Here is a 114,691-nt window from a genome sequence, read left to right as displayed (position 1 = left end):
AAAGCTAGTGGTTAAGAAATTCACTCTTTGAAAGGTCACATAATTATTAACAATATTTATATTCCAATTCATGCCTCAATAGATTGGTGTGATTATTGAAAAATAAAAGATTTAGGACATTAAACACCTCCACCTATTTAAAGTGAGATTTTTTTTTAATTTTCTTTTTCATAAACAATCAATAAAATAAAGAAGGGAAACACATATCATGTAAAATAATAGCATAGCGCAAAACAAGATACAAGAACGGTTTTATATCCACAAACTTCATTCATTATACTTTATAAAGATTTAAATTAATTTTGTAGATGTTAGTTGGGATAAATCATGACTAAGAAAATAACCAAAATTTATTTTATCTTGAGTAAAATGTAACTTTTTAATTCCTCAAAGTTACAATGATACTTTAAATTATTCTTATCATATTTATTTACCATAAACAAATATACTTTAAAGCTAAACAATATAAATGAACAAGAGAACCACTAAAAATAAATATAAACAATTACGTAACCAAAGATAAATATAAAAAAATAAATAAGACAAATACATAGACAAAAATTAATAAAAGAAGTTAAGTGTGTAATTAAAAATTAATATAAATAACTAAATAAAATTTATGCCTAACTAAAAATAAATATAAAAAAATAAATAAGATAAAGTTAAGAATACTTTACAGAATATAAATATATATAAAATAAACAAGATTAAAAATGTATTTTTCCTTACATAATTATAGAGGATATTTACCACATTAAAAAACCCTCGGCAATTTATTAAAAGAAATAAAATAAATGAAATCTTAGCTGTAGTTTTGGTTATAAATTATCAGGAATTTTTTTAAATAAAATAAAATAAAAAATAGTTGCAATTTTCATCTAAAACCCTCGAAAATATTTAGAATTCTCCAAATTCGTGGAAAAAAACCTTCCTATAATATATTAATTTTGTAGTGTCTTTCTTTTTCTCCTTTTCTTTTTCTCCTTTTCTTTTTCTCCTTTTCTTTTGTTCTTCTTTATCTTCCATCATATATTCGGGATAACTTTTCTCTTTCTAAAAAAAATTTTATTATCCATGTATAATATATATATATATATATATATATATATATATATATATATATATATATTATTTATTTATTTTATGAGACAATAAAAATATTTATAAAATTAGTAAAAAATATATCTTTATTATATAAAAAGTTGTGAATTTTTAGATGTTACAGATATATCATTAGATTCGATGCACATCATATGAATAAAATTACGCTTTTATGATATTTTATATGATCAATCATTTATAAATTCGTCTGTTGAGAAAGAATCTGAGATGATATTTTTGAATTGATTTAAAGAGGTTTTTGCATTTCTAATAAAGTTTATATGAGAAGAAATCATTTTAATACAACAAAAAAAAATAATTATTACCGACTATCAAAATCAAAATTCGTTGGTAATGTCATTTTTTTGACGGCTTACCAACGGAATTTGATCCGTCGATAATAATATTGTCGGTAATATTTATCGACGGATTATTATCGTCGTCGGTAATGCATCATTTATTGACGGAAATAATTATGTCGGTAATTCCATGTATTTTTGTAGTATAGTCAATCATATTGAAAGGAAGAAACATACACAAAAATCATGATGAAGACTCTCAAAATATACTTGAGACAACGTCTTTCTCATCAATAACCAATCGAGAAAAGGTCGATGACGTGCCCAATAACACCCATCTCATTCAAAGTTATCATAATGAAGGCATATGGGAGAAAACATTACCTTAATAGGTGTTTATTTATTAATATTGTCACATTTATAATTTTTTTATTTTTTGTATTCTAACCTTATGGAGTTACCCAGTGAAGCTCCAACAAGACATCATGTGAGCATAAAAGGCTTATGCTTTGCTGCAAATCATACTAACTAAATAAGTCAGTATGATCTATTGGTTTATGGAGATCCTCTATGTGTAATGGTCATATGATGACAACTTGAAGGAGGACAAATTATCCATGGTGCTCCACTACTGCCCCAGAATGTGTGTGTCATGCTAAATGAAGTTCGAGATTCCTATACTCGAGTGTTTATCTCAACTTCAAAAATCAAATTCGTAGAGGAGGCCTTAGGCACATTTATAGTTTGATTTAATGCATTGATCATGTCATACTTTGGTCCACCATAGGTACTATAATATATTATTCTTCATGTCATACTTTTAAAATCTTTATTTCGGTTCTCTTGTCCTATCAAGAAATTCAAGCGTCAACCTGTTATCTATAAAGATTATGACATGCCAAAAGTAGATGATCCTCTAAGAAAAATCTTGAAGAAATTAAACAGGTTGAATAGAGGACTACTAGTGTTAGAGTGAGAGTTAAGAGTATTTAGTCTCTAGTGTCATGTCTCATTGTACATTAATCTAAATGATGCATTATAGATCATTTGGAGAGACAAGACGTTGAATCTTTCAATTATACAACTATGATGCATGTAAGATTTTTCATTATATTCCATATTTAAATCTTCGAATTGCTACTTTTTAGTTTATACTTAATTATCTTATTATAGGTACATGGACACAATCATTATGGACCAAGATCGGATTTCCATGCATGAATTTATTGAACCTCACATCATTCAATCTTTTGGAAACACACTTGTCCACAAGTAAACTTATTTGCAAATATGGATGTCTGAGTTTAAAAGAGACATGTACCTTGGCCATATATTGATGAGTAGGTATTACTGAATGTAGTATTTTATAAAGTATTGTTAATTATTCGACTAACTATTTGTGATTCATGGTGAGGCCATTGACAACTAATGGTCATCATTCCAACGCAATACACAATTGTATGGTTTTATTCCCTACACACAAAGATGAAACCTGATTTGAAATTCATGTTACAATTGTAAGTGTTACCTTTTTTTCATATAATCTACTTAGATATATTAATACTAACCTATGTTTCTAATGTTTCCAATTTAATTAAAGTTGTCGGTAAGCCCAAAACACAATAAATTCAAGTATTATATCCAAAGTTTTGAACACATTTATCTTAAAGTTATTAATTTTCGCATGTCAATTTATGACCTTGATATGTGATTATTTTCTATCATGTTTAGTGTAACAAGCAAAAACATTCATGAAAATATGGCTATTACATCATGTCTTAGATAAAATTGTCATTCGAGCTTTAATTAGAGATGACTGGACAAAGGTAATAATATATATATATATATATATGTATATATATATGTATATATTTCACATATTAGAAATCACATCAAACTTTAAACATTAATATTCATATATAATGAAGTTGTGTTATTTTTCGGTAGTTCAAGAATCTATCACCTATGATAGATGACACTGAAGAAAATAAGATAGGAGTGAACAACATATCTACTCAAATAATAAAGTTAGAAACCACAATAGCATTAAGACATTGCTTGAAAACTGTAAAGATTCTAATTGTGAAAGTTCTAGCTTTGTCTTAATAGTTTTAGTTTTGAGAGTTTCATTGTTAATAGTTACATTTTATGTTAATAGGTTTAATTTTGATATATATTTGTGTTAATTATTTCTGCCGCTTCTGTTATTGCTGCTGGATTGGCCGTAGGGCTTGCTTCTATTGGACCTGGGGTTGGTCAAGGCACTGCCGCAGGGCAAGCTGTAGAGGGGATTGCACGACAACCAGAGGCAGAGGGAAAAATACGGGGTACTTTATTACTTAGTCTGGCTTTTATGGAAGCTTTAACAATTTACGGGCTGGTTGTAGCATTAGCACTTTTATTTGCTAATCCTTTTGTTTAATCCTAAAAAGATAGAAATACATATGTGGACTTCCTTTTTCGAATTATATTAATATTTCACTCCTACAATTCTTTATCCGTTCGGATAAGAACACAGGAGAAGGACTAATTGAAAGGTGGTAAATTTATTGAGTTATGCTAAAAGATTGTATGTTTTTCAGGTTTGGATAAATTGTAAATATAAACAAAAATTGAAAAAATAAAAAGCATTTAACTCTGTTAATGCATTAACAAGGCATCAAATATTTTTCAATTTTAATTTAAAATGACATAGACGTCGGACTCTCACATAAATGACATTCTGAACGTTTATTTTCAAACCTCAACATTAATTTGATGTCTTTGACAAGACGTTGGAATTTCCTTTGTCAAAAATAACAAATAAAAAAAACATTATCAAAAATAAAAAAACATAAAAAAGAAGTCATTTTTATAATAATGTTAGTAACAAATTTGAGGTAGATTGAAGAAGAAAAAAAACTCATTTTAGTTTTTAAACCAACTCAAGTTGACCATGAATTTAATTGCTAACTAAATTTAAAAAAAACAAATGTAAAACATATTATCTATTTCGGTTGTGACCCTTCGATCTACCGTCTGGAGGTGTACCTGTCAAAGGTTTTCCGATGCTAAAGTTAGTAAGTGTCTGTTCGGTGGCTCAATGCAATAGTAATAAATACACAGTAAATGCGATTCACCTACCTCTTACCTTACCCGTATTTATAGTTTTTGCCATGGGTCTGAGATTAGTAAAACTTTAATCACAGCCCAATCCCAATCCAATAACTCTAATTCCTTCTTATCTTAAACCTTGCATAAGTACAATTATGAAATCTTGCCTGTCGTCTCTTCTTTGACCGTCCAGCCGGATTAACCGCAAGATGGTTTTTTGTCCGTCCGCGGTACATTATCTAATGTTAAGTGAAAACTAAAAATTTATTTAGTAAAAATGAAAGTTTATTTGAATGTTTCAACTTATATCCTGAAATCCAGATACATCCAGAAAAGTTTAAATGAATAATATACTAAATAATTATTTACAATGAGAAATTTAAATGGAAAATAAAAAAGAGAATTACCACTATCTTAAGTAGATTTTTACTTTTTAAGAAAAAAAAATTTGTAATTCAATATTCTTTTAACTATAGCTTTTACCTATTCAAAACCGATTCCAGTGATTTTATACGCATCACTAATTTTCCACACACAACAATTAACTGAACAGTGGATCATTTCCTGGTCAAAAAGTGGTTTTGTATCATCTAGTTTTGATGAACGTGATTTGAAGAGAATAATACAAAGTTAAGAATATTCCAAAGATGTGTCGCTTAGGTAGATTTTATCAGACTTCTTGATCTAAAAATCTCATAACAAATTCCAAACGCGATTCCAGAATATATAAATGAATGAACATCAACTTGTGCTTTTGTGAGGGTTTAATTTTCCTCTACAATTTGTTTTGGATTGGAACGTGGAATTTTAGCATCGAAATTAGTTTTCAATCGGAGTATATATTTCAAACTTAAATGGGTCAGTGTTCAATGCTTTTCATTTTCAGGACGATAGCTATTTGAGACAATTTAGTCAATTAGTAAAACAACGTGCTTCTTCTATCATGAGTCAATTCTGAGAAGAAGTCTTAGCTCCTTTTTATGGACATTTATTGAGCTGTAGAATTTCGTGTGTGAGCAATCTATTTGTGATGTAAAACTTCTTTTTCATAAGATATATAAATTGGTCTGATACATCCAAAATTTATAATATCTTTTTCAAAGATGAGTCATTTTTACGTTAGCAGTTGTTTTTTCATTTTTTTTTTTGATCTCTTGAAATTTAAGATATTTAAACAGGTTTTATTATTTTTTTAAGAATGAAGTTTGAATTTATCTTTTTCATATATCTTTTTAAGGTGTTACATTCACCAATTGTACTTTAATATAAATGTTCTTTAAGCAAAAATTATAAGTTTACTTTTAATGATCTTATAAATTTAACCCTTTATATTAGTCCAACATATTTAATGATTAATAAATATGTTATTTTAACATATTATAATATATTAAATACAATAGTAATAAATGAAATTTGTTATTTATATTTACTTGAAAAGTAAGAATTACATACAATGTCACTTAATGTTTGAGATAAAACATACAAGTCTTTGGAGATTATCATATTAGATATCCAATTTCTTATAACCTTTGACAAACTCATATATGACTTTTCTTAAAGTTTCATCATTTAATAGTAAATAGTCTATATTTAATGAATAATAGTAAGAAGATGACATAGGAAAATAGTACTCGTTTTCCTTTTTCTTAAATTTTGAATTTAGATAAATGAAACTTAAGTTTATTTTTTAGCTCAACATTCATTTTACATATCTTTGTTGTTGTTTTTTTCTCAAAAAGATCATCTACACAAGAGCACTTTATTTTTCAAGTATCGATCTATTTTGACAAATGCTTTACTTCTCTTTCCAAGTTTTTGTAATCTTTGGAGAGAATAAATGAATTATAGTTAAAAATTCTAAAAATGAAAAAAAAAAAGATATTTTATAATCATTTATATTATAATGTCAAATTAATATATAAGAAATAATTTATAGTTATTTTCAATAAAAAATATAATGTCAAATTGTAAGTTGTCAAGTAAAAAAACCAAAATGAATTCTGTTTAGATTGAATAATAAGTATATTAGTTAATTAAATTTATCTACCTATAAAAATTAACTATTGTGCATTAAAATATTATCGCTTATTATCTTGAATACAATAATTAATGTTTTTCACTTCTAACTAAAAATAATTAATGATATGATACAAAATGAACTATACGATGATGTAAGGAACTTATCTAATAAATATTTTTGAAAGGATTAAAAGAAGAAAATGTATTTGTAGAACTAAAATTATATAAACATTTCACTACAAAAATAATGAGTTTTAGAAGAGGTTATTTTTCGGCGGTTTTGTAAATCTCGAAACTCGACGGTTCACAATAGAAACTGCCCGTAATCTTTTTTTCTTAGAATAATTTTTCAAAAATATTTATCCAACTCGTTCTCTTCCCCTAAAATACTTCACTGACACATTTCTTTCAAAAATATCTATCACGCCTTCATTTCTGCTCCCAATTTTCCCCGAACCTTAATTATCTCTCTCTAAATTCATTTCTGCCTTCATACATTTTCCTCCAAAAGTTCCCCATAATCATTCTCCTCCAAGCCCCACACCATCTTCTTGTTGGTTTTTTCCTGCGTTGTGTTCGTCGTCGAGGCGTTGTGGTTGCATAGGTCGTGTTCGCTCTCGGAATTCCTCGCATCTGGGTAGATCACTTTATTTTCATTTCGTTTATTCATTTGTTTTTCTTTCCTTTCATTTTCACTCTACATGTTTGAACTTATGATTACTCTTGGAATTGAAACGGTAGAAAAACACATTTTAGGTTTTTTATTAATCTTGCGTTTTCTAAGGATATTAATGTATGAGAAGGGTGTGAAGTATGAGGAGGTGAGGCGAGGCAAGGCAAGGGGTGGGAATGATGAATCTCTTGAGCTCTGTTCCAACACAGACAACGAGAAAGCCTTTTGGAACCATGTCTGCACTTGGAAGCAGAGGAAGATGTTCTTCACGGATCTTGTTACACTTCAAAAATTTTGTGTAAATTTAGTATTATGCGTATCGCTACACTATCTATCTTATTCGTATTCTTAATTAATTTCCATTATGCAGGCTGTGACATTGCATGAGCGATGCAAAGTTTTCAAGGGTAGAAGCATTGATTCATCTCAATTGCTATTTTCCTCGCAAACAACCAAGACAAAAAGAAAAGTGACTTTAGAGTGATCATTTGTGGTATTAAAAGCACCATGAATTGCTTAGTGTTAGGTGCAATAATTAAATTCCAACAACTGTACTTATTAAGTCAAACAACCATGATTGAATGAAGTATGTGCACATAATATTTTCTTCAAAGGAACTTTCCCTTGCTTCTGGATATTAACTTCGATGACTCATCATTTTCGACGATTTTGGTAAAACCCTAGTTATTTTCGACGGTTTTGGTAAAACTCCCGTTAATACCGATGATTTTTGGCAAAACTCCTGTTAATACCGACGGTTTTTGAAAAATTCTGTTAATACCGACGGTTTTGACAAAACCCCCACTAATAATGACACAACTTTTTTCCGTGGTTTTCCACAGCTTTTTGAGGGATTTTTCTAACCCCTAATAACATACTTTCCGAGAGTTAAAATCGTTGAAAACAAAAAAATTAATCCCCTTAAAAATCTAAATTTTTGTAATGTTTAACATGAGTATTTCTATAATTAATTAGATTTTGACCTTTTGTATATTTTTCCAATATATTTATTTTAAAAAATAATTACCTGCGATTAAATTAGTAATGTTTTAAAATGTAATTATTTGAAAACACTCTTTTTTATATTTAAATAACCTACAGGTCGGAATTCAAAATAAGTTCAAATAATAATAATCTTATACTTTGAATTAGTTTAGTCAAAGATTTGGAAAGTTATACGTGGCTATTAGAACACCAAAAGCTATGACTTAAAAAAATATCTTCATCCCCACATCAAATCAAATTTAAACATTGTTGACAGTCAATATTTCATGAACTTAGTTATAAACTTATTTTAATTAATTTCTTTAATAATTTGACTAACAAAATATAATAGTTTTAATATATCTAATTATATATATATATATATATATATATATATATATATATATATATATATATATAACCAAATTGCTAACATGAACAAAATGTGAGAATTAACCTGAATAGTCATTTAAATTAATAAGTATAACCATTAGGTAAATTTATAGATTTACTATAACAATATTTAGTACAATGTTATTTTTTTTTTGTTTAAGTTTATTTATAATTTTTAATTAATGTTGAAAGTTCTTTTTTAATTAGTGTTCAGCTATATCGACTACAATTTTTAAGTTGACACAAATTGATATTTTTTTTAATTTTTTATATATGTTAGTTAAAATATTTAGGTTCATATTGGCAAAAACAATAAATTACTATAGTATATCACTTGCAAACATAAATTTATGTATAGGTTTTATCTCGGACGTCAATTTACGACTCTAGCAACAACATCGAACATTTTACAAATATAAAAAGTAAAAAATAATACTTAAAGTTTTTTCTATATTAGTAATTTGTTATAAATTATTTTAATTTTTTATGAAAATAAACTATTTGAAAGAATATATCAAATACATATTATCCATAAGTAAGACAAGATGTGACAAGATCTATACCATTTTCACTAATTCATTAATACGAGATATATGTTATAAATAAATATCTAAATTCTTTTCTTATAATATTATAATATAGGTACAACGAATAAATCACTTTAAGTAAACATGTTAGACCTGAGAGATAGTACGTTATTGTTAAACTTAGCTTTAATCAAATATGATTAGTGCATTCCTAAATACCATACATACATATATATATATATATATATATATATATATATATATATATATATATATATATATATATATATATATATACTTACTTACGTGGATAGTCTCTGAGATCTTGTGTAACGATCAAACTTTATACTTGCTCAATTTTTTTTATCTCATGCATTTTTCAATTATTAAACACTCAGTTAGTCAAATGTTTGATCGGTGACAAGTTCTTATAATTATATATATTGTTTTTATAGGAAAACAAAAAGTATAACTTGTTTTCAAAAGGAAAAAAATTAGTATAACTTAAAAGTTAAACACATAAGTTTTTATAGCATCTAAAGTTTTTAAATTTGAATGTTACATAGATTTCACCTTATAATAAAAAGGTCAAGTCCAGTAGACCAATTTGTTAACCTATTCAAAGAAAACGAGTTAGAAACAACATTTTCAATTTGAAAATTCAAACCAATTCGACTCGTCAAGTTTAATACTCGTTCGATAGATCAGTAGAACCAATTCGTTAGTCTAACTTCACTAAAAAAAATTAAAATTTGTGTTACGACATTTTTTATTAACAAAATCACGTATTCAGTCAAAATTTAATACAACTTAGCCAAAATTTGAAACAGTTAGTAGATAATAACCTTTTTTCTTTTTTTTTTTTTATTTTTTTTTTTTTGTATTTTTTTTTTTTTTTTTTTTTAGTTAGTAGATAATTTTAGTATGCAATCAGCTCAACAGCTCGTCAATAGGTCATTTTCATGTAAAAATAATAAATTTTAACTAGTTTATATTAGACTTTTAATCATAAAAGAACAAATAGCATATCAAACTGAATTTTAAAGTTGAATTCGTTTTCAATTAACAAACCCAGTAGGATTCTACTCAGGCTAATGTTTAGGACAAACATAAACAAATCGGATTTAAATAAATAAAATTAACCTGTTTTATCTTCTACATGTAAGAAGAAAATCTCGTGAAGGGAATCTCTAGCTAAAGTAGAGATACTATAATCTCATGTAAGTTGAGAGACGTGTTTGGCATATACTCTCCTACTTTTTACTAACTTCCAAAATGTATTGCTAGATTTCAAGTCTGTTGTTTCTGCAAACTCAAAATGCCCTTTAGCATCAATTGATGTTTTTTTTCGAAAGAGTGTTTGTGGTGGATGGAATTCATATTCATATTTGTGTTGAAAATTCAATTAAGAGGGTATTGAGTGGTTTATGCATATTGCCAATTCAAGCTTGATTTGAGAGGTCGTTAGAAATTGTGATTCATTTTGGTTAAACCTACCAAAAAGTTACAGCACAAATTATTCAAACACTTTGTATGGGTATGGAAAAAGCTAATACCCTCCAATTTTTAGGTATATATATATATATATATATATATATATATATATATATATGGTGGAGAGATATAAATTTAAATTTAACTGAATTTTATAAAAAATAATTAAAGAAACTAGTGCAGAATTGGCTTTTAACGTCCCTTCATAGACGTCCGTTCACAAAAGTCCCAACGTAAATAATTGATCGGTGGCATATTCGTAAATAAGTGAAACTCTAGACGTCCGTCCTGGGAGGGGGCGGACGTCTATAATATTATAGACGTCCGCGCCCTCCCAGGACGGACGTTTAGGGTTCTGACAGGGTGGCTGGAGAATTAATTGTCTTCAGCCCCTTAAACGTCCGTCCTGGGAGGGGACGGACGTCTATAATATTATAGATGTCCGCGCTCTCCCAGGACGGACGTTTAGGGTGCTGACAGGGTGGTTGGAGAATTAATTGTCTTCAGCCCCTTAAACGTCCGTCCTGGGAGGGGCGGACGTCTATAATATTATAGACGTCCGCCCCTTCCCAGGACGGACGTTTAAGGGGCTGACATGAGGAGTTGAAACATTCAGTTGTTCAGCCTAGTAGACGTCCGTCCCCCTCCCACGGACGTCTATAATATTATAGACGTCCGGGCGCTCCCAGGGCGGACGTTTAAGGGGCTGACATGGGGAGTTGAAACGTTCAGTTATTCAGTCTAGTAGACGTCCGTCCCCCACCACAACGGACGTCTAAAACCCTCCGCGAATATCAATTTTAAATTCCCAAAGACGTCGTATTAGTGACGGGCAGGACGTCTATACTATTATAGACGTCCGGCCCCAGAGTAACGGACGTCTCACAGTATTAATATGCGAAACGCGAACCCGCGAGCAATACGTTCACTGTTCATCGTCTTCCCCCACGAACGTTATCAGCCATTGATTTTCCAGGTGCGTTTTCTCTCTTTTGGACCGTTTAAATTGACTTTCAATCCGATTACATTATTCTGTGATGAAATATCTTTAATTTGAACCGATTAAAAATCGTTTTCGGTCCATTTTTTTTGCAGTCTCTTGCGTGTTCTTGGGCGGCTTCTTTGACTATTTTTGGGCGAGGTTTTAGGCCGTTCCGTCCTCGATTTCCCTCCCTTTCATTTCGAATCTACTTTTCAGGTTAGCTTGTTGTTGTTGATAAATTTTTGTATGCATGTAATTGAGTTTTGTGTATGCATGTTTTTTACTCTAAAGTGTGCATGTGTTATTGGATTTTGAATATGCATGTATTAGTTGTGTTATTATAAGTATCAAATCATTGAGTGACACTTAGTTCCCGTTTGAAATTTAACATAAACGATTAATCTTTTAATCGTTTGTGTTAAATTTTGAATTGTCCGATTGGACAGTTTGAGAAAATTAATTTTCATAATTTGCAATAAGATGTCAATTGGAGTTTACGGATAAGATTGATAAAATTTCGGTTCAGTACTTTTGTTGTTCTCCGGATGCATATTTGATTGTGGTCATTGGTTACTACTCTCATTTCGTGTATTTCGGAGACCAATGCGAAATGCTGCCAAAATCTTATCAATTTTATGATGTAGACTTCAATGGACGTGTCTGAGCAAATTATGAAAATTAATTTTTTTGAATGGGTAGGGCCTAACCTTGTGAGAGTTAAAAAACTTGAACTGATGATTTTACGAACATAGTATGGATCGAACCTGGATGAATGAACGTCGCATCAGTGAAGAATATGATAAGGGTGTTTCGAAGTTCTTGCAATACGTTGAACAAAATGCTAAGTCTGTCAACGGGACATATTTTTGTCCTTGTGTCCGTTGTCTTAATCAAATACGGCAAGACTTAGGCAATGTGCGTGACCATCTATTCATGTACGGCATAATGAGGACTTATATCATTTTGACTTGGCATGGAGAAGTACTGGAGCAGCCTACCATGTCACGAGGAACGGATTATGTGGAAGAATGGATGAGTGACCATTTAGAGGACATGATACGTGATGTCGGTGAAGATAATTTTGGAAGGGCTAATTTGTATGATTCTCTTATTAATGATTCAGAGCAACCGTTTTTCCTAGGATGCTCGAACTTTACACGTCTGTCGTCAACTTTAAAGTTGTTTAGTTTAAAAGCAAGGAATGAATGGATCGATAAAAGTTTCACCGAGTTGTTGGAGTTGTTGAAGGAGATGCTTCTAGAAAATAATACTCTACCTATTCGTAATTACGAGGCCAAATTTTTTTTATGTCCAATGGGTCTTGAATATCAAAAGATACATGCTTGTCCTAATGATTGTGTTTTGTACACAAAGGAGTTTGCTTCGTTAAAATATTGTCCAACATGTGGTTTATCCCGTTTTAAAAAGAAATCTAACAGAGAATTATAAGTTCAAATTATAAGTAGTTATTTGATTGTGTATCTATCACAGCATGTCTTCTAAGTAACTTGGTTTTTTTATGTGCAGGATGAGTTGATTGAGCAGCAGACTCAGGGCACATTTGCTGGCCAAGGTAGGGACGACATTCTAACAACGACCATTGGAAGGCCCGAGCACCCAGGACGTGTACGTGGAGTTCCTGGGGCGATTGGTCTTCGTGACTACTTTGGCCCTACACAGAAAACCCCCCAATCAATGAGTCAGGAGACACTGAGGCAGATGGATCTTCAGTGGGAGGAAAGACCCAACCAAAGCATGAGATCAATGGAGCAACGATTCAACTGGTTCAAATTTTGTATCCAAAGGTTGTAAGTCATTTATAGTTTCTAATTCATTTTCTATGTTATTGAATGATCTAAATTCTTAACTATTTAGTTTGTGATTTTAGTGTAAGCAGCAACTAGATTCATGGGAATGTGGCTTCTATGTGATGTGTTGGATTAAGACCATCATTCGAGCTGTCATTACAGATGACTGGAATGAGGTAATGATGTATACCTTCAATACATTACAAATCAAATTCATCTTCAACATATATGAAACCATAATGAATCTTTCTTGAATTTTGCAGCGCTTCAAGAGTACATCGCCTATTCCAGAGGACACAATTAAACAGATAAGGCAGGAGTGGACCGCTTATCTTCTGCAAAGATGGAGTTAGTAATAGTTTTATTTCTTGTTGAACATTGTTTAGTTTTAGTTGAAGTTTTATGTTGATAGGTTTGGTAGTGGATTGAACTCCACATTAAGTAGAACTTTGTTTATATGAAACACATATTTATATAATTGCAAAATTGTTTTGGGACATTTTTCTGCTTTTCAGGTGTGGTTTTATTGAAAAAATAAATTAATTTTAAAAAAAAAACGCCCAGTAGACGTCCGTTAGTGTACTGTCGGACGTCTATAGACGTCTGGCAGTGCACAAACAGACGTCCACCCCCCAGCCCCTACCACAAACAATTCAGCCAGGTAGACGTCCGGGGAGGGAGGAGGCGAACGTCTATATAGACGTCCGTCCTGACACAGCGGACGTCTATATAGATGTCCGTCCTGACACAGCGGACGTCTATATAGACGTCCGTCCTGACACGACGGACGTCTGAGTAACGTTACCCACATAGACATCGGGCGAACGTCGGACGTCAAAAGGCCAAAAGAACGGACGTCTAAAGCCCTTTCTGCACTAGTGGGAGTTTCCTTCCATATACAAACTATGATTTTACTTTATGTTTAGTTGGATATCTATACAGTTTTTTTAAGGATGTCTAGTGTGAAAATTAAGGAGGCTTAACAACATATGATACGCTCAAAATCTCTACTGCAATAAACTGAGAGACATATCATATTATAAATTACTCTAATATGATATTAAAATAATAAAATATAAATCTAATTTAATTTTATAAAATTATTCAGTAAACTAAAATTTTGTTCCTAATTATATACTATAATTTAATCTTGTATATAATTGAGATAGAATCTTAAAATGCAACTTCAGAAAGAAAAAAAAAATACTAAAAGCTAATACGTAAAAAAACACTGAACTTACTTTTATATAAAACTAGTTATAAATAAGTCCGTGCAGTGTTTGTTTGTATATTTTTTTTGTTAATAAGTATATATTATATTAAAAGAGATTTAAATATTGGAAAAAAATTAATATTTTTAAATTTATAATTAAATTTTGAAAAATATAATTAAAAGGATAAATTAATAAATATGTCACACACAAAAAATAGACAAAAGGTAAATTAACAATATCACATGAAAAAAATCAAAATTTCTTAATATATTCTTTTATAATTAAAATTCGATTAGTCAAACCAAACTTTAAAAACTTACATTTAATTTTTATCTTAAATTGAACAATCACGATAATTTTTTCAAATGGTCAGCTGTAATTATGGCTAAAACTGTCTAACATCGAAACTATCATTGCTACACTTGGTCCAATTATTATTCATAAAGTGTCAATTGTTATGTCAATTTAAAGTTGATCCAAGCAGTCACACCGACTCGTCTCTTAGAAAAATAATAATCCAATTCATTAACCCTAATTCAACATTGTCAGATGTATAATTAAATTCAATTATCCATAAACTGTATATTTACGAATACTTAAATAATTTTTGTAACATCCACAAATACACAGTATAAAACCATATAGGAGAATAATCACATATTAATAATACTATAGATAAATTCTATCCATAACAAGATACTATTATGGCCGATCGGCCTTACATGATAGTAGGGAATTAAAACCGCACGCTAGGTACAACTAGACCGAACGGTTTATAAAATAAACTATTACCGAACGGTCTTACAAAAGATGAATCCAACAACAACCGAACGTTCCTAAGGTTCGACCTTCACTTCCGCCTCTTTCAATGCTTCTTCCAGCAACTCTTCTCCTTCTGCTCACATCCACACGGATGATCATTGCAACAGGACAAACAACCGAACGCACAACACAGACAACAATGATAAACAGGGTAAGCTTATGTAATTTAATTAATTCAATAACAACATACAACGTTCATGATTCAATCAACAACAACCAAATCATAATTCATACATCATGGCATGCAAAGACCGACCACTTGACTCTGACTGTCCGGACTGTATGAATCTTGTGTACCTACGACGTTTGTGCACCGAGTGATGTAGTAACTGGGATACCCTCAACAGCTGCCACCTGAGGTTAATCCATTCCGTCCAAGCTAACCTTATGGACTAGGACCTCCTGCCATTCCCACACATGACTTACTCCTCTCTACGTGAGAATGAGTAAATCATGGAATATCAGGATAAACGCCCGCTAAGCTTTGCCCACATTCATACTTTACAAATTGATAACCACTTTATGAGATATTCCTCCCTGGAATACTCATTCATAACAAAACTATTTCATTCACATCACATTTCAAATTCTCTCATACTTTATCATCCATATATTAAACTGAAATAAGATCACACTTATTCATCATAGCACAAGTCATACTGGAATAACACTTCTTAGAAACTAACATGACCGAGCGCTATTTACGAATCTATCCACTTCCATAAACAGACCCCTAAGAGCTCAAACCGGACGCCACGAAGCCTAGGCCGAGTACTAAGACTCTAGGCCGAACACCTTTTTAAAGACCCACATTGTTTGACACCCAATACTAATACTGATAAGAAATGAAGTAAAAGAAAAAGAAAAAAAAACATAAAAACGAACGCTATTGAGTTTGGCTGAAGACTCTTATTCTAAAAACGGTAATCATAGATTACTGAAACGAGACCCAACACTTGGTTTAAGACCGATCCCTGTAGAAACCGAACACTATTGAACGAGCGCTACTGAGATCGAACGCTTGGCCCAAGACCGAGCACTAATAAACTTACGTAAAACGATGAATAATATATATATATATATATATATATATATATATATATATATATATATATATATATATACACACACACACACACAATTGTGCCACCCTTATTTTCTTATGAAAAATAACGATATCATCTACGACTTTAAGTAGTATAGAATACATTAACTCAACTGTTTAGGAAACCTAAAGGAGAACTACACTTAAGCTGAACGCTCATTTACATGTATCTAATATTATAAAACGATCTTATGAACGAAATTCTATTCAGAAGAAGAATTTAGTATAGACGGACGCTCAAAGGAAAACTGAATGGCTAATATTGACTCTCGGTCACAGTTTACCTAATCCTACAGAGTATTACAGAATGACTCTTAGACAATATCCCTAAAGCATGAGAAATCAGTTAAGATCATGCACTTCCATGAAGGATCGAACGATCACTAATGACGCTCGACCATACTACAACATTTACTCAGAATACTACAGTTTGAAGATCAAAACATATCTCAACTTAGTTCACACCATTTATCAGTCATCCATCCACACATCCAAACAAGCCGTACATGCATATTTCATACTCATCAAATAGCCAAACAACGTATCATGCAAACATACCAACGTTCAAAACAAGAATCTTAATCAAATTATATAAGCTTCCCTTACCTCTAAACGTAACTGAACGCTCAACGATGCAGAATAGAGCTCACCACTACCCAAGACTTTACGTTTGACAGTCACGTTTTAGGAATACTAAACCAAACAAAAAACCAGAAACACTCAGAATAATACTATTCACTCAGACGACCAAAAATAGAGGTTTGCATGTGAGAATAAACGAACGTGCTAAAGAGAACGAAACTCACCGGCTTAGAACCACAAACCGATCGGTTTAAACGAAAGCTCTTGATGCCGGGAGTGTTCAAATGGTGCCTGAGAGGTGATCGGAAGAAGAAAAGGTGAGATTTTCTTAGAGAGAAGATGGAGATTTTAGAGAGAAGGAGGAAAATGGTTTCAGCAGTTTGGAGAAGAAGGAAAACATGCAGAGAAGTGACACGACATTTGAAATTTGGCATTAAATACTGCCGTCACCCAAAACCGAACGGTCACTCTCCAGTCACCTGTTTTCCACTAACTGAAACGCTCACTATCTCTCCTTGGCACATGGCTCCCACTACTTGAAATTTTTAGTGGGTTTTTTTAAGGGGTGTGACAATTTTAGCCATTATGAAAGGAATATATTTTGATTTGATTTTTATATAAAAGAAATTGGTCTGTTACCAATCTTGCTAAAATTGAAGATCGGTATCTTCAACTTTTAGTATTATTAGAAATTGGCTAACTGCTTATTTATTGAACAAGTTAATTAATTAATATTTTCAAGTAACACCTAATATTATTTATAATATAATATCAGTACTAAATATTGTAAAAAAATAAAATTAGTAAAAAGGTTGAAGTTAACTATTACATGTGCTTAACTTAATTTCTTAGCATGAGAATCATTGCAATAAAATAATAACATAAATCAGTGTAAATGATCGAAATAAAAATTCAGATGACTACGAGTCATGATTAAATTAATTTATTATAACAATAACAAAGACAAAAAAATTTATTGAAACATATAAATTCCATAAATGATAAACATGGATCAAGTCGAACGATTTTAGACGGTTAAGGCACTGAAATTGCACAGGTAAAAAGCATGAAGTGTGCTTTTGTTTATTTATTTCTTTTTGTCTTTTGAGTGAAATTATAAAAATAATATTTTAACCCTCATAAATATTTTACATTCATTTAATATTATTTTTTAATTTTTTATCTTTTAAAAGTATAAAAAAATATTTTTTATAATTATTTTATGTTTTTAATATGTATAAAATGAATGTAAATGTTTATCATGATCGACAACATTGTAGCACCACAAAATTTTGAGCTTGACCCTACTATTTTTAGTGAGGAAGAATGGTTGATGGCACAGTTTTGGAGTAGGAATGTGAGCATGTTTTCGGTGATGGTAGACTTTTTTGCCTCAGAATATCTTGAACAAGCCATTTGGAAAATTACAACTTCAAACTCTGCATAAATTCACCACAATTTTCCAAAATCCAACCATCTCTTTCTTCTTTGCTTGATTCACCAGAGAAACACTCACTTTCAGTTTTCAGCTCATTCACAAAGTGGTGCTGAAAACTAAGAGTGAAGAAGAAGATGGAATCTTTCAAACAGAATGGTGGAAGTTCTGTGAACAATACCAAAGGCTTCACTCTGCAAGTCCTTACAGGGCGTTGGTTCATGGCTTTTTCCTCATTCATGATCATGTCTGTATCAGGAGCAAGCTACATGTTCAGTCTATATTCAAGGGAAATCAAATCAGTTTTAGGGTATGATCAATCCACCCTGAATCTGTTAAGCTTCTTCAAGGATTTGGGGTCCAACATAGGCATCATTTCAGGCCTAATCAATGAGGTCACACCCCCTTGGGTGGTGTTAACAATTGGTGGAGTTCTCAACTTTTTTGGCTATTTCATAATTTGGCTTGCAGTGACCAGAAAAATTGCCAGGCCCCAGGTGTGGAAAATGTGCTTATACATCTTCATTGGAGCAAATTCTCACTGTTCCACTAACACTGGAGTCATTGTGACCAGTGTGAAGAACTTCCCAGGCACAAGGGGCATTGTCATTGGCCTTCTTAGTGGCTACCTTGGTTTGAGTGCAGCAATCATCACTCAGATATACTATGCCTTCTATGGAAATGACTCCAAGTCTCTGATTTTGCTTATGGCATGGCTACCAACTGCTGTAACTTTTGTTTTCTTGCCAGTTATCAGACACCACAAGGGAGTCCAACAGCCAAATGATTCCAAGGCTTTCTACAATTTCCTCTACACCACTTTAGTTCTTGCAGGTTTCCTCATGGTAGTCATCATACTGCAAAAAAGTTTCAACTTTACTAAGAGTGAGTACTATGTCACTACTATACTGATGCTTCTGTTGCTCATCCTTCCACTTGTTGTTGTTATGTTTGAAGAACAAAAGATTTGTAAGAGGAAACAAGAGCACAGCAACAGTGAAAACCCTCCTAAGCCTTTGAATATACCAACAGAGATGCCAAATCCAGAGAATTCTGCAGAGAAGCAAGTTTCCTGTTGGAAAAGCATGTTCAGCCCACCAAGTAGAGGTGAAGATTATACAATACTTCAAGCCATTTTTAGCCTTGACATGGTGATTCTTTTCTTAGCAACAATCTGTGGACTTGGTGGCACACTCACTGTGGTAAACAACTTGAGCCAAATCGGTGCATCCTTAGGATATTCATCACACAGTGTTACAACATTTGTGTCCCTTATGGCTATTTGGATCTATATGGGTAAAATAGTGCAGGGTGTGATATCAGAAATTATCATAGCCAAATTTAAAGTTCCTAGGCCTATTTTGTTCACTTCAATTCTTGTCATGCCTTGTATTGGTCACCTTCTGATTGCTTTCAATGTCCCTAATGGTCTGTATGCAGCCTCAATGATAATTGGATTCTGCTTTGGGGCAAATTGGCCACTGCTGTTTTCCATCATATCAGAACTTTTTGGTCTGAAATTTTACTCAACTCTGTATAATGTTGGGTCAGTGGCAAGTCCAATTGGGTCATACTTGTTCAGTGTAAGGGTTGCAGGGTATTTGTATGACAAGGAAGCCAGAAGGCAAATGGCAGCATTAGGAGTGAAGAGGAAACCTGGGGAGGAGTTGAATTGCTATGGAAGTGAGTGTTACAAAAAGGCTTTCATTATAATCACTGCAGTGAGCCTGTTTGGGGCACTTGTGTCTCTCATCTTGGTGTCAAGGACTAGAGAGTTTTATAAAGGTGACATATACAAGAAGTTCAAAGAAGAAGATGGAACTGCTGAAGCTGAAATTGGTCTGACTCAGAACAAGTTTGCACAACAACCTCCTGCAAATGAAGGCTAGATATCTTTGCCAAGGAATTCATAAATGCTTTATCATTAGCATAATCGATACCAAAAGGAAATTAGAACCATAAACCTTAAGAATATGGATCTTCTGAGTTTTTATACTCGTTCTTCTCTTATATCTTCAAAATACTTTTACTTTTAATATATTAAACAAATTTTAAGATATTTTAGTATATCAAAATTACTGTATTTCAAAGATAACAATAGAAGAACAATAAAAAAAATTCAACTCTATAGCAGCTGCAGTAAATTTCCTTTTGTAGTTTGTAGTTTATATAGGGAGGATATTGCTGGGTAATGTATTGTGTTCAATAAATCACTCAAATGTAGAATATATATTAGCTTGTAACCATAATCAATGGTCAATCGGTATATACACACATATATATATATATACATATATATATATATATACACGTACACATATATATATATATATATATATATATGTACGTGTACGTGTATATATATATATATATATATATATATATATATATATATATATATATATATATATATATATATATATATGCGGTTTGTTAACGCGCGTACGTCTGTTTTTCAGTTGGTACATTTTAGCAATGTGTACCGGATTTTAGTAGACAAAAATACCCTTATATATTATGGATTCTAAGTTTTAAGGTTAAGGGTATTTTAATAATTTTCATTCTCAAAACTAAAAAAAAAAAAGAAAGCTCCCAAACCCTTACCTACCTCTGACATTCCTCTCAACCCTTTCTCTTTCATGTTTCTCGCTCCAATCTTTTCTCTGTCGTCCCTAGTGTAGCCCCAGTTGAAAAAATCAGAAACACTTGCCATATGATTTTATAATGAGTTTTTATTTTATAATTTTTGTCTTATCTAATTTTATCTAATTTTCACAAGCATAATGACATCAAAGGAATTGGTAATTGGCCTGGAAAAAAAATCAGAAACACTCGTTGTTAAACAATTTCTTACAAAAATATTACTTTATAATGAGTTTTCATTTTATAATTTTTGTCGTATATAATTTTATCTAATTTTCACAAGCATAATGACATCCGAAAGAATTGGTAATTGGCCTGGAGGTTTTTTTAGAGATGATGATTCAACATATGCAGATGATGAAATTAGAGAGATTAGTGAAAATGGTGAAATTGAAGAGATCTTGAATGAACCTTTGCCTGAAGGTGAATATGTCAATGACTCAACTCTTTACAAAGGCAAATTGTTTAAAGGGAAGTGTTTCTGATTTTTTCAATTGGGACTACAGTAGGGATGACAGAGAAAATGTTGGAGTGAGAGAAATGAAAGAGAAAGGATTGAGAGGAATGAGAGAGGTGAGTAAGGCTTTGGGGGTTTCCTTTTTTTTTCTTTAAGTTTTGAGAATGAAAATTATTAAAATACCCTTAACCTTAAAGCTTAGAATCCATGATATATAAGGGTATTTTTGTCTACTAAAATCCGATACACATTGCTAAAATGTACCAACTGAAAAACAAGCGTACACGCGTTAGCAAACCCCATATATATATATATATATATATATATATATATATATATATATATATATATATATATTATATTTTGATTGATGAAGGTTTAATTACTACTTTCAATTTCAACTTTTTGTTGTTTTTATTGGGTTTGGTCTTTTTTTTTAACCAAGTTGCATTTTGTATTAAACGAATTCAATTTATTCATTTATGTTATATTTGTATAAATAATGTTAACATTGTTTTTGTAAATAAGTTAGTGGTATTTTTGTTTTTATTTTTATTTTTGGTTTCTTTTACTTCTTAAGTTTGCAGTATTAATGTCAATGTCACGTGTTAATGTCAACATTATATATGTCACGTGTTAATGTTAGCATTAAATATGTGAAGTAACAATATATTGTATTTAATTCAGTTTATATATATATTTTGGTTTAATACCCTATTTTGTCCTCAGTTTCGCTCGAAAATGTCAAATTAGTCCATCATTTAAAAAGTGCGCGTCAATTAAGTCCTCACTTAATAAAATTTACGTCAATAAAATCCCTCACTTAATAAAATTTAAGTCAATGGAATCCCTTCTGTTAAATCCATACAAACGACGATGTTAAAGTAGAGTTCTACTGGGACGTGTTGAGTTGGGTGGTTGATAGTGAAAACGACAATGGCTATGGTGTTTTTGTGTTTCAAGTAGGTGATGGTGGCGTAGTGTGGCCTGAAATGGTGGGGCCAGAGAAGAAGTTGATGAAGAAGAGGTTGGTGAGACCCACTATGGCGTCGTCAATAGCGACTCTATCGTCGTCAAACTCTGGCGTGTTGCAGTGGACGGAGGAGAGCAGTGGTGGAGGAAGGAGCTCGTCGTCTTCATCAACTAGGTCGTGTGGGAGTAGTAACGGTGGTTTCTCATTGTTTTTTGGCAAATTCATGACTTCACTTATGAAAATCAATTTTTAACTTGTTTCAATTAATGAAACTACTGTTTTCATGAGATTTCAACACTTTGAATATTGTCCTGGATTGTAGCGCAGTCCTGTATCTCAACTTTCTGTATATCTTGTACACTTATTTTATCTCTTGGGAATTATTTATCTTAAGTTGTCTTCAAGTAGTATGAACAAAATTGTTCAATGGTTATCCGTTTCTAATCCTTTGTGTATATATCCATTTATCTATATATATATATATATATATATATATATATATATATATATATATATATATATATAAAGATTAAGGCAGAGCACAGTAGCACCTTGATTCTCTGATTCAATAATACCATCTCACCATTAAACATCATATGGTGGCAAAGTATAGATAGAAAGGTAACTATATCTTTCTTCAAAATATCGGAGATTCTCTGCAACATGACTTCTTTATTTACTACCACTTTCTAACATTAAATCTACCCCTAGGCTTCAGAACTAGTGTGTAATGAATTTGGCATGCCAGAGAGGCCCAAAAGATCGGCAAACATTGAGCAGGCTGGCCACTGAAATAGTAAAGCCACATTGTTTGAGATTGCAACTCCAAATTCGTATGCTTCATCCTTTAAAAAGTGGGAGGAGAGAGTATTTGAAGTAGAAGAAAAGTAGAAGAGAAAAAAAAAACTACAAAAACCTGCATTGTACAGAAAAATAGAAGAAAAGTAGAAGAGAGAGAAAAATAGTTAACGTCGTTTGTACAGATTTAATGGAAGGGATTTCATTGACATAAATTTTATTAAGTGAAGACTTAATTGATGCACTTTTTAAAGGATGGATTAATTTGACATTTTCTAGCAAAACTGGGGACAAAATAGGGTATTAAACCATTTTTTTTACTCAATTGAATCATTATTATTATTTTTTAAAAAGTTGAACAATGTTGAATTCAATTTACTTGTAATTTATTTTATTTATTAAAAATTATTGCAAAATATACTATTTATTTTATAAAATTGATTTCTTCCCTACCAGAAAATAATTCATCTTATATTGTGTGATTACTGTGTTGTTTAAAATAAAAAAAAAAGTTTATTTTCTTTGTGTTGTTGTTTGGAAATATATAAAGTTGTTTTTGTTCTTTACATGAGTGGAAGTAATAAACGAATGTTGGAAGAGAATTTAGAAGTCCAAAAGGGTGCAAGAGGAAAATTTGCATGTGTGATAGAGAACTATATCTTGATTTTAAAGAAGAAGAACATGAGGAAGACACAATTGAAATTCAAATAACCTATGACAAAGTTAAAAAATAAACATTTGGAAGAATATATCTTTTCGAGGCTCATGATACTCCATAAAAATTGAAATTCAAGAAACATAAAGATCATGACTTCAAGCATAATTATATAATAGTTTAGACAATTAAAAATATTTGTAATTCTTTTAATTATAAATAATTTGTTTTTATATTTTTTAAATTTGAAGTTATTTTTGGACTTAATCTTTCTCTGTGTCATTATGTCTCCTTATTATAAAGAGGAGATCTTTAACGAATTACAAAAAGACTTACTAAAAAATATGACTATTGAATAATATGTCCAAGAAATGGAAAGTCACTTTGATGAAAATCGATGTAGAAAAAACATTTATGACTATAATGACTAGACTCTTCAATGGATTAAATAGGAAGATTCAAGATGCGGTAGAAATGCACCATTTCTTATATTTATTTGATTATTTTTTATTTTCTTATTTTTGAAAAATATAAAAAAATATTTTTTTATATATGTGAAATGTAAATGTTTTCACCTTATTTTTATCCTTGTTTTTAAGATGTAAATGGAAGAGTTGAGTAAGAAGCAGAAGGAAGAATAATGGGAGATGAATACCAACTTCCACAAAGAACCCTATGGAGCAACGCAGAGAGAAGATGCTTAAACCTTCTCCAATGCAAGACAAAGAGCGTTATCACCCTTCTTCAAATCCACGCCTTTATGCTCCGACATTCTTTCCACAACAACCTCAACCTCCTCACCGCTTTCATCACCACCTGCGCCTCCCTCGTCGTCGTCTCCCCTACGCGCCATCACGCGCTCGTACAACACGCGCGCTCCTTCTTCGACCTCGTCCGCATCCGCGACACCTTCCTCTGCAACTCCATGATCGCTACTCACTTCGCGGCTCGCCAGTTCTCCGAGCCTTTCACCCTCTTCCGAGACCTTCGCCGCAAAACGCCGCCTTTTACGCCTGATGGGTACACCTTCACCTCGCTCGTGAAGGGTTGCTCGGCTCGTGTGGCCAGGCGGGAGGGTTCGCAGCTTCACGGGGTGGTTTTAAGAAACGGGCTTTGCTTTGATTTGTACGTGTCAACTGCTTTGGTGGATATGTATGTGAAGTTTCGGATTTTGGATGATGCCAAGAAGGTGTTTGATGAAATGTCTGTAAAGAGCATGGTTTCGTGGACCGCGGTTATTGTGGGGTATGCGAAGTTTGGGAATATGGGTGAGGCTAGGAGGCTTTTCGATGAGATGGAGGATCGGGACGTTGTTGCTTTCAACGCAATGATTGATGGGTATGTAAAGACGGGATGTGTGGATTTGGCGAGGGAGTTGTTTGATGAGATGGAGGAGAGGAACGTGGTTTCTTGGACTAGTATGATTTCTGGGTATTGTGGTAATGGTGATGTTGAAAATGCTAGGTTGATGTTTGACGTTATGCCGGATAAAAATTTGTTTACTTGGAATGCCATGATTGGAGGCTATTGCCAGAATAGAAGGTCTCATGAAGCGTTGGAGTTGTTTCGTGAAATGCAGACGGTGTTGGTGGAGCCAGATGAGGTAACTGTTTTGTGTGTTCTTCCCGCTGCGGCTGATTTGGGTGCGTTGGATTTGGGGGGCTGGATTCACAGGTTTGCCCAAAGGAAAAAGTTTGATAGGTCTGTTCGTGTTGGCACTGCTTTGATTGATATGTACGCAAAATGTGGTGAAATTATGAAAGCGAAATTGGTTTTTGAGGAGATGAATGAGAGGGAAACGGCTTCGTGGAATGCTTTGATAAATGGTTTTGCAGTCAATGGCTGTGCCAAGGAAGCATTGGAGGTGTTTGCAAGGATGATGGAAGAAGGGTTTGGACCAAATGAGGTAACTATGATTAGTGTACTATCTGCTTGCAACCATTGTGGTTTGGTGGAGGAAGGAAGAAGATGGTTCAACGAAATGGAGAGATTTGGAATTGTGCCTGAGATTGAGCATTATGGTTGTGTGGTTGACCTTCTAGGAAGAGCTGGATGCCTGGATGAGGCTGAAAAATTAATTCAAGCCATGCCTTATGATGCTAACGGGATAATACTGAGTTCTTTTCTCTTTGCTTGTGTTTACTTCAATGATGTATCGAGGGCAGAGAAAGTTCTTAAAGAGGTGGTGAAAATGGATGAGGATGTTGCGGGAAACTATGTGATGTTGAGAAACATGTATGCTACGGAGCAAAGGTGGAGAGATGTGGAGGGTGTTAAACAAATGATGAAGAAAAGAGGAACAAGTAAAGAGGTTGCTTGCAGTGTTATTGAGGTGGATGGAAGCTTTAGAGAATTTGTGGCTGGTGATTACTTGCATTCACATCTGGAGGCTATTCAGTTAACCATGGGGCAGTTAAGCAAGCACATGAAAGTTGAATTAGTCTGTTGACAATGGAAACACATAAAGCTGAAAGCAAAGGTCAAGGAAGTAAATGAAAATTGCAAGAGTCACAACATGTGTATTTCTGTATCCCTTTCATAATTTATTGTCCATTTGATAATCAGGCTGCTGACTCAAGTAAATGGTGCGCAGGTTGGAAACACACCCGGAATTTTATTATCAGGAGGCAACTCCAAAAGTAACAAACAATAGCATGTGTTAATTCCAGTCAACAGTTCAGATAGAATCCTGAGGTAAAACTACAAATCTATATAGAGAAGAATACAAACAGTACCTATAGTACTTTCTCCATAAAATTGCAGTTACTATCAAGCACCAGATACATACATTACACTAGATGATTCCAGCTCAGATTCATGAAGAGTCTCCTTTGATTCATTAAGCTCAGGTGGTTGAATTTCCTGCAACGGTTGATAGTGATAAGTGCGGCCTGTTTTTCTCAAAATTTTGGGTTTCATTAAAATTGCAAGGATGATCATCGGCAGGCTTGCTTGAAGGATTGCAACTCTATTCCAGCAAATTGATCGGCCCAGTGTTAAAAAACTACTAATCTTAAATAGAAACATATAAAACAGTGGATGAATAAAACAAACTTGACACCTTCGTATCATCAGAAGCTAATAGAGATTCAGATTTTACTGGTGAACCAATCAAAAAATCATCTTCATCCATCGGACACATGTCATCATCGTTGTCGTCTGCTCTCAGATAGGAATCTGCTTTATGATACACAGTTGAGAACTATATGCTATCTATCTGACAAACATCCTTCAAGCCAGTGCAAGTTGATCCCTGGACAGAATCCAAGCTGCAGAACCAATATAGTCTTAGTTGATCCTCCATACCCATAAGAAGTTTCACCAACAACAGAAGATATACTTACAAGGTTATAGAATTCATTCCATATGTTGCCATCTTATTGCAAGAGTCCTGAGATAGGAAAAATAAATAGTTGATAAAAGGCAAGTTATGGTGTGCATCATATATACTCACAGATCGGACACTACCCCTGATTGAACTGTGTAAGATTGAATGAGAACCATGATATTCAGAGGTGATTAACGGATGCTGCAGATGATAAATAAGGCAAAGTCACTACATTAGCTTTAAAGGAAAAGCTCAGTAAAACAAATTCAAAAGAATGTTCCACAGTTGGGCTAGTTGTTGGTCTAACTGTTTTTTTTTGTTATAGTTTCTAGTTAAATTAAGCTATTGGTGGATTGATGTATTTTATAACCAAATTCATGTGTAACAATTCATTCAGTTTAATTTTACTGAAATCAATTAACAATTCACTTTGAATTATATGTGTAACATTTTTCGTGTTCAAACATGTTTAAAGGAATTTGTGCTTATATCGTTAGTAATATTTATATATTTCTTTAAAATAATTATTCATAATGAATATTAAAATGATTTTAAAGGGGGAATTAACCGATAAGATTATATATATTTCTATAGATATAAATAACAAAAGCGAAAATATGGTTATTTTTATTTCATTACATATTTTTCTCCTGATGATGATACGGACAACAATAAAAATAAAGATAAAGAGTAAATGTTACAAATTGAAGAAGGAATTATGTTGTTGCAAATTTATTCCATAAAAGTATTATCCTAACTATTATAACATCTTAAAAATGGTTAAATTTAAAAATTTCAATATAAAAAAACAATCAAATCCAAAATTTTAAAAAAATAAATTCAAAGATGATATTTGAGATATTTTCTCTTTTACATCATATATTTATATTATTAATAAATATAAAATATTTTAATTTTTTAACATGGTAATAAAGTAAGTTTTCTTATATATTTTTTTCTATATCATAACATATTCCTCAATCTTCCTTTTTCCTCATCCAAAATCACCTAAAATCCGAGCAAGGAATGGTCACGTGGCTCACGTGTCAACGCATTCTCGCCTCCCATTTTGTGGCCACGCTATTCTCAATTGCTGCAGCGTCCCAGTGCTATCTCTATCCATCTCTACTCAACAGTTTGGTGGATGGCTTCTTCTTCTTCTTCCTTGTTTCGTTCCATTCCGATTTCATTTCCATCCACCAAACAATGCGCTCGTAAATCCCTGCGCCCTTCGCTTCGTGCTTCCGCCACTCCAACACAAAAGGCTCGGTTCGTTGCTCGCCGTAAAGAGTCCGTTTCCGTTCGCCAACTGCAGCGTCCCCTAAGTAATGTTAGAGCAATATTAATTAATCAATACTTCTAATTAATCTATAAACCTGTTATAGTATCTGCAGTTTTCAACACCATAATCGAAAATAGATTAGGTACAGTATTGATGGTGTTTTGTCTGGAAAATATCTTCTCGATAACTTAAAATTAGATTAAGCTAATTTGCAATTTTTTTATAAGTATTTTATTTAAATTATTGCTTTTATTTATAGATGTTACCATAATTTTAGGTTGTAAAGAAATCCATTCCACTTTTTCTTCATTTTGTTCTTCTCTGGAATAGTTTAGGGACAAGCTCATCTGTATATATATACCTTGGATTGTGTGAAACAAATACGGGTGTGTTCAGACAAGTTTTTAGTAAATACTTAACTGAAAGCAATATTAAAGGAGTTTCTCCATAGGTTAAGCTTATGAACGGATTAAATTAAAAAAAAAGAATTTAGAAATTATGCACAAATTAAATTCAAAATAAGAATTTAGAAATTATTCGCAGATTAAATTAAAAATAAGAATTTAGAAATTATGCACAGATTAAATTAGAAATGTAAATTTAGAAAAGTTATATGACAATGCCTCTATAAATTAATTATGAAAAAAAATTAATTTTATTAACTTATGGAAAAACTAATTTTAATTTTTCTTTTCCTATAGTTGTTTGCTCTTCTCCTACAAGTTGCTCCTAAAGTTGTTTTGGAAAAAGTTTGTCCAAATTGATCTTATATGTATGCATAAAGATTGAAAAGATTAGTTTTAAAGTGAAAGGACTTCAAAGATAAAGATTGTGAGTAGAAGAACTAGACTAGATGAGTTTTTCTATATTTTTGTTTGATTTTGAAAAAGCGGTAATTTGTTTGAATTTTGTGATCTGTGCAGTTGAGTACATGCGGTTACCAGCGAGTCAGTACTCGGTGTTGGACGCGGAGAGGATTGAACGGGTAAATGACGACACGTTTCGGTGTTACGTTTATAGGTTCAGGTTCTTCAACTTTGAGATTTGTCCAGTGTTGTTGGTTAAGGTGGAAGAGCAGCCTGATGGATGCTGCATCAAGCTCTTGTCTTGCAAGGTGTCAAACTTATTTGAATGTGTTGCTGAATTTAGTTTTCTACTGTGTTGATTTGTTTCGTTATTTTGATTATTTGCTTTGACGATTGGTGACAGCTCGAGGGATCACCTATGATTGCTGCACAGAACGACAAGTTTGATGGTGAGTTTTGTTAAATGCATGTCAAATGTGTATAGTTTTAGGTTGTGGTGTGGTTGTTAAGATTGTGTTTTGATTAAAAAAATTTTGGGAAACACAGCACAGACTGCAGCTGCAAAGGGTTGTGTAGACCTTACAAATTGCAATGTTGCAGCCTCCCTTGTGATCATGGAGCCCAATTTAAATCGATATGATAAAGGATGTCTGTTAGAATTTATTTATTTTTATTTCCGTTTGTGAGTGCATTAAGAATAAATGATTATGAATTCATACTCTCATAAGGTTCTGAAACTCACAAGTTACGATCCTAGCTTGAGAAAATGATTTAACACGCAATCAAACTATTTTCTGAATGAACATGGATGAACTTTTAAACTCGTGTAAACTTGCATAAATTCTCGAGTCAAGAAGTTTGAAATTATTAGTAATTTTTGCCCTTTATTAACCTTACAATGACTATATTTTATTAGGGTTCAAACTAGTTGAACAAATTAGCTACTTTGTGAAATGTTTTTACTTTAAGAACATACTTTTTGAATATATATATATATATATATATATATATATATATATGTATATGTATGTATATATATATATATATATATATATATATATATGTATATGTATGTATGTATAATTTAATTTTATCTTATTTAGACTAGTACACTATTATCAAAGTTTATGAATCAAATATGCGAGTCAAGTCTACTTCGAGTTCAACAACCTTGCATATACAACATCTTCATACTTACTAAATGAAGAAAGTGTTGAATGGATGATATGAATTTGTTTTTCTACTTAATGCCTTTTTATAAAGTATTCAGAGGGCATGATATGAAGATGAAGCATAATTGTTAAAGCTGTTTTGATGAAGTTCTCTTTAAACACCTACAGGATGAAAAAATAAGAAGGAAAATGATATAAGTTTTTTTACAAGTTAATATTAGTTTACGCATAAGTTAATTTATGAAAGTTTTTTCTTGTTTACTTCTCCATTAGCCGATTTTATTTCTACAAACTAACTTTAGCTTATTAAGCAATTATTTTATTTTTCTTTCTTATCATTTACTCCTGTGCGTGTTTATGGGGAAGTTTATTCAAACATAGCCTAAGAAATGTCAGATTTAACTTGTTTATATGAGCTGAGATGTATGTGAATTCTTGGAAAGTGTTGGTCTTGTCAAATTGTTTGAAAAAACAACTACGATGTGAGTGGCTAAATTGGTATGAAAGTGGATCAATGCTTATTCTGCTCAGTACTGCTTTTGATTGTAGCTTACTGGCTATTCATTGGAAGCAGTACCTGTGATAATTACAAAACTATATGTTACTTCCTTATTTATAGCAGCAGCTGAGGCAATTTTTTTGTACTCGAGGAAAGCAATATAGGGTGTCATGGTGTTTGGTTTATGCTACTTTCAGGAATACCTTTTCAATACTTTAATATGGTAATGCAGCTCTAATGGTTAACCGGATATCGTGTGATACTAACGCTGATAATGATAAGTCTTTGATGCAGCAACTCACATCAGACACTATAATTGAGGTAGTACTCTATGTTTATTTCATTTCTTGCGATTTTATATTTGTTGGATTCCAGTTAAAGTGTTCTTTTGGGTTGCTATGTGGAATGCAGGTAAGCATTGAAATTCCTTTTCCTTTCCTAGCAATACCAAAGCAAGCAATTGAATCAGCTGGGACTCAAGTCCTTGAACAAATACTCAGGCTTATGCTTCCCCGATTTATGTCACAGGTTTGTTAAAGCTTAGTATTATCTGCAAATTTTATTAAGCTATTGATAGGTTCTTGGGATCAAGAACCTATGGACAACCACTCGAATACACACAAAGACAATTTATCTGAATTATACAGCCTCCTTTTATTGAAAAGAATGAAAAGAATCAACAAGAATGGTGATACAACGTAACCCGAGAGCTTAACCTCCCTCCAAAGAACTACAAGAGTTCCCGCCAAACCATAACACTCCAAAAGCTCCCCCCTCTCACCAACCAACCCACCCCTTTTATACTGACTTACCTAACTGCCAGGCAGTTAGGCTGGGTAATGTTTCTTCTTCTACTAGATACAATTAGTTCCCTAACAATACTCCCCTTCCCCAACAACCTTGTCCCCAAGGTTGAAAAACTGCACTCTCTTCTTCTTTTTTTTTTTTTTTTTTTTTTTTTTTTTTCGCCCCATCTTCCAACGGAGGCACCCTCTTCTCACCCACAGCCTTCTTTAGTTGGGGAACATGAAATATTGAGTGTATTCTTGCTGTCTCGGTTAATTGTAAATGAAAATCTACTTTCCCCACATGCTGCAACCGTGCAGGGAGCTTCAGTCAATTCACCCATCACGTCACCTCCTGTCCCCTGCTCCACTACGCACATTTCCCAAACCCGAAAAACGTGGTAGTGCGCCTGCAACCCGGTTTCCAATTCTGCTTTCTGCCCCTCCGTCAAATCCACTTGCCCCTCACCGTCCACCTCTTTCTCCACTTGGCCCATATCCCAAGCTATGACCCATGACTCAGCATCTGTCAATTTTAATAAAGATTGAGGTTCCACCAGCTGTCGGGCTAACGCTGGGTCTCCTTGTATCTTCACCTTCTTACCTTCCACGATATACCCCATTGTCATTTCCTTCCAATTTATCATCACCTCCCCCAGTTTAGCTAGCCATTCAACCCCCAATATGATGTCTACTCCGCCCAGTTCGAATAAATGGAGCCTTTCCTCAACCACGGCCTCCGCCAATCTGATCTCTACCTGCTCACAACACCCTCTCGTCTCTTTCCGCTGTCCATCCCCCAAACTCACCTGATAAGGGGGCGTATCATTTATGGGTAACTTCAGCTCTTCCGCCAGTCTCTGACTAATAAAGTTGTGGCTGGCCCCGCTGTCGATGAGGACTAGCACCTCCCTGTGCCCAATCTTCCCCCTCAATTTCATCATCTTCGGTTGGGTTAACCCTTCGACGGAACACGCCGATAGCTCCATAGGTTTTGAATTTTGATCTATCCCTTCTTCCGCTTCGTCATCCTCATCCTCCGCCAACAGCAAAACTCGCAGACTCTTCTCCGAGCATCGGTGGCCAGGAGCAAAGGGGCCTCCGCACCGGAAACAACGACCCTCTTCTCTCCTTTTAAGAAATTCCGAATACGGTAAGTTTCGCACCGTCCGTCCCCGATTATCGGCACCTCCGGTCACACTCCCTATCGAACTGCTCGCCGGCATCGCTCCCTCTCTCCTAGCTGATCCATTGTCTTCCGTTCTCCCTGTCCGGTTTGTGGACTGGCGTTCGGTTTCACCACGTACTACCGAACCTACCATGCGCGACCCCGATGGGTTAATTTTCATCCCGTTCCAGCCCCCTCCTGTCGCCCTCATTATCGCATCTTCTACGTCCCGCGCGATCCTGATCGCAACCATGAATTCTTGAGGATCTTGAATGCGGACTTGTCCCCTGATGTCTTCTCGCAGTCCAGCGAGAAAAAACCCCATCACCAGCTCCTCCGATAACCCCCGAGTCTGACCTATTAATATTTCAAAGCTCCGGACGTACTCCTCCACTGATCCCTCTTGCCGCATTGTCGCAAGCTGTTCAAACACCGATCCTCTGGATCCCCCTCCAAACCGATTCACTAACGCCATTTTTAGGGCCGTCCAAGAACGAATCTTGGCTTTTTCCTTCCAAACATTAAACCAGTAACTCGCGCTCCCCTCCATGCTAATGTAAGCGAGTTCCACTTTGTCCTCTTCAGCCACTTTCTGGATTTCGAAAAATCTTTCGGCTCGATTAATCCAGATGTATGGGTCTCCGCCTTCAAAGGATGGCAATTCCACTTTCTTCCTCCAGTTGTGCGATATTCCCCCAGTATCGCCTCTCCCCTGATTATCATTCACTGAACTGCTGCTTCCCTCAGAACCACCCCCTTGATGGTTTGCACCCCCACTCATCAACCTCATCATTTGTTGCAAATCGCGTCTGATTGCCGCGGTCTCCTCTTTAATTCCCTCCACTGTGATCTCCAAGTTATCCAGTCTTCCCTCCGTCTCGCTACCCATCACTGGTTCTCCTCCTATCGGATCCGGCAGGTCGGACCAAATGATAGGTTCTTGGGATCAAGAACCTATGGACAACCACTCGAATACACACAAAGACAATTTATCTGAATTATACAGCCTCCTTTTATTGAAAAGAATGAAAAGAATCAACAAGAATGGTGATACAACGTAACCCGAGAGCTTAACCTCCCTCCAAAGAACTACAAGAGTTCCCGCCAAACCATAACACTCCAAAAGCTCCCCCCTCTCACCAACCAACCCACCCCTTTTATACTGACTTACCTAACTGCCAGGCAGTTAGGCTGGGTAATGTTTCTTCTTCTACTAGATACAATTAGTTCCCTAACAGCTATGTTTTTCCTTTATGGATAAAAGAAGAAATTCATTTGAAGAAAAATAACACAATAGATCCCAATTGAACAGAGCTTCCCAATCCTTGACAAATAGACCCCTAGAAATGCCTAATCTTTGTTCCAAATCAAATTGTGTAGTAGATGTATACACCAGGGTAAAAAAGTCTTGTGCAGGCTTGACAAATCTAGTGGTGATTTTTCTAGACTCCACTTTTTCTCTTATGAAATGATAATTCACCTCAATATGTTTGGTCCTCATGAAAGGTAGGATTGGAGGCAATGTGTAATGCTGCCTAATTGTCACATATATGGTGCAATTGAAAACTTTCTTCAAATTTAAGCTCTTTGAGAAGTTGTTTTAGCCATATGAGCTCACAATTGACTGTCATTGCCCTGTGTTATGATTTTTCACTTCATCTTGTCATAATATTTTCTTTTTACTTTTCCATGATATTAAATTACCTCCAAGAAGAACATAACTCCCTGAAGTGAAGCATCTATCACTTGGTGACCCTGCCCAGTCAGTGTTAGAATGCCTTAGAATATTTGATTATTTCCCTTATTTTCACAAAATGAGGCCTTTTCCTGGAGTTTTCTTGTTATACTTTAAGGTCCATAGGATTGCATCTCAATGGTTTTGACAATGAGAGTTTAAACATTGACTTATTATCACAACAAAGGTGATGTATGATGAGTCATAGTGAGATAATTAAGCTTACCAACTAACCTTGTGCATCTCACACGATTAGACGTTGGTTTTCTTTGCTCGGGTACAAGTTTCACGCTTGGATCTATTAATGTGACTACAAGCTTAGCATTTAACATCTTTGTTTCTACTAAAATTTCAAGGGCATATTTTTCTTAGATATGACTAAACCATCCTTCGATTGTGCAACTTATGTACCAAGGAAGTATCTCAAGGGTCCAAGATATTTTGTTTGGAACTTTTGAGCAAGATTGTTTTAGTTTGTATTCTCCTTGTCACTACCTGCGATAGTAACGTCTTCCACATATACAATATACATCCTTGGGAAGAATGACGATAAAATAGAGAATGATCAACCTATCATTCCAAACTTTGGGATGATAGTTTGAAAGATATTGCGGTTCTCGAGTTCCTTCTTCACAATTGCAATGGTGGAAGGAGTTTCCTAAATCATATATAAGGCAACATGAAGCTGCCCAACATAAATTATCATGGAGCAAGAAGGGTTAAGAGATCTTGGAAAAACGTACAAATGTTGTGTGCAGTTGGTATAAAGGCCACAGCTCTCGGTCCAAACTAATGCACATGTTTCATGGGGACGAAAAATAGGTGAGTGAGGTATGAATAGTAGATATAATAACTGCATAGTTAAGCATCAATCTTATCCATTGGTCAGATTGTTTTATAGGAACAAATTCAACTTTTGTAATGAGATGGGATTCATAGCCCAACCCACTTAAGCGTAACTTGATTTTAGAAGCCAAGTGGAATCGTTATACCCATTCCATCTTCTCGATACGAACAATGTGATTTGAAAAGATATGAGAATCTATTCTAGGAAAGACGTTTTTTCCTTGAAAAAGAAAATAAGATGGTTTAATACACCATTTGGTCCCTACTTTTAGGGGTTTGGTTCAAAGTGATTCTACCTTTTAAAAAAGTTCAGTAAGACCCCATATTTTGTTAACAAATGTTCAATCCGGTTCTTTTCGCTCACGCCGTTAAAAACATAATGGTGCAAATGCCACCGTGGCCAAACCTAAATGAGTTGTGCAGTTTGATGAATACGTGGCACGTTTGAAGAGGTTGCCCTGTGTAAATATTTTAAAAAAAATTAAAATGATGTAAGTTAGGTGCAAATCCCAACAGCCACATCATCTGCAAATCCTCCAACCTGGTCCAAAATCACTCTCTGATGATGATGGGCTCCACCCAATTATCCTCCCTTTGGAAAAAAACCCTCTTCCCCCCTAACATACAATCACCGCAGAGCAGATAACTCTTTTTTCCAACAACTCCCTGGAAGCTTTGCCATCATATTATAAGCTCCACGAATCTTAAATGAGAAAACGGGTTTGCATATCCTCTCTCTTGAGCCAAACCTTAACCCGAGTTTCCCAAAAAGCTTTGGCATTGTAGAGAGGACTCAATTGCTACGTCGTAGACCTTCGAAGTGAGAATATTCGTCAAATAACTCAACGCATTCATCACGCCGTCGCCACCACTGTCAGACCAAGATCGGTGGGGAACCGCACCGACGTATCCCGGTGGGTACTGGAGGAAATCCGGTGAGGACCCGGGGGCGCAAGGAGGAAGAACGCGCGGCCTCCGACGTCTTGTGTGCAAAATAAGAAGCACCCTAAGCTACATTCCGAACAACTCGAGAGGTGCACAAGAGAGAAACCACCATTTTTTGTCTCCACCATGAGCGTAGTGAGTAATAGAGAAGACTGTGAGTACCAAGGAGTTGTGCAGGGACCCTTGTTGTAGTCACGAGATTTTCTAGGAACAAGGAGCCTTTAAGGAATTCACTGGAAAACCTAGGTAAGGGGAGTTAACTTTTTGAATGTATTGATTGAGCATGATGCGTTTCCTTTGAAACTTGTTAATCTTGAGAAACGGTGTGGATAGATAGTATACCCAATTGGAAGGTTGTGGGTTGCTAAGGAAAAAAAAATGGTTTGGGATGTTATTCCCAGAATATGAATGCACAGGTTGAAGGATACAGTGCATGTGGTGTTGTAGTAAGGGATAAGTGCATATCGTGAATATTTGGAGGGTAGCCGTGAGTTGGCTAGGTTAAGAATGTAAATAAGAGTAGGAAGTGTTAACGTGTTGTATGAGTGAAATATGACAAAGAGTGCATTGGTGATGGGTTTGTGTTCTCAAATAGAGATACAACATGGGTTTAGGGTATAATTATTATTTTGTAATTGCATGAAATGTTTGATGGGTATTAAATGTATGGAAGTGGTATAAATGTTGAATAATGTACTGTCATCAGCACATAATGGTATGAGTGCAGTTTTCTTTTTGCAAGTGAAGAGTTTCAATGCATGTAGGGCCATGGTAAGATGAAGAGAAATATTATATTTTCTTCCTGTATAGTGTAGACGTTGGAATTCGGAGAGTTAGAAGGGTTCTTGATATTGGCATTAATGGTTTTCGTGGTACCTACCTTGGGAGGGAAATCATAATATGGTTAATAACAAGTGCATGAAATTGTTGTTGTGCATGTGCTGCTATGTCCCTTGTTGAAATAAGTAAATACGCAAACAATATCTGGGGTTGCATGGGTGGATTATAAGAATGGTGAAGGGTTATAGGCTAAGGTTTTCGTTGTGCAAGATTTTAAATTTTGGGTCTATAAAATAGGTCTAGGCAAGCTAAAGGAGTTTTCTTTGAAGATATAAAGATTGATGAGAGAGGTGGAGAGGTTATCTAATGGGCACGATTTTTTGTTAATAAGCAAGGATCTTTGTTTTAGTTATATTGATGTCGTCCTAACAGTGAAATATCTAGTTTTATGGGTTTGAAAATTATATCATTTTTGAGTTATTATTGAGTGGAAAATATATAGGTGATAAGGGTGGAATCTGGAGGTGGGTGTATAAAACTGGTACATTGTTGGGTAGTGTCCAGAGAAATATTCTCTCTAATCAATACATTCAATATCTCTCTCTTCAACCATTAAAAGTCATTTACGTTTTTCTCTTTCTGCATTTAATTCTTAAAACAGCCATTTACGTTTCTCTCTCTGTATTTCATTCTTTCAGCCACATATTCATCAAACTAAGCAANAAACAAAAAACATGATAAAAGGTCTCGATCTAGTGTAAAAGTTGAATTTTGAGACTTTGCTCAAGGAATGTGTGAATGACTCTAGATTAAAATCATAATCATCATGACTTAAAAATCAAGGTTGATATTCCTATGCAACTGGATTGTGATAACAAGTTAATCATGAGGATTGCCCATAAACTATTACAATATGATAGGATAGAACACATTGAAATTGATTGACACTTTAGATAATCTTGGAAAAGGTGGCAACAATCCATGTCCCTACAGGACTTCAAATAACATACATTCCCACTAAGATACTTCCTTTGGGCACATTTTAGGATCTTGTAGGCAAGTTGGGGATGATCAATATTCATTTCTAACTTGAGGGGAAATCTTCCGAATAACGGATTATTAGGATAAAAATTTCCTCAATATCTTCATATTGATTAGGAGAAAATATCTTTAGAATCTTCCTATTCATTTCAACATATTTTTATTTTGAAGAGTTTGATTGTTACAAATAGAAGTGATGATAGTTATGATTGTTATCTGCAAAATAATTCTATATTTGCTTATATAGTTCAAGTTATCCTCCTTAGTAGGTACCTTTTTAGATTGAGTTCCCCTAGCACTTGGATGCATAACAAATTAGTTGGTATGTAATAAATACAGTTGATCAATCTTCTATCAAGTGCCAAATATGCTATGAATCCATCCAGTTTAGTATTGTTACTTGTACTACTGTGATACTGTTAGGTTTCTAATTAGGAAACCTACCCACAATGCATTCTCACACACACAGAACACCAGAAAGAATGAAAGAATGCTGTCATTCACAAGTAACCTCAATGTACAATGAATGTCACGAGAGCATAACCTCTCTCAACAGAGTTCCTAGAACCTGTTATGTACCTTACAATCACAAAAAGTCCTCTACCCTTTTCTAATAGAGGTATTTATAATACCAGCTTTTCCCGCCCACTTACTAACAACCACTTAACCGTTAAGACAGTTAAGTCATCTAGTTCTCTCCCTCTTGTAAACTAACCAGGGTCTATCATTACCCACCGCCCCATGTTCAACCTTGTCCTCAAGGTTGAATTCTGGGTATTGATCACGTATGGTAATGACATCCTCCCATGTTGCTCCATCACGGCCTCCTTCTTGCCACTCAACCAGCACTTGTGGAACTTCCTCGTCTCTCCTTTTTATTTGCCTTCGGTCAAGAACCTTAGTAGGCCAATAAGATGGCCCTTCCCCCTGCAGATCTTCAGGCAGCTCCTTCTCCACGGTCCTTTCTCCCACAACCTTCTTCAATTGGGAAACATGGAAAACCGGGTGTATACGAGCTGATGGTGGTAGCTGGAGTTTATAAGCCACTTTCCCCACCTTTTGTTCAACCTGATACGGCCCATAATATCGTGCCGCCAGCTTAGTGTGCAGTTTAGATGGCATCGATGTTTGTCTATGTGGTCTAATCTTGAGATATACCCAATCTCCTTCTTCAATACCTGCTGCCCTCCTTTTCTTATTGGCTTGTCTGACCATGAGCTCTTGTGCCCGTACTAAATGAAACTTCAATTGTTTCAAAGCTTCGTCTCGTGTCTGTAATTCTTGAGCAACTGCTTCCACAGCCGTTTCCCCTGGGATAAACCTGTGCAATGATGGGGGCTGTCGGCCATAAACCACCTCGAAAGGAGTACATTTCACAGCTCCTTGGAAACTGGTGTTATACCAGTATTCCGCCCAGGGTAAAATCCCACTCCACCCCTTCGGTTGTTCCGAACAAAAGCAACGTAAATATCCCTCTAGAACTCTATTTAATACTTCTGTCTGCCCATTTGTTTCTGGATGGTAAGCCGTGCTCATTTGCAGTTGAGTTCCTTGTCTCTTGAATAATTCTTTCCAGAAAATACTCATGAACAAAGGGTCACGGTCACTTACCACTGAAGCTGGTATTCCATGTAATCGGACCACTTCCCTTATGAACACATTAGCTATGGTGCGTGCTGAATATGGGTGTTTCAGTGGCACGAAATGGCCATATTTGCTTAAGCGATCTACTACTACCATTACTGCATCATACCCATTCGACTTCAGTAGTTTAACTATGAAATCCATGTTGATTTCTTCCCACACAACATTTGTAATGGGTAGTGGCTGCAGCAGACCCTGAGGGGAAGACGTGAGATACTTATGCTGCTGACACACTAAGCATCCCGCCACATAATCTGTCACCGTCTTTTTCATTCCCACCTAGTAAAGTGACTGGGCCACCCTCCTATAGGTTCTGTATATCCCCGAATGTCCCCCAGTCCGGGTTAGGTGGAACTCGGCCAACAGTTTTGGAATCCACGTTGACTGAGTTGATACCACCAACCTTCCTTTGTAATGCAGCCTCTCATTTTCTAGCGTGAAAGGAGGGTGTGAGTCTGGGTCTTTCTTGATGTCTTCCACTATCTTCCTCAGATAAGCATCCTCCTCTACTTCCTTCATCACCTCTTCAAAACTCTGCCAATAGGGTTTGGACAGCACCTTCAGTTCTTTTTCCCCTTCCTCCGATTCCTCCATTCTTCTGGATAGGGCATCTACTGCTTTCTTAGACTTGCCGGCTTTATAAACTATTTCGAAATCATACCCAAGCAGTTTGGCCAGCTAATTCTATTGGTTTTGGGTCGTGATTCTCTGCTCCAACAAATGTCGCAAGCTCTTTTGGTCGGTGTGCACAACAAACCGCTATCCCAACAAGTAAGGTCGCCAATGTTGTATGGCCATCACCAGTGCCATAAGCTCTTTCTCGTAGATCGATTTGTTTAATGATCCAGCAGGTAAAGCTTTGCTAAAATACGCTATAGGCCTCCTGTCCTGTGTCAAGACTGCTCCGACTCCTCCTCCCGAGGCATCACATTCTATGTGGAATGGCTTCTCAAAATCGGGTAATATCAGTACGGGTGTTGTGGTCACTGCCTCCTTCAATCGTCTCATCGCCTCTTCCGCCTTCTCATTCCACTTGTACTCCCCTTTCTTCAATAATTCGGTCAAGGGTTTAGCCACCTTGCCATAGTCTTTGACGAATCGACAGTAATATCCCGTCAACCCAAGGAACCCCCTCAATGCCTTCGCATTCCTCGGCCTTTCCCATCCTACCACTGCTTTAACTTTTCTTGGATCCATCTCTACCCCCTTCTCTGAGATCAAGTGGCTTAAGTATCCAATTTGGACTCTTCCAAATTCGCTCTTCTTCTGATTGGCGACCCAGCAATTCTCCTCCAACCTCGCCAGCACCATCCCTACATGTTTCATATGCTCAACCCATGTTTGATTGTAAACCAGAATATCGTTGAAGAAGACTAAGACAAATCTCCTTATGTAAGGTTGCAGCACTCGTTCGTGGAGCTTTGAAAGGTCGATGGGGCATTGGTCAAGCCAAATGGCATTACCACAAATTCAAAATGCCCCAAATGTGTTCTAAAGGATGTCTTTGGTATATCTTTCTCCCCCATGCATATCTGGTGATATCCAGATTTCAGGTCCACCTTAGAGAAGTACCTCGCTCCTCTCAACTCGTCTAGCAACTCTTCTATAACTGGGATGGGAAACTTGTCGGGGATCGTGGCGCGATTCAAGGCTCTGTAGTCCACACAAAATCTCCAAGAGCCGTCTTTCTTCTTCACCACTATGACAGGACTGGAGTATGGGATGGTACTTGGCCGAATTACCCCGGTTTGTAGCATATCCGCCACCTGTTTTTCTATCTCATTCTTTAGGATATGTGGGTATCTATAGGGTCTTACATTTATCGGGTCTACTCCCTCCTTTAGGGGTATCTGATGTGCCATACGTCTTTCGGGTGGCAACCCATTAAATTCTTGAAACACCCCTGCATGCTGGTTCAACAGTTCATCCATCTCCCTTCTCTGGTCCTCTGTATTCCCTGTTTGTTAATTTCCCCATCCCTCTTCTCCATCTCGCCCAATTTCCAGACTAACATCCATGCCTCTGCCTCCTTTATTTTTAATAGCGCCTTCGGAGTCACCAAGCTTCTGGCTAGTTTAGGATCCCCCTTGATAGTCACCTCCTTACCCTCTTGGTTGAAGGTCATTGTCAGGTTGCTCCAATCTAGAGCCACCTTCCCCAGCATAGCTAGCCATTCTACCCCATAATCACATCCACACCTCCCAAGTCAAACAAGTGTACTCTCGTTGTGACCTCCACGTCCCCTATACGAATTTGCACCCCTTCACAGCAACCTCGGGTCTCCTTCTTCCACCCATCCCCCAGACTAACCATGTACGACTTAGTGTCTGTTGTGGTCAATCCCAGTTCCTCCACCAGTTCTCTATTAATGAAGTTGTGACTAGCTCCGCTATCAACCTGTTGAATATAATGAAAAACTATATTTGAGTTAATCTCCCTTGTGTAAAATACACACATAGGGTTCTCTATTTATAACAGAAGAAATATGGACTAAGCCCAAAATACAAATGAGAAATAATAACAAACTAACTAAACGATAAAAGATATAATATATCTAACACTCCCCCTCAAGCTGGAGCATACAAATTGTATGAACTAAGCTTGGAATAGATGAACTCAGTGTTGAACTAAATGATTTGTCTTCAAGAGTGTGAGGCAAACATAGATGGACTAACGGCAGCTTGTGAAACTTCAACTTCAAAAGTGGATGAATGAGAGCAGTGGTGGACAATGACAAACTGCAAGGACTGATTCCCAATCAATGATGGATGAGTGACGGGATCAACAGTGGTAGCTGAAAGCTAAGAGCTACAAAAATGCAGGGACTACACTAAATCTTCATCAATGATGGATGGGTGACGGGATCAACAGTAGTAGCTGAAATCTACAAAACTGCAGGGACTACACCCATATTTATGTGACTTGCAGTGTCTTGGAAACGTACTACCCCTTAGTGTGAAGGGCGGAAATGTGAAATATCACAGTTGCTGGACCACTAAAACAAAACCAAATATTAAGCTACAATGCTGAAACAAAGGCATCAAAGATCCAAAGATATGTTGGAGGTCCAAAATTCTTTGCTGGACAACTCCCAAGTGGTGATACTTAGCAATGTATCACAAGAAGATCGGGCTAAACTCTAGCCCAAGAAGAACTGACGCAGTTGCGTCTGTCTGAGGCGGTAGCGACTGCCGCGGCGGTTGACTGCTATAAAACTGTAGGGACTAAATTGCGATCACTGACTGATGAGGCTGATGGGACCTGTAGTGGCTGGAAGCGACAAAACTACAGGGACTGCCATCACTAACTGTGTGATGGGGGCCTACAGTGGTTGGAAGCACACGGCGCCTGGACAGCGGCAAACGGCGCCTGGACAGCGGCAAACAGTGGCTGTACAGCGGCAAACAATGGCTGTACTGAGAAGAAGAGAAAATGAACTGCCGACTGAAATTTTAGGAGCTGCCGGCGGCCATGGCGGGGCCGCTGGCAGACAGCAGAGACCACCAGAAGAGGATCAGAGAACTTGCTCTGATACCATGTTGAATATAATGAAAAACTATATTTGAATTAATCTCCCTTGTGTAAAATACACACATAGGGTTCTCTATTTATAACAGAAGAAATATGGACTAAGCCCAAAATACAAATGAGAAATAATAACAAACTAACTAAACAATAAAAGATATAATATATCTAACACAACCAATACTATCACCCTTCTCCCCTTGATCTCTCCTTGCATCTTCATCGTCTTAGCGTGCGTTAGGCCCCTAGCAGAACATGCCGAGAGTTCCATCTGCAACTGGGTCATTTCTGACTCACTAGCGGTTTCGTTCTCCTCTTTGTCCTCCGCCAAGATCAACATTCTCAAACTCCTTTCTGGGCATTGATGTCCAGGTTCGAAAGGCTCCCCACACCTAAAACACTTGCCCTCTTCCCGTGCATTTCACGTATTCCGCGTAAGGTAAGTTGCGGAAGTTTCGGCCTCTGTTTTCGACGCTGTTCGATGCCGCTATACTCACCTGGGTTACTTCTCTGCGCACAGACCCTCCACTCTCTATTGGACCCGTTCGGCCCGAGTTTTGACGGACGGGTTTAACTCGAGACACCGTCCCGATCGGCCTAGTCCAGTTCTACATGCCTCTCCCCATTCCTCCTGTTTTCGTACCCACATGCAAGGCTTCCCCGTCGCGCGCCATACGTATTGCGACCATCAACTCCTGAGGGTCTAGTAATCGCACCTGGCTGCGTATCGGTTCCTGTAAACCACCCATGAAATACCGCAGCAGAATCTCCTCTGGTAGCTTCGATGTTTGTCCTACCAAGATTTCGAATTCTTTGATAAATTCGTCCACCGTCCCGGTCTGCTTGATGGTGGTCAACCTTTCAAAAATGGTTCCCCTGCTACTTTCCACAAATCGCGCTACCAGTGCTTCCTTCAGCCCCGCCCAAGACCGGTTCTTGGCCTTCTCCTTCCAAAATCGGAACCAATACCCGGCACTGCCCTCCATTCTTATGTATGCCAGCTGCAATTTCTCATCATCTTCCTCTACCCCTTGTAGGTCAAAGAAACGATCGGCTCAGTTGATCCAATTGAGTGGATCTGGACCTTCAAATGTGGGCAATTCGACCCTCTTCCTCCAATTCGGAGGGTGCTTGTGTTTCCCGATTCTTCCTCCCCCCTCGTTCTCGTCTTGCTGTACATTTGCATTGACCGAAGACTGACTATCCTCCGCTGGTGCTGTCGTCCTCCCAACATCCTCATGATTTCCTTCAATTCTTGACGAATCGCAACCGTATCTTGGCGTAGCACTCCCGTCAACTGCAAGTTCTACCGTCTCCAACCGTCCCTCCATCATATTGAATCTTCCGTCAACCCTTCCCTCCATGTTAATTCTCTCGCACCTCGTCTCGGATCTGGTAGGTCGAACCAAAATGTTAGGTTTCTAATTAGGAAACCCATCCACAATGCACTCTCTCACACACAGAACACTAGAAAGAATGAAAGAATGCTGTTATTCACAAGTAATCTCAATGTACAATGAATGTCACGAGAGCATAACCTCTCTCAACGAGAGTTCCTAGAACCTGTTATGTATCTTACAATCACCAAAAGTCCTCTACCCTTTTCTAATAGAGGTATTTATAATACCAGCTTTTCCCGCCCACTTACTAACAGCCACTTAACCGTTAAGACAGTTAAGTCATCTAGTTCTCTCCCTCCTCTTATAAACTAACCAGGGTCTATCAGATACTTATGGTGTGTTTGATGCACTCTCTGAGATAATTCATCTACAAGACAACTTTTTATCATGTTTTCTGTTTGATGATTGATGCACAATGCGAAACAGTTTTGTATTTTGTGTTGTGTGATCGTATGGATACTGGACGAAACAATACAAGTTTTGCTAAAGTACCCTTTCCATTGTATAATATTTGTTTTACATGTAAAAAAAAGAAGAAGGTAACTTTTTGAAATTTTAAATTATTTTAATACTTATTATTCAGTCCTTTTTATACTCTAATAATTCACATAGTTATTGTCAATTATCTTTTTATATTTAATATAATGTTTAAGAATTTATGCATTACTAAAAAAGTGTAGACCAATTCGTTTTGATATTCAAAGAAAGCTTAAATTTATGTAAAAAAAAGAACAAGGTAATTTGTTGAAATTTTAAATTATTTTAATACTTATTATTCAGTTCTTTTTATACTCTAATAATTCACATAGTTTTTGTCAATTATCTTTTTATATTTAATATAATGTTTAAGAATTTATGCATTACTAAAAAAGTGTAGACCAATTCCTTTTGATATTTAAAGAAAGCTTAAATTTATGAGTACTTTAATACAATCTCCTCATTAACAATCTGAAGGAGAGTTTGTCAACCTTTATGAGTAGCTATTGTTAGAATAATTATTAAGTCTACCTAGTATAGCAGGGCCTAAAGTAGGCAGTTGTGTGTTGGAGTATCTATAATGATTGTTCCTAGCAGTCTAGGACAATCTCTTCATCTTTCATCTATGTATTGTATCATATTTTTATCTATATAAATGATAGAACTGAGAAGGGTCTTTCAAGCCCTTTAGAACTATTTTTCTCTGTTTTAGATCTCAAGTTGGTATCAGAGATCAACTTCTGACAAGTCATGAGGTCCCTTCCTTGGAAGCCTTGACCACACGTCTTCTTCGTGTTCCTGTGCCTCAGTCTCAGGAAGCTTATGAAACAATGGAACCATCTGTCATGGTTGCCACGCGAGGAAGAGGAGGACGTGGCACTAGAGGAGGAGGACGTGGAGGTCGGGGACGTCCACAATGCTCTTACTGTAAGAGGGTGGGTCACACCCAAGAAAACTGCTACTCCTTGCATGGCTTTCCTTCAAAAACCGTCAATATCTCTAAGGCTGAAACTTCCACTTCCAACTCCAAGTTCACTGAGGAAGAGTATCAAGAGTATCTGCGATTAAAGTCTAATAGTTTGGCGCAATCATCTCAATCCCCAAGTACGTCCACAGCTTGCATGTCTCAATCCATGGAAGGTCTAAATTCATGGGTAATTGACTCGGGTGCTTCGGATCACATTTCTGGTAATACCTCATTGTTCTCAACCCTTTCCCTCCAAGAAAAACCCCATTTCATTACCCTTGCAAATGGCTCTAAAACTTGTTCAAAGGGAGTCGGTCAAGTCTCCCTGTCTCCCTCTCTAACTCTGAAATCTGTTCTTTTTGTCCCTAACTGTCCATTCAATTTAATTTCCCTAAGTCAGTTAACCAAAATGTTACATTGTTCAATAACTTTCGATTCAAAATCTTTTGTTATACAGGAGCGTGGCTCGGGGAGACAGATTGGAGAAGGATATGAAGCTGGAGGTTTATACCATTTTGGATCTCGCCCACGGGTATCTTGTGTTGCAGCTCTTCCCCCTAAAGTGTTACATGATCGGTTTGGCCATCCTCACTTGTCAAAGTTAAAAAAGATGTGTCCTGAACTTAGTGGTCTTCAGACTTTAGAATGTGAGTCCTGTCAACTAGGAAAACATGTTAGATCTGTCTTTCCCAAAAGGTCTCAATCAATGTGTACTTCTAGTTTCTCTATTATTCATTCTGATGTCTGGGGACCTAGTCGCGTCTCTTCTTTTGGTTTTAGGTATTTTGTTACTTTTATTGATGAGTATTCTAGATGTACTTGGGTTTATCTAATGAAAGATCGCTCTGAATTGTTACCCATTTTCACATCCTTTTTGAATGAAATCAAGAACCAATTTGGTCATGTAATTAAAGTCTTAAGAAGTGATAATGCTAAAGAGTATTTCTCATTAACTTTTTCTTCACTTCTTAGCTCCCATGGTATTTTACATCAGTCCACTTGTCCTCATACACCCCAGCAAAATGGTATAGCCGAAAGAAAAAATAGACACTTGGTTGAAACGGCTCGTACCCTTTTGCTTAGTGCTCATATTCCTGTTCATCACTGGGGGGATGCCATCTTAACTGCATGTTTTCTTATTAATAGGATGCCCTCCTCTCCCTCAATAATAAAGTCCCTTTCTCCATTCTCTTTCCCAATGATCCTCTCTTTCACACCTCTCCTCGCGTCTTTGGTTGTGTTTGTTTTGTGCACGACATGTCTCCGGGGCTCGACAAGCTCTCTGCTCGTGCGATCAAATGTGTCTTTTTGGGCTATTCTCGGCTTCAAAAAGGGTACCGGTGTTACTCCCCTAAAACCAAAAAGTACTACATGTCTGCCCATGTTACCTTCTTTGAACAGACACCTTTCTTCTCGCCCTCTGTTCAAGATGTTCATATCCTCCACCAGGTCCTTCCTCTTCCCGTGGTTGAGTCTAATATCTCCAATCCCTCAGTCAGTCCAAGTCATGCCCAAGGTCCTCCCGAACCTTCCTCTCCCCATACTGATATCCTTCGACACAGTACCCCGGTGAGTAATCCTCTTCCAGCAAATGGTGGATCTCCTCCTTCAGATTCTTCTCCGTCACCATCTCCTGTCATGCCTCCTGGTGAAGATGATTCTGGTTGGCCCATTGCTCTCAGAAAAGGTACTCGTTCCACTCGCAACCCTCATCCCATTTATAATTTTCTTAGTTATCACCGAGTGTCGCCCTCCTTTTATTCCCTTTTATCCTCAATATCTCCTGTGGTTATTCCTAAAAATGTGAAAGAAGCACTTGATCATCCTGGATGGCGACAAGCCATGATTGAAGAAATGCAGGCTCTTGACCACAGTCATACTTGGGAGCTTGTGCCACTTCCCCCGGGCAAAAAGGCTGTTGGTTGTCGATGGGTATATGCCATTAAAGTCGGCCCTAATGGTGACATTGATAGGCTCAAAGCCCGACTGGTTGCAAAAGGGTACACTCAGGTTTATGGTCTTGATTATTGTGACACCTTTTCTCCCGTGGCCAAGATGACTACCATTCGATTGTTCTTTGCCATGGCTGCCATTCGTCATTGGCCACTTCATCAGTTGGATATCAAAAATGCCTTTCTCCATGGTGATCTTGAGGAAGAAGTGTATATGGAGCAACCTCCGGGGTTTGTTGCTCAGGGGGAGTCTGGTATGGTTTGTAAATTGAACCGATCTCTATATGGGCTCAAGCAATCACCACGTGCTTGGTTTGGAAAGTTTAGCTCCATTATTCAAAAATTTGGGCTAAAACGCAGTGAAGCAGATCATTCAATCTTTTATTATCATTCGTCTCCCGCGAAATGTGTTTACTTGATAGTATATGTTGATGATATAGTTATTACAGGAAATGATGCTGCTGGAATATCTCAATTGAAGGAGTACTTGTGTAAACATTTTCAAACCAAGGATCTTGGGAGCCTCAAATACTTCCTAGGCATTGAAGTAGCTCAGTCAAAAGATGGAGTTGTAATCTCCCAAAGGAAGTATGCTCTGGATATTTTGCAAGAAACAGGCATGATTGATTGTAGACCGGTTGATAGCCCTATGGATCCAAATCAGAAATTAACAACAGAAGGAGGTGAATTATTCTCCGACCCGGAGAGATATAGGAGGCTAGTTGGAAAACTAATCTATCTCACTATTACAAGGCCGGATCTATCTTTTGCAGTTGGAGTGGTTAGTCAGTTTATGCAAGCTCCATGTGTTGGCCATTGGAATGCTATCATTCGAATTCTAAGGTATGTGAAAAAGGCTCCAGGGCAAGGGCTGTTATATGAAGAAAAAGGAAGCCTTCAAGTATCAGGATATTGTGATGCTGATTGGGCAGGTTCTCCTATTGATAGACGATCTACTACTGGATATTGTGTTTTCCTTGGAGGAAACATTATCTCATGGAAAAGTAAGAAACAAAATGTAGTGGCTCGATCAACAGCTGAAGCTGAATATAGGGCAATGGCTTCATTAACATGTGAACTTATATGGGTGAAGCAGTTCCTTCAAGAGCTTAACTTCTGTAACATCCAGAGTATGAAGATGTATTGTGATAACCAAGCTGCTCTTCACATTGCATCAAATCCAGTGTTTCACGAGAGAACCAAACATATAGAAATTGATTGTCATTTTGTTCGGGAAAAATTATTGTCAAAAGAAATATGTACTGAGTTTGTTGGATCAAATGACCAACTCGCAGATGTGTTGACTAAGTCGTTAAGGGGACCTCGGATTGAGTTTATTTGTTCCAAGCTTGGTACATACAATCTGTATGCTCCAGCTTGAGGGGGAGTGTTAGAATAATTATTAAGTCTACCTAGTATAGCAGGGCCTAAAGTAGGCAGTTGTGTGTTGGGGTATCTATAATGATTGTTCCTAGCAGTCTAGGACAATCTCTTCATCTTTCATCTATGTATTGTATCATATTTTTATCTATATAAATGATAGAACTGAGAAGGGTCTTTCAAGCCCTTTAGAACTATTTTTCTCTGTTTTAGATCTCAAGTGCTATCAATAAGTTTTTGGTAGAAAGTTGAATTTGAGGAGCAAAAGGAAGAACTAGGAATAACTGGAACAAGTTATGACAACTTGGTTGCTAACCCATGTTGGATGAAAATGGCTCATGGTATTTTCTTAGATATCAACGGGGCACTTAAACTTGGTGGAGCAGTTAAGAGGCTTGGTGAGGGATAGAGCACAAACAGTGTGTTTGGGAAAACATTTGGGTTTATGTAACCCACGTTTTTTCCAGCACAGCAATATACTTGCTTCTCAATTTTCACCTTTGGAAAGTGTGAACTTCTGTTTGGTGCCTCACAAAGGGAAAACTAAACATGCAGAAGGGGATTGTGGGAAAGACAATTACATTTGAAAGAAAACCAGTTTTAAGGAGTGATATGCATTGGAAAAAAACTTTGTCCCTTTAATGAGTAACAATTTTAATTTTTTCTCCTGTCCTTCGCCTTTTCTTTTTGTGCCATTCTTACTCTATTTTTTTATTCAAAAACGTGGCACAAGTATTTTTGTTTTCTATTGTACTTTTTATTTTAACAAATTAAACGGACCCCCTTAGTGATTTTGTTTTTACTTGTAAAACATAATACGTTACACTCTACAGGCAAAACATCAAATTCCCTAAAAAGAATGTTTTAATTACAGTTACACCACTTCCATTTTGTGTTTTTCTCCTCTGACCTATTCCTCAATATTATCATCCTCGTGTAGCCTTGAATAGTAATATAAAATAGATTATTGCTAGTTGGGTGCATGTTATTTGTATAAGCTACCATGCGTTAATACTTTTTTTAACTATTATCAACTTGTATGGCTCAAAATTTTGACTTTTGTCTAATACAGTCTGAAGCCTTGTAAACATTCACTCTGTTCATTTATAGGTATCTAATGTAAAAGTCTGGACAAGGAAACTAAGATTACCGTAACCATTACTCCTTGCACATGACATAGATAAGATGAATTATGGTATATCATAAAAGTAACAGATATTAATTCCTTAACATTTATGCTAATATGCTTTCAAAATGCAAAAAAACTATCTGAAGGTTATTTTATGTTAAAATAAATATGCATTTTTTTCTAACTCCAGGTTATGCTAGATACTGTGGGTCCAGAACTACAAGTTGTCAACAAAACTGAGCACCCAATTTCCCTTCAGGCTGACACATCGGTTGTCTTAACTCCTGATCAGAACAAAGAAGCTGCTTCAAATCTTTTGCCTTTAAATTTTAATGGGCTTTCAAAGGTCGGTAATGTGTATCTTTAAGTTTTAACAAATGTTTCTGAAGGGGCATTATATTTATGTTGAATCTTTTTGAGGTTTGCATACATGTGTATTGTACTAGTAGTCAAGTGCATGTTGTCTTCATCTGAATTTTTATCCAGCTGTTTACTTGTGGTATCTTGGTCTTTCATCCATGTTATTAAAGTAGTTACTTGGTTACTTGGAGAAGTAAGAAGACCTTTGTTCCAATGGATGCTCAATGAGCTTGGAATTTCTTCAAAAATACTATGAAAGTCTTGTACAATAGTGAACTGCTATTATCATTGCTACAAATCTAATTCATTGTTAGAACCTAAATTTTAGAGATTGATCACCACTTTAAAAAAAGAAAAGTTGATGATGCATAGTTCCTTGTAGTCACTTACGGTGTTGCTAGATTTCAATCCATCTTTCTTCTAATCCAGACAAACAGATTTATTCTCTTGATACCTTGGTCTCATTTTCATGCAAATTCTATTTTGTATTTTCTCACTTCATAATAATAAAAAAACTATTGCTGGTATGAGAGGTTCCTCTAAGTAATGGATTTTTCCCTTTGGATAAGTTTATTTGGAAATCCATTTGATCTCTGATGTAAAATTCATTGTATAAGCATAATTAATATGAATTACTTTCTAATTCGAAGGCCTATAACACCTTCACCTCTTGATTGTGAATTGTGAAGACTGAGTTCTGAAACTAATTCTCACTAGTTTATGCCTTGCTCAGAAGTTTCCCTTTTATAGATAATCTTTTTGGTATTTTTGGTGAAAATTGGGCTTGCCTAAGAATCTCAAGCAGCTCCCTATGTGTTAATTTTACAGGATTTGATTCTGGCAAAGATATTAAAAGGCTTTAGTCCTGTTCTCATATGTAGTTATCTGGTGTATTTGGTAGAAAGATATTCTGTTATCTTTTTTGTCGGTTGCTGCATCTGTTCATTTGGGATCAAATTGTTCACCTAACATCTTTGTGACATTTAGAGACATTGGCATGTTATACATATATATATATATATATATATATATATATATATATATATATATATATATATGTATGTATGTATGTATAACATGTTACTTCTATATATATATGCATCAAGCAATTTCTGTTTTACCATGTTACTTCTATCTTGGTTAGGTAGAGCTTTTTTTCTGGCTTCTAGGTTCTGTTCAATTTTTCCTAATTATTCTGCTACTTTCTAATTTTTGCTTATAAAAAAAATATTTTACAATTTTACTCCAAAATTTACACTAATATACCTTTATGCATGTGGTCACCGAAAGCCATAATTTCTTGATGCTTGATGCATGTAGGTCCTTGATGGCCACGGAAAATATTCAGATATGCTTTAGATTAAATTTTGTTGAAGGATTGCAATTAAGGTGGGGCATATGGATCTCAAGAGGCAGCATTGATATTGGTACTTTGGCAAAAGGAATAAGAAAACTGAATAGGGGACAAGAGCCTGCATTTTAATGGCTGATTTTCCTTTATAATGCGATATTTTATAAATTTTCAAGGACATTGTAAAATATGCTCAGAAGCATGCATATTGATTTAAAAAGACCATATGAAGGGAAACTAGTACTCTTCTGAGATATGCAAGAGAGAATTAATTGTAAAACTGGAGGGAATTTCTGAACTTATGGCAGCACTTTCTGTTGTCTTTCCTAGACAGGCTGTTATTTGCCTAAAGATTCCAATAACAGAGAGTCTGCAAGTAGATTTGAAATTTACCGATAGGCTCTAAGTCCGTAATTAATGATTTTATTTTGTTACTTTAGGTGTCTATAAGAGACATGCTGAGTAATATAATGTTAATCGTAATTTTGTATTATTAATTAAGGAATTATAACAATTCCAGTAGCTCTAATCTTGACCATTTTACTTTAAAATTCTTATATAATAACAATTTGTGGTTTTTACAAATTTAGTTTCTTATTTCTCATGTTGTTGGTATCTACAATTTTGCAGGCTGTGAAGAAGGGTGATACTATTTTTATTGGTCAATACCTGTTTACTGGAAGTGAAACAACCTCAGTGTGGCTTGAGGTAATGCAATTCTGGATGGATTAGTTCTATCTTCAATGCTTCTGCAAATAGTTTTTTCTGACTATTTTTGTAATTTTGTTATTATAGGGTTTAGATAGGGAAAGGAAACTTTAAATAACATGATAATAGGTTGATATGTTCTTATAATTATTATATCAGGAATACTGCATATGATTGATACAGGTTGTATAGTGATGCAATAAAATTGTTATCTTGATTTAAAAAAAAGATGTTATTATTATAATAAGAAAACCTGTTTCTTGATGTGATGTATTACTACACTTATACTCCTATCTATGGCTAAACTAATAATTATGTCATGTACTAGTTCCAATAGTACAAACCCATTAATATACTATGTGAATTAGTTTTTATTTTGTAATGCAGGTCAGCGAAGTGAATGGTGATGATGTCACATGTGTCATAAAAAATTCTGCTACTCTTGCTGGGTCACTGTATACTTTACACGTGTCACAAATTCGTATTGATCTTCCCACTCTAACCAATAAGGATAAGGAGGTAACTATAAGAAATTTGTGTGCATAAAGTAATGAGATGCACATTATATGGTCAAATTTCTTTTCTACTTTTGTGCTTAAGAATGTATTTTTCAATTTTTAATCTATATTCATGAGTATATTTTAGGGATGAAATTGGAATTATTTTTGTTGAAATTATAGCTTATTTTAGCAGTGGTTATATAATTTTTCTTTCCGAAAGAGGACTAATTCCTGTTAATTTGTGAGGAAAGTTTTACTTATTTAAGAATCCAAAACAATCTGGATTGGTTTTCTTTAGGTTTCGGTCAAATTGATTTTGAAAGAATTGGTTTGTGAAGTTGATTCTAAAAAAATCGTGTCAGGCAATTATATTCTAAAAGTGAGTTTTAAAGTGTTGATTTTGTCTAGATAAAGTAGAATCACCTTAGATGTGTAAATAGGGTATGTTTTTAAAAATTTTGTGGGTCCTGCAGCCTAAATAAATTATTTTCACTTTGGAATTAAAACTTCAGCTGTTTCAAAATCAATTCTATATTCCGCAGAAAACTGATTTTCTTCATCTTGTAAATTGATCACACAGCTTTATTTACTGTTGAAATCTGTTTTTTTCGGCAAAACAATCAGGTTTTAATGTCTAAACAGCGCGTGCGATCAACTATGTTGTCTACACCAACCACAAGACTATCATGATATAAGTTACAATGTTTATTGTTAGATTCTTACAGTACTGCTAATCTTGTCATGTCACTCGCTAACTCAGGTAATAAGCACTTGGGGTGTTCAAAACAATATAGACTTCCTCTCATTATCATTCACCAGGCATGCTGAAGATGTTCGCCATGTAAGGGTTATTGCTGATAGGTTTCATCCTATTAATTATGTATTTTTTCTCTTTCCTCATATATTGATTGCTACAAAGACTTCACTCTTTCATGAAAACACGTTCAAAACTTGAATTAATGGAAAATGTTGCGACTAAATCAGTCACTCAAAAATGCTATCTAGCATATGACGAATTCTAGTGATGCTTACGATCTTCTTGTATCAATTTCTATTCCTAGCCTTCTCTAGACTCAGAGAGCTGAATGGAATGTTCATTTTAATTTTCAAACATTTGAAAATTGAGGATTGAACTACACAAAATGTACTCTTCCCCTTTCGCAGCATACACAAGGCTAAAAATAAATGGTCGGAATGGCATTTGACTGATGAATGTTATATATAACTGTTAAAATTGTTTGTTATAGTACTTTACAACTACATAAAGCTGTTTCTGGGTGTACCTAGCTTTAGTTTAAGGAACATAGACTGTAACCATAATTTTACTCATCTTTATATACACACACAGACGCACACAAACACTATTAAATGTAACTAAATATATGGGCCTCGTCCCATCTCTTTGTATCTTCTTTGCATTTGAGACACACATATATACATGCTCCTCTGTTGTAATAGATACACTGACAGATTATTATTTTTCTCTTCACAATACATCTCAACATATTCAAATTCATGGACTGAGAAAAACTCACTGATTATTTGTACATTCAATTATAACCAACCATTTTTTAACGAATTTCTTGCCATAACAACTGTTTAGATTTTAGTTATGGACTTATAATTTATTTTTCCAAAAATACTCAACAGCATTGACTATTTTTTTCAAAAAAATTGGGGCCTTTATGCTCAATGCCTGAGGGAGAGTGATTTACTTATTTTTCTGATGTGATTTACTTTTAACTTCTAAATTTGTTTTATTGTACTTGTACAGTGTTGTTGATTTAGTAAGTCATTTTCTTTATTGTAGTTTTCCTCAAAACAATGTAATGAAATTTTACTATTTGTTATTTGGCAGGCCCGTGAGTTTCTCTCTAAATTAGGTGACCTCAAACAAACACAAATCTTTGCAAAGATTGAAAATATAGAGGTGAGAAACTTCAAATCTTTTAGAACCTTATTACAAATGAAAGCAGTAATGCAAGATTGTTGGTGTGTGTGCTTTATATTGATTTTGAACTGCATCTTTTGTCTGTAAATTGTAACAGGGATTGACTCATTTTGATGAGATATTGCGAGAAGCTGATGGTATCATCCTCTCACGTGGAAATTTGGGGATAGATCTTCCACCTGAGAAGGTTTGCTTCTGTTGAATATAGTGAAAAACTATATTTGGATTAATCTCCCTTGTGTAAAATACACACATAGGGTTCTCTATTTATAATAAAAGAAATATGGGCTAAGCCCAAAATACAAATGAGAAATAATAACAAACTAACTAAAAGATAAAAGATATAATATATCTAACACTCCCCCTCAAGCTGGAGCATACAAATTGTATGAACTAAGCTTGGAATAGATGAACTCAGTATTGAACTAGATGATTTGTCTTCAAGAGTGTGAGGCAAACATAGATGGACTAATAGCAGCTTGTGAAACTTCAACTTCAAAAGTGGATGAAGGAAAGCAGTGGTGGACAATGACAAACTACAAGGACTGATTCCCAATCAATGATGGATGAGTGACGGGATCAACAGTGGTAGCTGAAAGTTAAGAGCTACAAAACTGCAGGGACTACACTAAATCCTCATCAATGATGGATGGGTGATGGGATCAACAGTAGTAGCTGAAATCTACAAAACTGCAGGGACTACACCCATATATATGTGACTTGTAGTGTTGTCTTGGAACCATACTCCCCCTCACTGTAGGGACTAAATTGCCATTACTGACTGATGGGGCCTGCAGGGACTAAATTGCCATCACTGACTGATGGGGCCTGCAGGGACTAAATTGCCATCACTGACTGATGGGGCCTGTAGTGGCTGGAAGCGACAAAACTACAGGGACTGCCATCACTAACTGACGAGGTGATGGGGCCTACAGTGGTTGGAAGCATACGGCGCCTGAACGGCGGCAAACGGCGCGGACAGCGGCAAACGGCGCGGACAGCGGCAAACGGCCGGACAGCGACAAACGGCCGGACAGCGGCAAACGGCCGGACAGCGGCAAACGGCAGAGGAAAGTGGCGGCGACAGCAGTGGCACACTGGGTCTGGACTGGTGCTGACTGTGGCAGAGATTTAAGAAGAAAAATGGACTGCCCAATGAGATTTTAGGGGCTGCCGGCGGCCATGGCGGCTGGCCGCCGGCAAACAGCAGAGACCCTGGAAGAAGATCAGAGAACCTGCTCTGATACCATGTTGAATATAGTGAAAAACTATATTTGGATTAATCTCCCTTGTGTAAAATACACACATAGGGTTCTCTATTTATAATAAAAGAAATATGGGCTAAGCCCAAAATACAAATGAGAAATAATAACAAACTAACTAAAAGATAAAAGATATAATATATCTAACAGCTTCTAATTCTGGACAGAAGAATCCAACATTTATGTATCATTTATAAGTAGATAATAGTATTATGATATTGTTTCCATTTGTTTGGTTTTTCTGCATATGGCTATTTATAGCAGTTTTTTCTTACTACCTAGTATTGAACTTGTTGACAACTCCCCAATGGACCACACATCTCAGTTATACTCATAAAAATTTGTGACCTGCATAATATAATAATTTTCTCAAATCTTGCATGTATCTATATGTATTTGGCAGGTGTTTTTATTCCAAAAGGCGGCTATTTACAAATGTAACATGGCTGGAAAACCAGCTGTTGTCACACGTGTTGTGGACACTATGACTGATAACCTAAGACCTACTCGTGCTGAAGCAACTGATGTTGCCAATGCAGTCTTAGATGGTATGTTTTATTTTCTTGATATAGTTGATTTTGTCAAGTTTTGATTTTGATGGATTTAAAGCATCGGCTGCACTGCATGCTGCTATTTTTTTTTTATAAATAAAAAAAGGAAAGAATGCTATTGCATCAATATACAGGTTGCAATCCTAAGCACTACAACCTAAATAGATGATATGCAGCATTTTATTAATACTCCTTCAAATTTGTGGTGCTAATCCATGGTTTTATCATCTCTAAATGTTCTCTTTTACCCATTTTACGGATTTATGAATTATCTAGTCACTAACTAGCATTAGATTCACTACTTGTTTCTGATTATTTGTTAATACTTCTTCCACCTTCATGGTGTTTATTAATGGTTGTATCTTACTTTGTTTTTCCATTTTACGGTGTAGGCAGTGATGCAATTGTTCTAGGGGCAGAGACTTTGCGGGGATTATATCCTGTGGAGACTATTTCCACTGTTGGAAAAATTTGTGCCGAGGTGGGAACTAGAATGTATTCTTTAAACCATACACTAAGTTAGGCCTCAAACAGAGTATGATACCTTTTTAACCAAATCCTCTTTGCAGGCAGAGAAAGTTTATAATCAAGATATTTATTTCAAGAAGGCTGTCAAATTTGTGGGTGAGCCAATGACTCATTTGGAATCAATAACTTCCTCTGCGGTACTCTTGTCTTTTTCACTAAAATTTATCTAGGGTAGTTTTAATTTTTCCCCTCGCTGCCATTACGTTACTCACTTGCTTAAATTTTTTTTCATAAGTAAAATACATATTTGGGAATAATTTCCTTGTGTCAACATGCAGGTTCGGGCAGCCATCAAGGTTAAGGCTTCTGTTATTATTTGCTTTACTTCATCCGGAAGGGCTGCAAGGTTCATTTCAATTTTTCTTTACTCGCCTCTTATTATTTTAAGAACTTTCTCATGCTTTGGTTATGAATTCAAATGTTTGTGCATTTCTTGTTTATTAGTAATTAATTATGCTGCACTTTTGATATCTTGCTAACAAATCATTTGAGTTATCTATTATTGTGTAAATTTGTAGGCTGATTGCCAAGTACCGTCCAACCATGCCTGTGATATCTGTTGTCATTCCTCAACTAAAAACAAATCAACTTAGATGGACTTTCACTGGAGCTTTTGAGGTATTTAATTGATAAATGGATATAATTTGTTTCATGAAATATTCACATGATTCGTGAAGCTGGCCTTCTGTTATTAAGTCAGAGTCAGCATGATTCGGTTCCTTGAGTCAGCTCAGTCTTTTAGGCATTGGTATATACTTTTTAAGCCTGGTGCTTTGTATATATTCTTCTGTAGTGGAGCTTACCTGATGGAATTAGCTCCTAGTAGACTACTGACTAAAATTATTCATGCATTTTTTCCCCCAGTTGTATCAGCTTTTGTACGTTGATAACTTTAGTTTTATGTACAGTGGAATAATGATTTTGTAAGTGATCAATTCTCGTGTGTTGTATGTTGTCTTTGACTTTTGTACATTCTTTAATTTCTCTTTGAAGCTGTTAGGAATAAAAGAGAATGAGTTAGACACGTGTGAGACACGTGTAAGGAGAGTAATATGTTATAGTTGTTAGAAGAGAGAGAAGGTATAAATAATAAACTAAGTAGGGGGAGAGGGGGATCGGAGAATTTGTTCAGACTGGATATTTTCCAGAGGAGGAAGGTTAGGCTTCCTTGGGGTGATTCTTGTATTCTGATTCACTCATTCATCCTTAATACATATATACATACTTTTCCATTCTTTATTCGAGAGTTGTGGTGAGAAGAGAGTCTTGATTAGGTTATTGGCATAAAGTAACCTAACAATTTGGTCCGACCTGCCGGATCCAGATCGGAGGAGTTGCGCGATGGAGAACAAGATGAAAGCACTGGAGGAAAGGTGGGAAGGAAAGTTCGAGTCCATGGAAGCCATGTTGGAAGAGATTCGAGAGGAGATGAGAGGAAGGGCTCGAAAGGAGAGTCGCGACCGTGGAAGACGAAACATTAATCGCGACCGTGGGAGAAGAAGGAACCAGCGTCGGAGCTCCGAAGGGAGTCGCGATTCCGTCAACGCTGAACGCAAACGGCGACCACCAGAGAAGTCGGAGGACGAAGCGGAAAAGGACAGAGGAGACGTGCAACGTAGCGGGATGAAACGCATTGAACTCCCAACATTCGAAGGAGTGGACCCCATGGGCTGGATCGCGAAGGCAGAGAAATTTTTCGATCTATAGAACTTGACGGAGAGGAAGAAGATGAAGTTGGTATATACCTGTATGGAGAGAGGCGCGAGCTACTATTGGATTCGTTTCTGGCGGAAGAAAACCCGACATCCAAATTGGAAGATATTCACGGAAGCGCTGACGCGGAGGTTCGGCGAACTGAATCGAGACACCGTTTGTGAGGAGCTGGCAGCGGAGCTACAGGAGGGAAGCGTCAACAAGGACTTCCAGGAGTTGGGAAATTCGGTGCCACAAGCATCGGGAAAACCAGATCACTCATTTTCTGTTTCTGTCGATCTTGGAGCTGGCATTATAAATGGTGTTGAGGCTGTGGGGGCTATTGAGCGAAGATCAGATACTTATTCGTTGATTGGTGATCCGTTCGATCTTGGGTCGACAATGATGAACAGTGATTGCTTTCGCAATGACAAAGAAACCAAACAAAACAATTCGGCAAATAGACCATTTAATTCCGAAAGGGACAGTTTGGTGGAAAGAAAGCTGGATGAGGATATTTTGAACTCTCAGGAGAGGAGAGTTAGGGATTGGCACTACACTCACTTGGAGCATGATTGTGCTGCTTCACTTAATAATGTTTCTCTTTCCGATTGGAATCACGATGAAGTGTATAGGAGTTTTGGAGGAGATCATGGTATGATTATAAGGGGTCACAGTTTCGTTGTTGAGTATCTGGGAGAAAGAATCACAATTCCCTTGAACCACATTGTAACAAATGTGTCAGATGATATCAAGGAGCCTGGTCAATATTATAAAATCAAAGTTTCTACAGCAAATAACAACGATTTCTTTGGTGATACTGTTCTTGTTACTGTTTTACTGGGCAGTTTGAAGGCTGGAACTATACAGTGGTACCCACCTTTGCCACAATGGAAATGTTTTTCGGGGAAGCGTTTTAGTTATGGAACTCTAAATACAGTGGTTCTGGAATTTCCTAGTGAAGTTTGGGATTATGCTGGGGACTACTTGGAAGCAACAAATGCGAGGAGAAACACTAGAGGTCACTACTTTATGTTTTGTAATGTTAGGAACGCAGTTGGGGTTCCTGCCCTTATTGCATTAGAAGTTGGTAAAGTAGCCACAGATGGTCAAAGCTGGAGCTCTTCGGGTCATCTCAAACATGCAATTAAGGTTCTCCGAAAATTTTTTGGGCAGGATTCAGTTCCAGATCATGTTACATATGTGGTGACTGATTGGGATACTGTTTGGGGGGCGATGATGAGTGGCCTACGTGAGTCTGTTAGCAAAATGGACATATTGAGCACTGGAAATGAATATATTGTTGAGATGAAGGGATTAGAAATCAGAGACAAACTTTATTTCTTTGAGTCGGGAGGTTTGGATGTGAATTTAGGAGCTACCTGTTTGGCATCCCTGGGAAAAATGAAAGTAGATTGGTGGCAGTTGAGCATGGAGATTGAGCAGGAAGAATGGAAGACATCGGTGGAGGATTCGAGGAGCAGAATGTTGGAAGTTGATAGAATCCAGGAAGAATGGAAGATATTGGAGGAGGATTTGCCACCACCCAAGCCTCCAGACTTGAATTGGAGGGCATCACCTGGGAAGGGAAGAGGAGCATTAAGGCAAATAACAGTTCCCTAACTTCAACCTTGAGGACAAGGTTGATTTTGAGGGGGGGAGTAATGTTAGGAATAAAAGAGAATGAGTTAGACACGTGTGAGACACGTGTAAGGAGAGTAATATGTTATAGTTGTTAGAAGAGAGAGAAGGTATAAATAATAAACTAAGTAGGGGGAGAGGGGATCGGAGAATTTGTTCAGACTGGATATTTTCCAGAGGAGGGAAGGTTAGGCTTCCTTGGGGTGATTCTTGTATTCTGATTCACTCATTCATCCTTAATACATATATACATACTTTTCCATTCTTTATTCGAGAGTTGTGGTGAGAAGAGAGTCTTGATTAGGTTATTGGCATAAAGTAACCTAACAGAAGCACTGTGGTGTGCCTTCATTTTGGTGTATCGAATAATCACACAAGCAGTGCCTTGAAACTTTGTGGATAGTCCGTAGCAGATACAAACTTTTCTTGTTTGTATTATTTCCATGAAAAGAGGCAGCATTTTACAAATGTAAAAAGCTTGATTTGATAGGGAAAATGGAGAAAAAATGTTATTTTTCTGTGATTTTTTAATCTTGATTTAAACTGACTGATTGTTTTCATTCTTTCCTTGACTTGTATTATAACATTCTGCTTTGAAACTAATGTGTTCTTGCTCTTTCCTTTTATGATTCTATGGCAGGCAAGACAATCACTTATTGTGAGAGGTCTTTTCCCTATGCTGGCAGATCCACGACACCCAGTAAGAATTATTTGACGTCAATTGATTTAGTAATGTAAAATGGGGAATGGGAACCAATGTAGATCTGAAAACCTCGGATTGTCTAATACTTAAAATCTTAAAACTGAATGTGCCTAAATCAATTAAATAATTTCTATAATCAAACCTAACTTAATCCCCAATTCAGAATAGCAAGTAAAATACTAGTCCAACTGCAAGTATTCCTAGGCCTCAACATCTAATCACCAGTTTCCAAATTACTACTGTTTATACCTTAAATCTTAGTTTATTTCTTATAATGAAACTTGGTACGATACCGACGTTTTTTATTTCCCTCATCAAAAGCAATATTCTAGGACTACTGTGATCTCGGGTGACATTCTAGTTTAGATTTGAATATTCCTTTATTCTATCTATTTTGGGGTTAGCCATTACAAAACTGTCAAAGTTTAGTTTTAGTATGGTATTACTGAAGTATATTTGTGGTCATTAACTTGTTAACATGAAATCATGTCTTTTGGGTACAGGCCGAGTCTAATAGTGGAACGAATGAATCAATTTTGAAGGTTGCTTTAGACCATGGCAAGGCTTTTGGTATCATAAAGCCACATGATCGAGTTGTTGTTTGCCAGAAAGTTGGCGATTCCTCAGTTGTGAAGATTATTGAGCTTGACGATTAACACATGGACCATTTTCAAGGTTGCATTATAAGGTTTCTTTGTTTTAGCATTTTCTGTTGTATGTTGTAATAATAAAAACACTTGAAAGGTCCATTAATAATGTGTATCACATTGGAAGAAATGCACTTGACGAATGGATATCATCCATTCCAAGCATACCAACTGACAATGACATGACACCACATAGTTAATTTTGGGTCAGTATAAATTGTTCCACTTTAGTATCTATCTACTTCCTTTTGCTTGTCATGTATTAGCTAATGGGCAATATTTTTTTACCGACTTGTCAATCTAATCTTCCAACACCAAGACTTTATTTTGGTCAGAGTTGCCAAATCAGAAAGGCTGTGGTTTTGAACTATATACTACTCTGCACTTGATCATGCAACATTTCGAATTCTGTTTCTACAAGTCTCTAAATTCTCTCCGTGGGAAGTGCAATCATGGAGATAATAAATCTTTTATCATATGATCTAGCCTAAGATGAGTTCTGTTGGGATTATACACAGGTAAGCTTATTTCCTTTCTTTTTTCTGAAGCATTTATGGAGAAACTTATGTAAAGGAGAACTAGAGAAGATGGAAGGGGAATTACAAAGGTTACTATAGCATGATTTTCGAGTGCATAAAGGAGTTACACATGGTTTGAATCACCATGAAAATAATCATCGGTAGCAATAAAAATTTTAAACCCTCGAGCAATGAGCAATAAGATGGATGGGCATGAACAATATTTTTAATTTTTATTTTCACATAAATTTAAGGGCAGTACTCAAAAAATTGGGAAAGGAGAAAATGAATATAGGGCACTTATGACAGAGCACAGCTAGAGGAAGAAATAAGGAGTGACTATGTGAATCATTTGAAAACTTTTTTTTATTTGCTTCAAACACGAAGATTATTTTTGCACGTATAAACTTTTGTACTATCCTAATTAAAATAAAATACATCGGATGAATAAAAACAGTTTTTCTTCATTTTGCAGTTCTATTTCCTAATACGATTTCAGATTTTTTTCTTACTTAGGTTATGTGAATTACGTAATCATGGTGTTACAATTGAATATTTATGCTGTGCTTTTCGTTCTTGTTTAGTTTTTTGTTTTTTGTGTTTTACCGTTTTTGCATTTTCTGTTAGTTTCATCCCGTGTGAATTAGATATTCAAGAGCAAACATCCAATGTGCATCCCTTTACGTTTGTTTCTTCAGTCCTCGACCATAAAATTCACAATTTTTGGAGCCGATTCATGCTCACGAGTGTGAAGAATGAAGTATATTTTGTGGACCAGCATCAAATCACACTCTTCATTCACCTTGGAAATGATGCAAGAATATGATTGTATCATGGTTTGTGCACTTTGTTTCTCCTATAGAGTATTTTATGAATGGATCACACTTAAAAATTATAATAATTAAGAAATATATATTCAAATGTGGTTTATTATTATTTTATTTAAACAAATTTATGGTTGATTAATTATTTAAGATATTTGTTATATTTAAAAGATATATAAAGTGGTTATTATAATATAACTTTCTTGAAATATATACAAAGTAATTATTATAATATAAACAAGTTATATAGGAGAGTTATTTTTTAAATAGATTTATTGAAAAAATATCAGATTTATTATGTGTGTGGTTTTTATTATATACAAAAAATTTAAAGAGATATTCTAAGAAAAAGAAAGATAGTAGGAAAAGATATATATATATATATATATATATATATATATATATATATATATATATATAATGTTTTATTATTATTAGAGGATCACCTAAAATTTTTTAAGCGTATTTAGGGTTTGAAGGGTGACAGTGGAGTCCATAAATATATATAGAGTGAGTGAGTGTTACACTTAAATGATAAAGTAGGCTATTGAATAAATATGGATTCAAATAAAAGAAGGGAGAAAGTTTTTAAAGGTTAATTTTTGAAGAAGATGAAGGAAGAAATGAACAGGAAGAGGTTGTTTTCTTGTTTTTTGTGTTTTGAATATGAGAATGATGTTTTGAAGTTTGATGAGTATTTTAATTGATTATTTAAAGTTATGAAGATGAGATTTTATGAAATTGCAAGGGTATTTTTGTTGGGGAGGCTATCATTTTGATGACATGTTTTCTATGGTAGTTGGAGAGGTTGCCCTTTAAGGGTGATATGTTCCACTTTTGGCTAGGAAGATGGCCTTTTGAGGGTGATGTGTTTCATAAGAGGTTGTCCTTTGAAGGCATTTTTGTACCATCATAGCCAACTGGGAAGGCTATCCTTTGAGAGGTTTAAATGATCAATATGACAATGTTATATCAAACATTCTCATTATAGATCCTTTATAGTGAAAGTTATTTCTTATGCGAAAGACAATTTTTTATAACAAATCTGATAGAAAACATGAGTATAATTAATGTTGCTAAATTATGAATCAAGTTTGTCTTGTAGTTATTATGGTTGGAATAATCAAATGTGCATGCCATGAAATTAAACAATTTTACTGCATAATTTTGCAGATGTGCATATGGTGGTCATCTAGTTCAGTTTAAGCATCTTTTATTTAAGTTAAAAGCGGTAAAAAAATGCCGTCTTATAGTTTTATATGATTTTATTTGAGTTATGCAACTTGAAAATGATGAAATGAATAGTAAAACTTGTACATTTGCAGCACCTTTGTTTCTGTTTTGTGTTTTAAATCCATGCCATATATATAATTCAAACCAAAATCAGGAGTTTCTATCCATACCATAAAAACTCAAGTCACTGTGTTTGTAAGCACAAATAATATAGCTTTAGCGTAAGTCTCCTTTCAAAATACCAGAAAAACAGTTTCTTGAATTAATGTTACATACATTCATACATATATATCAGTAGTAGTGTTTCTTGAGCAACAATCAGCTTCAGCAGCATGGTTTCTGGAATTAGTCCCAAGCTTTCTGCATAAGGAGCATTTCAATGTATAAATCTAACAAATGAAATGAGAGTAGCAAAATTTGATTTACACTGTATTGGTTGCCCAAATGAAAAATAGAGTTTGTCTTGAAATATATATAAATATATATATGTGTATGTATGTATGGTTGTACCTGAGATTGACTTGAAAATCTAGAGGATTTGGAATTGTGCTGCCACTGGAGTCATATATAAGACAGGTGGCGTCTGTTAAAAAAAGAATAATTTATTGATCAATATTACGTGAGTTTATAGTCATGCATGTAACAACTTTGTTTGCTTGTGAGAACCTGAATTTGAAGAGGGAAGAGCTTCTTCCATGTTTCAATTTCATTGTGATTCTGAAGCTTTCTGATTCCTCCATAGTACCCACCAATTCTATCACCTTGTTCCTCATTCTTCTTTCTACACAACTTTATTCGTCTCATGTTTGATATTTCAGGGTATTGTCTGAACTCCACTATCAATGTATCTGTATGAAACAACACGAGTCAATAATATGCTAAAGTTATTAAATTTTCTCAAAAAAACATGACTATCAAATTTATCTTTATCATTTTTCATAACCCTAAATTTGATTTAATAGTTATTTTGAAATAAACAGTCAATATTTAATTTTTAAAATATTAAAACTTTTAAAGTTATCACATGTTCACATTATATCACATAGGTTTCTCCTGGAGACAACATAGGAAACAGAAACTTTCTTACCATTGTATTGACATTGACAACAGTTTTGATTACATGAGTCTAAGTGACCAATAACAGCATACCACCAATCTGCAATACATTTCACAAGTTATATTGAATAAAATTAAATATAAACTAATTATAAAAAATGTGAATTTGATGTTTTTGAAAAAGTAAAAAGAAATAATGTTAGAATTTAGAATGATACCATAAGGAGATTGTGTATTTGGTCTCCATTGAATCTCAATATGATCCTCTGGTTTCAATGTGTCTAAACAACGAGAGAGATGTATAACATAAGGAGGAGTATCAACAGAGGGAGCTCTCACCATATCCCACTCAATGTTCTTCCCTAAACATCTCCAACCTCCATTTTGATACCTAACATAACATAAATCTTTCACAAAACAAAATTCTTTTGCCAAAGCAGATAAATTCATTAGATATAACCACCCAAATCTTGATAAATCTTTTCAAAAGAGATTTCTGGAAAACCATACTATATAAAAGTTATTTGAGTTAAAATTAGTTTATTTATATAAGTTAAAATAGAAAATTTAAAGAACTATATGAAAGCATATTTATACAAATTAGGTTATCCATAATTTGAATTTATGTAAACTAGTTAATTTTAACTTTCTTTTTCTATCTTAAAAATAATGTAAGCTTTTATAAAGTGACCTGAATATTAGTCCCATATCTCACACTTTGCCTCATGCACACAAAAAATTATATGTATAAACCTATATATTCACTTATTCAATTAAATATTTTAAAAATATTTCATAAGGAGTTAAATATGTGATTGGTTCTTCAATTATAACACAATACAAAATTATAATTATAATTGGTCTCTTATCAAAATTCTGATTTGATCTCCAAACCTTATAAATGATTGAATATAATCTATTAAATGCTTTTATTGTCTTGAATCAATTTAGAAGATGAAATTTACTTTTATAATCTATGATTATGATAACTAGAGTTATTAATTTGACTCATGACTCTTAGTTCAACCTTAGCCATCCTTGAATAAGTCTCCTTTTAGGAGACTTTCGAATGAATGGGCAAATAAAAACCCATAACTCTCCAAGCCCCTTCTCAAGACGAAGGTGAGTTTGATTCCACTACAAAACTTTAACTAATTTTTATAAGTAACACTTTCATCTTGAATCAAAGATTGAACTAAGCCATCTCTAGTCAAAGGTCGAAATGGACCAACCCAAATCGAAGGTCGGAACATTTTAGGACAAAATTTAAGATGGATCATCTAAGAGTGATGCTCCCTCCACCACCCCATCTTCTCTCTACACTTCCCCAATTTTTTTTAAATTCTAAATTTATCCTTTTTACTTTTACCAATTTTACATTTTATTTTTTAAAACCCTAATCTCAATCCCCTCTCACTTTCACTTTCCCTTTCACTCTCAGCAGCAAGCCCTCATCCCTCACTGTCACTTTCACTTTCTCTCTTTCTCTTAATTTCCACTTCGATTAACACAAAATTTGATAAAAAGAGAAGAAGATAAACTGAACAAACTATTTTTTCTTTTATTTACTTTTTATTTTGTACTCAACAAACATACTTTTCTTTCATTGCACCATTGTAAGCACATATATAATTTTAAGCATAGATTTTCAAGTTTGGTTATTTAAAGACAAGGAAGTGGGGAAGAAATTTTTAGCTGATTATATTATGGAATCATGATACTTCAAAACTCATCAAAAGTTATAAATGTTTTAAATTTATACCATGCAAAATTTACCTTTTCTGTCAAATTTTGTGTTAACGGGAGTGGAAACTAAGAGAAAGAGAGAAAGTGTCAGTCGGGGTGAAGACTTGCTGCTGAGAGTGAAAGGGAAAGTGAGAGTGAGAGGGGATTGGGATTATGGTTTTATAAAATAAAAAGTAAAATTGGTAAAAGTAAAAGGTAAAAAGGATAAATTTAGAATTTAAAAAAAATTGGAGAGGTGGAGGAAGAAGATGGGGTGGTGGAGGGAGCATCACTCATCATCTAAAGCCAAAGGTCGAGATGATACATCTCGGGCAAAAGATCGAGAAGGGTAAGACTCGATTAAAGGTCAAGATGAGCCAAAGTCCAGATGAGACAAAAGTCCAGACTAGCTGAAGGTCAAGATGAGCCAAAGTCCAAATGAGACAAAAGTTCAGACTAGCTGAAGGTCAAGATGGGCAATCCTAGGTTAAAGGTCGAGACTAGGGATGACAAAAAAATCTGCGCCTGCAGATATCCGCGAATAAAATCCGCGACAGATAGTTGGTTTCCGCGAATATATACTATATGCGGGCTGCGGATAGCGGGTTTTTTAATACCCACTTATAAACGGGTCGGGTGCGGGTATTATACTATTCGTACCTGCAGATGTCCACTACGCGTGAAAAATAAAAATAAAAATTTAATTTATATTTTATTAAGTTAAATTTAATTAAAATTAACATTAATTTATATTTTATAAGGTTAAATATAATTAAAATTAAATTTTAATTTATATTTAATTTAGTTTATATTATATTTGATATATTTTTCGTAATTTTATTTCAATTTTATTATAATATTTTATAAAAATATATTTTTTTAAAGGTTTAAACCCTCAGATCTTCCTCATATTTGTTGGGGAATCTCAAGTGGGTCCTCGTTTTTTAAACTGTCAAAATTGGGTCCATATACTTGTAAAATTGAGCTAATATTTCCCTCTCCGTTAAGTTTTGACAAACGGCGTTTAGAGATGCTAAGTTGTATTATTTTTAAAATGGTGTATCATTGTGTATTAAATTGAAAGGGTTATGTGTTGTAGAATCAACAATTCCACGTGGAAAAGTAAACTCTTTAGGGTCTCGGGTCTCCGGCTTCTTCTTTGTCTCCAGCGTCATTTTCTTCACCGACTTGCGTTTGTCGACTACGATTCGGACTTTGTTGCCCGCCGGGACGAGCACTAGACGTGCGTCAGGGTCAGCAACTGTGAAGTTCATGGATCAAACTCTAGGTGGGCCCGACATTGCAAACCTTGCACTAAAAAACCCTTCTTCTCAAACTCACTCTCAAGTTAATGCCGAATTCGAAATTCAAAATTTAAACCTTCTCAAACAGAATAAAAAGAGCTATTTGTTCTTCGATGAGTAAAGTCTTGGGATTTTGAAATTTGAGTAGTGGAAGTGCTTGGCAGGTTCGAAGATTGGTGATGATTTTTCATGGTGGCTCTTGAGATGCGAAGTGGTGGTCTGATTTGAAGTTTGCGATTTTGGTTTTTAGGGTTTATTTGCAGGTTCGATTTATGGCTAAAGCTCCCACGATGGACTCACGATTCAAAAGGTTTCCTTTGGTCTGGTTCTGTAATTTCTTATTTGCAGGTTGGATCAGTGAAGAAGGTTTGAAGCCGTTTTTGCTTTTGGGTTTGTAGGTCGTGATGTTGTGAATTATTGATGGAGGTGCGAGGCTTGCGTGATCTGTGCGATGAAGGCGAATTAGTGGTTCGTGGTTTCACGTTCTCGTGAGGAAGACGATGGAGGCTTCGCATGGCAGCCATTGAGGCGGGACTTGGGATTTAAGGTTTTTCTGGCTTTGGTTTGAGTTTGTAGGTTGACGAAGATGGGGAAGAAGGTTCCCTGATGGGTTCTATTTTTAGTGGCGCATTTTCTGGTTGGGTTAGAAGAAGATGGTGGATCCGGCGAGGTTGACAGTGGAAGGTTGTGGCTTAACGGTGTTGATGGTTGTGTAGCACGATGATGGTTCTGGTGAGGATGGTTGCGACACATGGCTAACGACGGCTAGGGTTTATATGGAGAAAACAAAGTTAATCGGTGGGAGAATTTTTTTTTTGTGAATGGAAATTTCTGATGGTAAGAATTTACTTTTCCACGTGGAATTGTTGATTCTACAACACATAACCCATTCAATTTAGTATACAATGCCACACCATTTAAAAAAAAACAACTCAGCATCTCTCAACGTCGTCTGTCAAAACTTAACGAAGAGGGCAAAATTGGCTCAATTTTCCAAGTATATGGACCAAATTTTGATAGTTCAAAAAACAAGGACCCACTTGAGATTCCCCCACAAATACGAGGATCATCCAAGGGTTTAAACATTTTTTAAATATTTGCGGGTATCCGTAGGTATCCACAGATATCTGCGGGTTTTAAAATATCCGCGAGTATTTTTTAAGCGGGTATCCGTGCGAGTAGCGAGTCGGGTAGCGGATGAATTTTTTTTTTGTCGGGTCGAGTTGCGGGTAGGCATTATCCGTGCCCGACCCGACCCGTTGCCATCCCTAGTCGAGATGGGCCAAAGATCGAGACAGACAGTGCTAGATGGAAAATCGAGACGTGTCGACACATGTTAAAGGTTCGGACGAGCCGACACAAGAAGGGTTGGGTTGAAGGTCGAGAAGGGCTAGGTCAGGCTGACAATGGAGATAGGTCGCTCTAAAATAATGACAGAGACATGTCGGCCTGACTCGACGATAAAGATGGGTCATCCCGAGTCGACAATGGAGATGGGACATCCCGAGTCGACAATGAAGATGGGATGACTTGAACTAACGAAATAGATGGACCAATGGTTGTGATGGTTAGGCCTTTACCAAAGGACGGTTCGATTTGAAGTTTTAATTTTCATATCGCCTTTTGGTTATATGTACAATAATATATTTTAAAAAATTAATATTTTAAAAGATCAACAAGTCATTTTGTCTCAAAATTTAGGAACTAAAAAGGAAAAATTTCAGTTCATGAATTCAAAGAGGTCTCCATTTTGCATATACCTTGCTTGAAAAGTATTAGATTGTGAGTCATAGCTAACCAAGGCATTGTGAATCATTAGCCCCTGAAATACATAATATTGATTAATATATATATATATATATATATATATATATATATATATATATATATATATATATATATATATATATATATATATATATATATATATATATATATATAACATAAAAAATAGTAAAAGATTTAGATCTGAAATATAAAATCTAGTTGTAGTTTTTACCTTGTAGACCTGAGCAGGAAACCAAAAGCTACCGGTCTCTAGAGAGAAATACAAAGACATCATGAAGTTGTTTGATTTTTGACCATTGAGGAGCTTGAAATCTTCTAAGTATGAAGCAAGAAATAGGTTAGGCCAAACACCAGAAAAAGAACCCATCGAGCCAGTTTGATTGGTGTGTTGATTCTTCAACAAAACTCCATCCTTGGCAATTGCTATGTGCCATTTCCACTCCTTGTAAACAGCATCACCAATCACTCTTCCCCATTTTTGCTTTATGTGATTTTCCCAAAACTCATCACTCTCACATTTACCCTTCAAGAAAACACACACCTTTGACATTGTGCAAAGATCTATTGGAGAAAGGAACTTGAGAATGAAATCCAAGGTGGATTCCGGCAAATCCAACAGAGAGATAGGAAGATCTACTTTAGTACTCTTCTCCATATATCTTTAAGATTATGATTAGGCTAATAATATTTTCTCTGACATTAATAGAAGGTAACAAAGATGACCCACTTTGGGTATTATATATCAACCAAAAATGTTCGGTTTTCTTATAGCCAAAGATATCATTATATATATCACTATTTCTGTTTTATGCATACTAAGCTGGTTATTACTCATTTGTCAGTGAGACACAATCTAAAATACACGATAAGTTCAAGGTCTAACATTTGGGCATGTCTTTTATTTATTATGTGAAAAAGATTTCATCATTGAGAGTCAAAAAATCTATTTTCTCACATAAAAAAATGATCTTCATTGTTGTGTAGAAATAAATAATTGAGTATTGAAAGTATTGATAGTGTCACCTTTTAAAAGAGAATAGAATATTTAGATAATATAATAATAAAAAAAAGTTTATAAGTGTGAAAGTAATTTGCTCTAAATAATTCTATGGCGTGCCGTTTTGGTTAAACTTTGAAAATGACCGCCATTTTAATTTATCGACGAAAATAATGTTTGATAGAATGGTATCGTGAAAATGAAAGGTTCATACATTAAAAAAAGCTTGCTACAAGACAATTAAGAATAAAGGAAATGCTATGTTATGTATATATCAAACAATTTAAAGTTTCTAGGAATTTTTGTTCACATTATAAAATATATTTCGAATAAGTTGCAAAATGATGCCTTATAAATCATTTTCAACATTGAAGAGGTTTAGCATTCAACATGTGTATGAGTTAGAACAAAATTCAAATTTTACAAAAAAAAAAGATAATCTTTTTTTCGAAATATAACTCTTGAATACAACTTTTTATGTTATAATAAACTGTAATTTTGTATTAGGCTTAACAGCCTCTTTTGTCCCAGTTTCGTTAGATAATGTCAATTCAGTTTCTCTTTTTAAAAGTGTTTGAAATGGATCCTCGCATTTAAAATTTTGAGTCAAATTAGTCCCTTCCGTTAAATATAACCAAACGGAGTTAATGGGGTGGTGATTTGGCAGCAGTTAGTGGTTATGTGTCATAATTTACTTGTGTACATGCTGACGTGTTAGATTAACTTTGACTCAGATGAACGTGGCCAATTAGACCTTGTCAAGTGTCAGAACCTTTCCCACCAAAAATTAGGGTTTCAGATTGGGAAAAAGGAAGCTCTTGCGCCGTGATTGCTCCAAGACGAAGAAAGATGGTTGTTGGTGGTGTGTGGAGGAAAACTCGCGATTTGGCCATGGAGGTTTCGAATAGCTTCACGCGATTAGGGTTTATCGCGACTTTGGGGGTTGATTTCTGAATATGGTTTCCTACAGGTTGAAGAAGAAACTCGCGCAAGGAGATTGCGAGTTTGCGAGCTCTCTGTTGATGATAGTGGAGGATTCCTGAGGCGGTGGTCATGGAAGCGTGACATGGATGAGAAGACGCTCGCGGTTGCTTAAGGGTTTCTACATTCTCTGAATTTCTAGATTCGTGATTAAGAAGATGAATGCTGGAGCGAATCTTGCAGAGTTGCTATCCATGCCCTTTCATGATGAATTTGTTCAGCTCTTTGACCCTCCATTCCCTTAGCCGAACGGTTCTTCATCTCCATTCCCCGACCGTCCGACTCCTTCACTCCTATTCCCCTACCGTTCGGACCCCCATTCCCTTATCGTTTGGTACTTCTGGGATTTTTTTTTTGTTTTCAGGTATCAGGATTGGTTAACAAGAAGGTGGAGGCTCGCAACTTTGATGGTGATTATGGAGCATCACGATTTGGGGTTGAAGATGAAGGCTGGTGCTGTTTCGTGGTTTAGTATTGCAGGGTTAGGTTGCTGTAAGGGAGGCGTTGTTGGGTAGCGTTTGGGGTTTCCATGGAGGTTGTAAAACTCATGAAAAATATTTATAATAGTAAATTTTAGCATTTTATTAGTAATAATAATGTTAATGGATAGAAAAATTTAAATTTTTGGATATAAAATTATAGTAATTCTAGAAAGAGAGGTTCAAATTTTTGATAACTTATTTAGGATTTTTTTAGAAAAGTGAATAGTGAATAGTGAATAGTAAAAAGTAAATAGTGAATAGTAAAAAGTGAATAGAAAAAAAAATAAATAAAAAAAATGAATAGAGCCAAAGTGATAAGTAAGCCACGTTGGTGCAAAGAGGTTAAGATAGAATTTGAATTAAAATAATATTTTTAATAAAATAAGGAATAAAAAAAAACAAATAGTGCCAAAAATTTGGCCTATAGATAGAAATCAGAGGAATGGAGTTTTTGCACCAAGAAGTAGAGAGAATTATGAGAAAAGAAGAAATTAGGAAGTTTTTGGAGTAGGAAGAAATTTTAGAGTAGAGGTTCTGAAGAGTTTTCGGGGGAAACAAATTCGGAGCAAGAGAAGTCTGGAATAGAGGTAGGGGAGCTAACCTTTCTAAGCTTTTATATTGTGATTTAGTATTGTTTTATTACTATTCATGTCTTGAAATTCTGTGTAAATACTGTTAATGCTTATTATTTATTTATATTGAATTTCTGTGTTAATATTATATGCTGTTATTTTGAATCTGTAAATAAGCAATTTGTTAAAACTAGTTGAGTAATACTTTGGCTAAGGAAAGACTTGGTACTTAAGTTGTCCATTGTGACACACCTCTCTTTCCTGGAAGTCTACTCGACAAGCTTTTAACTTAAATCTTGTTGAACAGATTATGTACTGTTAAACTATTGTGCAATATATCTTGTTGGAATGAATTCATGTTATTGTGGTAGATACGAAATTATGAATTTTAATTGCGTTGATTGTAATTTATTATATTGGATTTGAATTTATGCGTCTGAACATGATATGAGTATTATGGGGAGATTTCATAATGGTATAATATGAGTTGAGGAATGTGAGCATTGTATGAGTCTCGTGGAGAGATTCTGTAATGATGTGGTAATTGTGTATATGTTGATGTTGAGGGTACTGTAGTTGGAGGTTATCCTGATACTCTAATAATCATCTAGTCTCAAGTAGAGGAGGATGAATTATGTGGTGAGAGGGGCAGGAAGTCCTGGTCTATATGCCGGTTTTGGACATAGTGAGAGGACTGAGAATGGCATCACAAGTGGGGAACCTCCCGTTGAAATGCTCATCAACATATCGTCGGGGATAAGTGTTTATTGGGTATTGGGTGTCTATTGAGTACTGTGGAAGGAGTGTATATCGAGTGTATCAAAGTAATGGATGAGTATCTATGATGTGATTGTTGTATGATGGTATGAGTATGTTTGACATAATTATCATATGAGGTTTGTTGAGTGCATCAAAGTAATTATGCATGTTTTATAAATGATTAGTCGCATGTTAGCTCACTCTACTTGTTTGTGTTTGTATTTGGGTATGTGCAGTGATCGTATAATTCATTATACGAGAGCAGATGAAGGAATGTCGTCTGACTCAGTGCCAAGGAAGGGAGGGATAGAAGAACTCAAGATATAGTTTTATAGTTGAAATCTGAGCCTAAAACATGTATAGACATATATTAATTAGGAATTTTTTTGTGAGATTACGGGATGTTACTGTAAATGTATTGCTACAATACATAAATTATGAATTTTCAAGTGGGAGAATTTGGGATGTTACAGAGGTTTCTGGTCTGGTGGAAGGTTGCGCGAGAAGATGAACCTATGGTGGCGGCTAGGGTGAAGAGGAACAGGGTTGGTGGTGGCGTTGATGGTGTCCTCACGACAGCTTCACGGTTGCGACGCGGAGGAAAGGTTTGTTGGGCAGTGGTGGTGGCTAGGATTCACGTGGCATCACAAGGGTTTCTGTCTAGGGGGGAAATTAGGGTTTCTATGGAGAAGGCAAAACTGACGTGGCAAGAGGGATTAAATAACACGTCAACACGCACACAACTAAATAATGACACATTACCATTAATTATTGTCAGATCATCACCCATTAACTTCGTCTGATTCTATTTAATGGAAGGGACTACGTTGACACAATATTTACCAACGTAGGACCAACTTGACTCATTTTTTTAACGAGGGACCTTTTTGAGAACAATAAGCAAATATGGGGACAAAATAGGCTATTAAGCCTTTGCATTAATTTAATTTTCGAAGTTATGAGACCAAACACATTTAATCAAAGAATTTAACGAAGTTTGAATATTCTGGAAATAGTGGGAATCCTTTTTACTCAGTAAGACATAGTGATTTACATTACTTAATTTATCTCTAGTGTCATGCTCACATTAGAGAGAATTTTCCATAGTTAGTGGTCATATGTTACTCTAGGAATGGAGATGATTCTCCATAAATAGTGACCACATGTCCTCCTTTTATTGGAGAGGATTTTCACCCTGATCTCTAAGTTAGGTCAAGCGTGTGCTTTTAGGGTTTTATTTTGGAGATATTGTTAGCCTATAAATAGATGTGTCTCCACCCTTGTATTCTCACTTTGATATTAGTAATGAAATGCAGTCAAAATATTAAGCTATTTTATTAGTCTCTAAAGTCAAGGTCATCCAATGTGATCTCTTTAGCCACATTCTTTTAGAGTTGACCTAACTTCTTTAAAAACACCATCAAAACACCACCTCGTCACCATTAAAATACCAAAGGCCATGAGTTTTATCTCTTATCTCCATAGCTTCTACTACTTCATTATTGTCATAGTATCTCTTCATGTTTTGGTCCAATCTTATTTGAGGATTTCACATTTAAAATCAAAATTACACATTGATTCTCATCTTTATTTATTCACCTTAATGGCCATACACATGATGATAAGGAAAATGGAAAGTTAATTTCATAACATGGACTAAATAAAGTTTAAAAAACTCTTGCCAAATCTCAAGAAAACAAATAGCTCTTAGTAGAGAGTCTATAAGGCTACCAATAAAAACATTTTAATAAAATCATTTTTACTAAGAAGTTAAATAAAAAAAAATAGTCTAATCATATAATAACTCATTTATACATATTTATTCAAACTAAATTATGTTACTCTTTTAAGAAATTTGTTATAATATAACAAATATATTATTAAGTGAGTTTTGGATAACTTTTTTAATGTTCTGTTAAAAACCCAAGTATTTTCTTTAATATTAGGTTTCTTCTACCTTTCACGAATATTCTTTCATATTCACTCCTAACTCAAATACATACAATAATAAATTAAATTTTAGTTAAGTTTCAAAAACGAAATAATGAATTAAGTTTAAGTTATTTTAAAAATAATTTACTCATATGCAACTTTTTTTAATATATTTCATTCTATATATCTCTTTCCAACACATGTACATAAAGACATTTTAAATGAGTACGAGAGAATGAGATTTTTCGGTGATAATCCTTGAAATGAAAATTAGAAAATAAAATTGCATCTAGAGATTAAAACCTAATTATAAATACCTCTTATGAAATAATTATACCATTATTAATAATAAACATGGACAAACTACTTTATTATCACATATAATAATATATAGTGTTAGAATTAGATTTAGAGTTATTTGTTAGAATAGATAGTTATTTATTAGAGTATTAATAAACTGTTTATTGGACTATTTAAGTTGTTGTATGAAAACTTTCAGACAGGTTTTTGTAGACAAAATTATAAACATTATATTTAAAAAAGAAATTCAATTTTAACGATAATTATTATAAAAAATGTCGTTATAAACTATTTCATTATTTTTAAACAATTTCATTATTTTTCTGACAACGATGTTAATACCGTTCTTATTTAAATAGAATTATCATTGTATTTTTTTATCACATTTAACAACGACTAAATGTAACTTTCGTTGTTTTAGCAACGATTTTTAGTGACAGTCAGTTCAACGACAATTTCAGAATCATGATAGAAACGTATTTTCATTTATGTGGATTTGTTTTTCTACAATAGTGTGGTTCTAAAATAAAAAATATTTCATAATATTTTATCGTTAAAAAATATTATTAAAGGTATTAATAAGTTAATGAATTAATTTATTAATCATATATTAACGAATGTTATGATCTTTTGTTAAATAAAAAAATATTATTAATTAGCTTAAAAGGTTTAATTTTGTTAATATATTTTCTTTAAGTGAAATATTATTATACTTTTTACTAGCACAAAAATATATTTAATATACAAAATTTGAGAATTTGTAAATTGATTAGACGAGACTTAATCAATTAAGTGAACCAAGTAGATATTTTTTTTTATATGATTTAAAAAAATCTAGTAACTTTATGTTATAAAATATAAATCTAATGTTATAAGTAGGATCTGTATTTTTAGTTAACTTTATGTTGCTTGTTTATTATTGATTTTGGATGTCAAAAGGTTTAATTCTTTTTATACAAACAAAAATTATTATTCAATTATATAAATAAAAGAGCTTTTCAAACATTATTAAATTTAATGTATTTAGTTACTTGAAATTTATGTATTTATAGAAAAAGAAATTGGACATCCCAAAATATTTGTTGAACATGAAAATGATAGTTTTGTTTTTGATGGAAAGCTTGAGTTTATAGGTTTTAAACAGAAATAATAAAGGTGAAAAGTGAGTCTCCTTTGGAAATACAAGAGAAAGAGTTTGTTAAACTGATGTTCCAACCTATTTTATAGATTATACGTTGCAGTGTTTGTTCAGCAAAAGTCAGCCATTTGAGTCACAAGAGCTCTGCAATGTAAATATAACTAATCAGAGTCTCTACAAAACCATAAACCAAACAAAACAGATCAAACTCTTATCAATGTCATACCTAAGATTCAGTTCATAGTCTACAGCCTTTGGACATGTCCTATTATTGGAGACCAATGTAACACGTGTATCATCTGATTCAAAAACCAAAATCAGTTGAAAACTCACTAGCGAAAAAATGACATTTTATAACGTATAAAAATGATATATCATGACGTAGTTATTAAAGACTTAGTTCAAGAAGTTATAACGAGTATGAACATTGTATAACTTATCAAAATTTTACGTCATGAACATAAAAAAAATACTTTTTTCTGGAAAAATAATAACAAAAAAATACTTTTTTTTTCAATAATTTCTGAAATTAAAATAAGAAGTATTCACACTGATTATCGTGATAAATCTCAACTACTTTAATAAACCTTGGACGAACATTCACCTTAAAATTTATAGAAAATAATATAACTATTTAAAAAGTTATATCCAAGAGAATTATTAAATAGTTAAAATATAATTATAATAAGTTATGTATGTAAGAACCTGAAATTGAAGTAAGAGGTTGTTCCATTTTTGAATGTCACGGTGGTCCTCGAGCTTTCTGATTCCTTCACAGTAGCCACCTATGCCATCTCTTTGGTCTTCCTTCTTATTTCTGAATAACTTGATTCGTCTCAAATTTGATACTTTTGGAAAATGCCTGAATTCCACTATCAATGTATCTATCACACAACCATTAATAATAATCATGTTATCTCTTTCATCACAAAATCTATATATTTTTATAACATGGAATCATCTTACCACTCTTTTCACACTCACAACAATCTTCGTTGCATGACTCCAAGTGCCCAATAACACCGTAAAACCAATCTGCAAATACTTTGATAATTACTTTTTCCACTCTTAAATATAACAAACAAATACTTCTTTAATTACTTTAATTATATTTCGTATTATTTCTTTACCGTAAGGAGATTGTGCATTTGGTCTCAATTGAATCTCAATATGATCCTCTGGTTTCAAGTTTTGTAAAGAGTGAAAGACATGCAGAAGATAAGGAGAAGTTTGAACTGAGGGAGCTCTCACCAAATCCCATTCAATGTTCTTCCCTATAAGTTTCCAACTTTCATTTTGATACCTAACATAACATAATTCATATCCACTTAAATCCTTCACAAAACAATCCTCTTTTATATTCCATATATCTGTAAAAACAATTCATAATGCATTAAATTCACTTACTCAACTTTTTTAAATTTTTACTAAAATCTTTTCCTCTATTCAATTCAAACAAAAATATATGTTCTGATAATATACATGCTATTATTTCGTCTTATTTTTAATTAATGTTTTTAAGTTTGAGAAACTAAAATAATATACTTTTTTCAGTTTATTAAAAGATCCAAAACTCATTTTTGTCTCAAAAATTAGAAACCCAAAGGGAAAATTAGTGTTCATGCATGCATATTTCAAAGAACATTTTGCACATACCTTGCTTGAAAAGTATTAGATTGTGAGTCATAGTTGACCAGGGCATTGTGAATCATCATTCCCTGCAAATACATAATATTCATTATATATAATATAATATAAAAAAATTAGAAAATTTAGACATAAAATCTAGTTAGTTTTTACTTTGTAAACCTGAGCACAGGAAACCAAAACCTACCATTTCTAGATAGAAATACAGACACATAATGAAGTTATGCAAAATAAAAAATTTGTTTGTCACATGATAAATATTTTACCTGTCGTTTATTGAAAAACATTTTACTGATAAAATATAAAAATTTAATTTTAATTTGAGAACAAAAAAATACATATATAACTTTATAAAGAAATATTAGAATATTATTATTTAGACCTGGTTTTTTACCTTGTAGACCTGAGCAGGAAACCAAAAGGTACCAGTGTGTAGAGAGAAATACAAAGACATCATGAAGTTGTTTGATTTTGTAGCACTGAGGAACTTGCAATCTTCTAAGTATGAACAAAGACAAACGTTAGGCCAATCACCAATAAAAGAACCCATTGAACCAGTTTGATTATTCTTCATCAAAACTCCATCTTTGGCAATTTCAATGTGCCATTTCCATTCCTTGTAAACAGCATCAGAAATCAGTCTCCCCCATTTCTCTTTTATGTGATTTTCCCAAAATCTATCACTTTGGCATTTTCTCTTCAACAAAACACATACCTTTGACATTGTCAAAAGATCTTTTGGAGAAAGGCATGTCAGAATGAAATCCAAGATGGATTGAGGCAAATCCAAGAGGGAGATGGGAGGAGGATCTACTTCACTGTTCATCTCCATGTTTAAGATTATTATTAGGCTAATAAGATTTTCTATGACATTAATAATAGGCAAAGATATTATTATTATTATACATACAAGCATAGTCTCTTCAAAATTCAAAGAAGTATAAGTATATATAATATCCAAAAGAGTGATGGTGTAATTTTTTAAGACAATAATAGAATATTTAGATAGAATTTTGAAAAACTTAATTAAGAAAAAATCACGAGTGTGAAAAGTAATTTACTTTAAATAATTGTATGGCGTGCCGGTTTGGTTAACCTTTTTGAAATGACTGGCATTTTTATCTATTTAGGAAAATAAATGTTTAAAATATATAGAATGGTATATCGTGGAACTGAAAGGTTTATATATTAGAGAAGATTGCTACAAGACAAGACCATTAGGAATAAAAGAAATTGTTATGTTATGTATATATCAAACAATGAAAAGTTTATTAGAATTTTTATTTTTACACTATAGAAAGATATATATCTTAGAGAACGATGCCTTGTAAAATCAATGTCAACATTCAAGAGAGGTTTAGCTAAGTTGATGGTCGAGTTAGAACAAAATTTAAAATTTTATAAAAATAATCTAGGAGAAGTTTTTTAGAAAAATAATTCTTGAATATAACTTTTTTTATGTGATAATAAATTGTATCTTTCTATTAATTTAGCTTTTCAAGTTATGGACCAAACACATTTAGTGAAAGAGTTTAATACAATTCAAATCTTGTTGACAATAATGAGGAAATCATGTATACTAAAGATAGGGTTAACAAACTATAACATATTCAATAATAATAAAAAAGATGAGTTATTTTGACTCATCAATTTGGCTATATGATTTATTTTTCATCTATATGGATTTGAACCAGAAAAACTAAAACAATCAAAAAGTTTCTCATAAAAAAAATTTATAGGACCAAAATATCTAGGAAACACGTTGATTAAGGTCAATGTATAAGATTTTTTTTAGAAAAAAAAGAGCTCATTTTAGATACAATAAATTACAACATATTAAATTATTAATCTATCACATGATTAAATTACAACATATTAATTGTCATAATATTATAAAATTACAACATATTAAACTATATATTTATCATTGAATAGATTATAAACAGGTTTAAATTTTATTTATTTTTATTCTTATTAGTTAAATTTAGTATTATTGTTAAAATAGGTTGTAAAATGAAAGTGAAAAAAAAAAAAGTGGATGTGAAAGAATAATAATGTCAAACTGATCTTTTCTTGGCTTTTATAAAAACTTACTATATCTTATTATTATTTAACTTTTTGGTGAAGTTTATTTATTCAATTTCACATTATAATTTTTGTTTAATTAGAATGTAACAGCAACTTCAAACTTTGGTTACAAATTCTCTGCTTTCTTGTATATTGTGGTTGAAGAGATCCTCAATGCTTAATTCTGCCTAGTACCAGCTTTTCTGTCTTTATCTGTTACACACAAACAAATAAACACGGTTATCTTTCTATGTATAATGTGCCTTCATATATATGAACAAATAAGGGTGCTCATATCTTCACACCACAAAACGATAAAATTAATTTAAAATCTTAATATATATTATTATATTATTAAAAAGAATCTTGAATTAATGTATTTTTAAGAAAAGTGTGAAACAATTTTTTTTCCAACAAATAAACAAACTTTACGTCAATTATTTGTGCTCCTTTTGATTAATTCTGCGCGTTAAAAAAATATCACAATTTTATATCATATTATATTTATTTAAATAAAATTAAATATATGAGCAGTAAAATAAAATATCTTATCATTTATTATAAATAATAGTAATTATTTTATAACAAATAAAATGTGTTATCCTAGAAGAAAAGAAAATATTTATTATAAATAAAGTGCGTAATTATATTTTGTAGTAATCTAAACTCACCTTAATCCTGACTCTAACTTAAGAGGAGATTTTGGGGGTTAAAACTTAATTTCAGCCCTACTTAAGAGACTTTTTAAAATGAGGCTTTTTCAAGAGTGGATTAGGAATGACCCATGGGTTATGGGTCAAATTGACAACTCTAATTATTATTAAGATACTATAGCCTATAATACATAATTTTGGATAAAACTGTCATATATATAATTAAAATGTTTTATAAAAAAATCATAATAGGCTACTAACAATAGTCATTCATGATTATAGACTATGGTTTTTTCATTCAAGAATATTTTATTACAATCTTTTTTAAAAAAATATTTTGTTTTAACTCCTACACTCCATTAAGAAACTTGAAAAATTAAATTAAGATTCAATAACAAAAAATAAATCAATATGAATTGAAAAACCTAGGAGCATAGTGACAAAACACTAAAATAACAAACTGTGAACAAAGATAATAAAGAAAAAGTCTTCAAACGAATCTGAACAAAGAACAAAAAAGATATTTAAGCATGATCATGGCGAACCTACAAACCAAAGACAACAAGAGACAAAAATAGAGACAAGGAAGAAAAACTTGAACGCACCTTAGAGAAAGACAATGCGTAAGCAAAATGAGAGAGAATACCCTATTTAAGGGTTTGCAGTGGGAGGAAAAAGTGGTATGCACAAGCCAAGTAAAAATGTTGAATCCCCTACACTAGTAAAAAATCTGATTTCTAATTCGCTATATAGGTTTCGGTTTTATCAAAACCGAAGTATATAAATATGCGGTGGCACGTTTGTAATAATAATGAATGTTTATGTCTCGGTTCTAGGACACCCGGAACAGAAAAAGTCTTTTAACTCGGTTATAAAAGAAACCGAAGCATAAAAATCTTTTAGGAAACGCCTATTGCCTCGGTTGAGAAAAAACCGAGTCATAAAATCATGTCAAATCTACTTTTTTGAATCACTATTGCCTCGGGTGGTTGGGAGCTGGTGTCAAAAGGTTATAGGCATCGGGTGGGCTAATAACCGAGGTACTATAACTTCAGAAACTTTCACTTACCCTCTTCATTCTCTTCTTCGCAGCCTCGCGATCTTCTGCTTCCTCTGCCGTTCTCCTTCTTCTTTCTTCCGTTCTCCTTCTTCTTCCTTGTGCAAGAGCCATTCTTCATCTTCCTTGAGGCCATTGGTGCTTCATCTTCCTTGCGGGTCATTTCCATTGTCGCGCGGGCCATTTTCGCCACCTCGCGGGCCATTGTTGCCGCCTCTGCCTCGTCGCTGCTACCAACATCTTCGTCGGCCGTGCAATCGCCTTCGCCTCCGCCTCACTCGTAGCACCTCTGCCTCTGTCGTCGCGCCTCTGCCATCGCGCCTCTGTCGTTGCGCCTCTACCGTCGCTGTTGCCTCTGCCGGAAATAGGGTTTCATCCGCCGCTCCAAATCGCGACCTCTGCGTCGCGGGTTCCTCCACCACTTCCACGGCTCGCCTTGCCACCGTCACTGCTTCCTCTGCCTCTGCCTCCGACATTGCTCCAGATCGCGAAGCCCAAATCGCGAAGCCCAAATCGCGAAGCCCTAAATCAGCGTTCAACCTCGCGCGAGTTCTTCTCCTCCGCCTCGGCCACCATCGGCGTTTGTCCCGCAACGGCGAGTGGGTCGCCTCCGCCTCGGCCACCATCGCTCGTTTCTCCCCCAACGGCGACTGGGACGCCTCCGCCTCCGGTACCGTCACGATCTGGAGCACGCGAAACGATCTTCAGTCGCGACGGCCTCCGCGAAACTTCTGTTTTGTTGATGATGTTTTTTGTTGATGTTGTATACTGGACTATGAAGCTTCTCTGTTGTTCATTGTTGTTTTTGCTGTGAACTCCGAAATGTTCATTGTTGTTTTTGCTACTTCTGTTTTGTTGATGATGTTTTTTTTGATGTTGTATACTGGACTATGAAGCTTCTCTGTTGTTCATTGTTGTTTTTGCTGTGAACTCCGAAATGTTTATTGTTGTTTTTGCTGTGAACTCCGAAATGGCTGGACGGCTGAGGACGGCTGAGCACGGACGGCTGAGCACGGTTGAGGACGGCTGAAAAAAAAAATACGTTACTGCCTCGGTTACCTGAAAACCGAGGCATAATTCTATTCTTTTTGACTCGACCAATAACCGAGGCATAAAACTTACTATTTTTTATCTCGTTTGTATACGCCTCGGTTGTAGAACCGGGGCCTGTAAAGAAAAGGAACCGGTGCCATTAGCAGTTACTGTACTAGTGCTAATTGCATCACTTTGAATGAACTTGCGAGCAAATGAATTTCTTCACAACGTCATTCCAAATGAACATCAAAACATTACAAACAAAAAATGGAAGGAAGAATTCTCATTTGGATTATTCATAAAAAATTCTCCTTCAAGAATGACTCCCTTTTATATTGGTATATTTCCTTTCGAATGTTCAGAGTGACAAAGGTCAATCCACAGACTCACTAGAAAAAGTGCAGGATGGATTGAGTATTTTAATTACTAACTCGCTTAGGCTCACGCAACATAATCAACAACACGTGTGGACCAATATCGCGTTGGTCCAAATTTAGCTCGCATTGACTTAAATTCCTAAAATCTAGTAGCACCAACAAACACTTTATGTGTGTTTTTCCTAAACAACTTGCATATTCACTTTTCTTCTTCATTCCATCCAAAAGTAGTTCAGTCATTCGTGTCTAATATATCTAAAAACAAATTTCTCATTCGCATTTCAACCATGTTCAAAGTCATTTCGATTTTATACTTAAAAATTATAAATTATAAAATTATAAATATGACTTAAGACATGAACTTATGGAAAATATTACTTTTAAAATTTTAATTAAATAAAAATAAAGTTTAGAAAACTTTTATTCGGCCTAATGACAAACTCGAGAATCAAATGGGAAAATAAAAAAAATATTAGTATGCATTTGTTATGAGACGAAACAACGAGCTCTTTCCTTACTAAATGCAAAGCGCACCGACCCACATTGTGATTCTTGTTGAATGTAATATATTGTTGGAGGTTGTTTATCAAGCCTCATACCATGTTAGATTTTTTTAAAGAAGATTTATTAAATAGAAATGACACAATTGTGACATGAGTGAAACTCACCTAAGAAAATTAACACAATTTTCAACCAAAAACCTTAATTATAATAGGAATTTTTTTCTTTTTTATAACAATTTTAATACGCTTAAAAAAGTCTTTGGAGAACATTTTTACAAAAGGGTTTAAAGTGTTACAAGTGCAATTTATATTGTAGATGTTTCAGAATAGATAATTCAAATAAAAAATTTATTCTGGTAATTTAGTATTTCGAAGTTTCGGAAACTTATGTGCCAAAATTGTTTCCATTAGTTCTCGAAATATCCATACCAGTTCTTTTTTTTCTTTTGTTTTTTTTCAAAAGTGCATTCCAAAATTACTTTGTATACTCCTTTGCACCTCCCATAAAATAAACAAAAATAATTGTTACTTGTTTGCACCTCCCATAATATAAAGAAAAATAAATGTACAATAGATAAATTGTGGAGTGCATGAAGCAAAAGACAAGATAATATTATACATAGGACTTCTCAAACTAATTAATATCATTAACTATATATTCATCACTGATTAATTTGTGTCATTTACTAATAAGTAAACAGACAACGAAGTTGGATATCATACATTTTGGATATTAAAACGAAAGGAGCTAATAATAATATCATCGTAATTTGTAGAGCCCTGTTTGTTTGAAGCATAAAATAGTAAAATTTATTTCCAAATCTTTACAGATTTGTCATGGCTGGCAGAAGCAACCATCCCTGTGACGGGTGATTGTGCTAATGCAGATATCACACACTCATGAGCTTGAATTGTCATACTTCTATTCTCAACCATGTCCCATAGCTCCAATGACTGCAATGTATCGGTGAAATAAAATGAGAACATATAAATCATTTTAACAGTTTTAATGAGTAATCAGTTTTAACAGTTTTATTCAGGCTTAATAGCCTCTTTAGTCCTTAATTTTGCTCAATTGTGTCAATTTGGTCCTTGGTTTTAAAAAAGTATTAATTTGGTCTTCACTTATTAAATTTTGCATCAAAATTGTCTCTTCTATTAAATAGAAACAAACCACGTTAAGAATGGATGATCTGACAGAAGACATGACATTTTTAAATTATATACGTGGTGACGTATTTAATATTTTCTTTAATTATAATTAATTTAGATTAATGTTTTTCTTTTAATTATTTTTAATTATAATTAATGTGACAGTTAGCAATGGGTCCACTCCTAAGATCAAATCTTCTTCTTCCAATAAGAGTGTTGCAGTTAGCAATAAATAACGTCCTACTCCTCCATCGAATCTGCCTCACTTGCTCCATCTCCCACTTTCCCACTTCCCCTTCTGCCCTGGTCTCCCTCCCCCACCCTATCACCACCCCCGTTTCCACCAAACCCCTCTTTCTTACGCCCCCTCCAACCCTAATTTCCAGAATTTCAAGAGACCCCGAATCCACTCTACCATTCTGTCCCACCACCTTCACAATGCCCAATTCAGTGGGTTGCGCAAGGCTGCGTTGCGATTTATCCATGGATGTTCTGGTTTGGTTCTCTTGCTTTGCAGTCTGAGGAGGCACGATGTTGATGCGAGATGAGGATGCTCGCGGTGGGGATGGTTTCTACGTTATTAGGGTTCTGCAATTTGGGGGCTCTTTCCGATTGGGGTTTTGGGACTGGTTGTGTTTCCTTGTAGGTTTCGAAGGAGAAGTATTGAATTCGTGATGAATCTGGTGGTTTTGGAATGGACGAAACTTGAGAGGTGGAGGCACGATCTGGGTTTCGTATATGGGTCGTTGTTTACTGGATTGAGGTTGATGCATGTCAAGACATAAAGGATGATGGAGATGGCGTGGAGGAGATTGGAGTTTTCACGGTGGAGAATGGAGGAGAAGATGAACTTTTTCGGGTTCTCTCTATTTTCGTGATTTGGATGGTTGATGGAAGAACGAAGGAATTCTCGAGGTGGTGCGTCAATGGAGGTGATGCGATTCACTATGGTTGCTGGACGACACTGGTTGTGTTCTTGAGCATGGTTGAGGATGAATGAAGAGTTGATGGTGGCCTTGGATGGTTACATGAGGAACAACGATTTTGGCCGGCCAGTTGCCACTAACGAAGTTGGAGAAGAGACCGTTTTTGAAAAAGAGAAAAAGAAACCCTAGAGAATACAAAATGCAAAATACACTCCTAAATTTCATCTCTGCACCATTCACTAACACGTCAGCATAAATATATCTACAAAATAACACGTCTTCTGTCCGATCATCAATCTTTAACTCCATTTGTTTCTATTTAACAAAAGGGACAAAATGGACGCAAAATTTATCAAATGAGGAACAAGTTGACACTTTTTTAAAACCAGGGACTAAATTGACACAATCGAATAAAACTAGAGACAAAAGAGGCGGTTAAACCTTTAATTTATGAGAAAAGGTGAAGGGTGAGTAACTTTTTTATAATTACTTTACAAATAAACAATAAAAGAAGTGAAAAGGAATAGCAAACAACAAAGTTTCATAGGCACATACATACCTCGTATCCTCCAATAATCAAGAGAGTTGAGTAGCTTGGGTGAAAGACACAAGAATGATACATGTTTCCATTGGAATTAAGTTCATGAATGCATTCCCCAGTTGCAATTGACCACACTTTGACACATTCTTGACTCATAGATGCAAAGTAATCTCCGTTTGGCTCCCAACAGACGAAAGATACATCTGCAGAGTGTCCCTAGAAATGCATTAAATTATCATTATTATCACAAAAACATAGTACAGAAGAATTTTATTATTTACTTAGATTTCTGCAGTTTTGTGTTAACACCTGAAATGTGTGCATCGGCCTACAAGTCTCAACATCAAAGAGAGACACAGAACTCCCACTTGCTGCAGCCAGAAGGTGACCAACCCTCGGCTGAAACCTCACCTGGGTAGATCCTCCCTGCTTGATTAATTTAATATCGTTTAGAATTGAGAAAAACCATAATTCATAATATCTTGATAACTAAAAATGAATTTTGTAAGTGACCTTAAAACGTCTGATGGAAGAATATTGGCTAATATTCCAGAAACGAATCTCATTGATATCATCACAGGAACAGAAAAAATCATTTTTCCTTGGGTGAAAATCAAGGGACAAAACATGCGAAGAATGACCACTATATGCCTGCAAAGAAAAGGTTGGCTGCAAAGTAATAGTGAATGGTAAGTCCAGTAGCATTCAGAAAGCAGATATTATTTTCATACCAAGGACAGAAAAGGAAAGGTCTGCATTCAGAAGAGAATAACTTACATTAGCAGCATCCCACAACCGAACAGTTTTATCAAATGAAGATGTTGCCAGCTGAGTTGAATTCGGTCTGAAGCGAACATCAGTAATAATAAGACTGTGATCCTCCGGAGTTGTCTCTGTTTGCAGTGTCTCCATGTTCCACAGAACAACCTAATTACAAGAAATAGGATGATATCACATCAATACAGAATCATCAACTGCAGCTGATACATGAAAATTGAAATGCATCAAATAATTTAAAATAAAGTTAAAAAAGAAATATGTTGTACCTTTTTGTCATGTCCAGAACTAGCTAATAATTTCCCATCTGAAGAGAAATGACAGCAAACAACTTTGCTATTGCATTTGCGCATAGAACCAACTTCAGCAAAGGTAAAGCCTGAGAAGGGAAGCAATATAGCCAGCAACCTGGTCAACTTGAATGGTAAAAATTTATACAGATGCATGAGAACATGAGAATACCTTTCATAGCATCTGTATCATGCTCAGAAGGGTTCCTACCATCATCATCATCCTGTGGGGGAAATAATTCCACATTATCCTCTAAGAAGCCATCATCTCCAAAGTGTTCCACGTCATCCTGTGAGCTTAATGATTCTTCATCATCCTCTAAGAAGCCAATATCATCAAAGTTTGGCAAGTCATCCGGCAACTAGAAGGATATAAATTATTAAGAAACTGTGAAAAGACATTCTCCAAGTAACTTAAAAAGATTCAGCAGATTATTTATGTTTAATATATTCTTAGGAAACAACATTAATTTCAGAAAAGAACTGTGAAAAGACAAAACTTCCTTATTTCAGCAATTGCAAAAAATAATTAAAAAGGAGCGAACTCCTTTCCACTAGAATATTACAGTTACAAAATCTTAAATCTACACGTGCTGACAATTCGGGATGAAGCTTTTTAGCACACCAAACCACCTAGTTTGATCATGGAAGGTTTGTAATGAACGTTAGCATTTTTCATTTGAGTTTGTGCTATTTGAAAATGAAATTTCAGTTGTCTCAAAGCCACATCTCTGTTCATAAGTGTTGGATTAATAGAAGAAAAAAGAGGCAACGAGAAAATGAAGAAGGAAGACAGTGGAGAGTTCCTTAATTCTGGAAAAGGATCTTTTATTCAATATATCTCAGATACATTTATAATGATAAAATTGAAAGCATCCACGTAGCAATAGCAGTTTTCAGAAACCACATAACAGTAGCAGTTTCCAGAAACGAGACTTGCTCCTAAAGTGTAGCAACTAATAAATTAAAATAAATGGAAATAAATTAAGGCAGTTATAAAAAACAAGTTTTAACACTCCTCCTTGTTTTTTGAACTGCAAATTCCAATCTTCTCTCTTAAGAATTCAAATTTGTTGATTGGAAGTGGCTTTGTAAACATGTCAGCCAATTGATCTTCAGATTTGCAGTAAACTAAGTTTACTTCTCCATTTTGCTGCATCTCCCTCAAAAAATAGAGCTTGATGTTGAAATGTTTAGTTTTTCCATGACACACGGGATTATTTGCAATTGCAATTGCTGCCTGATTGTCAATATAAACTTCAGTTTTATTCTTCTGCTGAATATGTAAATCACATAAAATCTTCTTCAGCCATAAAACTTGATTTACAGCTGCTGTTGCTGCTATGAATTCAGCCTCTGCAGTGGATTGTGCTACAATCTCTTGCTTCTTTGTACACCATGAGAAAAAACCTGAGCCTAGGCTAAAACAATATCCTGAAGTACTTTTCATATCATCAATGGATCCAGCCCAATCACTATCAGAAAATCCATACAGCATGAAATCTTTACACTTCTTAAATTTAACACCATAATCAACAGTGCCTTTTATATATCTCAGTATTCTTTTTGCTGCTCTTAAATGCATTTCACTAGCACAATGCATAAACCGAGATAAGAGACTTATAGCAAATAGAATGTCTGGCCTTGTTGCAGTGAGATACATTAGACATCCAATCAAGCTCCTAAAGTATCTTTCATCAACTTTATCAGTTCCATCTTCCTTTGTGAACTTTTCCCTTTGATTCATCGGTGTGCTAATTGCTTTGCACTCCTCCATTTGAAATTTCTTCAATATTTCTTTTGCATATTTTCTTTGGCAAATAAAGACTTCATCCTCACTTTGTTTGATCTCAAGTCCAAGAAAATAGGACATGAGACCAAGATCCGTCATTTCAAAGGCTTGCATCATTTCTTGCTTGAACTCCTCAACTAGCTTTGTGTCATCTCCTGTCACCAAAAGATCATCAACATAGAGAGAAACTATGAGAAGGTTATTTCCCTTATGTTTCACATAAAGAGTGGACTCAGATAAGCTTTTTTTGAAGCCTATGTTCAATAGGTGATCATTTATCCTACTGTACCAGGCCCTTGGTGCTTGTTTTAGGCCGTATAGGGCCTTTTTAAGTAGATAAACTTTATCTTCTTCACCATGCTTCACAAATCCTTCCGGTTGCTCCACATATATTTCTTCTTCTAGAACTCCATTTAAGAAGGCTGATTTGACATCTAATTGGAATATTTTCCAGCCCTTTTGCGCAGCTACAGTTAGCACCAATCTGATTGTATCTAATCTAGACACAGGAGCAAAAGTGTCAGAATAATCAACACCAAAAATTTGTGCATACCCTTTAACGACTAGTCTAGCCTTGTATTTGTTGATTGTGCAATCTGCATTAAGCTTTGTTCTGAAAACCCATTTGACTCCAATGACTTTTCTGTTTTTAGGCCTGTCAACTAGTTCCCACGTTTTGTTTTTCTGTATCATAGACATTTCCTCCTCCATTGCAATTTTCCATTTTGGGAGTTGTAGTGCTTCCTGACAACTAGCAGGTTCACAAATGGCTACATTACATCTTTGATAGATATCAGTCAATAGCCTTGTGCCCCTAATTGGAGGTTCATCTTCCAATTCATTCTGCAACAACTCTGTGGTTTGCTCTCCAGGATTATCATCTTGTATATTGTGAAAGGATTCAGTTGTGCTTTGTGAATTCTTCCATTCCCATTGCTGCCCTTCATTGAAATGCACATCTCTAGTGATAGTCATCTTTCCGGTTTGAGGATGATAAACTTTGTAGGCTTTCGAAATTGTACTGTATCCCACAAAGATGCCCGGAATTGCCTTTTTGTCAAGTTTATCACGCTTAACCTGAGGAACATGTGCAAAACAAACACAACCAAATACTTTAAGAAAGGTTAGAGAAGGCTTATATTCATACCAGGCTTCAAATGGAGTTTTGTCTTTCAAGGCTTTAGTTGGAAGCCGGTTTTGCAAGTAAACTGCTGTATTAGCAGCTTCTGCCCAAAATGTTTTAGGTAGCTCCTTCTCATGTAACATGCATCTAGCCATCTCCATTATCGATCTGTTTCTCCTTTCACTAACCCCATTTTGTTGAGGAGTGTAAGGAGTTGTTAATTGATGCTCAATCCCAGCTTCTTCACAGAATTGATTGAATTTGGTTGATGTATATTCCTTCCCATTGTCTGACCTTATAAATTGAATCTTGTAGCCACTTTGAGTTTCTACCATTTTCTTGAATTTCATAAATACTCCAGCCACTTCATGCTTGAATTTCAAGAAAAATATCCAACACATTCTTGTAAAATCATCTATGAACAGAACAAAGTAAAGACTACCTTGTAGTGATGGTGTTCTTTGGGGTCCTGCTACATCAGTGTGAATTAGTTGCAACTTTTGAGAGGCTCTCCAAGCTGATTTGGGAAATGTCTTCCTGTTTTGTTTACCAAATTGACAAGCATTACAATTTGGCAAATTATCAGAAAATATTGGTACACCTGTTGACATGCCATTCTTCTTTATTTTTAACATTCTTTCAAGGTGACAATGACCAAGTCTCTTATGCCAGAGTTCTGTAGGACTGAACTGAGTGTAATAGGCTGTCTGCTCCTCCTCTGTTGGATCAAATGAGAAGCTTTTACCTCTCATTTTAATTTTTAGAATTTCCCGGTCAGCAATGTCATAAATAAGGCAATGTTGATGTTCAAAGGACACTTTAAATCCCTTTTCCATCAACTGACCTACACTTAGCAAATTTTGATCAATGTCAGGTACATAAAGAACATTTGAGATTGTTATTGTACCTGTGCTCGTTGAAATTACTATGGTTCCTTTTCCTTTTGCAGAAATATAGCTACCATTTCCTATTCTGACTTTCGAGACTTTAGTGGGCTTCAAGTCCTTGAATAGAGTTTTGTCATATGTCATATGGTTGGTACACCCACTGTCAACCAGCCAGCATTCTGAGTTGCCCCTTGCTGAAAAACATGCTGCAGTAAAAATGTGATCTTCTTCGTCTTGCTCAACAACTTGGGCATTGGCTTCATGCTGTTGAAGTTTGCTTCTACAAATGACAGCTTCATGGCCAAGCTGATTGCATTTACTACACTTCGCGTCTGGTCTTTTCCAACATCTAAACGGTGGATGTCCCATTTTTCCGCAATGCTTACAAGGTGGATAATTTTTCTTTTTATCCTTGCCTTTGTTTGTAATATCTTCGCTGCTTGTTGGATGGAATTTCTTGAAGCTTTTCTTCTTACTGGTTGCAGCAACTTGATGCTTTACTGGTAAAGCATCTTCAACCACATGTTCTTGCCTCATAAGCCTCCGTTGTTCTTGGGCCTGCAAAGCATGTAACACTTCCGCCAAAGTAATCTTGGACAGATTCTTTGTGTTTTCCAATGAGGCAATAGACGCTTCGTACCTTTCTGGAACTGTCACAAGGATTTTCTCGATGATTCTGGAGTCTGCAAAGTCACTGCCTAACAACTTTATTTTGTTGGCAATGCCTAATAACGTGTTTGAGTACTCCTTGATTGTCTCTGACTCTTTCATCCTTTGCATCTCAAATTCCCTCCTTAGGTTCAACACTTGCATGCTTTTTATTCTGTCATCTCCTTCATATTCTTCCTTCAAAAAATCCCAAATTTTTTTTGGTGATTTAAGAGTCATGATTCTGGTGAAGATCAATTTTGTAACACCAGAAAACAAGGATGACTTTGTCTTTGCCTTCTTTGTTTTTTGTTCCTTGTGATTTTTGATTTGAGCCAAGGTAGGGTTCTCTGGCAGCGGTTGAACAGTGTAATCCTCTTCCACAGCTTCCCATAAATCCAGTCCCTCTAGATAGGACTGCATTTTTACAGCCCACATATCATAGTCTTCCCCATTAAAGATGGGAAGTGTTACTGGAAAGGAAGTTGACTCTCCTTCCATTCTACAGGTCCCTTAAGAAAAAGATGCTCTTGATACCAATTTGTTGGATTAATAGAAGAAAAAAGAGGCAACGAGAAAATGAAGAAGGAAGACAGTGGAGAGTTCCTTAATTCTGGAAAAGGATCTTTTATTCAATATATCTCAGATACATTTATAATGATAAAATTGAAAGCATCCACGTAGCAATAGCAGTTTTCAGAAACCACATAACAGTAGCAGTTTCCAGAAACGAGACTTGCTCCTAAAGTATAGCAACTAATAAATTAAAATAAATGGAAATAAATTAAGGCAGTTATAAAAAACAAGTTTTAACAATAAGGTCCTGCATCATAACTTGTACTAGCGTTTCTTCGAGTATAAACCTAGCTGTTGAAGGGGGAGGACGACCATAAACCACCTCAAAAGGAATGCAGTTAGTAGCACTTTGAAAACTGCTATTGTACCCTTATTCTGCGCAAGGGATAAATTCTAACTAAACTTTTGGCTGGTAAGAACAAAAGCAGCGTAGATAAGTTTCTAAGGTCCAATTGAATACCTTGGTTTTGTTCATCAGATTGCGGTTGATAGGTTGTACTTATCCTCAGTTTGGTGTCCTATAACCTGAATAAATCCTACCAGAATAATGATAAAAGTCGGGCCAACACTAGCAATAGAACTAGGCACTCCATGCTATCTACACTAATCCTTAGTTGTGATGCATTGTTCTAACAAGTGCCTTGAGTTTTTTTTTTTTCTTTCTATCTTGCCATAATTCCATACAAAGCATCAATAATACCCTGTTAGACCAAATAATCCTCCTTGGTCCTGCTCTTGGAAATAGGTCATGGAAACTCCCTCTTTTTCAGTATTTTCTATTACTTCTTGTTTTCTGGTTCTGTTGTTGATTTATATACCCTTAAGTAGAAAAATATTTAGCTCCATATAATTTATCTAATTATTCTTCAATGATGGGAACTTATTTGAAACAGTTGCTTAATTTAAGGTTATGTAATCAGCACAATCTACAACTTCCATCCTTTCTCTTGACTAAGAGTCATAGGGCTTGAGTACGGGTTGTTACAGCCACTTTTCAACATGAACCATGTTAACAACTATTTTTATATAGGTTTAATAGCTAACTAAGTTTTTCCCCAATTTTAAACATCCAATTTCTGAATATGCACCTCAACCTCCAACTACGTAACACTCATCAATGCATTAACTCCGTTTGATTCTATTTAAGAGTTCGATTATATTTAACAAAAGAAACGATGTTGACATAATATTTACCAACATAGAACCAACTTAACACTTTTTTTAAACTAGGAACTTTTTTGAGAAAAATAAGTAAATTTAGAGACAAAAAAGACTATTAAGCCTTTTATATATTTGAAACAGACCAAAAACTATCACATAAGCGATAGTAAAAAAAAGTCTTAAAAAAATATTTTTCTTTTAACATTTTTGCAACTTGCTTTTCGGTCTCATCAAAATGTTTCCTTTTTTATAACTTGTTTACGATCATAATAACTTGTAATTGGTCTATTTCAAATATATATTACTAAACAAAACAGTGACAACTTTGTAAAAAATTGTTAAAAAACTGCTCTAATGGGAAGCAAACCTTCAAGTTCTACAAACCTTCACAAACAGGTCCCTTGCATTGGCTAGGTTTGCTTACTATACTCGTCTCCTAATCTTACCTTATTTTCTTCACCGTCTTTCTGATATTAAAATAAGAAGTATTCACTCTAATTAACGTGATCAGTCTCATTAACTGGAATAGTCAGTTAATGATTTATAGAAGTTTTATAATTTAGTTTCTCTGAAATTGATTTATAGAAGTTTTATAATTTAGTTTCTCTGAAATTATAATTTTAATTAATGAATGAAGTAATTTTAGCTTTTAAAATTTTTTATTTCATTCTATTTTTAAAGAAGTGTTTAAAAAGAATGATTATTCAACAACGTTGTTCCTTTTCAAGTTTTATTAACATTAAAAAAAACAAATCTAGAATTAAAAAAATAATAATTATGTTTTACAAATTATTTTAAAGATAAAATATATAATTTATGCATGTTTACCATCATAAAAGTCATTTTCTTAAAAAAAATAATTGAAAAACACTGTTATTCCAATAAGATTCTTTTACCAAAAAATTAGATTTCAAATTCTCATCAATTTCTAATTATTTGCAAAAAAACTGAAAAAATAATTTGAAATAAACAATAACTTATGTTAAATTCTTTTTTTTCCTTGATCCTGTCACTAGTAAAAAATTGGGTTTTTACAGCGCACATTATGCCACGGTTCAACGAAAACCGCAGCATAATGGTGCGCGGTGGCAGTTTTGTAAATAAATCGAACATATATGCCGCGGTTCTGCTCCCAACCGCGGCATATACTCCAGTCAACCATTGCCTTTGACGCCACGTATGAATAAAAAATTAAATAACAGAGTATATGCCGCGGTTGCCCAGAGAACCGCGGCATATACCCTGCCAATTTATTGCAGGTGCTGACTGGGTCAGAGAATTTCAGAAGTTACAGGGGGTATATGCCGCGGTTCTCTAGGGAACCGCGGCATATACCCCCTGTAACGTCTCAACTTCTCTGCCAGTCAGAGAATTTCAGAAGTTACAGGGGGTATACGCCGCGGTTCCCTAGAGAACCGCGGCATATACCCCCTGTAACTTCTGAAATTCCCCAGAAGGCAGTTGGGGAGACAGTTGCGTTGAGCACGTTACAGGGGTATATGCCGCGGTTCTACGAGCAACCGCGGCATATTCGCCTATCTGAAATTAATTTAATATGAATTTGAAATATTTCGAGGCATATACCGCGGTTGCCCGCTGAACCGCGGCATATAGTTTGAAAATAATTTCAAAAATGCCATTTAGGATTATTTATTTAATAAGTATATGCCGCGGTTGGACGTGAAACCGCGACATATACCCCTTTTATACCGCGGTTAAGTAGTGAACCGCGGTAGATTCCCCCGTTCAGAGTTAAAAATTAAAACTTGGAACAGTGTCGTCTTCCTCGCGCGTTCTCTGTTCTTTCGCGTTTCTTCTCCTCCGAACCACCCATCATCTCAGATTTTGCGTTTTTCACCGTTTAAACTCAGAATTGTTCGGTCATTATTCATTTTTAACGATAAAAACGAGTTTTAGCCGATCAAAATCGTGATTTCGTTGCGTTTTTCACCCTCACCGCCGTCGTTCCTCTTCCAGGTATTTATGTCCTTTTGCATTCTTAACGTGATTTCTTCATTAGTTTTGGTAATGTATGAAGTTTCTATAGTTTTGGTAATGTATGGTATAATTTTTGCTTTAATTTTGATAATGCATGAAATTGTTATAGTTTTGGTAATGTATGGTATGGTTTTTGCTATAGTTTTGGTAATGTGTGTTGTAGTTCTTGTATTATTTATAAACCTTAAAATATTATTTATGTAATATTTAGGAATATGGATCGAAATTGGATTAATTTACCACGTATTAGTGCTGAGTACGAGAGAGGTGTAGAGGAATTTATACAATTTGCGCAACGTAATGAGGGGAGAACTGATGATGAAGTGAAGTTTAGATGTCCTTGTGTGAACTGTTTGAATGGGAGAAAGTTGAACGCAACTCAAATTAGAGAACATCTTATATGTGATGGTTTTCTAAGATGCTATACAACATGGATCTGGCACGGCGAAGAAATGGATTTTCCCACTGACTCTCAAAGTGTAAATGTTACTGATTCCACCATGGAAGAAGATCGACCGGATGAAGACAAATTGGAGGACATGATCCGCGATGTTGGAGCAGAAAATTTTGCCAGAGCTCATGTGTATGAGACGATGTCGACTCATGCAGAAACACCTTTGTATGTCGGTTCAACTAAGTTCACACGTTTGTCAGCGGTGTTAAGGCTCATGAATTTGAAGGCGAGCAATGGATGGACTGATAAGAGTTTTACAGAACTGTTGACGTTGTTGAATGAAATGTTGCCAGATGGAAATACACTGCCCACTCGTAATTATGATGCGAAGAAAATTCTTTGTCCAATGGGTATGGAGTATAAAAGGATACATGTTTGTCCCAATGACTGCATTTTGTATAGGAAAGAGTTTGAATTTTTGACAAAGTGTCCAAAATGTGGCTTATCACGATACAAGTCAAAAAACAATAGTGAAGATAATGGTCAGATAGAAAAAAATGGATCTGCTTTGAAAGTAGTTTGGTACCTTCCAATAGTGCCCAGACTTAAGCGTTTGTTTGCGAATCCCAAAGATGCTAAAAATCTTAGATGGCATGCAGATGAGAGAAAAATTGACGGGCTGCTTCGTCATCCAGCTGATTCAAAGCAATGGAAAAATATTGATCGACAATTCCCCGAATTTGGTAAAGAGTGTAGAAATCTTAGGCTTGGTTTAGCCACTGATGGAATGAACCCATTTGGTAATCTGAGTACCAATCACAGTTGTTGGCCAGTTATATTGATAATTTACAACTTATCTCCTGCATTGTGCATGAAGAGGAAGTACATGATGTTGTCTATGATGATATCTGGTCCAAAGCAGCCTGGAAATGACATAGATGTTTATCTAAGCCCACTAGTTGAAGACTTGAAGGTTTTGTGGGTTGACGGGGTTGAAATATTTGATGCATTCGCTTCAGAGACTTTTATGATGCGTGCAATGTTATTTTGCACCATTAATGACTTTCCTGCTTATGGTAATTTGTCAGGATACAGTGTCAAGGGTCATAAAGCGTGTCCTATATGTGAAGAAAACACTGCAGCTCATCAATTGAAACATGGAAGAAAGACGGTGTATCTGCGTCATCGGAGATTTCTAAAACGTAATCATCCATATCGAAGGTTAAAAAAAGCATTCAATGGAGATCAAAAGAGGGACAAAGCACCAAATCCACTTACTGGCCTTGAAGTTCTTCAAAAAGTTAATAAAATACATCATGTATTTGGGAAAACATCGAAGAAGTCATCTGTAACGACCCCTTGGAAGAAAAAATCAATATTCTTTGATCTTCCATATTGGTCAAAGTTAGATGTTCGACATTGCATAGATGTGATGCATGTAGAAAAGAATGTGTGTGATAGCTTGATTGGTACATTACTCAACATTCAGGGAAAGACAAAAGATGGAGTGAATGCTCGTTTGGATTTGGTTGACATGAATATCCGAGAAGAGTTGGCACCCAAGGAGATTGGTAAACGTACTTATTTGCCCCCTGCATGTTACACAATGTCTAGACAAGAGAAGATAAGTTTTTGTGTATGTTTAAAGAGTATCAAAGTACCACAAGGATACTCTTCAAATATGAAGAGTTTAGTGTCAATGCAGGACTTAAAGCTTGTTGGCATGAAGTCTCACGATTGTCACGTCTTAATGCAACAGTTGTTACCGGTGGCTATTCGTGGAATTTTGCCCAAAAATGTTAGGCACACCATAAACAGGTTGTGTTCATTTTTCTCGTCAATATGTAGTAAAGCCATCGATCCTACAAAGTTAGATGAACTTCAAGGCGAGATTGTTATCATCTTGTGTCAACTAGAGATGTTTTTCCCTCCATCTTTTTTTGACATCATGGTACATTTACTTGTTCATTTGGTTAGAGAAATCAAGTTGTGCGGACCGGTATACTTAAGATGGATGTATCCTATTGAGCGTTATATGAAGATTTTGAAAGGGTACGTTAAAAATCCATATCGTCCTGAAGGTTCGATGATTGAAAGGTATATTGCTGAAGAAAGTATCGAGTTTTGTTCAGATTACATGACATCAACGAATCCAATAGGAGTTCCTCGCACAGCATGGTTGAATAAATTTTCTACAAGTAAAAGCATCCGAGGTGTCAATGTGGTGACAAAAGATCGCGAAGAATTGTTGCAAGCGCATCTTTATATATTGAACAACACAGATGAGGTGATCCCTTTTTTGGAGGCACACAAAGCCATTGTTAAGAATAAAAATCCAAGACAATCAGAGAAATGGCAATTGATGGAGCATAACAAAACATTTATGTCTTGGTTCAAATCTGAAATTGACAAAGAGCCACATTCTTCTGAAACTTTATTGTGGCTTGCAAATGGTTTGAAGTTTGATGTCGTGTGTTGTACAGGTTATGAAGTCAATAATTGCACATTCTATACGAAGACTTTGGATGATAAAAGCACAGTACAAAATAGTGGAGTCAGTTTAGAAGCTGAGTCACTTCAATTTTCCACATCAAAAGATCAATCTCCTGTACTTGGATCAATGAGATATTATGGTATAATAGAAGAGATATGGGAGGTTGATTACACCAAGTTTTCTGTTCCATTGTTCAAGTGTAAGTGGTTTGACAATAAGAGTGGTGTGAAAGTAGATGACTCGGGTATGACACTGGTTGATTTTCGCAAGGTGGGTTATCGAGACGAACCGTTTATCATGATACATCAAGCATCTCAAGTTTTTTATGTCAAAGATCCTGCGTCTGACCATTGGTATGTTGCTCTTCAAGGCAAAAAAACAAATTGAAGTTAACGAAGACAATCTGATTAATATTGATATTGCTGACAACCATTCATTTCAAACTACAACAAATTTGGATGACCAATCTGTAGTTGACGATGATGTACATGCAATTCGGTCAGATCATGATGAGGGAATATACATATGATGAATCCATATCTTTATGTATGAATTTTCAATTTCTGTACTATTACATGTTTTGTTAATTTATATGATATTACATAAGTCTTGAAAGAAAATTTAATGTTGTTATTTATTTTGACAGATATATGGCTGATCATCCACATTCTTCAGGGGATGAGGCTCCCCCAACCAGATCCACTAGAGGACCCACTAGGATGAAACAATTATTAATCAGGAAAAATAGTGGTGAAAGAACTCCGGTGAATGTGAATGTCACCACGGGTGTGGCAACTGGCCCCCATGCAGATGACTTCCGATCATACCTTGGAGTAGTGGCACGTGATAGGATTAGCATTCTCATTCCATCTTTTGATCATGTGTCCGAGGGTGATCGGAACATTATTTGGCAAGATATATTAGTAAGTTAGTTAATAGCATTTGAATTAAAATTTGTTTATATTGATAATTTTGTACTAATACAACTTTATTATGTTTTTTTCAGATGACATTTGACATTCCAAATGTCCCAACACTTAGAAATAAGTGTTTGTCAACTGTTGCAGAAAATTTCAGAAACTTTAAAAGCAAGTTGACATCAAGGTACATCTTTGGACACCTTAAACATAAAAGTCCATGCAGTTCATATAAGTCCATTGATGAGGAGACTTGGCGGCTTTTTAAAGAGAGTCGGATGTCAGAGGAATGGCAGGTTAGTGTAGTTCATATTATTCAATTCCTCATTAACAAATATATATCATATGAACTGATTAATTAATGTGTATGTGACAGGCAATTAGAAGCAAAGCACAAGGAACAAGTGCTAAGAACAAAAACCCCCACCTATTATCTTGTGGTGGGTATAGGAAGCTTGAGGAGAAAATCCTCAAGCAAAAGGCAGATGTTATACCACCATCTCAGAGTGGTAGCCCTCCTCAGCCTCCTTCTCCACCGTCTAGACATGAGAAATGGAAGTTGGCCCGTATGCGACCATCGGGCACCTACTCTTCCGACACAGCACGAGAGATTTCTGAAAAAATTGTAAGTTATCACTGTTCCTAAAATAATAAATATTGTCATTATACATACTACATTAAACTATTTAAAAAATAATGGTGTTTTGTAATGTTACAGGACGCCTTGGTTGAGCAGAGCTCCCAAGGTCAATTCACTCCAGAGGGTCGCCAGGATATTCTTGCTGCTGCAATTGGACGACCTGAGCACCCTGGACGTGTACGTGCTGCAGGTCCTGGAGTAGGAATTACAGATTACTTTGGGAGCTCTTCTCGTCAGCCTTCATATTCATACAGCGATACACAAAGGATGACAGAAGAGATCACAAAAAAGGTCCGACAAGACCTTATACAGGAGATCAGGGCCGAGGTGAGGGCTGAATTCCAGATGCTATACCAGGAGCAGTTTCAGAGCATGCGCCCGGTGCAGTCTCCTATAGAGGAACATGTTATCCCTCCCCCTCCCACAGGTAAACTTAATAAACATTTATGTGCAATTATTTCTATCTCTTGTATAATCTAACATTTACTCTGACAGGGAGAAGCGGCAAAGGAAGTTGTTCCGCATCAGCCATCCCAGAGGATGACATGGACGATGGTAGTCCATGTCTGCTATACATTTTAGAAGAAGATGAGATGGTGCTGGTAGCTCGTGGAACAGAGTTTAGGTCAGCGACTGTATGTCATGGTATGCAACTATTAGAGGATGAGGTGAAGGTCTCAGTGGATGAAATGATCATGCCAGATGCCTCGGTTCCACTGTCCACGGAAGAGATTTTCACTGTGGAACAAGCATATAAGTCGTTTATCACTTGGCCTAAATTTTTGGTTAAACCAGTTTCTGACCCCTCGGTATGAAATTCTTCTTTACACTTCTCAATTTTAAAGGTTTTTGATGTCAAAACTTATCTTATCTTTTCATGTAACAACAGACGCAGGAACAACAGAAGATTCCTCTATCTGAGGATGACCCTCTTTCTTCATTGCATCTACTTGCTGACATCCTTGATGATAAGCCTTTGGAGGTTCAGTATGATGCTAATGTATTTGGGCATGGCTCTGAGGTCCCAATATACCTTAATAGCCAAGATGTCCGTGAGCTTGCGTCGGGAACACAAGAGTTGAATATTTCAATTATTCAACTATGGACGATGTAAGTCTATGACCAATTATTTATATATAAAATTGATTTATATATCAAGTATCCTTATATCAAAGTTAATTTTTGATTTCAGGTATATGTCTGGGGTCACTAATAAGTTGGGGCGTTCTGATGATTATGGATTCATTGATCCCCAAGACATTCATGAATCAAATGATTTTGATCATATCAACATGAATCTGATAAGCAGTTTTCGAAGGGGCAAGAAAATATACTTTTTGCCTTATATATCCGGGTAAGTGAACTTTGTTAACATAATAATGTTCCATATGTGATTTTAATATTTAATAGTTACGTTATTATGAATTTCAGGCGCCATTGGCAACTTCTTGTTATGTCTGTGCAAGACAACTATGCTTTATGGTTCTGCTCATTGCACAGGCCTCCTCCCACACAACTCAAACAAGCAATTGATTGGTAAGAACCTCAATGTTTGGACTTTCTTTGTTATATAACTGAATGCTAAAACATTTTTTTATATACAGTTCTATTCCAGCAAGTATGATGATGGACGGGAGATCAATTGTTAAGAGTAGAAAGATTGCTTGGATTTCTCTCAAGGTTTGACATATGCTAAAGTCATACTTTGTTATAATTGTTTTATAACAAATGTTATTCACTAACTATTATCAACTGTGATGATATATTGTAGTGTAACAGACAAAATGGGTCATATGAGTGTGGATACTATGTAATGTATTGGATGACCCATATTGTTCGTTCTCACATCACAAGAAGCTGGGAAACGGTAATATTTAACTTTAACAAATTTTGATTTTTTAACAAATGTTGAATTCATATACACTAATTAAAATGAATTGTCTTTTGCAAAGATTCAAGACTACTACACCAGTTCCTGAGAAGTCACTACTATTCATTAGGAACGCTGCTGCGAAGTATATAGTTAGATTATACAATAGCTCTTAGATTTAGATTTAAACAATGCATTTGATTAGATAGAATTTTCTTAGACTCTCTACTTTATTTGATGTTGAAATACATTTGAACATGTGTTTGTTATGTTGAAATTGAATTTCTGTAAATGTTTTTATATGCAGGTCTGTTTTTGTGGTAATGGATATCACAAAAACAGACCTGCAATTTTAAAAAACTGCAGGGGAATATGTCGCGGTTCTAACCACAACCGCGGCATATAGTGCTTCGTTTTTTTTTTACAAACGAGACATATGGCCGCGGTTTTGACACTAACCGCGGCATATTCGTCGGCCTATATGTCGCGGTTGAACCGCGGCATATAGTGCATTTTTTAATTTTTTTTTTTAAAAAAAATGAATTTAGGCAGCGGTTCCCTAGACAACCGCGGCATATTCCGCAGCCTATATACCGCGGTTAGAACCGCGGTATAAAGTGTCTGACTTACTACCGCGGCTGAATATGCCGCGGTTCAAGAACCGCGACGTATAGTGAAAATGAACCGCGGTAAAAGCCCTTCGCTGCACTAGTGTGTTCAAACCAAAGAAATTTAAGCGAGTTATGCAAAATTGTTAAAAATAACTCCAAGAACGATGTACCTGAACTTGAAGGGGGAAGAGCCTATTCCATGTTTGAATCTCATCCTCATTCTCAAGCTTTCTAATTCCTCCATAGTAGCCAATTATTTCATCACCTTGTTCTTCGTTCTTCTTTCTACACAACTTTATTCGTCTATCTTCTTGTCTGAACTCCACTATCAATGTATCTATATCAAACACCACCATAGTAAATTTTATGATTAAATTTATTTATCTTATCATTTTATTTTACTCTTTTTTTTCTCTACTCATTTACTGATCAATTCTTATAAACTAAAATAACTAATTGAGTTCTAAGTATCTTTTAAAATTGAGTTTATATTAAAATAAATTATTTTATTGAATGTTTAAATAATTTCTTATCTTTAATTTATTGATCAATTAATTCTTTTCATTTTCAATCATTTTAAATTTGTTGGTCAACTCATTTATTTCCTCTCTAAGAAAAGAAAAAAAAAAATAGAGAAGGAAAACACAAGTTGGTAAGAGACAAAAAAAAATAACGGTCGTATAATCTCCATAATGACAAAATACTTAGATAAAAATTTAAAAAAATATATTTTAAACGTTGAATAAATAAATAAAAATTTAGTTAATAAAACTTAAAATTTAAAATATATTTAAAGTTGACTAAGTCTGAATTATATGAATTTTGATTTAATTAGTAGTTATGAAAAATTGAAAATCAAAGAATAGTTGTTTTGAAATAAATAACCGATATTTTTAATTTAAAAATAATAAAAGCTTTTAAAATTATCACATGTTGACGTTATATTACAAAGATTTTTCTAGACAAAACAAGGAATCAGAAATTTTCTTACCACTGTAATGACACTGACAACAATTTCGAGAACACGAGTCCAAGTGACCAATAACAGCGTACCACCAATCTGCAATACATTTCCAAAATTATATCGAATAAAATTAAATATAAAGTAATTATAAAAAATGGGAATTTGATATTTTTGAAAAAGTAAAAAGAAATAATGTTAGAATTTAGAATGATACCATAAGGAGAGTGTGTATCTGGTCTCCATTGAATCTCAATATGATCGTCTGGTTTCAATGTGTCTAAACAGTGAGAGAGATGTATAACATAAGGAGGAGTATCAACCGAGGGAGCTCTCACCATAGCCCACTCAATGTTTCTCCCTAGAAATCCCCAATCTCGCTTTTGATACCTAACATAACATATACAGCTTTTTCCATAAACACTTTTAAAGAGAAAAAGTAAAATAAATTTAATTTATTTATAAGTTAAAATAAAAAAGAATAAAGAAACTATATAAAAGTGTTCTACAATTTAGTATATCAATATTTTGAATTATATAAAAAAAGTTAATTCTAACTTTTTTTTATATACGTATGCTGAGAGTAATTTTTTTATACAGGACATACATATCAAGGAATTTTTCCTGTATCAATAAAGAATCACGATATAATAAAATGATTAAATTGCACTGGATGGATGTATGTGTAAACATTGAAATTTATAGTAAAATGTTTTTCTGTGTTGAATTGAAACAAAAAATTTATTTTAATCATTTTTTGTGGTGAAGTGGTGAAAATTAATGATATATAATGCTATTAATATTTGATACATGTTTATTTTCTAATGTCACGAATCAGTCTTCTCTTTTGCTAATGTCATTTCAGAAATTAAAATAATTATTTTTTTCGGTTAAAGAGGCGAACAAGTTATCTTGTCTAAATTTAGGAAGTAATAACTTAGAAAGGAAAATTTTCAGTTCATGCATGTATATTTCAAAGAGGTCTTCATTTTCCATATACCTTGCTTGAAAGGTATTAGATTGTGAGTCATAGCTAACCAAGGCATTGTAAATCACCAGATCCTGAAAATACATAACATTGATCAATATATAAAAAAGTATATTAAAAAATCTAGACCTGAAATATAAAATCTAGTTAGTTTTTACCTTGTAGACCTGAGCAGGAAACCAAAAGCTACCATTCTCAAGAGAGAAATACAAAGACATCATGAAGTTGTTTGATTTTTGACCATTGAGGAGCTTGAAATCTTCTAAGTATGAAGCAAGAAATAGGTTAGGCCAAACACCAGAAAAAGAACCCATCGAGCCAGTATGATTGGTGTGTTGATTCTTCAACAAAACTCCATCCTTGGCAATTGCTATGTGCCATTTCCACTCCTTGTAAACAGCATCACCAACCACTCTTCCCCATTTCTCTTTTATGTGATTTTCCCAAAACTCATCACTCTGACATTTACCCTTCAAGAAAACACACACCTTTGACATTGTGCAAAGGTCTATTGGAGAAAGGCACTTCAGAATGAAATCCAAGGTGGATTCCGGCAAATCCAACAGAGAGATAGGAGGAGGACCTACTTTACTATCCTTCTCCATGTCTAAGATTATAATCAGAAGCAGATAATATTTTCTATGACATAAATAGAAGGCGATTGAAGGTAGAAAACAAAACCTACTTTGATTATTACATGAAGCGAAAAAATTAGGTTTACAGCCAAAGCAGTTCAGTTAGAAAATCGTTGGAATAGTACGATTCGAAAATCTCGATTCATTACAAAATTCTTCCTCCGTGATATATGATATATATCATATATCGTTTGATGAATCGTTTTGTAGTGCAAATCGTAACATGAATCGGAACTGAATCGTTTCATTAACGATTCAGTTTCCAATTCGATTCTTGAGGAAGGAAAACAAGAAGAAACATAGAAAAAAGAAGGAACAGCAGAGAAGATGAACCAATTCAGAAGATTAACAGTGAAAAGAGAATTGAAGGAGAAGAACGGTGAGAAGGGAGAAGATGAACACAGAAAAAGTGAAGAGAGAAAGTGAGCAAGTGGTGGAGAATCGGTTCTCAGACTTTTAAACTGTAAAATGCTTTTCATTTTTCCTTTCTTCCACTGAACTTTAATCAAACCAACTTTTACTTTTCTGTACAAAAATAATATTATCTCTTAAACAAATCATTATTATTTGAATTAATATAGGAGTGTTATTATGATTCTTTATGTAAAATTAGTTGTTTAATATTTTCTTTTCATTTTATAAAAAATCTTAACATTATTTAAATTATTATTTTTTATTTATTTAATGACTAGCTAAGTTTATTTAACACGCATATGAGTTAGACAAGGTCAATTTTTTTAAAAATAAACTAGTCTGATTTTTTTTTTTAGAAATATAACTTTTATGTTAAAATAAATTAATTTTTTTATTAATTTAGTTTTTCAAGTTAGGAGACCAATCACATTTAGTCAAATATCTTAATAATAGTGGTTATGTGTGAATCTAAGGATTTAATGAAGGAATTTAATGAAGGTGGTTGATGTGTCCAATTTAAATATTTAGTCAAGGAATTTAATTCGGTTGGTTGGTGTCAGTCATTCTGATAATACCTATCCAAAAACTGAGTTCAATTTAACTTTTTTATTTTATTGAATTAAAAATTAGTTAGTTTAATCTAATTTAATATTTGAGTTTAAAAACTTTCATAGTTTAGATTGAATCATCTTTGATAAGTTTGATGCGTTTATTTTCTTTACTTGTGTTTTATGTTTTAGATTGAATCATATTTCAGATAATGCCTTTTGAAATATAACATTTCTAATTATTTATTTATTTTTAATGTTTTTAAATATTTCAAATGGTAGAATTGACAACGTATTCTCAGATAATGCATTATAAATTATACAATAATACCCCAACATATTATAAGAGATCTCAAAGATATTTATAAACAATATCTTAATTATAATATAAAAATTTATTATCATATACTATAGTATCTCCCATATGATATGATATAACAATTAATTATTTAATACATTTAAGATATAATACTAACAACATATTTATTTATTCATAGTCTAAGAAACTGATTTATTCATAACCATATTTTAATTCCATTTTTATGAACTTAAATTTATATAATATATATATTTAATCTTTTCAAAAAGTCTACTACATTATACAGATACCGATACTAGTTCTTTACCATTCACAACCTTTATTATACTCGTATTTTTCTTTTTAGTTAACTACCATTATTTTTATTTTTATAAGTACCACAAAACTCAAAAACAATCACTATCACAACAAAATATCTAAATAGAAACGATTCTGGCTGGTTATTTATATATACGTTTAGATAATAATTAATAATAATTCTCAATTTTATATGATATTTAAAAATGTTATAATAATATCTATTTTATTCCATGCATATGATATCCTATATTTTTAAAGATGAGAAACATTATCCAATATTTGTATAGTATCTATATATCGTAGAGAGAAACTATTTATATAAAAAAAGGGAAAATGTTTTTGTGGGTATTTTTGGACAGACTAATTTTTGCAACTGGTCATCTAATCGATGCTCAATGTTAAATAAATGTATTTGCATTCATGAACATTCCTCCATTAGCTTAAGTCTACGAAAATATAACTTCCTGAATATTATTTTTTTATTATTTTTTTTATTTTAACATTTGAATATTACTATATGTAGTTTTGTAATAAAAATAATGATTTATGTTCAATAAAAAATAAATATTTAATGCAAACTAAAATAATATAAAAAAAGAACTCATTTTAGAGAATATTTGACTGTTTGACTTTATAAAGGGTCTTTTTTAAGAAGCTTTTCATATTTTTGTAAATTACTTTCCTTCAACAGTACAAATTCTGAAAATCATTAATTCTAAGAATAATTAAAAGAAATTATTGTTTTAAATATTTGAAATAATATATTTATATAAGCTTATTCGGAATCGAAATGGATTAAAGTTTTTATTAAAAAATTAATAATTTACCATGATCAAATAAAACCAATGTGACATATTCCTTATGTTAAAACTTTTATTTAAACTCACCAAAAATTTATATCCTCATCTCATAAAGATTAGTGACAAAGAAGATAGCAGAAAAAACATTAAATAGATATTCCGCGTATTATTTTCTACCATACCTCATAGAATATAATTTTCTAAAAATAAATAAATATTAAAATAAAATCTCAATTTCATATTTTTGAAAAGCAAAAAATTTTGTTGTTATAAAATAATGTTAGAATATAGAATGATACCATAAGGAGATTCTACACATGTAAGGAAACATGCTTATTTTATAATATCATGAATCATGAATCAGTTTTTTCTTTTGAATGTCGTTTGACTCCATGAATCAAAAACTTGTTTTTTTAAATTCGACAAACTAAATAAATTCTTTTTTTCAGGATCTAATAACTTAGAAAGGAAAATGTATCCTGTAGATGAGACAATTTTCACTAAAGAGTAAGTAATTAACTATTAAACATATGTTAATTAATCATGTTTCAAACTAAACAAATTTATAATTAAAGTATATTGTTCAGCTTTTGGATTGTGATTGAAATGATTATAATTATAAGTTTATTTTGAAATTTATAAATATAAATATAAAATAAAAAGAGTAAATTATTGTATTTATTGTAAATTTAAAACTTTACGCTAACAAAACAATCATATTAATGAATTAGTAAATTTGAAATATATAATCTGGTTAGTTTTTATCTTGTAGTTATTTTTAAAGTGTAAAATATTTTTTCTTTTTTTTTCTTATATATCGCAAATAAATTAGAGAATGATGTGTTGTAAATCAATTTCAACATTTTAGAGGTTTAGATAAGTTGATTTACCATGTGTATGAGTTAGAGGAAAATTAAAATTTTATTAAAATAAGCTAGGATAATTTTGTTAGAAATATAATTCTTGAATATATGGTGTTATGTTATAATAAATTGTAATTTTCTATTATAGTTTTTCAAGTTGAGACCAATCACATTTAGTGAAAGAATTTAGTAGAAGTGATCGATGTACGCAATCTAAGGTAGAAACTGCTAAAGGGTGTTGCTCCCTCCACCACCACAGCCTTCTCCCTCCACATCCTTTTTACTATTTTGCCTCTCAATTTATTTTTAGAATTATTGTTTTTTAATTTTACTCATTTATAACATATTTCACTGATAACCTATGTAGTTCCTTGTATGAGTAAAATATTTTTCTGCAAAGCTCAGTGATCTTGAAAAGAATTATCAAGCAATCTTCCTCTTGCTTTCGGTGCAGTACGTGGTGCAGTGCGTTTGTGGTGTAATGTGCTTGTCGTGGTTCCTCTCCAGGTACGTAGTCATAATCCTTCCAATAATCCTAAACCCTAAACCCTAAACCCTTCCAATAATCCTTCCAATAATCTTTCCAATAATCCTTTAACCCTAAAACGTAAAATGAAAACGAAGCCTAAACGGATGACATCCTTCAACGGATGTCAACATCCGTAGGCAAAACGGATGTCGACATCCGTTTCGCCTTAAACGGATGTTGACATCCGTTGAAGGATGTCATCCCTTTAAACTTTGTTTTAATTTTATGTTTCTGTTATTATTTTATTAGATATTTTAATATTTTGATTTATTATTTTTGAATATTTTTTTAATGTATTTTAATAATGTATATTTATATTAGTTTATATTTAAATATTAAAATATTAAAATAATAAAATAATAAAAATAAAAAATTTTAACTTTAAGGATATAATTGGAATTAAAGATAATTGGGGAGGTGGAGGGAGAAGGCTGTGGAGGTGGAGGGAGCAACACCCACTGCTAAATCATTGCCTAATAATATGGGTTCCTGCACTTCTGCTTCAATGTATCATTACTTTTGGCAGCTTCCTACTGCACCGCTATTATTTCCTTCTACACCTCTCATCTACTTCAAATTTCCAATTTTATCCTTTATATAAGATTTTTATTTTCACTTTCAAAATATACAATTTGGAGACGTTTTAAAATATATAATGTAGAATATAAATTTCAATTTTAAATTTATAAAATATAAATTTATATCGTAGACTATATTTTATATTTCAAGTTCTCCCTTCTAAAATATAAAATCATTTTGAATTGCACAATTCAATATCATTTATTTTTAATATTTTTTATTATTGTAAATTATACAATTTAGAATGTAGTGTCAAATAATCTATTTCAAATTATATAACAACAATTTTTAAATAATATTAAAAAAAATAATACCAAATTATATAAATCATTAATTCAAAAGTTTTAACTTACGTTTAAATATTGTATTTTAACTAGGATTTGTTTCAACCAGGTAAGAACTTTGAATGAAAATATGTGTTAAAATCAATTTTTTGAATGAAAATGTGCTAAAATCAATTTTTGAAGTCATGTTAGATGATAAGTGTTTTAGGTACATAAAGTGCACTAAACAATATAGTTAGATGAGTCTAATTACATGTTGGGTAGAATTTTTAGATAACTTGATAAATCATTTATGTACTGAGTTTTAAGATATTACATAATTGCATAGATTTTGTTAGACATTAAAATTTGTGCTTATGCAAATAAAGATAGAAAAAACTTATAAATCATCCTTAAAGGTGTCCTGATGAATCACCTAAAACTCCATTATAGACAAAGTAATTTTGGACAACTACTAGTGCCACCAAAAGTTAAGTCATCCTATGTAACATTCCATTTTAATAGTATAAAACTACTAAAATAAAATATCACATATATGATGATGAAACCATTAGATGAAAACAAACCTACAAAAGATAAGATCTACACCTATTGAACCATCTGACTCCCCATCTGCCACCCTCATCTCTCGTTGGAACAATTGAAAATATTGTCTTCTAAGCTCACATCATTTAGGTGATCATCGCAAAAGAGAAAAGAACACATAGACAAACAACACACAAGTAAGTTAAGCTATAACACAAACAATTAATGATATATTTGAACATTTTAAACATGATGCACATATCACACCAACCAAACAAACACTTTATGCATGACAATACTTTGACTAGGTTGTTCGGACTTAGAATGAATGTTGAGTTATGACGGGTTGTGCACTTATGGTGGCAACTACTGCTTTGCAAAGTCCTTGCCAATTGGGTTTCACCCTACCACATATCCCAAGGTTAGTCTGTATCGCGTCATAGGCCATACTGGAAGCACCTAGATTAAGACCTCCTGCTACTCTCACCACATGTTTCAAACCTCTCTATTTGAGAACATATGACCATTAGAGTGTCATGATAACCCCTAAGACTGAATTACCTGCATTCATTCTAACAACACTTGAAACCATACCAAGAAGTTCCACCTTGGAACTAACCTTCACAATTTTAAAACCATTGATATCACTTCACCTTTACATATTATGCCAATATATGAGAGTACTGACATACATTAAAGAAATAGAAACACCCTTACAAGTCATCAGAAATCACACAATAACATAATTTCTTCATGGCATCTTGATACTCACATTTAAGTAAGGAAAACAACTTTGAAACTCTCACCACCAACTCCGAAAGGATCCAAAAACCCCCAAAACGACCTAAAGAACGTCTAAAGATGATATTCAAAACCCTAAAAACCCCTCCGAAAGTAGTGTAGTGGTGCTCAACTGTACCCAATAGCGCTCGGGCGTCCAGAGGCTGGCGCTCAGCGCCCTAGCCACTGGAAACGGGCGCTCAACGCCTTTTTTGGGCGCTCAGGCGCTATAAAAAAGAACAAGACATGTTTTTCTCACTTTGCACACTTTACTCTTAACTTCTAAAGACCGATAAGACCCTCCAAACATTGAGAAACCTCTAAAAACACTACTGCAACTCAATTTGACCCCTTTAAAGTTGTCAAAACTTAGTGAGCCAACCCAGCCCGGCTCATTTATTAGCGAGCCAGAAAAATTCAAACACGGCCCGACCCACCACGAGTTGGTGGGTAAACAGGTTGGCTCCCTAGCTCATTTAATTACAATTTTTTTAAATAAAAAAATTACAAACATTCTATAATTCAAATCTAAACAAATTTTACTCACAAATTTCACTCCCAAGATGGGTGTTTAATTAATTTTGAAAATAAGGAACTTAAATAATTTTTTCAAACAAAAACAAAATAATAAATATTTTTTTATAAAATTAAAATTAAATTTTAATAAAATAAAATTAGGTAGGTGGGTTGGTGGGCCAACCCGGCCTACCATGGGTTCAACCCGCATGAGCCGGGTAGAAATCTGACTTGCATAAAAAGAATACAATTTTTTCAAACCCAACCCGGCTCAAACCCGTGATGGACTGGGTTGGCCCATGGGTTGTGACCCATTTTGGCAGCTCTAGACCCCTTGACCCAAATTCATTCATATAAGCTACCCAAACTCAAATTTTAAACTTTATAACACTTATAACAGTTTACCAACTGCCTAACCAAGTCTAATTACACTTGTTATCACATCCCAACATCTTAGAATACTCAGCCCTTCAATTTCAAGTTTTCACCATGCAAAACCTCTAATTTATACTAAAACTCCCAATAACTCAACTTAAGATGACTTCAATCATTCTAAACTAGATTTCTACCATTCAATAGCCTAGATAAGTCCTAATAGCATTAAAAATAGACTTCCAACCATCCAAAACAGTTTACACTCATTGTTTCAAAATCTCAGCACTTAAAACCCCCTCTTTACATCAAAAACACTAGACAACTTCAACTATGTTGGTTACATATCAGTTTTCAACCATCTAACTTTCTTAACAAGTCCCAATTAACCAACAGTGCTAGACTAGTTACCATCTCACTCCAATACCTATTTCTAAATTTCACTCACCAAAACCTCCATTTTTAAGCTTGAAACTCAAGTAATGCACTATTCATTATTCCAAACACTTTAAGATCAAATTCCAAACACAATATACAACCTCTAAACACATAGTTATAATAGTGAAACAATTTAAACATATCACACCAATCATTCAAACAATCAAACCACCTTGGATCATCATTTAAAACTCAAACATCACTAGAACAACCAATTCAAATACATACATTTCACTTTAGTCTACTAGATATATTAAATTTAAATCAACACAATACTCTAGAA

General features: G+C 34.5%; 8 protein-coding genes across 10 annotated transcripts; 5 read left to right on the top strand and 3 right to left on the bottom strand.

Moving 5' to 3' along the window:
* Window positions 1-18,389: 18,389 nt before the first annotated feature.
* LOC148194043 (protein NUCLEAR FUSION DEFECTIVE 4-like) lies at window positions 18,390-20,588 on the top strand. The gene has a single exon (XM_088096438.1). The coding sequence runs from the start codon at window positions 18,669-18,671 to the stop codon at window positions 20,418-20,420; it is 1,752 nt and encodes a 583-aa protein (XP_087952564.1). The 5' UTR covers window positions 18,390-18,668; the 3' UTR covers window positions 20,421-20,588.
* A 4,076-nt stretch (window positions 20,589-24,664) lies between these two features.
* Window positions 24,665-27,832, top strand: LOC148194042 (pentatricopeptide repeat-containing protein At2g44880-like). 2 transcript variants are annotated; one of them, XR_015781578.1, is made up of 2 exons: window positions 24,665-26,574; window positions 26,651-27,832. XR_015781578.1 is itself a non-coding variant. In XM_088096437.1 (2 exons), the coding sequence occupies exon 1, from the start codon at window positions 24,698-24,700 to the stop codon at window positions 26,504-26,506; it is 1,809 nt and encodes a 602-aa protein (XP_087952563.1). In that variant the 5' UTR covers window positions 24,665-24,697; the 3' UTR covers window positions 26,507-26,536; window positions 26,651-27,832. The 2 variants fall into 2 exon arrangements, 1 of the variants encoding a protein (XP_087952563.1); XM_088096437.1 differs by having other exon boundaries at window positions 24,665-26,536.
* Window positions 27,833-28,405: 573 nt separating this feature from the next.
* LOC148194041 (uncharacterized) lies at window positions 28,406-32,108 on the top strand. Its single transcript, XM_088096679.1, has 5 exons — window positions 28,406-28,710; window positions 29,591-29,781; window positions 29,877-29,922; window positions 31,377-31,465; window positions 31,556-32,108. The coding sequence occupies exons 1-5, from the start codon at window positions 28,530-28,532 to the stop codon at window positions 31,679-31,681; spliced, it is 633 nt and encodes a 210-aa protein (XP_087952805.1). The 5' UTR covers window positions 28,406-28,529; the 3' UTR covers window positions 31,682-32,108.
* A 13,967-nt stretch (window positions 32,109-46,075) lies between these two features.
* LOC148194040 (uncharacterized) lies at window positions 46,076-47,317 on the top strand. The gene is made up of 2 exons (XM_088097600.1): window positions 46,076-46,678; window positions 46,915-47,317. Exons 1-2 carry the CDS (start codon window positions 46,321-46,323, stop codon window positions 46,950-46,952), a joined length of 396 nt encoding a protein of 131 aa, XP_087953726.1. The 5' UTR covers window positions 46,076-46,320; the 3' UTR covers window positions 46,953-47,317.
* A 3,794-nt stretch (window positions 47,318-51,111) lies between these two features.
* LOC124822040 (pyruvate kinase 1, cytosolic-like) lies at window positions 51,112-63,047 on the top strand. Its single transcript, XM_088096378.1, has 13 exons — window positions 51,112-51,264; window positions 53,260-53,337; window positions 53,725-53,856; window positions 54,598-54,678; window positions 55,696-55,767; window positions 55,886-55,975; window positions 57,454-57,598; window positions 57,994-58,082; window positions 58,171-58,266; window positions 58,408-58,475; window positions 58,648-58,747; window positions 62,103-62,162; window positions 62,669-63,047. Exons 1-13 carry the CDS (start codon window positions 51,112-51,114, stop codon window positions 62,819-62,821), a joined length of 1,317 nt encoding a protein of 438 aa, XP_087952504.1. The 3' UTR covers window positions 62,822-63,047.
* Window positions 63,048-65,531: 2,484 nt separating this feature from the next.
* LOC148194039 (F-box protein At2g26850-like) lies at window positions 65,532-71,937 on the bottom strand. Its single transcript, XM_088096550.1, has 7 exons — window positions 71,472-71,937; window positions 71,233-71,294; window positions 66,662-66,834; window positions 66,475-66,543; window positions 66,054-66,235; window positions 65,898-65,970; window positions 65,532-65,747 (listed from the first exon to the last, which is right to left on the bottom strand). Exons 1-6 carry the CDS (start codon window positions 71,913-71,915, stop codon window positions 65,917-65,919), a joined length of 984 nt encoding a protein of 327 aa, XP_087952676.1. The 5' UTR covers window positions 71,916-71,937; the 3' UTR covers window positions 65,532-65,747; window positions 65,898-65,916.
* Window positions 71,938-78,666: 6,729 nt separating this feature from the next.
* Window positions 78,667-80,900, bottom strand: LOC124846037 (F-box protein At2g32560-like). The gene is made up of 6 exons (XM_088096093.1): window positions 80,463-80,900; window positions 80,078-80,139; window positions 79,552-79,724; window positions 79,388-79,456; window positions 79,127-79,305; window positions 78,667-78,720 (listed from the first exon to the last, which is right to left on the bottom strand). Exons 1-6 carry the CDS (start codon window positions 80,898-80,900, stop codon window positions 78,667-78,669), a joined length of 975 nt encoding a protein of 324 aa, XP_087952219.1.
* Window positions 80,901-86,386: 5,486 nt separating this feature from the next.
* Window positions 86,387-107,602, bottom strand: LOC124846039 (transcriptional corepressor LEUNIG_HOMOLOG-like). Of its 2 annotated transcripts, XM_088096548.1 has the most exons (12): window positions 106,665-107,594; window positions 106,519-106,580; window positions 105,736-105,908; window positions 105,549-105,617; window positions 104,728-104,894; window positions 89,619-89,808; window positions 89,426-89,535; window positions 89,157-89,306; window positions 88,893-89,048; window positions 88,689-88,805; window positions 88,398-88,595; window positions 86,387-86,714 (listed from the first exon to the last, which is right to left on the bottom strand). In XM_088096548.1, exons 1-12 carry the CDS (start codon window positions 107,109-107,111, stop codon window positions 86,571-86,573), a joined length of 1,983 nt encoding a protein of 660 aa, XP_087952674.1. In that variant the 5' UTR covers window positions 107,112-107,594; the 3' UTR covers window positions 86,387-86,570. The 2 variants fall into 2 exon arrangements, with proteins under 2 accessions (XP_087952674.1, XP_087952675.1); XM_088096549.1 differs by lacking the exon at window positions 86,387-86,714 and having other exon boundaries at window positions 88,398-88,582; window positions 106,665-107,602.
* Window positions 107,603-114,691: the final 7,089 nt, after the last annotated feature.

The sequence above is a fragment of the Vigna umbellata genome, chromosome 8, assembly GCF_029865625.1.
Source record: "Vigna umbellata cultivar VRB3 chromosome 8, Vumbellata_1.0, whole genome shotgun sequence".
In the NCBI taxonomy this organism is placed as follows: Eukaryota; Viridiplantae; Streptophyta; class Magnoliopsida; order Fabales; family Fabaceae; genus Vigna; species Vigna umbellata.
This window is presented reverse-complemented; position numbering and strand designations above follow the sequence as displayed.

Coding starts and splice junctions, on each gene's coding strand:
- LOC148194043 (XM_088096438.1), top strand. CDS start 18,669: ATGGAATCTTTCAAACAGAATGGTGGAAGTTCTGTGAACAATACCAAA.
- LOC148194042 (XM_088096437.1), top strand. CDS start 24,698: ATGGGAGATGAATACCAACTTCCACAAAGAACCCTATGGAGCAACGCA.
- LOC148194041 (XM_088096679.1), top strand. CDS start 28,530: ATGGCTTCTTCTTCTTCTTCCTTGTTTCGTTCCATTCCGATTTCATTT. Junction 28,711..29,590: donor CCAACTGCAGCGTCCCCTAA/GTAATGTTAGAG, acceptor TGATCTGTGCAG/TTGAGTACATGCGGTTACCA. Junction 29,923..31,376: donor ACAGAACGACAAGTTTGATG/GTGAGTTTTGTT, acceptor ATGGTAATGCAG/CTCTAATGGTTAACCGGATA.
- LOC148194040 (XM_088097600.1), top strand. CDS start 46,321: ATGGAACCATCTGTCATGGTTGCCACGCGAGGAAGAGGAGGACGTGGC. Junction 46,679..46,914: donor TGCTTCGGATCACATTTCTG/GTAATACCTCAT, acceptor TTTGTTATACAG/GAGCGTGGCTCGGGGAGACA.
- LOC124822040 (XM_088096378.1), top strand. CDS start 51,112: ATGCTAGATACTGTGGGTCCAGAACTACAAGTTGTCAACAAAACTGAG. Junction 55,976..57,453: donor TAGATCTTCCACCTGAGAAG/GTTTGCTTCTGT, acceptor TGTATTTGGCAG/GTGTTTTTATTCCAAAAGGC. Junction 57,599..57,993: donor TGCCAATGCAGTCTTAGATG/GTATGTTTTATT, acceptor TTTACGGTGTAG/GCAGTGATGCAATTGTTCTA.
- LOC148194039 (XM_088096550.1), bottom strand. CDS start 71,915: ATGGAGAAGAGTACTAAAGTAGATCTTCCTATCTCTCTGTTGGATTTG. Junction 71,295..71,471: donor TTCCTGCTCAGGTCTACAAG/GTAAAAACTACA, acceptor TATGTATTTCAG/GGGCTAATGATTCACAATGC. Junction 65,971..66,053: donor TCTTCCCTCTTCAAATTCAG/GTTCTCACAAGC, acceptor TTTTTTTAACAG/ACGCCACCTGTCTTATATAT.
- LOC124846037 (XM_088096093.1), bottom strand. CDS start 80,900: ATGGAGATGAACAGTGAAGTAGATCCTCCTCCCATCTCCCTCTTGGAT. Junction 80,140..80,462: donor TTCCTGCTCAGGTCTACAAG/GTAAAAAACCAG, acceptor ATGTATTTGCAG/GGAATGATGATTCACAATGC. Junction 78,721..79,126: donor ACCTCTTACTTCAATTTCAG/GTTCTTACATAC, acceptor TTTTTGAATCAG/ATGATACACGTGTTACATTG.
- LOC124846039 (XM_088096548.1), bottom strand. CDS start 107,111: ATGGAGAAGGATAGTAAAGTAGGTCCTCCTCCTATCTCTCTGTTGGAT. Junction 105,909..106,518: donor TCTAATACCTTTCAAGCAAG/GTATATGGAAAA, acceptor ATGTTATGTTAG/GTATCAAAAGCGAGATTGGG. Junction 89,049..89,156: donor GGTTGTGGGATGCTGCTAAT/GTAAGTTATTCT, acceptor ATTACTTTGCAG/CCAACCTTTTCTTTGCAGGC.